Source organism: Hippopotamus amphibius, chromosome 4, assembly GCF_030028045.1.
Source record: "Hippopotamus amphibius kiboko isolate mHipAmp2 chromosome 4, mHipAmp2.hap2, whole genome shotgun sequence".
Lineage (NCBI taxonomy): Eukaryota > Metazoa > Chordata > Mammalia > Artiodactyla > Hippopotamidae > Hippopotamus > Hippopotamus amphibius.
In genome coordinates this window covers 104,892,952-105,036,747 of record NC_080189.1, presented here as the reverse complement: position 1 = coordinate 105,036,747, position 143,796 = coordinate 104,892,952, and the positions used below count along the sequence as shown (strand labels likewise).

General features: G+C 47.3%; 1 protein-coding gene across 2 annotated transcripts; it reads left to right on the top strand.

Annotated features, from left to right (window-relative positions):
- The first annotated feature begins 34,522 nt into the window (after positions 1-34,522).
- On the top strand, positions 34,523-121,892 carry IKZF1 (IKAROS family zinc finger 1). 2 transcript variants are annotated; one of them, XM_057733208.1, is made up of 9 exons: positions 34,523-34,680; positions 48,047-48,100; positions 55,128-55,247; positions 92,918-92,977; positions 100,794-101,054; positions 106,644-106,811; positions 110,784-110,909; positions 113,883-114,017; positions 121,183-121,892. In XM_057733208.1, exons 2-9 carry the CDS (start codon positions 48,061-48,063, stop codon positions 121,890-121,892), a joined length of 1,620 nt encoding a protein of 539 aa, XP_057589191.1. In that variant the 5' UTR covers positions 34,523-34,680; positions 48,047-48,060. The 2 variants fall into 2 exon arrangements, with proteins under 2 accessions (XP_057589191.1, XP_057589190.1); XM_057733207.1 differs by lacking the exons at positions 34,523-34,680; positions 92,918-92,977; positions 100,794-101,054 and adding an exon at positions 47,460-47,561 and having other exon boundaries at positions 113,883-113,987.
- Positions 121,893-143,796: the final 21,904 nt, after the last annotated feature.

Here is a 143,796-nt window from a genome sequence, read left to right as displayed (position 1 = left end):
TAACATTCTCAGGTTACACTCATAAACAATCAAAGGCCTCACATGACTGGGGCAATGATCCTTGTTTGCCTCCTGGGTCCGAGCTGAGCAGGTGTGGATTTGAGCTGGGTGTGGAGAGCAAAACAGCCCTGGGGGCAGGAGACCTATCTCAGATATTGGGGGTCTGTGCCCCACCCCTGTTGGCCCCTCTGCGGCTGTGCCTGTCTTAGGTTGTTCCTCCTCTGAAGAATCTTACCCATCTTTGGCTAACCAGCCATCCTTCAGGACCAAACAGGGTGATATTAGTCTCCACGCCCCACACCCTCAGCTCCTCCACTGCTCAAGCAGGACATTCTGAATCCCATCGCTCGGCCCACATACTTCAACATTTTCAATGTTTCAAAAAGGTTCCCGAATGTCTTCCCACATAGGACGACCTGGACGAGGAGTATTAACAGTTTTAGAAAGCTTGATGAGAATTTTTAATTGTTTTCTAAAAGAGTGTGTCAATATATCCTATCATTAAAAAGCCATAAATATGCCAACACGTCAGCACACTGTTTATCATTATTGATTCTTTTATGTTATAGGATGTCAAATGGTGACCACAGGATATTAATTTGTATCTCTGGGGGTTTTTTTTCAACTTTCAAATTGGCTAATCAGCTTGTATGAATTGTCTATTCATTGAGTTTGCTCAACTTTCTATTGGAGTCCTAATTTTTTCTTACCAGTTTTTATGAGAGTTCATGTTAAATCTCCTCTCATACTTACTGAAAATATTTTCCAGTTTGTTTTCCTTTTCATTTTATTTCTGTTGTGTACTTGCTTCATAGAAATTTCCTACTTTGTGTTCCATATCTGTCATTTGCTCTCATCATGATTTCTTATATTGGATTTCAAAATTTTGGAATTATGCCAACTTTCTGATACGTACTTTACCTCTGTAAGCATTTCTGGGATTTTTCTGTCATTAGTTTTTCCAAAATAACTTAGATTTATTTATTAGTTTTCTTTTGTGTGTTTTCTATTGTATTTTTTCTTCTTTTATCCTGTTTCTCATGAGTCTCTCAGTCGCTTGCGACAGAAACCCAGTTTGAACTGGCATGAACCACCCTAGGTGTCTCATGAAAAAGATGCTTGAAAAATGAATAAATAAGTACAGAAAAGTTGCTTGAGTCAGGGAATTCCCTGGTTGTCCAGTGGTTAGGACTCCATTCTCTCACTGCTGAGGGCCTGGGTTCAATTCCTGGTCAGAGAACTAAGATCCAGCAAGCCACGCAGTGGAGCCAAAAGAAAAAAAAGAAAAAAGAAAAAAAAAAAAGATGCTTGAGTGGTCTACAGCTCTGGAGGAGAAGCTGGAATGTGGAGTGGGATGACTACGGGTGGAGAAGGCTTAGGCAGGGAATGCCCTCTGCCACCATCTGTCTCTTTTTCTCTTAACTCCTAGATCTTAGTACCTGGTTTTTTCCAGTGGCAGACATTTCTCTGTGCTGACAAGGACACAGGACTGTGACCAGACACCTTCCAGCCCATCACCTAGGGTGTGGAAGGACTCTGTGCACAGCAGCAGCCAGGAAAGTCCAGGGAAGGCCCTACTGGCACAGCTTGGTCATCTGCTGGCCTAACGCACAGAATCAAATTACTATTCGTGAGTCTTTTTGTAAGAAGAAATTTCTTGCCTCTCTAAATTTTTTGCCTCTCTCTCTAAAATACTGAGGAGATTTTAAATTCACCACTTTAAATGATCCAGACATCCAGGGCTCCTGGACATCAACCAGGCCACAGACTGACCTAAAGACTGAAAGCAGAGGTTCCACCCCTGAGCAGCACTGCGGGCTTCATAAAGACCCCCAACCACATCCCGCATTCTCCACAAACGACCACAGTTCCCTGCCACAGTTGGAGAGAGGGGAGTCCCCTGACTACTGCTTCTAGAGAATTCCCACACCTTCCATTTGTTCTCAGAAAGAGATCTGGGTCCCTAAATCTGGACTCCTTGGTAAGTGGGCTATGGTGCAGGTTTTATTTGACCAAATCGAAAAGTTTTTGGATCAAGCTTTTCTCTATTATTATGATCAAGAGTAGGGATATCAGGAAAACAGCATTCTTTACAGAACTTTGCCTGAATATCGTTGTCTGTTTAAACTATTTACCACACACATTTCCTAGGCTCCATCCTTCCTGAACAAGTGGGCCCCCGTATCATAGGATGCCACATCGCAACATGTAATAACTTTTAAGCCACATTTTTTGGAGGCGCAGCTTTTCTCGACTTGGTGAAAACTCCTGTTTTTCCAGCGCACGTCGGTTAACTTTGTTTGCATCACGTGGGGCTTTGGTTTCAGTCAGCACCATTAATAATTTACTCTTGGACTTAATGGTGCTGTTGAAGGGATGCCGGAGGTCCAGACGGTGCGAGCGCCCTGTATGGACAGCTAAGGGCATCTGGTGTGAGTTGCCAAGTGCATTACAGGGTAATAAATGTATAACGAGCTGGGCAGCCTTGGGTGTGCTAAAAATGAACTCTGAGTTAAGTAACAGAGGCATTTCCATTGTGCTGCCTCTGCTCTCTGGGAACCTTCCCGGGCTGTGGAGCCGTTCAGACCCCACTTCTCAGAAGGAACGTGGTCCATGCGACGACAGCCAGCCTTGGCACTTGCAAACCCTGTGTTATTCAGAAGCGCTCTTCTCCATTAGCTGTTTTCATCAGGAGTGGTCCTTAGCCACGTGCCGGATCATGTGCCGTGTGCAGGGCTCTGTGTTCCTCCACATTTTCTGATCTCACACATTTCACTGGGCCTGGCCTGAGCTGGTCCAGGGCCGCCGTGAGTGTGAAATGGTTAAGCAGTAAAAGTTCACAGGTCTGCAGCTGTGGGCGATGGGGTGGGGTCTGTCCAACCACCCAATCACATGGGGGAGGATTTGCTCTCCTCACACTCCATCCAGAGGAGTCATATGTGGTCACAGTTTACTCTACGCATGCGCAAGTAATAAAACAGCTGCCAGAATGTTCTAGAATGAGAGGAAAGACTGTCCCTTAGATTTAGCAACAACCAAACCCATTCAGAGTGGGTGACTGTACTTAAAATGTGAGTATCCCTTGCTTACAGACAGAGAATCTGAGCATCCTTTCCAGTCAGGGTAAAAGAGGCTATACCAGAAAGATGCCCTCGTGTGTCGAGTGTGGAGCAGAGGGCACCCTGAGGAGCACCCCCGAAGGAAGTGGGCCTGATGATTCAGGACACCGGCCAAAACCAGGACCCAGATATTCCATTGCTCCCAGCCGAGAACCTCCCCAACCCCCTGACAAAGTGGGAGTGGAGGCCAGTATCAGACACTCTGCAAACTAGCTACAGTGTTTTATACACACGATCAGAAGACCCCTTCAGTGATTGGCACCTGTAGAGATCCCAGTTGGGTAGACCCCCAACCAGGATTCACTCTGCGTGCAACTCCACATTGCAATACTAAATGATAATTTTCAAGGCTCAGAAATAGTAGAGAAAACTTATTTTCACAAGAGTAGGGAGACCAGGAACACAGCATTCTTTACAGAACTTTGCTTGAACAGCACTGTCTGTCAGCGCTATTTCCTGTAGAGTCTAGGGTTTCCAAATTTTAAAAGAAGATGAAGCCAAAGAATGAGTGCTGGGTTGTTTTCTGCTACTTCAATATACTTAGGTCATTTCATTGTATTCAACCCAGCCCTTCTCCCTTAGGGAGGAACCAAGGGGGCATTAAGCCCACCTCTCTCCTGAGCGGCTAGCCCTGTAGGTTAGAGCAGAGACGGGTCATTTTCAAGGGTGTGCTGTGTTGCCTGCTCAGAAGGAAGCAGGAAGCGGATTAATCCATCACTCTCCAGCAGTTTTCTCTGAAGCAAGCACAAGTTCTCCTCCGGCACAAACCCTTTTGGACATTTAAGACGGCAACACTCTGGACGGCTGGGCCCTCCTGTCAGCGCACCTACAGAGGAGCCCACAGGACAGCCAGTCCAGTCTCCAGTACTGGAATTAGCTGCCACTTGGAATGAAGGACCCAACCTTTATTTATTCATCCAATAAACAGTTATTGAGCACCTGCATGTGTGTATTGATAAAAGAGAAAAGCTCCGGGATCCTGTCCTTGAAAACTGATAGAAAGCAGTGATCAAAATTGACTTGATTAAACTGAGGGGGTGTAGAGGGGTCACATCCAAATGGCTCCATCCTGGAAGGACCCACGGTATCACAAAGGAAGCTTTCTGAAATGTACTCTTCCCGTCACGCAGAGCAGAGTTTAAACACTTGTCTCTGAATACAGAGAAAACACAAGAACAGCTGTGCAGAAGTGAACACATTATGTTCTTAAAGGGTAACATGTTTAATTAAGCATCTGCCATGTGCCAGGTACCCTTCTAATCCCTTTACGTGCCTGTTTAATCACCACGACCACACTGACTGAGGCCAGCCTGTGTGTCTGGCATGCTTTTAAGTGCTTTACCAATGCCAATTTGTTTACTCCTTGAAGGAACCCTATGGAGAGGTACCATCACCACCCCTATTTTACAGGTGAGGACACTGAGACCCAGAGAGGCAAAATAATTTGCTCAGGGACACACAGAAAAGAAGAGGAAGAGCCAGGTTTGGAATTCAGGCAGTCTCGCTGTGGACTCCGTGCTCTTAACCACAGTGCCTCATCCCAGAGAGGGAGCAAGTGTCATGCACAGAAACAGAAGGCGGCAGAAGTGGAGTGTCTGTGTCAGTGAGAGCCTGTCCCCGTTACCAGGTATACAAGCAGAGAGACCATGGTAGCATCTTCAGTTAGGCTGTGGGGATGAGAGGAGAGCAGAGAGTGAGAAAAGGAAAAATAAGTGCATACAAAACACATGTGAGTTCAAGTCTAACTTCACCAATTGACCAGCTGCTCTGAGCCTCAGTTTTACTCATCTGCAAAATGAGGGTAATAATGTCTGCCTTCCAGAGGTTTGATGGGAATTCAGTGACGCAGGAAAACTGTTCACAAAGAGGTAGTGAGCAGAAAATGCTAATCATCCCAGCAGGGTGGGAGGGAGTCATGGGAAGGAAGGGATATGGGGATATATGTATAAATACCGCTGATTTACTTTGTTGTACAGCAGAAACTGGCACAACAGTGTGAAGCAAATATATTCCAATAAAGACCAAATAAATAAATAAGAAAATGCTAATCACTTCTCATCACCTGGGTCCCTTCCTCAAGAATGAAGATTTTCTGTGGAGCAGGACAGGGTTGTATACCTCCTTAAACTGATCCCAGAGCATCTGCAGTGCCTGCAGAGATGCTGCTAATAGCTTCTAATAAGGCACAAACATACAGGCCATTCATACAGTGATGTAACCAGGTAACCCCCAAAGTCCCTTCTGGTTTACTCAGTGATCTGGGAGTCGAGATTACCATAATCATGGTCATTGCCAACAACACTGATCAATATTGTGGAAGGAAAATCACATTTGCATTGGGAAATTAAGTGAAGACTATCCTTGAGCAAACTTTCTTTGCCTTACATACAACACGTTAGCAGGAAATGAATATATTGCATGTAATACACACATATTTAAATGCAAGTACAAATCAATTATTCCTCAATTCTAATAAGTTCAGAAATAACATGTTTGGAAACAAGTTATAGTGACATTGGAGGGAAGGGGAATGAATCCTTTTTATTTAATTGAAATCTCCATAAAATTAAGTAGAAGATTTGACACATATTTGGACTTTCCAAATGGAATGGTTTTTTTTTTTAGACAGAAATTTAGAAAATAACTGTCCATACGTGGCTGATGTCCAGATAGCGACAGATAGCATCAAATGGTAAAGCAAGGAGCTCCTTAATACCGTCGATAGATAGATGCATTAGCAGTCAGTATAGAGGGTTATGTAAGTGAGATGTTTGGGAGAGGGGAAAAAAGAAAGGTGAGGCAAAGGTGATACATTTTTCTAATCTGATTTTACAATGGCTCAATTACTCTCTTTTACACCTCATTTCCTCTGTGCCTCTAAATGTATACAGCTCATGAATGCAATCCACACCCCCAGAATATCGCCTATCAACCTCTGTACCTTAAAACCCAGCAGCTCGGGACAGACCTTTTTCATCCTCTTTAATGGCTGGGCTGATTGATCTCATTAATTGGCAAAAGCTATTTATTTCTTTTCTGATAAATACTTCTTAATTCAATTAATCTCCTTCCTGGAGCACAGACTAAATTTAGAGATTGTGCTTTAACGGCAGAGGTACCATGATGCGGGAAGATTGCCATAATAGCAAATTCATTCTTTCCAGAACATTAGCCCAGAATTTTTAATAACCTCACAGGAGCAATCAGGTTTGCACAAGAGCACAATGGCTAAGTCTCTGGCCCAATTTATTCTCTTACTCAGATACCCACTCTAATTCACAAGCTTGAAATGTATCCATTTTAAATTGGGAATTTAGAGGTCTTCTTGATAGAAAGCAGTAAAGTAGTATGCTCCAATTCCAGGCATGGCTAATGGAAATCTGATTTCTAACAGTTATTTAATTACTTGGATATTGTGTTCTTGGTTTCTGTGACCCATTACATACTGTAACATCTTTATTTAAATGACATCTCAGGCCATCTTTTCAACAACCTATTAAAAAATAACTGAGTTATCTATAATAAAGGAACTCATTTATTAACAGTTCTAAATTGAATAAATTCTTCTCTCCCTTTTAGATGGTCAACAAATTAAATAATCCACAAATGTTCCTGAAGCATCATAGGGGCAGGAGGGCCATTGTATGCCTAGGATTGGCTTCCTTGCAAACACTGACTGAAAGAGAACTTTATACCCCCGTGCCTTCTCCTGTTTGTTTCTTTACAGATCCAACTCCTAGTTTCTGCATTTTCTAATTATCCCCAACACTCACACTGAAAATGCCATTCCTGAAGCTTTCAGAGAAAAAGAAAACCTACCAAACTTACAGAGAAGAGAATTCCATGTAAGAGAAACTTACATTTGGGTAGCAAATGGGTTGAAGAAGTTTCAGTAAAATGAAGGGTTCAGCTCATTCCCATGGAATAAAAGGAGGTAGAAATTCTTTGGTGTCTTGATAATAGACCAGGATTACAGAGCATGATTCAGGCTCACAGCTAGGGTCACCTCAGCCCCACAGGTGACTCCCTCCCTTCTCCCCCCACACCCTCTGGAATCTCTCTTTTATTCTTATCCAAGGTCCAAGGTGTCAAGTCTACTTGGTGGAGTTAGAAACTGTGGATGAGTTTGTTTTGTTAAACAAAGACACTTCCTTTTCTGAAACAAAAAATACCAATCTAAAAATTGGGAAATTGGGGGTCGCAATGTATACATTAATATGTATAAAATAGGTAACTAATAAGAAAAATATCAAATTGTATGCTTTAAATAAGCGCAGTTTATTGTACATCAATTATATCTCAAAATTCTTTTTAAAAGGAAAAAATCCCTTTCTAGATTCTTTTTTTTAATTAATTAATTTATTTATTGGCTGGTTGGGTCTTCACTGCTGTGCGTGAGCTTTATCTAGTTGTGGCAAGTGGGAGCTACTCTTCATTGCGGTGCTTCCCTTGCTGTGGAGCACAGGCTCTAGGCATGAGGGCTTCAGTAGTTGTGGCAAGCAGGCTCAGTAGTTGTGGCTCACAGGTTCTAGAGCACAGGATCGGTAGTTGTGGCACAGGGGCTTAGTTGCTCTGCGGCACATGGGATCTTCCCGGCCCAAGAATCGAACCTGTGTCCCCTGCATTGGCAGGCAGTTTCTTAACCTCTGAGCCACCAGGAAAGCCCCCTATTTTAGATTCTGTTATATAAGAAACGTCAAAACTTGGGAAACAAAATCCCTAAATTTACATCAGTAGGGAAATGAATAAGTCAAAAGTGACGTGTCCGTATTACAGACTATTATGCGTTTTAAAGAAGAATGAAGTGCAACTGAATGTTACAAGTTGGAAAATTGTTCATGGCATTTGCAATTTTTCTTAAGTATTGAGTAGATACAAAATTATAAATATACATAAAGCACAATGAATAGCCAACTAATAGCTATGAACTCACTCGGGAAAACCAACTACATCATTACTTTGAGGTTCCCCTTTCTAATCTCAACTCTTTCTGCCCCTATGTTCTTTAGATTTTCTTATTTCTCAATGTCTGTAAACAATACATTTGGTTTTTACGTCTTCAGACTTCACAGAGATTGAAATATACCTTCTATATTCTTTGTGCCTTGCTTTTTCCATTCAAGCATAAGTTCATTGATGTTCATTCATATTGATGTGTAATGAATAATTAGCTCATTTTAACTGCTGTGTCGTACCCCCTTGTAAGCATGTGCCACAGGTTTTAAAAATATTCACTTACCAGTGGACCTTCTGGTTTCCTACAGTTTAGTTTTTACGAAGAGTGCTACTATTCTTTATATTCTTGAATATTTTAATTTTTCCAATCTGGTGATATGATAATATGATTTTAATTTGCATTTACCTGATTACTAGTGAGGTTGAACATCTTTTCATGTGTCCAGTCATTTATGTTCTCTTTTGTAAGGGTCTATTCAAGCCTTTTGTCATTTTGTTATTGCTTTATAATCAACTTTTAAAATCTGATTTGTAAGAGTTTTATATTCAGAAAATGAGTAGTAATATATGTCCTTTATATATTCTGGAAATGACTATGATATGTATTTGTGAGAGTATCCCTCAGTTTGAGCTTGTCTTTTCATTCTCTTTATAGAAGTTTTTCAATATTTTCCTTTTTAAAATATGCTTTTTGTGTCAAAATTTTCCTTACTTTAAGATCAAGAAGAGATTTTTCTGTATTTTCTTTTGAAATAAAAGTTTAGTACTTCACAATTTGGTCTTTAATGGCTTGATTTTAAAGGAATGGAGTGAGGAAAGGGTTAGGTTTCATTTTTTTCCTCCTGTAGATATAAATTATTCTTTAATTATGACTTACTGAAAAATTTTTCCTTCTCCATCATTTGCAGTTTTAGCTCCATTATAAATTGTTTCCATGTAAGTATGAGTCTATTTCTAGGCTCTCTATTCTGTTCCATTGATCCACTTGTCTATTTCTATACTAAGACCAGGCCATATTATCTTATTCATAATAATTTTTGTTAGCTGATCAGGAAAATGGTCCCACATTTTGGATCAGGATTTTCTTAGCTACTCAACTTTTGAATCCCTTCCACATAAATCCTGTAATTACCTTTTTGAATTCTTTAGAAAGGTAGAGACTTGATTGGGATTGAATTGAACTCCACAGTCAATCTGGAAAATTGACATCTTTAAAATATTGAGTTATTCAATCCATGAACATGGTATATCTCCCTCCTTATTTAAAACCATGAAGGTAAATTTACCTATTTATCTATTTTAGTCCTGTATGTGCAATTATGTTTCTATATTATGAGGCTATTTCTCAGTTTACAAGTTTAGAATTATGTATTTTTCTGACAATGATGTAGTAACTCTTATTCTCTCATAGTTCCCTTTACCTTAGAGTCTTTTGTTTGATGGAAATATAGCTGCACTTTTTTTGTTTGTTTGTTTGTTTGTTTATTTGTTTCACTCTCTATTTGGCTAATGTAACTTTTCCAATAGTTCCATTTTCAATCCTTCTGAAATCTCTGTCTCATGTCTATTATTAAAAGCCTATAGTTTGGTTTATTTTTAAAACCCACCCTCAAAATCCAGTTCAATCTCAAGCAGAGAATTTATCCTATCCAAATTTATTTTAAGTAATAACATATTCTGATTCATTTCTATCATTTAACATTTTCTGTGTATTCTGCTTTTTTTTTTTTTTTTTTTTTACTATTTTCTTGTTTCCTTTTGAATTCAGTGTTTTTTCTTTACTGATAGTTTGACAGTTACATACCTTATTTCTGTTTTCTCTTTTTAATGGTCACCATAGAAGTTTTAATATGCACACTTAATGCATAAAGTTAATAAATATTTTTACTTTGATTCAGAAAATATTAGGACCTGAGATACCCCAACTCCAGTCCTCTTCCTTCTGGTTTACACACTATCATTGTAGCTGGAGCCCAACAAAGCCTGCGGCCAATGCCTTAGAATTCACCTGAGTGTTTTTTTCCTGAAGCTGAAGTTCATTTCCAAGATTTTCTGTTCTCCATCCCCGGCTTTGGATGGAATCAGAGAGCTCATCCACAGGCTTTTGTGAAACCAGAGAGAGTGACAGGAAGAAAACACTGCCTTTGGATCCATCTTTACCAGGATGAAAATGACCAGGGAATATTCTCCTCGTACCTTACCTGCCCCTGGCTAAATCCAATCCACCTGGGTTCAGAGGGCAGCAATCAAAGGCTATGTCTATTAGCATCTCCTAGCTTCGGGGGCTCTATGTAGTTGTAAGAATATTCTAAAGTCCTTTTCAGAGAGGGGAACTCTGAGGCTCTGAGAGGAAGTCACTGAGGTCACCCAGGAGTCAGTTGGCAGGACCAGAAATAGAATTCAGGTCTCACTCAGTTCAGACAAGGCAGCATGTTCTGCTTTGATGCTGCCAGAGAGAGAGAGAGAGAGGTCAACAGACACCATACTTGTGAAGTTGATACAAGAGAATTCTTCTGCTAAGAATAGTTCTTTCTTCTCCTCTTCACTCGAGCCCATCTGAAACTCCTCTGCTGACTGGTGTCACTATTAGGAATATTTCAGTTACAAGAAGCCCTGAATGGTAAGCACTGCAGCTGCCACCCCCCACAGCTGCGACCACATCTTGTGATTTCCGCAGAGCTCAGCCTGTGCCTCTTGGTTGCTCCTTTCCCTGCATGCTGAGTGTGGGAAAATTCTGCGTGGGAGACTTCTGCCTTGAAACCTTGGGGCGTGTGCCACCACCGGCCTTTTCCTCCTGAGCACTCCAGCAGGCATCTGTGTCTGCATCAGGGGCAGCTCTGAAACAGCGTCAAGACAACTTTAGGAAACCCCAGTGAGAAGCTCACTTTTGAGTTGCCGCTCACCCAGCTCTGAAATCCCAAAGGCAGGGCCTCAAAGGGCAGATAAACTGTGAAGAAGAGGTTAGTCTTCCTTTGGTTTCCTCCCTGGTGGGGCAGATCAAGGCCCTACATGCCCTCCTCCTGACAGAGACCAAGGTCTATGCTGTGAGGTGAAGCTGTGCCTTCAGATTTTCTCTCCTTCCCAGAAATAAGAGGTTACAGAGAAAACACAAATGGAATCTAAATCTGGTAAGATTTGCAGAACCTCGAGGTTTCGCTGGGTCAGGAATAGAGTAAAAATAGTCTCTCGGGATGAATCCTGGCCAGAAAAATAGAGACGAGTGAAGGGTAAGAAAATGCATAGTAAAATTTCACTCTTTTTCCAACTTCCTATTTGGTTTCACTGTTTTTCTCTGAATCAGTCATTTCTCCCACCAACTTCATGGCATTTCTGATGGGCCAACTAGAATACCAGAATCCAGGGGATTGCAGAGCGGGGAATTTTCGCAGGTCTGCTCATAAAATCTCTAGTAAAGTCAGATCCTGGAAGTGGGCCCTATGCCCACACAGCCAGCCAGACCAGTTCCTATGATGCAGGACCTCAGCCCTCAGCACAAAATGTGGCCACACCACAAGCCTAGAGGGAGACTCAAGAGGCCAAAGAGGAGGAACAACCGAGGATCACTTCATCACCGGATGCTCCCAGCTGTCATCGATGAGCAACTGCTCTCTTGTTTCTGGAAATCTCCAGGATGGAGACATCCCTTCTCTTCCCGACAGCTACTTCCTCTGTCCAACACTTATGTTCATTTCCCTCAGGGCGATCCAGCCTGTTCTCACACAGTTCCTTCTTCTTTCCAGATACTCTTGTTATATTCTAAGGTCATGACTTAAAGATTCCATTTACCTCTCATTCTGGTCATAATAATCTCCTTTTTTAAAAGGAGATTTCTTCAGTACTGTCTGAAGAAATTCAACTGCCCAAGGTCAGCAATAGTGAGAATAAACCACACTCTGAGATTCTCTCTTAGGGCAAGAAGTCAAGTTCTTTAGGTTGCAAGTAACAGAGAGCCATGCAAGCTGCCTTAAGTAAAAAGTGGGTTCTCATTTTCTTTTCTTTGATTCTTTCCTCATAAGGAACAAGGGGTGTCTGTGGTACCCGAGGGCAGAGAGGTCCCCTGGGGCTTGACAGAAGTTAGAACCAGGAGCAGGGAAGCCCCAGTTGAGCCCAGCCAGGAATCTCAGCTGACTCCTCCTCCAAGCCAGGTCTCACCATGTCTTCCCTCTTCCTCCCTTGTGCCTCTTGTTCCTGTGACTCTGCAAAATGCATTTCCCTGTCGATGCATCTATGTGCACAACCAATAGAACTACACTAACCTCTGCCTCATGACCTTTCTTGCATATCAATCAGCCTGTCCGGTAACAATTCTAAATTCCTGGGGATGAAAATTGAACTGGCCTGTTCTGGGTTAGGAGACCAACCCTAGTTCAATAAGTTGTGCCCAGAAAGAGGAGGGACACATGGTTGAAATAAAGATCCGTGCCCACCTTCTGTGGGTGAGACCCCTGTGGGCTCCCAACACCTACCTGCTATGGGGACTAGCAAATGGCTTTCAGAGACTTTAAGTAATTAATAAGCTTTGTTAAGGCCACTGAGTCTAAGAAAATGGCAGCTCTGGAGTCTTGGAGGAAATGCACTTGCATTCTTCCCAGACATTCTTTACTTTGCTAGGACTACACCTTGGTGGGGAGAAAATACTGAGTGGGCCTGAGCCCTCTCTGGGTATGGCCAATGGGAGCCCACATCCATCAACTAGGCAGAAGCAGTGGTAACAGACCATGGGTTAGGTCACCAGTGGGTCATCACTAGTCACATGGTCCCTCGGCACAGGTGTATCCCCAGTATCAAACCCATACGCAATGCATGCTGCTGGCCACAGCAACGTGTGTGCAGGACAGTAGGACAGCCCACCCCACCCATCACTTGGAAGAAAGCTGTGAATCCCCAGTACTCTGGATCATCTTTGTTTGTAAAGGGGAAATTTAAAAGCATGTTATGACTTAAAAGGTGGAAGACCAACAGTATATCAAACCAAAATTATGTCTAAATTTCAACAACTTCTTAAATTGCCCAGTGCATTGTTTCAGTTTTTTGGGACTGCTACAACAAAATGCCAGTGACCGCGTAGCTAGTAAATAACAGAAATTTACTTCTCACGATTCTGAGGGCTGGAAGTTTGAGATCAGGGTGCCAGAACTCTTAGGTGGGGGCCTTCCTCCTGGTTGCAGGCTTCTCGCTGAGTCTTCATATGGTGAAAGGGGCTGGGGTCTCTCTGGAGCTTCTTTTATAAGGGTGCTAATCCCATCTCATGGCTTAAGCGCCTCCCCAAAGCCCTGCTTGCTAATACCATCACACTGGGCATTAGGATTCACATATGAATTTGGGGGGACACAAACGTTCAGAACATTGTGTGCATTTAGAAAGAAGCCCCGCTGTCCTCAGGGCTTTCGGTCTATTCTTCTCCTCTTCACAGTTTTGATCATACAGAATGGCATTTGATTTCATGTTCATCTCCCTCACTAAACACTGGGGTGCTTGTGTGAAGGCACCATATCGTACTATGTCATAGCCTTAGGGCCTGGCCCCAGACCTGGCATAGAGCAGTAAACAGTCCACAGTAGATCGATGGATAAATGGCGGATGGAGAAAAAGATTTAGGAGTAGAAGCCTGAAAGAAGGGAAGGAATGGACTGAAAGGAAAGGGAAGGGAGGGAGGGAGGAGGGAGGGAGGGAGGCAGGGAGGAAGGAAGGAAGGAAGGAGAGAGTAGGAGAGAATGGAGAGGGAGGGAGGGAGGAGGGAGGAAGAAGGAAGGGAAGAAGGGAGGGAGGGAGGAAGGGAGGGAAGAAGGGAGGAAGTGAGGAAGGAGAGAAGGAAGTAAAGGAAGGAAGAAGGGAGGGAGGAAGAAGGAAGGGAGGGAGGAGGGAAGGAAGGAAGGAGACAAGGGAGGGAGGGTGAGAGGGAGTTCCATAGCAAACGTGGTACCACAGTAAGCCTTGGTGGCATGCATCCTGTGGTTCAGCTCTTCAAGCAGGTGTGAACAACTTCCTGGACCAAACAAAACATCAACACAAAGCTGCTACTTGGCTTTATCCAGGAAACTAGCAAGCTTGACCACCAGGGTAAAAGTTCCAAGTGTCATGTTGCTTTGGGGAGTTTCCTGCCCCTCCTGTATTCTTTTTTTCTCTGCATGGGCACAGTGCCTCCAACAGCATCCTCCCCACATCAGACAGGGAGGACACTGCTACCATTGTTTGCTCTTGTGAAGGACTACACTTCAGTGTAAAATGCTCCAGCAGTTTTAGCCCAGTGGTTCTTAACCTTCCTGGGTGGATGCATCACAGGCCTATCAACATCCTGATAAAAGCTATGACTCCCCCCTAGGAAAATGCACCCCCCCTGCCCCTCAAATGCACAAACTCCAACACCATTGCAGGCAGCTTCCAGGGCTCACAGGCTTGAGGTCTGTGTTATTTGGCTCAAGATGGGTTTCAATGTTAAACTTCTGCAGTCTCATTGGAGAAGTACCCAACATAGAGGACTATCAGGCACCAATAACCAGATGGGGAGAAAGATGCTTCATTGATTTGAATCAGACCTCGAGGTGCAGGAAGGAAGCCTTGTTGCCCTTCCTGGTACTTGGGAGAAGATAAGGTAGCAGGGTGATGGAGATGCCCTTCTCCCAACCCCTCAGCTCCCATCTGTTCTGCACACAGATGCACAGATACACACACACACACACACACACACACACACACACACACACACACACACTGGCCATTGGATAAAAGTGCCTGGAGACGCTCACCTCTGGAGAGCAGCCCCCATGGATGAGTGATGTGAGTCAGTGGATTAGCCGCCCAGCTTCCTTCAGGCAGAATATGTGTGGCCCATGCTCTCTTGTCTCCTGGAGGTCCCGTGGGGTGCAGGTGCAGCTGCCCACAGTGCCGCACGCTCACTCATCCACCTGTGTTGGCCTCGTTCCCTCTCCAACTCAAGTTCCAGCTATGCCACTTCCTGGGATCATCTCCAGAGAAACTACCTTCATATCAATCCTTGCTTCAGGGTCCAAACGAACACAACCTGACACAGGTGGTGGCCAGATCTTTGAACAATCAGATAATATACTAAGAGTCTTCATAAGATGGTCAACAGATGTCATGTTCACTATCTGGCCTCCTGGGAGACAGGAGCAGGAAGCAGGTGAGGGTGCAGCTGTGCCTGGGAGGTAGAGGAACAGAGGGGTGGAGAGCTCACCTCCCTGCACCTGGGGGTGTGGCCCCAACAGGAAAGATCTGTCACTCAGGCCACTCTGATGGAATGTCCCAGAGTGGATGGCTTACACAACAGACCCTACTTCTCACAGTTCTGGAGGCTGCGTGTCCAAGATCAAGGTGCTCATAGATTCCATCCTTGGTGAGAACCTTCTTCCTGGCATGTTGACAGCCCTCCTCACTGTGTGCTCACACAGAGAGGAGACAGACTGAGCTCTGGTTGCTCCTCCTTTTCTCCTAAGGGCACTAATCACATCCTGAGGGCCCCACACTTGTGATCTCCTTTAGACCTTACCGCTTCCCCAAAGCTGCATTGCCAAATATCATCGTAGTGAGAGGTTGTCTTCAACGTATAAACTGGGGGCGGGGGGGTGGGGGGTGGGATACGGTTATTCAGTCCGTAACAAGGTGTAAAATTGTCTTAGTTGAAAAGTGTATATTCTTTCAGTTAGCACTTAACCATGTTTCTCAGGTGGTGTTTTCTACCCAGCTTGCTGCTGTTGTTTGAAGTAGCTGTACTGCATCTTCAGATGTCTGATCTGAGGAGCTCTTTTTCCAGGGGGCAGTGGCCTTGCTAGCCATGTGTATCTAGGAGAGACGGGTCCAAGAGTTTAAGGGGAGGGAGGGAGCTCACAACAAAATGGCGGAATGCCTACTTGCTGACACACTAGGAGACTTCCTTAGGGAGTGGTTCTCAAAAGCCATCCACATCAGCAGTAGCTGGGAACTTGTGAGACTTGCAAATGAGGGGGCCTCACCCTAGACCCACTGCAGCAGGAATTCTGAGTGGGCAAAGCAATCTGTTCTGACAAGCCCTCCAGGTGACGATACAGGTCAAACTGGAGGGAGTGGCAGTCATAGAGGGGCTGTCCTTGTAGGTACGATTTTTTAGCTTTGGGGGTTTAGAATCAGGGGAGTTGGATGCCTACCACCACCATTTTTTTTTCAACATCTCACACAAGTCAGGCTTTCCTCTACCCTGATATCAGCCAACAGGTGCTGTCATCAGTGGTCTGGACCCTTGTTGAAGATTTATGAAGTCAAGAAAAGAAGCAGAATGTGTCCCCAGGCCTTGTGGGCAAAAGGCAAAATGAGAAGTCAAAAATCTTTCTGCCAATCTGTCATCTCTCGGCAACTTTTGATCTTCCTCTTCCCTGGCCTCCATCCTCCTCTTCCGCACAAGTCCTGGATGGTCATCAGTCTCCTGAAGGGATTCTCATGCTTACTTTTTAAAATTTTTGTTAATTCCACCTTAAATCCTGTACTTTTATCGGGTTAAATTTGAGGGTAGGGAACCAAAACTGTCCATATGCCATTTGATCAACTACCCTGGGAATTCTAATTCTGTAAGTCTCAAGACCTAATTTTCTAGAATAATCTACCTGTGGCATTCTAAACAGACCTACCACTTACAACCTTCTTTTAAATAGACCTTATTTATTTTTACTGAAGTATGGTTGATTTACAGTGTTAATTTCAGGTGTACAGCAAAATGATTCAATTATATATATATATATTTTTTCAGATTCTTTTGCATTATAGGTTATTACAAAATATTGAATATAGTTCCCTGTGCTATACAGTATGTCCTTGTTGTTTATCTATTTTATACATAAAAGTGTGTATCTGTTAGTCCCAAACTGCTATTTTATCCCTTCCCTCCAGCCCGGACATCCTTATTTTAAAGAAAAGTACAGAGCAGAATGTACAGAGATGCCCTTTATACCTCGTGTCTCCCCACACTCATACCCTCCCCACTATCAACACCCGCACAGATGGTGCATTTGTGCCATCCATGGTTCATCCATGATGAACAAGTCAGTGTCACCCAAAATTCATGTTTATGTGAGGGTTCACTCCTGGTGTTGTATATTGTATGAATTTTGACAAATGTATTATGACATGTATCCACTATTATCGTGTCATACAGAGTAGTTTCACTGCCCTAAAATTCTCTGTTCTCTGCCTATTCATCTCTCCCTGCCCCCTAAACCTTGGCAACCACTGATTTTTTTACTCTTCCCATATTTGTGCCTTTTCTAGAATGTCATATAGTTGGAAGCATACAGTATGTAGCCTTTTCAGATTGTCTTCTTTCACTTCATAGCATACACTTAAGATTCCTCCACGTCTTTACATGGCTTGATAACTCATTTCTTTTTAGTGCTGAGTAATATCCATGTCTGGATGGACCACTCACTTATCAAAGGACATTTTGGTTGCTTCTAAGTTTTGCCAAATAGGAATAAAATTGCTATACATACACACATACACGTTTTTGTGTAGACCTAAGTTTTCAATTCATTTGGGTAAATCCCAAGGAGCACAGCTGCTGGATCATATGGGACGAGAATGTTTAGCTTTGTAAGAACCTTCCAAACTGTCTTCCAAAGTGGCAGCACCATTTTGCATTCCCACCAGCAGTGGATGAGAGTTCCTGTTGATCCACATCCTTGCCAGCACTTGGTGTTGTCACTGTCTAGATTTTAGTCATTTAAATAGGTGTGTAGGGGTATCATATTGTTGTTTCAATTTGCAAGTCCCTAATGACATATGATGTTGAGTATCTTTTCATATGTTTATTTGTCATCTGTATCTCTTCTTTGGTGATGTATCTGTACTTACATGCTTTTTATTCTAATGAGATTTCTGGCAGCAAACTCTGTAAGGATGTTTCTGCATGGAGTTGTTGTAATACTTCCTTGTTAGTTTTTATTCTGGATCAATTTTCTCCAAAACTAAAACTGCATCCCTATATTATAAAACTAAAAACAAAATGAGCTCAAGTATTTTATTTGATTTGTCACCAGTAATATAGCTGGTTACTATTCTTGTAGACTATGAATTGATATTGTTAACTATATTATCATTTTTAGAACCATCCTGAATCCCTTTAAGTTGGAGACTATGTTTATATTTTTTTCCTCAATGAATAAGTAATGGTTCAGTACATAACGACTTCTAATTTCTTAAATATCAAAAAATACAAGACACTGGATGCAATTGCGCTAACTAAAATCACCTTTTATTTTCAAAAGTACATTTTAGCTGCTTTCTTTCCAATTACAGCATACATTTCATCTTTCTAACATAGAAAGCTTTATCTTTTAGGTCACAGTTTTTTTAAAGAAAACAAATAAAACCCATGAAAAGCTCCCAACTTCTTAATTTTACACTAAAGTTTTATTTTCACCAACTAGATGCAGAACATGGACTTTTCAAACAACAACAATAACAAAAAGGGAAACAGACATTTAAAAAGAAAATTGTTTTATGGAAACAAAATACATTCAAGTAAATAATCATGTATTATAAAACACACCAAGGTCCCTCTTACGGATAAATTTGAATATCTCAAAATGCAATTCAAATTGACATTAAGATATAACACCAAAAGCACAATCAATGAAAGAAAAAAACAGATGAGTTGGGCTTCATCAAAATTTTAAAGTTTTGTGCATCAATAAATCAAAAATGCTATCCAGAGAGTGAAAAGACAACCCATGGAATGGGCCAAAATATTTGCAATTCATGTATTCAATATGATTCTGAATACTAGAATACGTAAAGTCTAGTATATATCCAAGATATCTAAAGTATTAAGAACATAAAAAGAACACTTACAACTCAACAACAAAAACATACACAATCCAATTAAAAAATGAGTAAAGGACTTGGATAGACCTTTCTCCAAAGAAGATACACAAATGGCCACCAACCTATGAAAAGATGCTCAATGTCATTAGTCATCAGGGAAATGCAGATTAAAACCACAATGAGATCTCATTTCACAACCAGTAAAATAGACACAATCCCCAAAATGGAAATTCTTGAGTGTCAGTGAGGAGGTGGAGAAATCAGAACACTTACACATTGCTGGTAGGAATTTACAGTGGTGCAGGTGCTAAGGAGAATGGCTCAGCAGATCCTCAATACATTAAACACAGAATTAACATATGACCCAGCAATCCCACTCCTAATTCTATACCCAAATAATTCTAAACAGGTGTTCAAACAAAGTCTTGTACACAAATGTTCATAGCAACTCTACTCATGTTGGCCAAAAGGTATAAGCAACCCAGATGTTCATCAACAGATGAGTGGATAAACAAGGTATCACACAGTGGGATGTTGTTCAGCTATAAAAAGGAGGGAAAAATAAACACGTGCTACAACATGGATGGACATTATTCTCAACAACTTTCTAAGTGAAAGAAACCAGACACGAAAGGTCACATATTGTGTGATTTCATTTTTAGAAAATATCTATAATAGACAAATTAATGGAGATAGAAGCAGATTCGTAGTTGCCAGGGGCAGGGAGAGGGGAAAATGGGAGCAACTGCTTAATGGGTATGGGGTTTCCTTGGGATGATGAGAAAGTTCTAGAGATGACGGTGGTGATGGTTTCACGACATTGTGGTTGTACCTAACGCCCCTGAACTGTACAGTGTAAGTTGGTTATGATGTAAGTATTATGTGATGTGTACTTTACCACAGTAAAAACAAAGTCAAGTGCTCAAATGCATCATCTAAACTTGTTTCATTAGCCAATTTTATTTCAGAAACTAGTGCTTCCACTGTATAAAAATAGAAATTCTCTGTGTTTAAAACTTCTTTTCTATGGGACGATTATAAAGTTTCCCATCTTCATCTCATGTTCTAAAAGACTATTTTCTCTGTTATAGTGGTTTGAAAAGTATGCCTACTATTTTTAGTTACTTCGGCTTCCACAGGTGTGTGTTACATTCTGGGGTTCAAGATGTGTGATAGATTCACCATAAATGCTGTTGAATGCAAATAATAAATGCTGGAGAGGGTGTGGAGAAAAGGGAACCCTCCTATACTGTTGGTGGAATGCAAGTTGGTGCAGCCACTATGGAGAACAGTATGGAGGTTCCTTAAAAAACTAAAAATAGTACTACCATATGATCCTGCAATCCCACTCCTGGGCATATATATGGACAATACTATAATTCAAAAACATACATGCACCCCTACGTTCACAGCAGCACTATTCACAATAGCCAAAACACGGAAACAACTTAAATATCCATTGACAGATGAATGGATGAAGGAAATGTGATATATACATACAATGGAATACTACTCAGCTATAAAAAAGAATGAAATAATGTCATTTGCAGCAACATGGATGAACCTAGAGATGATCATACTAAGTACATCAGAAAGAGAAAGACAAATACCATATGATATCATTTATATGTGGAATCTAAAATATGATGCAAATGAATTTATCTAAGAAACAGAAACAGACTCACAGACATAGAGAACAGCCTTGTGGTTGCTAAATGTGGGGGGCGGGGAGGACGGAGTGGGAGGTTGGGATTAGCAGATGTAAGCTTTTATATATAGGATGGATAAACAACATCCTACTTTACAGCACAGGGAACTATATTCAATATCCTATGATAAACCATAATGAAAAGAATATATTTTAAAAAATATATATATACACATGTATAACTGAATCACTTTGCTGTACAGCAGAAATTAATGCAACACTGTAAAGTAACTATACTTCAATTTAAAAAAAGAAAAGAAAAAAATAAATAAGTGCTGTTGGAGACATTTATGGGTTCTTCTAAATTTCATATATCTGGGTTTTATTTACCTGTGTGTAATAAACTGTCACTTTTCAAATAAAGTTGATAATTCAGCTATCAACAGATCTGCATCTAACACTCTTGGATTCAAGGATATCTTAGAATTAAATTAATTAATTTTTTTTTAATAAGTAACTTTTTTCTTTATTTTTGACTGCATTGGGTCTTCATTGCTGCTCGCAGGCTTTCTCTAGTTATGGCCAGTGGGGGCTACACCTTGTTGCAGTGCGTGGGCTTCTCATTGTGGTGGCTTCTGTTATTGCACAGCACAGTCCCTAGGTGCATGGGCTTCAGCAGTTGCAGCACGTGGGCTCAATAGTTGTGGCACAAGGGCTTAGTTGCTCTGCTGCATGTGGGATCTTCCTGGACCAGGGATTGAACCCGCATTCCCTGCATTGGCAGGTGGATTCTTAACCACTGGGCCACCCGGGAAGTCCCTAAATTAATTTTCAAAATAGTCTTTTTGTATTATATACTTTTTCTTTATGAATGAATCCATTATTGTGATGGTTTCCAACATAATTTTGTCCCAACTTAAATTCTTGTTAACAGTTTTTTAATTCTATGAAGTAAATCAAATGAAGTATCTCAACTACAATTTTCTACATTACATAGCTTTACTGATAATATTAATTATTACTAATAAATAGTACTGTAATACAGTCAAAGAATATAGAAAATTATCAAGAAGAAAGTATAAGTCACTCAAGAACCTCTTATCCACAGATAATGTTAACATTTTAGTGAAAGCCTTGTAGATATATATATGAAGTACCTGTGAAGTGCTTAAAATCATTTTGCAACTTGAATTTTCTCTCAACTACGCATAGTGAATATCTTTTCATCTCAAAATTTATCTACTTTTACAGCCCCAAATACTTATTTATAGGAACATATCAAATTTTATGTTATCTTGTGATGAACATTTAGTTTGTTTTCAATTTCTGTTTCTAAAAACCTCATTCTAAAGAACCAGCTACTATGTATAAAATAGATAACGAATGAGAACCTACTGTATAACACAGGGAACTCTACTCAATGCTCTGTGGTGACCTAGATGGGAAGGAAATCCAAATAAAGAAGGGATATATGTATACGTATAGCTCTTTCACTTTGCTGTACAGCAGAAACTAACACAACACTGTAATGCAAGTATACTCCAATAACAATTAATTAAAAAAAGAAAGACAGAAAAGAAGACTCGGAGTACAATGGAAAGGAAAAAACAAGAAGACTCAGAGTACAATGGAAAGGAAAAAAAGAAAAAAGAACCAACAAATTAGACACACACACACACCCCCCCCTAGTTCTTGGGCATGCCTTCTTTGAAGTTACAAAGTACACTTATATATTTTACATTTTGATTCATATTGACATGCCATGCTCAACTGCCCTCTAATCAACCCTGTGAATGCCACCAAGGAGCCACATTTTATCCACCCCCTTTACAACAATCTTTGAGATATGATAAATAAAAAGATATATCTCGCAATTTATTTTAATTTTAATTTTTTAGCTGCTACAAAAGCTGAATCCTTTTCTTATATTCAGTGGCCTTTTTTTTTCTTTTGTAAGTTGTATAATTAAGTGGTTTGCCCACTGCTTATTGAGTTACTTCTTTTTCTTTTTTTATTAATTTGTAAGAGCTCTTTGTATATGAGCATATATATGTATACATGGACCTTCTTTCCTATACATTGCAAATATTATCTCAAAATATCATTTGTACTCAAATAGTGGTGCTCTTGCCTTCTTTTTCTTTCTTTCTTAAAAAACACTATCACAGAAATTTTCAAATATATACAAGATAATCGTACAATGAATCCCCATATGGTCATCACCCCCATCAACAATTATCAAATATATTACCAACCTGGTTCCATCCCTCAACTGCTTTTTTCATTTATAATTGTTGCTGTTGTTGTTTTGCTGGAGTATTTTTAAAGCACAGCTCATTTTACCCATAAATATATCTGTAGGCACCTCTAATTGATAAGGACATTTTGACATATAACTACAAGCCATTTTCCCAACCTATCTACCTTTAATACTAAGAAAATTTCACCTACCATGTGAAACCTTTTTGGATGATATATATCCATTTCAAAATACCACACCCCCCCACCCCACCCCCACCCCCTGGTCATTTTCCTTAGGCTGTTTTGCCTATTTAACCAGAGACAATTTCATCTATTTACTTTGCATAGTTTCCTGCACACTTTTCTATAATTCTTATCAGAGTCTCTTTTCCTACAAAGGATTTTTGCTCCACTCAGATGTTCTCTACACTTTCATCACATTCTCTTTTCTGAGCATCAGATTATTGTAGGCCTTTGAACCTACAGGCTATTGTAATTCTGATCTTCACAGCCTCTCTTTAGTTTCAGCTCAACATTTCCAGTTGAAGTGACAGTGTGTGCTGAGATCTCAGGCTCTCCCTGCTAATTTTCCATGTTGTAGGCATTTACATAGGCATTTGGGGAATTTACGGGTTTTCCCCAAAGCATTTCCTACTTACCAACGGCCAAACTCAGCAGCAGAGTTCAGAATTTCCCCCAGATCAATACATTTACTTTAGTCTGACATTAACACATCATCCTTAAATCTCCCCTTGCCGATGCAGGAGGCAGGCTTTCCCAAGAGTTCTGATCTTCACCAGGTGTCTCTCTCCTTTTACTCAAGAGGGTTTTCCCAGGAAGATCCTGCTGCAAGCAAGAAACATCACGCTTCTCTGTGAGGTCACTGCACAGATCAAAGGTGGGTGGATCTTTCTCTCCAGCACGCAGATGTTTTATTTACACTGCAGGTAGGAGAACTGTGTACTTCTTCACTCCTGCTCACACAGTCCTGAAATCAAACCATCCAGATTTGGCCAAAGGGGTTTAGTCAGTATAGGTTAGTAGGTGATGGATTTAGTGGTTGTGTTGGCTCATGTTTCAGGGTGTGATAAGTTCTGACTGTTTTTAGCAAGGTTAAAGCTCAGTGCTCAGTGTCCCCTGGGAAGGCACTGAAAGACAGGGGGTGGGTGGATTTACACAGTGGGCCAAGAGCCTGCAGAGCTTTCCTCCAAAGCTGTTCTCAGGTCCATGCAAGCCCACAGAAAAACACTGCCAAAGCCAAAGTCAAGTCATGGAGGATCATTTCAGGGAGGCCACAGAGACCATCTTGTCAACCACTCCAATCTTATGAACGAACGAACTGAAGCTTAGGAAGATGACCTGAAGGACTTGCCCAAGGCTAGAGAGAGATGCATGACCAAAACCAGGTCACCTGACTCTTACGAGGGATACTGTCCACCTACCCAACCTCTCCACCTACCCAACCTCTACCAAAGCTCAGAAGGCCAGTGATGCTTCTCTAAAGTATTTCATCTTGTCCAGAGCCTAAAGTTGCCTCGATGAGGTTGACCACTGTGGTCAAACTAATTCCAAGGGACTTCAGAGATAATGTGCTCCATCTGGGGTCCCATCAACTGCAATTCTAGAATCCCTCATCATGGACATCAGGAAGATGGGATTAGATACAGGCCTGTTGGATGAGATAAGGTCTACTGAAACAAAAGAGGGTGGTGTGCATAGGATAAGATGAAAAATACACTTCAAAGGGAATAGATTACCAACCCTGGTGTCCTCAGAAAACCCCAATCCAACGCTTCAATTCCATTGTACCCTTGACCTGCCTCCGTCCTTAAAGTACTCGGTCTTTTGTCTGTGAAAAGACAACAGGATTGGGTCTTTAGGGGAAGAAATAAATAGTAAGTAGTTCTCCAGGTTTTGTGCAGCTATGTCTCGTATTTGACAATCTCACACTCACCGACTTGACAGATCTGCTTTCACTAATCCATATGCATATAAGGTGTGTATTACCCCCATGTCTACGAGATTCTCACTTAGCCAACGACATCTGTCTGTGAACTGTCACGAAATGCGAGAATGATTCTTTTTCTTTTGTGGTGTCAATTCCTCTATCTGTCATTATGAACCTTGTTAAATACCCTCTTCCCTCCCCTTATGAAAGGCATGAACTGAGTGTTAAGTTTCAAGCATACCCCCTTAGCACATCCAGATGGGGAGAAAAAAGCACATCTAGCTATCTACTTAATCAAACATCTACTTTTACTCCATCAACGGGGAGGAGGCCCTTTTGTACATTTAACAAATTCAAGCAATTTAGCAACTGGGTTAAAGCCTATGTAAAGCACTTCGACAACATGGGAAATAAAGACACTGGTCTTCTGTCTCAGAATTGGTTAATGGAAGACGTGAAGTCTCAAAACGCGCACAACCGCGGGTTCTTACCGAGCTGCCTAATGCACTGCTGGGAAAACCTTGTGAAGTTTTCCATCACGGGGGGAGGTGGGTTGACAGTTTTTGCCTTTGCTGTCAGTTCCACTGTGGGAGGCTCCTAAATTTATTATATCTAGGAAATAATTCTGGTGCAAACCTATCCTGGCGGAAGCAAAGAAACAAGGCATGCAGTACACTCTTCCAAATGTATTGTCTGTTATTACTACAAGGCTGGGGGCTTAGTCTTGGCAACTCCATGGTCAGTGACCTTGAATGCTTCTCTGTCTAAACTTGCTCAAGGGGAGGCAGAGCAAGAATGGGTCCTATTGGCCTTTCTTCATCAACCAGCTTGCCAAACCTTAGCCAAACAGTATATTCAGAGGGTAAAATGGAATTATCCCAGGAGAGCACAGTGTTCTCCACTGGTGTGAAATCTCCACCAAGTACCGTTTCTGCCAAGTCATCAAATGCTCAATACCACCTGTTGGAAGATCAGATTTAAACATTACTTTCAGATCATCAAGAAGGAGCTCTTTTTTTAAAAATCTCCTCACTTTGGGAGGCTGCTCCATCTCCGTTTCTTCATCTACAAAATAAGAATAACAACGTGGTCCAACTTTCTGGGGAGGAGAAGATGGATGAGTGCTTTTCGCTGACTAGCTCAAAAGCCACGCAAATATAAATCAGTGAGTACTGCGCACGCTGCCTCGCTGCTGCCTTAGGCGCCTGGAGCTGGCACTGAAGACAACGGGAGCTCCAGGAACGTACAAGAAATGTGCACTGGGAGAGCCAGGTCCAGCGTCATTTGGTGGTGATGACTGAAGCGCTGTTGTAGTGGAGGGGCAGCTGCTAAGTGTATGGTTATCGACCGCTGCACTTGGACTTGCTCTGAGAACACTGCTCCATCAGGCCATCCAGCTCAGAGGACATCAATCATTTGGTGCAACACTCTTGTGTCTTATGGGCTTAATGGCATTGGAATCCGAAGGGCCAAAAGCTGCCCTTGGCAGTGAACAAAGGGCTGCTCACAGGCTGGAGGAGTAAGAGTAAGATGGACCAGACTTTTGCTTCACAAATAATCTAATAATAAAGGAATTAAACCAACATGTTTTATTGATCTATAATAGTGATTGAATGATCAATAAATGCACATCTACACTCTATAGCTTAGCCAGTGGAGCCAAATCTCTCAGTTGTATCCTCAGGTTAGCCCCTTGGCTTGTCATCTTGTGATGACCGTGGAATACGTCCCCAACTGCAGTCAATCATCCTACAAACATGTACAAATCCCCCCATCTCAACTTGTACTAACAAGTACTAATGGTAAGCTCTGCTATCATCTGTCAATCAATACAACATTATCCCGTCTCCCAAAATGCGGGGTCACTTAATACAACCTACTGGAAACATGCTGCTTGGCAAAGAATGTTTATGAGATATAATCATAGAAAATTAAGGGATATTCTAATGAGAAGTCAAACCTTCAGTTTAATTGCAAAAGACTGTTTAAGCTAAAGGAAATTGTGTATTTGAGCTCTGAAGTGGAAATAAAGTTGCCAGTTTCTGAGATGCATATCATAGAAAATGAGTTATTTTTCCTCATTAGAAAAAACATATCTGCAAGTAATAAGAATATTACCAGTAAATACTAAAAGAATACACAGCCATTGGGCTGTGCATAGCTACGGAATACATTATATCTTTAAATAGTTTCTAAATCACCGACTTAGAGAAATACTGACTCCTGGCCTTGGTAAATTATAATCTGTGCTCTTATCCTATAGAAATAAAAAGGATCATCGCCTCACACAACCAGAACAGGATTAGAAAAAGTTCATTATGAATCTCAAGTGTGGCATTTTAAAATTATTCTTTGCTTCATTTTTAGAAAACAGCTTGAAAGTGAACAGAATAATGTATGGATAAGGATAGTGTGACCAAATTATCAAATTCTCTATAGACCCAAGAAGGAAACAAATGCGGAACTTTCTGTGCTGACGTTGTCGTTGCTGAGCACTGAAAAGGCGAAGGTAAAACCCTACCATGTGTATGAGCCTAGCGCCCCAGACCGACCGAGGAACAAAGAGAAGGTAGGTCCAGCTCTAAGGCCGGGAAAAAGCAGTTGCTGTGCAGATTCAGACACAAAGACGACAACTCCTTATTGTTCGAGTCAAACAAAATTATTTTCCCTGAGTTAGAAAAGTGAGATAAATCCCTCAAAAGTAGTACCGAAAAATGGAAATAGCGATTAAGTGTTCTGGCCACTGTCCCAGGCACCAAGGAAACAGAGGAGAAAATCTCTATCTTCCTAGAGAGTAAACAAAATAAATGTTAACTATACAACACGTAGGCTGCAGGAAAAAACATAAAGAAAGAAGGGGAACAGGAGATGCTTGGGTGGGGGTGGGGAGAAGGTTGTTGTATTTTACAGAGGGTAGAAGTGACAGTCTCTGAGCCAAGATGACATCTGAGCAAAGATTTGAAGCCGGCAGGAGGGCAGGCAGGCAGGTACCTGGAGGACAGTAAGTGCAGTGAGCTGGTCCAGATGCTTGAGGAGAAGCAAGGCCAAGCAAAGTGGCAGGAGACCAGTGGACAAGGGGCACCGGAGCTGGGCGGGAGACATGGGGAGAGATGTGAGGAAAGAGAAAAATCACACACCTCAGGACTTCAGCTTTTCTCGGAGAGAGCTGGCACACTGTCCAGCAAAGAAGCTCACAGTCTGACCTCAATTTTTATCAGCCTCTCCCTGAGTGATGTTGGGGCAAGGACAGAGGCAGAGAGTGACTAGGGGGGCCCAAAATTTGCAGATGGAAGGTGACAGTAGTTTGGACCAATGTGGTTGCCATGGAGATGAGAGGAGGTTGGGTTCTGGATACCTGTGGGAGGCAGAGCCGGCAAGAAGTCCTGGCAGAATGGGAAGGGAAGAGAAGGAGGCAAATAGGCTGCTTTCAAGGTTTTTTGTCCTCAGCAGTTTCCAACTGATTTTAGATAAGATGAAGCAGGTTTGAGGGGAAAGATTAGGGATTCAGTTTGGGGACATGGTAAAAGTGAGATGCCAATTAGACCTTAGTAAGATGCACGGATCCTGATTTCAGAGGGATGTCTGAACCACAGATGTCAGGATACACGTGGCATTAAAAATTATGTCTGGGGCCTTGCCTGGGGAGCTCCAGCATTTCAGGAAGGAGACTGAGAAGCCCACGACACAGGGAAAACCTGGCAAACGTGGCCTCTTGCACATCTACCTCCCTGATATCATCAGGTTCAGAAGAAATGTTTATGGGCATTTTTGGTGAACTCTAAAGCCATAGATCAATGCTCACTTAGTACTCCTGGAGCCAACCACACTTTGCACCAACCACTTTGAATTAATTCTTCCCAGCTCTTCTCAGGTAAAGAAAAAACTGATTTGCAGCTTGATCAAGGTGAGTCTCAAATGCGAATGTCACCTTCCAAGAATCTTCACAGACCCCTCTAATCAGGGGAAAGGAAGGAGAGGGTGTAATATAAATAACTGGGCATCAGGATTGAAGATTTACATCCTGGCTCTCGATCAGTCTTTAAGCCAACTCCATGAAGCAGGATTGACTTCTCCTGTTGCAGATACAGATGAGAATATGATGCTCAGAGGGGTCACATAATTCAACTAAGTTCCTACCATGGCCTTAACTGGGACTGGGAGAGACACCAAGGTCTTCAGGACACTTTCCAATGTAGAGTCCCAAAGCTCAACCCCCTCACCAAAACCACCCCACTTCCTCTACAGACTGGATAGGAAAGCCATGATTTATTAACACCAAGAAGAGAAAGTTGCTATAACAATACAAAAATAACTAGACTTAATGTCTGTGTACTTTACAGATTGGAAAGCTCATTCACAAAACATCATCTTTCCTGAATGTGTTGATCAGATCCCTTTACCAAGACTAGAGCTGCCAAGATTGGCAATTTGGCCTTAGGGGAAATAAAACATTGAAAACATTAAAAGGGAACTGGAAAGAAATACTTCCCACCAATGGGAGGAGGAAGTCCTAAAGGTCCTTAATGAGTCCTTGGAGGGATCTCAGTCCTCTGCTGGGAAACAGGGCATAGGCAGGGAGCATAGCTGAAAGAAGTGACCAAAATTTGTATTCCAGCCCAGCCACTTAAAAACTGAATATTTCAAAAGTATCAAACACTGATTCAGGGCTAAGTATCCATCCAAGAAGGCCTAGTGCACACTAACTCATTCAGGCTGTGGCCGTCACTGATGAAGCTTTGACTGTCAGTGGTGGTGCTATGGTCCCATTTTACGAAAGAGGAAACTGAGGCCTGGGGAAGCCGAGGAGCTTCCCAAGTTGTTAAATGCAAGTAGTTTGGCTCCAGAGTCTGGCCCTTAACCTTCAACCCCGGGTAAGCCACCCTCTCTGAACTTGAGTGTCTTTGTTGCATTGTTAGATGGGAAATAATATCTGGCAACGTCCTCCAAGAGCTGGGCTCAAGAGAACTGTTATTTTAATATGATTGTTGTCTCTCTTGAGAAAGCTCTTCTCAAACCCGCACAGGTAGAGAGGACCAGTACTTCCCACACCAGCTCGAGTACCACTAAGTGGATTTACCCTCTTTGTGTCCACAGGCTTTGTGTCTGAATTACCTTGACACAGTTCAGGTAGAAATGCAGTTGTTTCTACTTTTCTGGATTAGCAGGGGGAGGCCCTTCAGGGATGAGATCACATCTAATGCTTTATTGGGACTACCTGTCTCTCAAATATCGCCCGCAGTAGTAGGTGCTCAATGGATACATGCTCTTTGACTAAATGAATAAATGCATCCCACCAGAAGGTGTGACATGCCTAGAAATGGTGTCCAATCCTGATCATACACTATACAATCAACGTGGGGTCAGGGGTAACACCTAGCTCTCTGGTTTTCTTTATTCTGATCTGTTCAGCTCATATCAATATCTACTTTTACTCACACAAAACACTTTTTTTTTTTTTACAAAGTATTTTTAAAATCTTTTCAACAGAAAGCTTTTGGGTGAATCTATCTTCTCCAAAGCACTATACCTGGCTTCGTTTGTTTTTCAGCTGCTTCTAACCAAATGATATGTATAAAAAGTCACTTTTTTTGAGAGCCTAAGTGTACGCTTCTTACAAATACCAAAGGGAATAAAAGGAAAGAATTATCATAAAGTGGGAAGGGTTTGGTCGTCAGCAGCATCACATCCTTGATTCAAAACCAGAGTCAGAGATGTGAATGATCAGCTGCACTGATGAATTTCCCTGTGTGTCAAAACCAGGAGCCCTGAAGCCTCGGGAGAGCACATGGTGCACCCTGACGGTCTCCTTCTGGGTCCCCAGGCATTTCCTGCCCAGGCATTGCCAGCTGGACTGTCCTGGCTCTGCAGCTGCCCCCCAACCCCACCCTGCCCCGCCCCCGTGTCCTGGTTCTTCACTTCCAGAAGTACGTGGAATCCAACGGTTGGTGCTTAGAAAGAGCCAAACTGAAGGAGTGAGGCCCAAGAAAAAGGGTTGAGGCCTGCCCCAAGGCTGGAAACCTTGGTTTTCAAAAACAGAAGCTGGAGATCATAAAAACTGGGAAAAAGAAACCAAACCAGCAGAGCCCTTGTTGCAAAAGTTTCATCCAAGTCCTCGGTCTTTCTCCTCAAGTTTGTGATCCTTTTCAGGCAAAACCACAAGCGTTTTGTATGAGTTTCACACTACAGAAAGATAATAGAATTTCGTTTTTTACAAAAAACTTTTCCTGTTATTTAACAATATACTTACTGTTTCTCAACTGCTGGGGAAAAAAAAGGGATGCTCATTTCATTGCTGTTTAACAGATTTTCTCAAATTAAAGAAAAAAATACCATCATCATAATTACTTACATACATTACGTCATTTAATTTCACTGAATTCTAGCAACACCACTGGAAAGTAGGTATGTTCTGCAGATGACAAACTGAAACTCAGAGAGGTTAAGTCACTTGCCAAGACTCACATAGCTAGTAAGAAACAAAACTATTAACCACATTTTATCACCTCAACTATCCTTTTCCTTTATAAAACTCACTCTCCTTTAAAATGCCGTCCAAGCTCTCCCAGAACAAAAGTGCCAGTAACTGACTCCATTATTATAGTAAGTTCTGAATAAGTAAACCTTGATTATTTCTCTAGGTGTTGTTATTCTTTTGATAGGATTATCTCGAAAGAAAAAAATTGGTAACTTAGCAATTATTGTCTGAATGAACTGTTATTTTTTACACTAACATTATGGAAACAGCTATCTATCTATCTCTATCTATCTATCTATCTATCTATCTATCTATCTACCTATCTATACAAATATATATGTGTGTGTATCTATATTTCTAGAGAAACAAAATGACTTGAGACCTATAAATTTTTAAAGGATCACATCTGTTTCAATTGCCACTGATACATTTTCTCCTCCAATGTGTTTTTATTAATGTTTGCCATTTTTTATTTTTTTACTGAATGATTCTTTAAACTATATTGTGCTTTATAGTTTAAAAAGTTTCAGACACGTGGTTTCATGTAATCCCATAATAATCCTTTTTTGAAAATCCCCTACTCCTATATAGATCCTCCAGTATGCTTTCATTGTTGTCTTTAGCAGCTTTAACTTCTGATGGAAGGATCCTCTCTGGCCCCATGGAGTCTTATCCACAGACCGAGGTTACAACTGAGTTCCTTCTGCTTCACCTCTTTGGAGTGGTACATAAGCCTGGTCAATAGTAAATAACAATTATTGCTTGTAGAGTCCTCCCCTCTGCTAGGCATATGGCAAGAAGTTTTGTATGTGATCTACTTCATCCACCAACAATTCCGGGAGGTAGTTTATATTATTACCACCAATGTATAGATGAGGAAACTGAGGCTCAGAGAGGTTAATGACTTTGGTCAAGATCACACAGCCAAACTGTCTGGGCTCCTAACCTCATGCTCTTCTGCTTCAGGAGGCTTTGCCTTAGCTGGATGAGCATGTCTGAGTCCTTGATACTCACTCCTGGGGACCATGGCACATGTTTAAAGAGAGGAGCCTGGCCGGGGTGGGGGGGCGGTGCTAAGGGTGCTGCACCCATCCAAGAACTGGAGGTGGGTCATGACCCCTCTACCAGAGAGGTTCAATAACTTGCTCAAGGTCACACGGGTAAGGGAAGGACTAGGAATTAAGTCAATGAATCTTTTACAAGTCCCGCCTCTTCTGGGCTTTAAGCAGGGAGTTCACTGGCTTGGGCTCAGCACAGCAGAATTTCAAGACGAACTAAGTAGTAGTGTCGCTGAAGTGGTCCAGGAAGAACTGGGCAGATGCTGTTTGTAGTTCAAGGAAGGTTAGGAGAGACTTCTCTCAGGGATGGCAGGGGCGAAGGTGGTCAACAGGGCACCGACCCGCCACCAGCTGCCTCCTTAGACGAGCCACAGCCTTCCCTGGCCTCACTCAGCCGCCCTTTCCCTTTGCAGGGAGGCACTTCTCTCCACTTGGAGGGCCTGCCCAGGCTCCCGCTTCGAGGCCACAGCGCCCTTGCTTGCTCTTCCCATGGAAAGACTCGGTCCAGTCTGTCCCGGTCACAGGGATGCGCAGGCGTTTATCTGCGCCTTACTGATGCGCCCCTGCAAGTCTTGAAGGGCCGGGGTCTTGGCTCTGCAACTCAGTTCCTCCCCTGGCGCCTGGGGTAGGGGGTGGAGGGTGGGGGTAGGGGTGGAAGGGGTGCTCAGGATAAATCTGCTGAATTCTTGACTCTTGCTTTTCTCCTCAAATTGAACACTCTCGCCGGGCTCCTGTCGGGTGGGGCCTGCCTAAATCAAAATGATGGATTCCTCGCGGAGGGCAAAGAGGTGCGCGGTCAGAGCCGGCATTCCTATTGGAATTGATACACACTCGCGCTTCCGGGCTCGAGCAGCGAGAGGCTGAGGCGCAGAGGGCCGAGGAGCGGGTTATGGGTTTGCCTTCCGTGTCACCTCCGCCGCTGCCGCCCTTTCACACTCGCGTGTGCACACAGGCCAAGACGGAAGGCGCGAGCCTAACTTCTGCCTCGAGCGGGTGGGAGGGAAGAGAGACAAGAGGTATTCCATTGGTTGTCTGGGAAAATGAACTGCACCTTCCCCTCACTTGCGGAGGATCAACTTTTCCCACCTCCTCGGGTGGGCACTCATAACCTGGGGTCGCAGCCAGAATCCGGGAGCCAAGTGGCCCCGGTTGGAGGGAAGCGAAGCCAGGCGGGCAGTGGGCGGCCCTAGACGTCGGGGAAAGTGCTTAACGGGATCCCGAGCTCCCGGGAGGGCGGGCACGCGAGTGTCCCGACAAGCGTCCGGAGGCGCAGGGTTGCGGGTTCCCGGGAGGGCGCACAGCTCCGGCGGCCTCGCACGCGACGTCCGCGCCGGGCCCCCAAGGGTTAAGCGCGGGTCCCGCGGCGCGGTGGCAGACCCTACGGCCCGCCCGGGACGCGGAGCGCGGGTCACCGTGGGCTGCGCGGGGCAGCCGCGGGATGCGGCGCTGGAATGAGGAAGCGCGGAGGCGCGGGGAGAGCCGGGGCGCGCGGCGCGCGGGGGTGGCGGCGGCGCGCCCAGAGAGCCCGGCACGGGCGGGCGGGCTGCAGCCCGCGGCGGCGCCAGCAGGTACGGCCCCGTACCTTCCGCCGCCCCGGGGACCGGGATGGGGGGACCGGGATCCAGCCCTGCGCGGCGGCAAACTTTCCGCGCGCGGCCCCGGAGTTGCAGTCGGGACGGCGCGGCGCGAGCGGCCGACCGGCTGAAAGGGCGGCGCGCCCCGCCCCGAGTCCCTCTCCAAGCCCCGCTCCGAGTCCCGCGCCGCGCCCGGTTCCGCGCCCCGCGTCCCGTCCCAGCGCCTCTCCAAACCCCGCTCCGCGTCCAGCCCTGCGCCCCGCTCCGCGCTGGGCTCCTGTCCCGCTGGGTGCCCGAGCGTGCGCGCGGGGCGAGGCGGCGGCGGGGCAGGGCGAGCCGGTACCCGCGTGGCGTGCAGCCCCAAAGTTTGTGGAGCGCGGGCGGCGGGCGCGCGCTCAGGGCGGGCGCTCGGGGCCGGCGGCCGCAGGTGGCAGACAGCCGGCCCGCGGGGGCGCGGCGCGGGTCCCAGGTGCGCGGCCCGTGGGCGGCGCTGTGCACGCGGGACGGGCCGAGCGGCCGGGAGCGCGAAAGCCGGGTGGCGGCCGGCTGGGGGTGGGGAGCGAGGCGCAGAAATGGGGAACAATGCGAGTGAGCAACTTCAGGAAGTCATTGTGAAAGAAAGCTGGGAAGAGCTGAGCGGCCGAGCGAGCCGGGCGCTCTAACAAGTGCCTGCGCGGCCCGCGCCCGGGGCGGCCACTGCGGCAACGCTCCTGGGTCCCCGCGGAGCGCAGCCGAGCTGGGGCGGGACGCTTGGCGGCGGCGAGGGGGCCAACCCGGCGAGCCCCGCTCCGAGGTTGATCTTTGCGCCCAAGGATCGGTCTTGGATCCCCAGAGTGCGACGTGCACATCCACGTGAGTGTTTCCAGACTGAATTTCCGTAGGAAAACTTGGATTGAAAGAGAGAAGGAAAGAAAGAAAAGACGAGGCGGTAAGCTTTGTTAAGTCCTGGTTTCGCTCGGGTCGGTGCGCCTCTCTTGGGGACAGTGCGAGCGCTGACTTTTGTCAGAGCCTTGGCCACTTGGTGCTGTGACCGCAGGTGCAGAGCAGGCCGGCCGTGGGACACCTGTGAGCCCCGGTGAGGAGGACGCTGTGGTCCCGGTCCTGTTTAAATCGATCAGCGCTTATATAGTGAGATCACGGAAGTCAGCCTTTATAAAGTCATTCATAACGCTTTCTTTTCTTATTTTTGACGCGAGAGCTTTTTGCTTGTCCTGTAAAGTAATTAGGTCGAGTCTGAACTTGCTTTCCGCAAAATAAGAATTATCCCGATTTGAAAAGTTGGTAGTACTTCTGCCAAGTGCAGTTTTGGCTATCAGGTTACGAAATCCCTCGGTGAGAAGGCGTCGGGTTACTTGAGAATGTACTTGCAATGTGTTTGAAAAAATCCTCAAGGATCCTCGGTGATTCCTAAAGAATCTCCTGAAGGTGTGATTATTTTTGCTTCTAATTTGGAGGCGCGGCACACAGTGTGGCATCGGGAGAAGCTGAAAGGGTCACGATTCAATTCGCAGGGTCTGATCTGGCACTTCCAAATGCAGCTTTCAAATGCAGTTTCCATTCTTTCTGGGCTGCAGCCCCGGAATGAATGTCCAGGCCCTGTGCTTCCCTCAATTTCCACACTCAAAATTCCCCACCCTGCTCCCCACAGGGTATTTCAGCTTTGAGGTACCTGTTTTAAACTTGGAAAGAAAAACTGGTATTGAAGAAATATCACCTTACCCTTCAGATCAATTTCTGTTAAAAGTAAAATATATATATATGGGAGCTGAAAATATTTAATATGCGTGATATTTGAACGTTCATGGGAATTTAAATGATTTTAAGGATTGGTTCCCTTTGGTTATGAGTTGAGGGTGGAGTGGAACCTAGTGAGAATGGCCTGAGCCTCTTGAATTCACTGCTTTGTTTGAAGATGCTTATTTGAGGAGCTTATTTGGACGCATGTTTTATGTGGGGTTCTTAAGGTAACAATTCAAGTATTTTGTATATTATATGTGTCGGAATTCTTTCAGTGACAGATTATTTGATATTGACTGAAAATTTAAGCAGTCACAGATATCTCTGACCAGAAGATTACTTGCTTACATTCCAGATTATACAAAATATGCTAAAAAATAATTTGTATGCATGGTTATAAATAATGATGTTGCATTTAAAAATCCCGTACAACTTGGATTTCATATAGTGTATCCGATTTCAAAACTTCTCATGATCATACATTTCTATACCTTTTTCTCACATGGAGAAAAAATGTGTTTCCTGGCCTCAAAGTCCACCAGAGCTGAAGACCAAAATATGTCACTGAGTTAAGTGGTCAGGTTTTCTTCCCCTCCTGTTTCTTGGTGAGAGTTGAAGGCAGGAATTTCAGAAACTCCTCCGTGCTTCTTTAATTCATCAATATTTTAATTAAAGTGCTACATCTTGGGACACTGAATATCCTTGGAAGTTCAGGAGCATGGTAACAGTGGTAGCCCATCATCATGGCCTCATGGAATGAACCCACAGGTCTGTGAATCAAAATGTGTTACTTCGGGTCTTTTGAGAAGTTTGTCTGAAGTCTCCTGAGAGAAGGTAACCAGTGGTTTCCTTGCAGCCATTTCCCTTGCTGAAAATTAAGATCACTGCCAATTTCCTGGCCAAGAGGCCTGCGGCCAGCAGTGCTAGGACCACTGCGTCTTCCTCACTGGAGACTTGGAGTCTGAGGATTGTGGTTCTTTGGTTTGGGGATCTTTTCCCCTTGGCTTGGATTTGTGTGTTTCACGTTGGGTCAGTGCAGGAGCATATTGTCAATATAGATGCCAAACTTTTGAAGTTTGAGAGAACCCGATGTATATATACAGTCTGCTACATGCCATGCTATGAAACGCCCCCACCCCACCCGTACGTGTGTCGTGTGTATGCTTCACGGTCACGTGTGTGTTGATAGATACAGGAAATAAAGACATTATGTGACCGTATGCCCATACCCACACAGAGAACGCACACAGCGTGGGGAGAGATGCAGGGGCAGAGTGGAAAGGGGTTTTAACAAAGCACACCTGACCTGAGTAAGAAAGCCCCTCCTTTCTGGGTTTGCTGGTTGGTTGGTTTGATTTTTTACCTTTTACTAAAACAAGACGTATTTTCCTACTTGAAATGGTGAGTTTAAGTGTAAGTGACATTAGTCGTTTGGATGTCTGCCTCACGTACTTGCAGTTAACCCAGAATTCATCAAGGGTAGCAGCGTTCAGAAGCATTTTTGTTTCTTTTTCCATCCGCTAATCTTTGTAATTATGAAATAATTTCACTGCGAAGTAGCTGTTGGTTTTGTTGCCTTATTCAGGTGGAGATTTACACCAGTGGATCCAGCTCACAGAGAACAGTCCTAGGGGGTTGACTGGCAGCCCTTGCTATTTCTTTTTATTCTCATTATTATTTTTTAATTTCATTGAAGTGTAGTTGATGTCCAGTGTTGTGTTAATTTCTGCTCCTTCGACACGCGTTTTTGGGCAGTGTGACTCCTGCTTGTGGCCCCAAGATGCTGCCCCTCCTGCCCTAACGGTCACCATTCGTCCCTGCCTGGTGTCGGTCTGTTTGTGTCTGCAGAGCCCTCAGGCGCCTGTGTAGCATTGTCCCACGTCACAGGAGAAAACACGAGACTGAGACGTAAAAGCGCCGTGACCCATCCTTCGAGGCTGACAAGGGGAGAACCCTTGATCCGGTTGATGCCTTGAGACGGATCCTTCTGGTTTTGCTCGGAACAGGCACATGTACACGTGTAATCCAGACTTTGGGCAGGTTGTGCTCCAGAGCGTAGGCATCTCTTTCTCTCTCTCTCTCTCTCTCTCTCTCTCACACACACACACACACACACACACACACACACACACGGGTTTAAAATCCAGACAAGGAGGGAGACAGGAATCAGGGTTGTCAGGCCCCCAAACCAGACTCAAGCAACAGCAACCAAACTGGTTTTATCATAGGATCGACCAGATGCCCACCCTGGTTTCCTTCCAGAGACCTGGCATCTTATTGTTCTTTGCAGTTTAATGAAGGGCTCTGCACTACAGGTTCTCTCTCCAAATCTCCTGTTATATATGTTCACGTCCTTCCATTTTCAGTGTCGTTGCTTTAGTAGCTTGTGTCTGACATCCTTTTGAAATGTTTGATGATATTCTAGCAAATCTTTGTAAGATGTTATGAAACAGTAAAAGTGAAATGCTGCATTATTACAAGTGAAACAGAGCAAACAAAAGAAGCTTTGCAGAGAGCCCTGGGGTGGAGAGGTGGGCTGGGCCCACCTGCTTTGATGTGTGTCTGGGTTGGGGGCAGGGGGTCCACGCCTGAGATGGGCCTGGTGGGAAGGCAGCCCAGGCCTCCTCTGCAAGAAATGGTCTCATCCCTTCAGTCTGTCCTTTTTTCCTTCTCCTGTTTTGCTGTGATGAACAGATGTGTGGGTGCTTTGGGTTTCTCCCATGACCTGCCTGGGGGTGAGCTGTGAAAAATGGTGAAAATCCCAAGTCCCAGGCCTGAGGGCCACCTGCCTTCCCCGCTACAGGCCTGGCCCTGTCCCCCTTCTCCCAGAGCTGTTTGTTTCTGCCTTTGGGGAGCTCAGAATGCCTGCTGACTAAAAGAGATCCTTCTCCTACCCACCACAAGCCCGCCAAGTTAGACGTCCTAATAATCTCTGAACCCGTTTTGGTCAGGACAGGAAGCATAGGCTCCCTTCCTGCCCATGTTTTCCTGAGAGAAAAACCATCTTCCCTCCTTTTTTGCATATTTGGCAAATGGGTCCACCTTCCTCTCCGCCCCAGTGGGGTGCGAGGAGGGCGGTGGTGAAGGAGGCGGCAGGGTCCCTTCCAGGTGGCTGAGTCCAGGGGGCTCCGTGCAGCCCAGGGTCCAAAGGCCCCAGGCCTCCAAGGTAGGATTGGGTCTCCGGGGGGGCACAGGCTCCTGGGTGAGGTCACCCGTTTTTTTGCTGCTTTTGTACAGACGGGATATTCCCAGCATGCACTCTCCTCCTTCCCGGGGCGGCTTGAGCCCTGGCCCCTGCCCGGCACCCCTCCCGCCGACTGTCCTGGGTGATGGAGAATCTCATTACCTGCCATGTGCTCTCTCTGCTTTCGGGGGGGGGTCCCCTGCCCTCCCCCCCCCCCATGACTCACGGCACAGGGCCACGGCTTAACGAATTACTGAAAATGGGCCCTAATTAGTGGGAAAGCGCCTTCTTCATCTTTCCTCACTCAAGTGTGCAATGATTCGTTTTTCTCCAGCAATCAGCTCACTGCTAAAGGAAATCTGACCCTCTTCCTGCCATGTTCGCGCCAAAAGTGAGCTCTGATGGATGTTCAGTTGGTGCAGGACTTCTGGGGTGTGTTGAGGGTGGGTGCAGTGCGTTTGGTGGGGGGGACCCAGCATCGTTCCTTATTCCCTTCCCTTCTCTTCCCTCCCTCCTTCCTCCCTGCCTCTACCTCTGTCTCTCTGCCTTCCTTCTGTCTCTCATGTGCGGGGTTTTTGCAGAGACAACTAAAAACTAGGTAAAGAATTTGTAAATGACCTTACACATACTGAAGTGGACTACCAGGTTCCTTTGTTGGGTTCACATGCTAAAATCGACACTCTAAAGCTTTTTGGGTAGTTTGAAACTGTCTAAAATTGAACAAGATGGTTTGGAATAGAGCCCTCTTCTAAAGCTAGGGGTTCCATGGAGAATATCGATTCATAGGTTTTTGGCAAATTTTTGTTGTTTTATCAGACTTTCACTGGCACACTTAGAGCAAATGAAATAGCACATAAGACGCCTTCTTAGACCGAATTGGGGGAAAAAAATGTTTAATTTAGAATCTTTAGGAGAAATGAAAAAGGGGAATTGATCTTATATGAGCTGACTTCAGAGGCACTCTGAAATGAACTCCAGTGCTTTTAATGGAAACTAGAAAGAGCCAGCGACCCCCTGGTGTGAGCCCCACTTTGAGCCTGAAAAAGTGACCTTTTCTTCCTCCTTTGTGCTGGGTTTTGTGTAGGGCAGAAAATTAAAGTGATATTCAGAGAGATCCACAGTGAAAACATATTGATAAATTGTGTATCCCGCTTCATTAAATTAAACATCATACTGTTAATTATCTCAGGTTGTTAGAGATAAGGCAATTAATTACCATTTAAAAATGGTCTTGAAATTTCTAGTGCATTTCTACCTGTGTTTTCTCACTTCTGTCTGGAGTTGTGTATGTTTAACCTGAATTTCAAGAATTTTCAGGTTAATTTAGAGCAGACAGGCTGTTGTAAAAAAAAAAATGTAATTTGCTGGAAAAAAAAAAGCCCACAAAGTAAAACATTGAAAATAAATAATTTAAGCTTATTTAAGGGCTGCAGAAAAATCTGACAGTAGTATTTAAAATGAGTTTTCCTGTATCTTGCTCCCTGATGGATGTGAGCATTTTCTGCCTGATTGTAAATAAAGATGTGCTGATTTTTATAGGCCTGAAAACAAGGAAGTTGTAAGCCTCTGTGAGGTTCTACTGATGACACCCCCACTCCCCCTGGGTTTGCATGAGGACGTTGTGGGCTGAAGTCTGTGGATGACAGAAATGGGCTGCAAGCAGTCCTGGTTGGGCCTGATATCCACCAGGAGAGCATATCCACGTGGACCTTGTTACGTGTTCTGTTGCATTGGGCATTTTACCCTTGGGATCCTATTAGGTTTGGGTTACAGGACAGCTCGGCTCTCTGTCCATCACCAAATACTGTGGAAACCTAGAACTTGTCTGGCTAATTTGTTCCAACTAAAGAGCTCATTCAGAATATCAAGTGGTATTCTTTACTGCGATTTTTGTATTTACCATCTGTAGCAATCACTGGTACCAAATCATTGATGCATACCCTTCTCAGACACAGCTGAACATGACTTCAGCTGACCCATTTGAATCTGGGGTGACCAAAGTAAACTCCCAAGGCACGGAAGCTGCTAAGAGATTGAGCTACGATTTAAGAAGCCCGATTTTTGAATTTACGTTCTGCGTACTATGAACATGGTTTTGAAAAGTGAATAGAGGTGATTTTTTAAGAAGTTACTTCATTTTAATTCATTACAGCTGATAATTTAATTCATTATAGCTGATAATTTTGGGGTGTTGTAAACAGAACGGAGCTCAGAATGCAAGTCCTTCAGGGAGAATTTCCCGTTAGCCCAGAAACCACGTGGCCTTAACATTGGAGAGTCAGCCATTAGGATGTCTGCAACCATTCCTCTCTGGAGCCAGCATCCCATGACGTTCTAGAACACATTGTCTCTCTCTGTTTGCATCTAGATTTGTAGCTAGGCAGGAGAGACTTTTCTAAATAAAGCCAAAAAAAAAAAAAAAAAAGTTTGTACGATACCTGGATGGTGTCTTCAGTGGGAAAATCAACAACAGCTTTTCAGTTGTTGATAAATTGATATGTATGGATTGTAAACACTGGGTATTCCTGTAGGGCTTGGCATAATTTTACTTCCTTGGGTCTAAATAACATAAATATAGCTTTAAAAAGAAGTCCAGTGGTCTTTTAGAAACCTCAGTATGACAGGTGCAGGTTTTTGCAGTGTTACGTGAATACAAATGGATTTTCCTACCATATACAGTTTTAATTTTGAATATTTCATGTCCCCGTAAAATGATACTGGTGTGTTAAGATAACTTCACTGCTAGGAAGGCAAGAGGAGATACTGTATTCTTTATGACAGCATCTTGCCTTGCTGAGTGAGAAACTGAGTTCATATTGTAACTTTGTATTTTTCTATTTTATAAAGCATGAAAAAAATCTTGGAAAATAAGAAACTATAGGAGAACAATAGGAAGCAAAAACTCTTCCTGGGCTCCTCCGTCTCTTCACTTTATAATGACAAGAGGTGAGAATATCCGTGTAAATCATTATTTTGGGCCAGTTCCTACCTTTTTTTTAAAGATAGAGGTGTCACTTTTGTTGCACAGTTGCTGGCCAAGCATAAAGTCTTCTAAAATTGGGAAGAGGGTAGAATAAAATGATCTGAACTTAGACTTTTTACTTAAGTGATGAAGTGTAAAAGGCCATTTATATTTGAGGAAGCTACTTAGGAAATGGCCCCTGATGATGGCCAGAATCGGAAAAGTCCTCTAAAAGTGTATGTAAATTCTGAGTGTGTCTGCCTCTCCCAGGGTTGCTGCATAAACAGCAGTTACTGTTCACAGTGTGAGAGCCGCCGTACAGGGGTTCTCCAGACACACAATAGTTGTGCAGTGCTGGGACCTTCCTGGGCCACTTGAAACCCAGCTCTGGCCCTGTTGTGAAAGCACAAACTCTTTCCAGCTTCGTTTTCTCTATTATTTTCTGATTTCTAATATCTCATGTCTTTTTTTTTCCTGCCTCACTTCGAGGCAGATGACTCCATGATGGCTTTTACAAATAGTCTCGTGGTTCTTTTCCTTCTGTATTAAATCCCCCCTCACTAAGAATGTTTTCAGACAGCAGGGTTTTCAGCTGTATTTTGAAAAGGCTTCCTGAGTTCCCCTTGACCCTTCCTCTTTTGCATATCAGTTCCTGCCCCTAGAAAAAAAATGTGAGGACAGAATTGCACATGGGAGGTAATTTGCCCTCCAAAAGCAGGTTCACAGTAGAACAAACCGCTGGAGGAAGAGTTCTCTGTGGCTTAGTTAAAAAAAAAAAAAAACGGTGTGTGAGTGTGTGTGTGTGTGTGTGTGTGTGTGTGTGTGTGTGTGTGTGTGTGAATGGCTCAGTTAAATATGGGGGTAGGGTGTGAAACCAAATTGGATTCCCTGCTATCCTGTTTAAATCTTGTTTTTCATTATTTGCGCCAGCCCTAATCTCTGTGGAACAATTGTGAAAATGTGTAGATTGGCAGCTAATTTTTGAAAGATGAAAAGACTCAGAAATGAAATAAGTCGACTCTGAAGTTGTTACGTTCTCCCGACCTGTTTTGTCAAGTTGTTAGGAAAACCTCTATGGTCCCCAGAACCAGACACAAAGACCCTGCATGTCGCCTTTGCTTTTTCTCTTGGAATATTTCCTTCTTTAAGATACAGTGTAATTCACAGCAACAGGCTAGATTTGCAAAAATAAAATCTATCAGTCTCAAGATGAAAAGACTTTCTCTCAGCAGGAAAAGTGGGGTTTATTAAAGAGGTCTGTGACCTAAAACATTTTAAATAGATGATAGGCTTGGCCCGTGTTCCCCCTTCAAAAGAAGCATCATTAAGAATGTAAGGAAATAACCCCAAACGTAACTCTAGTGCAAGCTCATCATGAGGGAGGAAACTAATCAATAGCACCCATTTGACCAAATAACCAGAATGTAACTATACTGTAGAAATTTTGTGATGAAGTTTGCCTTCATTGCAGAGTGTTACATAGAACATGCTTATTTTCTGTGAAGATATAGGTAATACCCATTCCTTGTCCACTTACACATTTGAAATGTGGGACCCACTGCCCAAGTGGTCCTGGGTTCAGATCTCAGCTCTGTTGTCCATTTAGATGTGTGGCCTTGGGCAGGATACTTCTTTCTTAGCCTCGGTTTTCTCATCTATAAAATGGAAAGAATAATAGGGATTGTGTATAATAATGAGAAGAATACAGTTTAATTGTAAGGATTGAAGATGCAGGCTTAGCAAATGGGGACTGAATGCTAGATCTCCATTGGACATTCTGCCAGGTGCTCAGATAAAACAGACAACAAGGTGGGTGATGTCCATACATGTGGGGATTAGGTTAAATGCCAGGCGCTTGGGAGTTGCTTCAAGAAAGCCAACTAACGCCGGTATCCTTTCCTTTACCCTCTTTTTCTGGCATATATAAGGCGCTCAAGAAATGCTATGAAATACTACTGGACAGAAACTTACCCATGTGGTATCAGGGGAGGGGAAAGGCATTTGTTTAAGAAAAGATAGCGTGTGCTGTTTAAACCCCAGAGAATGAACTTTTTAAAAGCTTGTAGAAGAACTGTGTGGTCCCAACCACTGGACTGACTTTGAGTGACCATCTGTGGTTCATCACAGCACATTTGTTGTGCTGTGTACTTAATTCTTTAATCGCCGTTAATTGAGGTGGCTTGGAAAGTCAACAAGTTGTGGTTTGTGACAAGCGTCTGGCTTTTGCTTTTGACTTCATTAATCCAGACTCCCCTTTTTGGATTATGGGAAAGCCCTGGCATCTCAGAGCAAGTGCTGTGAGGGGAGGAGGCTGAGGAGGGTATGGGGGACACCCCCCCCAGCCCTTCCCACCCGACGGCCGCCCTCGAAGGCTTCCCTAGCTCTCGCCGAGCTGTTCTTTGAGCTGCTTGCTGGCCGGCAGGTAGTAATGAGGCCACTGGTCTTGGAGACGTGCCCGGGCTCCTCACTCGGAAGCCACAACTGCCCAGGGCTGTTGGATGCTTGTTCCCGGGAAGCAGCCAGGTTCTAGCCCTCATGGATGTGGGAGGGGAAACGAAGGCCAGGTCATGGAGGGGGCTTCCAGAAGGTCTCGCTGTCCCCAGGGAGGCTCCAGGTCTCCTGGCCTGGCCACCGTGGAAGCAGGATGCTGTGGGCCCGCTTCTACCTTGTGCTTGGTCCTCACTGTCCCCTGTTCTCTAGACTCGCTTGTGTGCCAACTCCTGGGGGGGGGGGGATGGACGGGTACGAGCAGGAGCAGGGTGAGTGGCGATCCTGACCGCAGTCTGTGCCCCCTGGAGGGACGGCCCCTGACAGCCCCTGTCCCACTGGCTGTCCTTTATCTCTGCATCTCTTTCTTGGTGTGCAGGCTTCAGGACTCCTTGCTCCAAAGAGACAATAAAAGCATTCACGTCCATGAGGACTGCCCGGTGCCGGTTATTTTCTGAGATTGTTGTGGTTTCTCCCATTCATGTGTTGGCTCCGGCCTCAAATAGTTTGGGTTCCCGTGCAGAGTAGAAAATGGCAATGTTCCTGTGAAATAAGTGTTCCCTCTGGTGTCTCCCTTTGCAGGCCTGCTGGTCTTGGTTTGGGTTTAGGTGAAGGTTTGTGAAAATAAGTTGTCACTTTTGTGATAAACTCCTCTTCCTGACTGCAAACTCCTTTGTACTGAGATCAGATCAAGCCTGAGTCCCATTTTCTGCCAGACACTGGACACTGCTTCCACGAGTCTAAAAAGAAACACAGAGCCTGGGCCATGCCTGTGTCCCCAGGGTTGGGGCTATTTCACTGTGCCCTTCGGGACCCTTCCAGGCTGCCCTTTGGTAACTTGGTCTTGGAGGGGATGGCATTTCTTCTCTCACACACAGTTTTCCATTGTCGGATTATTCCTTGGTCTTTACCTAAAAGCGAAGTCACTTTTACAAAAAACTCACTACTTTTTTGTCCCAAGAGATGCAAATTTCGACTTTGGGGAAGTTTGAAGGAGCTTGTCAAGCTCCCCACCCCCCACCCCCCCACTGTGTGATGTCAGGCAAGACAGGCCACGGAATCACAGGGCTGGCGTGGACTGTGCCCTAATTCTTACAAATCTCAAAACCATGGTGACAACCAAACACTCGTCCAATCAAGGGGGTGCCCTAAGCACAGCCCCAGGACCGCGCTGGCCACAGGCCCACACAGGTGGGTCCATGTAGGGTTGGTAGGGAGTGTGTTTGAAAGTCTGAGTGAGGCTGATGACCTAACAGTTCCACGTCGGGGATGCAGACATTCAGTGAAAATGGAAACGGGCCTGTGACATGGATCCTGCATCCTCTGCTCGCAGGCGGCAGCTTCCTGACACACACTTCCTAACGCTTCCTAACGGGCCAGCGTGCGCAGGTGGGCACTGTCGCAGGGCTGGATCCAGGAAGGTGTCCTTGCCCTGTCCCCTCAGGACACACAGGCACACGTACCCACCCAGCAGAGCCAAGCCTGGGCCTCAGCCTCAGGCCCGAAGCATCCTTTAGCTGCTCTGTGCCCTGCTTTCACATCTCCGCACCTGAATGGACTGATGCGTGAAGGGTAGCTGGGTGTGGGTCGGTTCTGCCCCGACAGCAAACCCAGAGTGTCCACAACAGCAGGCTGGAAGGCACCTTCTCCGGCCGTGCTGGGGTGGGGGGCCGTCAGCTGGGCCTTACGAAACATTTTTTTCCTTATACTTGGAAATTACTTGAATATACAGTAGGGTATTGGTGAAATCAGTCCCTGCCACTGGGCAGTGCCTAGTCACTAAAATGAGAATGTGGATGCCTATTTGTCAATTAAAAAGATACGGGTAGTATTAAATGAAAAAAAATGTTTTATAACAGTTTATTTGGAATATGTTTAGTGTCCCGCTTTTCTAAAAAGTCTTGAAAAAATGTAGTAGTCCTAAGTAGTGGAAATTATGATCATTAACTTGCTTCTATAAAAAAAAAGTTGTAACATTTGTATCACTTGCAGAGCAAAAAAAGTTCAAAGTCAACATAATACAAATTGGGGCTTAGTGTAGTATTAGTTGCAGCAAAATTTGAGTTCTGTCTCCTGGACATCTCCCCAGTCAATACAGGGACACTTTAGAACTGACTTGTGATATTTCACCCTAAAATACTGTATTTGTCTTCAGAAAACTGAATCTAAAATTCTTGCTGCACATTGAACACAAAGGTTTTTCTCATTTGGGTCTGTCTTGTTTCTTTAGAATTGTTTCGACAGGTTTCAGAAGGCTTCCTAGGGTTTCTTTTTTTACCTTTTTTACTATTAAAAGGATGTGAGGCTTTGGACACAGGTTTTTGGTGACACTGGACTAGTTTCGTGTTTACTTCTGGGGCTCGTTTGTCTGGTTTTGCTTGATGGTGGACTCTCAGTCTTGGGGCTGAAACACAGGTGGGCCATGGGGCTTTTTTCCCTTCTGGGGTCGCGGGCTGTATCCCTAAGGCTGACACTGGCCTTGGAAATTCGAGTCACAACTCAAACTAGTGCAATGGCTTTCAAAAATAGATGCAGACCTTTCCCCATCCAGAACCAGCGCTGGTCATCCACGTCTTCTTCATGACTAGTACCGACAGGACTGAAACTGAAAAGTCTGTATTCCAAATGCACCATGACGGCTGTTATACACACACACACACACACACACACACACGCACACGCACGGCCTCTGTATGCCCAGAGATGTAGCCTCCCGGTAGAGGGTCAGTTCCCCTGAACCTCCCATCACTGTGCAGACATCTGCTGAAAACAGGCCTAAAAGCACAGACCCACACATCCAAACTGGAGATCCCAAGGTGGTCCCCCAGATAGAAGTGACCTGATTTCCAGTCAACAAACGGGCTCCGCTGGCCGGCTGGAGAAGGCGCTCTTCTGAAGTTGTCCAGCAGAACATTAACAAGCAGACCTTGCGGAGGTCACCTTGCACTGGGCCCCCACTTTCCTATCCACGCAGCCGCCAGATGTCACCTACCAGGGGCACCTGAGACCTGTGAGGTGCAGGCCGGGACCCTGCGTGCAGGACGCAGCCCACGCCTCCCTCCTGCTCGGCCGATGTGGCCTCTCCCCCGTGTTTGTGGTGGCCACAAGCAGAACGGTCCCCGTCGCCACCCGGGGGCGGCTCCTCCAGGCTGGCTGTCTCTCTTTCCAGAAGCTGGGCATGTGTCAGCAGAACAGGAAGGTCTGGGCGCTCTCGGGGCAGAGCCTGGCGGAGTCACAGACAGGGGCCCTGAAGAGCCGGGGGGACACAACCAGCGGGGCGCGCGGCCCATCTGCCAGGCTGGAGGTGTATTTATTATTGATGGAGGGAGCGCGGTGGCTGCTCAGATATGCAGCCCTGCCTGGGTAAATGAGACATTCTTCAGCAAATTGCTTCGTTTTTTGATTGCTGATTGTACGCGTGTCACCAAGCTGACTCAAGGTTCATCGATGCATGCTCAGTAAATTAGAAAGAACATAACTACGGATCAGCCAAGAGAATGAATTCTGTGCCTACAATGACCCAGGGCCATTTAATTTTCTGCTTAATTTTGTTGCAGTCAGTTTGCATTTTGGGTTATTATGCAGTAGGAAATTAACAATAAATAACAAATTTGGTCCTCCTGTGCTTGTAATGATATTTTTATAAATCTTTGTAATGCTGTTTTTAAAAGGATCAAGGTCTGTGCCAGTCTGATACCCCAGCGAGTGTGTGAGGAGGAAAAGGCATTATTCTTGGTAGATAGCCTTGTTGTTAAAGAGCACGGGCCTTCTTTATCTCTCGTTCTCTCTCTCTCTCGTATCTTTTGAGTACTTTGCTTTCAACTAAAACCCCTTCCTCTCTTTCTCAGATAACCTGAGGACCATGGACACGGATGAAGGTCAAGACATGTCCCAAGTTTCAGGTGAGAGCTGGTGAGATGCCTGTACGGGGAGTCCAGGAGAACGGCTCCACTGGGTACCCAAAGCCAAGGTGCTGGCCAGGTGGCGGGGGAGGAAGAGGGCTGTCCTGCAAACGGAGAGGCCAAGATGGAATGGGTGTCCATGTTTCACTTCCCCTCTTAGAGGTTATCCCCATATGACAACCTGGATAGAAAAGTCTCCCAGACAAAACTAGTTTTCCTGTTACATCTGAGAGCAACTCGGAAAGGATTCAACCTCTGTTGATATTCTTGGGGAGGAAAAAGGACAGGTTGATCTGCTCTAGACCCCAAAGACAGGCCAATGAAAGTGTTTAAAATGAGAGAGAGAAAGAGGGAGGGAGGTGGGGGATGGGAGAAAAGGAGAAAGTAGATTGGAAAGCAGAGTGTGGGGCACAGTTCAGGCTATTTGTTAAACGTGGAGACAGCATTGCTCCAGTCACCACGTGTTTATTTCAAGCCATGTTGAACGTGGCTCCTCCCATCCCGGGCGGGAGACCAGGGCATAGGGCAGTCCTGGGAGCTGAGGCCCAAGGCTGGATCCCACTGTCCTGCCTTGGGTGATGCCCTGGGGGTGGACCCCCGCCCGTCTAGCCAAGCCTGAGCAGCTCCGTATTCATGGGCCCAGGAAGCCCACGGTCTGGCTGGCCCTGAACCTGGACGTGTCCGCAGCAGTCGGGTTTTCAGTATTTTATGTTTTCCAGCCTCAGTTCATGATCAATCCCAGGTAAACCTCTGTGCTGCAGTGGCCCATGTGGTCCCCTGAGTGTGGCCGACCTGCCCCCCCTGGTTTCCAAGTTATGACTGAATTCTGCCTCTGGGTCTCAGTCAGTCCTCGTGATGGTGACCAGGGCTGGGCACGCATCTGCCGCCACGCCTGCCCGCTGCTCTCAGGAGATGGGCAGGAGGGGCGATTCAAGTTCCCTCAACCTGGAGTCGGCCTGCTGCAGCCACGGCCCCTCCTGCTCTGTGGTGGCCACACCTGTCATTTAGAGAGTCCGGATTGAGCTCTCCAGGCTGTGAGGTACAAGCAGATGCCTGGCGTTTCAGCTGTGGCCTGTAGGCACCTCACAGACAGTTGGTGGGCGTGAACGTTGGTCCGCACGTTTGGCCTTATCTGCAGAAACCGAAGTTGTGTTGGAGGGATTAGCCCTGGAGACGCATTCACACACGGGCACGGGGTGTCTCTGCCGATGCTCACTGCAGCGTTGGTGCTGATCCTGGAAATTGCTGGTCCCTCCACACCCTTGTTCACACAGCTCCGAGCAGTGAGGACCGTACGAACGTAGTTGTGTGGGAAGACATCCAAGATGCATGTGAAGGTGAGAAAAGTGTGTTTCAGGATGTTATGCAAAGTATTACCCCATCCTTTGAGATGAAAACAAATTTCTCTCTCTCTCACACACACACACACACACACTTTCCACATGCCTGTATATACGTTTGGGGAAATTCTGGAGTGATACTTAGTAAATGTGCACATCCTCTTGGAAGACTGAGGATGGATGGAAGGGATGGGTTAGAGAAGAAGGGGACAGAGACTTTGGTGTTTTGTCTTCTACCTGTCAGCATTATTTGAATTTATTTCCCTTAAACACATACTTTGTTTCTTAAATGTGAGTGCCATGCGACAACAATAAAACTATAAAAAAAACAAAAACAAAAACAAACAAACAAAAAAAACTTTGGCTCTTTGGAGCCTCTCCTTTGGCTTGGCCAGGAGCTGGTAGCTGCTGGTAGATGCAGTCTGAGCTGAAGCAGAGGTGGGTCTTATTCTCTGGAATTGCAGCCTGTGGCTAGAGGTGATGAGAAGGTCAGAAACACGGAATGTTAAACATCCCAAAGGTGCAGAGAGACCCCCATCGTTGTTTCTGTTCCTCTGTGTTCCTCTGGCCACCTTCTTCTTGGGTGGCTTCTAGGTCAGCATCTTACATGATGCCTTTAGGTGGAGACCCCTTGGTTCCGTGCAGACTCTGCCGTCCCAAAGACAAAGCTGAGAACCCGAGCCTGGGGTGGCATCTCTAGAAAGTTTTGTAGCCGGTCAATATTCGGATCCCCTATATTGGTAACAAGCATAACGAAAGCCTCGTCATCGTCTTCTATTTTTCTTGCCCTTAATGTTATGCTAAACACTCGGTTTGTTTGGAAGTGGCTAATTAAAGAGAAGGTGGGGGGGGGGGGGCAGGGGTAGTGAAGAAAGAAAGTTGGCCTGAAAAAGCCAGCTCTTCTTTGGTTTAAAAAAGATTCAAGATTTGGTCTGAAATTTAGTTTTGTACACTCCTAGCAAAGGAAATGGTGCTTCTGGTACTTTCCACGAATAGTCCTTTGGCTTGTGTTAAACCTGGAGCATTCTAAGCAGAGATTAGTGCACTTAAAGCATTGTGCCATTTTTGCTGAAGATTTAAAGAGTATTTCTCTACTTCCTGCTGCTTCTTCAGTGCAGTCCTAATCGTGATGACTTTCCCTTCTTTCATCTCTAAACTGGAGGGAAGTGGCAGTTCGTTGTTGAATAACGATGTACATTTAGCCACACAGAAGTCGACATTCTTGATATAGAATCTGAGGAATATGTTCCGAATCATCCCCTCTTCCCATAAAAGTATTCCTTGTTATGTTCAGTTCCCAAAAAAGAAAAATGGATTTTTTTTCTAAGTTGAACCCTATGAAATTGCCCCATCATAGGTTAAAAAAAAAATGTTCCAATATCAGCAGTTTCATAGGAGTCCACCTAATCTATATGAAATACTCACTTGAAAAACAGAGAAATACTTAATACCTGACTTTTTTTTTTCAAACTGCATATTTCTTTCTCCCTTGGGATTTATCCTAAATGTGGACTGAGCCCTGGTTTACAGTGTCTTACAGATTACAGATAATAGACATTCCATAAATATTTACCGACTTGCATCCACTAGAGTTGGGAAATACTGCTGAACAGGCTTGGAGGAGGGTCTGTCTAAAGTCAGCCATGCTTTCCTTTAGGGCACATCTCATTCATTCTTTTGGTAAGTTTTTTTTTTTCCTTTCTCTGTCTCTTTCTTCTTTGGCACTCTTTCCAGATCGTTGGTTATGCATGTGTATCGTGGTTTGTTTTGGGTTCTAAGGGAAGAGTCGGAAATTGTGAGGTCTGTATCAACATCTCATCTCTGCCTCCAGCCCTGGGACCTGAGACCATTCTCCTTGCCTCCTGGACCACTATGTGTCCTCTGCAAAATGCGGGGCTAGAGCCAGCTGAGCTTATAGGATGCTCAGGCTCCTGTGGCCCTATGGGATGTTTTCCTAGTGGTCGTTCCTAATGTTTGTTGGAACAAGGAAACAAGAACTATGCTCCGTAGCCATCCATCACCTGCCTGGGAGATGAGGCTCATCTGTATTGAAGTGTCAGTGCAAATGTGAATCAGAGTAAATCACATTGATTGAATGCTTTAGATTTACCAAACAACGCCCTCAGCATTTTTCTCATTTCAACTTTACAAGACCCCAGTGAAGAAGACACAGGGACCATCTTCAATTCGCAGGGAGCTGAGACTCAGAGAGTTTCAGTAACTGACCAGAAGTGCCAGGGAACCAGATGGGGTGCTGGGTAGGAGCTTCCCCACTGTCCCATAGAGGTGACAGTCTACTTTCTGACTTTTTATTTACCCCTAGGAATTATGTTCTCCTGGATAATTGTACACAGTAAAATTTCATCCACTAGGGAGGAAGGGAATCACAGAACTTTGTTGGCTGAATTATAATCTACTCAAGGAATTATTTGCTTGCTGTTGATAAGCTAATTATACAATTTTCTCATCTAATTTGCCCAAAACACTTCTCATAGGTAAAGCTTTATTTGAAACATGTGCAGTGAGTACGTTAAATAGAAATTGGTAAGAAGTTTCTTTTGGTTTTCTGAATAAGTAAAATGACCTCACACCCCCTAAATTCTTCCATTTCAGTACCTGACTTCTCGCTGTCTACAGTTCTGTGTCAGTGAGACACTGTACTTGCACGTGGAGGACATAGCAGCGCTTGGTGCTGTGCATACCTCTGTTTCTATAGGATGTCACAGTGTTAAAATAATACCATAAGCTTATTAAGCATATTAGCATCCACACACTTTATTATTTTATCCTCACAACAACCTTGTGAGCTAAGCCAAAATCATGTCCTTTCACCTCATTTTACTCTTGAGGAAAGAGTCTTGAAGAGGTGACTTACTGTGGAATCTGTCTTATCATTGGTCAAATCTGAGCTGTATCCTGGGTCAACTAACTGCTAGTCACAGTGTGTAATATATGCTATGTAATAATTTTATTTTCTTGTCTTTTATCATCTTTCTATGGTCTTGTGTGTTAAGTGGTTAACTGGGTGAATTGGTTTAAAATCAACATATAAAAATATGTTTGCTCCTCATGAAGGTTTTGACGAAGTGATGGAGGGTTGTCGTGGAAATCTCCGGCAGGGAAAGGATCCCAGGGTCGCTAAGTACCGAGGCTCAGGTCAGGGATTAATGTCTCAGCAGCTGCTGCTCAAACTTGGGGGCTTTTAGGCAAATCAGATGAGCTCTTAGCATCGCAGAGTGAGGCGAGGTGAAGCTGAATTCCAGCAGGGCTCGTGGTAGGCACGTGGCTGTCTCACCTCGCTCTCTGCCAGTCCTGGCGTTTTACCAGGGGCCCCTGCACACGCCGAGGCTGTTGTTTTATTCTTGCTGCTTCTGCACGGGGAGCTCCTATTGATCGACCTGACCCAGGGTATTTAGAGTCATGGTCCCTACTGTTTCCATTATTCCTTATTCTCCTCCGTGTAGGAAACAGTGAAAGTGCTGAGATGCTACAGGACAGCTGGCATGTAGCTCAGCACAGGAGCCCAGCCAGATGGAAGCATGTCTAGCATCCCATCAAGTTCTAGTTGCTCGTGTCCCCAAGAAACAGATCAGCTAAATTTGAAAAAAGGCTATGGGGTTGCATTTTCACATGAGTGGAGCAGAGAGATGACATCCCTTCACTGGATAAGTCTCGATTCTTTGTGACCTTCTCTCGGTTCCCGTGCACCCGGGTAGCCAAGTCGATCCCAGAGTTCTCCAAAGTTATCTCCCACCCTGTAACCATGAGAGCTGGTTGATCAGAAAGGCACACGTGCACACCCCACACTCTGCACCTTTAATAATCTGGTCAGCTTATCAGGCCAGGGTCCCCACGGTCAGTTCTGTGGGGGCTCCTCGGGGGTCTTCACGGAAACAAGTGGCCTGGGTCTCTGATCTTCCAGCCTCCCCACCCTGCAGTGTCCCCATTTTACACAGAAGATGGATTTCATATATTGAAGTTCTATGTAAGAACTAGAGATTTTCATCCGAAGTGAAGTAAGTCAGAAAAAGAAAAATATATGATATCGCTTATATGCAGAATCTAAAATGCGATACAAATCAACATATCTATGAAAAAGAAATGGACTCACACACATAGAAAACAAACGTATGGTTATCAGCAGGGAAAGCGGGGAGAGATACATCAGGAGTTTGGGATTAACAGATACACACTACTATATATAACATAGACAAACGACAAGGTCCTACTGTATAGCATTGGGAAATATATTCAATATCTTCTAATTACCTATAATGGAAAAGAATCTGTAATATATATATATAGATATATATATATATCTATATATATATATTTGTGTGTGTATAACTGAATCACTTTGCTGTATACCTGAAACTAACACAATATTGTAAATCAATTTTAATAATTTAAAAAAAAATTATACTTACCAAAAAAAAAAAATTGAAAAAGAGTCCCCTGACCACCTCCCTGAAGTCCTCAAGGTTTGAAGACTATTACCCTAAGAAATCAGAAGGAGAAAAGAGTTATCAGTGGTTCACATGCCTCCTGCAGGCTCCCATTCAGCGCTTTTCCTCATTTATGAAGTAGGTGAAAAGCAACACTGAGTCTACCTACAGCTGTTGCTACTTTTGAAGTCTTCTATTTAGGGCAATGAAAATATTACTGATGTAGTGCACATTTAGTGTAACACGAGTACTTCAATCAATTTCTCTCCAGCCTTGGGTTTTTCCTCGGGAAATTCTTATCATCCTGCCGCATCTTTATCCATCTTGCAATGGCTATTCAAATATACCCAGTAATGCTCTTTCTGAAAATATGCCAATGGAGGTAATTACAGCTAAGCTGGAATACTAAACTGCAATGTCTGTTTGCTAGAGAATGCGATACTATTCCCCAAATCATGGCCTTGATGCCTTGCAGCTTCTATTTTAGACTATTCCCAAGAGGGTCGTCGCCTCTGCTGGGACCGCTTACACTGGTCCTGCCCGTCCCCTGAAAGGTGGTGTCGTTCTTGCAGGTGGTTTATTCAAACAAACAAGGACATTTCACACTCTGCCTCACCCTGTCTTCCAGGCAGGCTTTCCTCACCCTCTGGACACTCTCCTGCAGGTCTGGGCTTCTGGGTGGGCATATCCTTTGTCTGGGAAGCCAGGTTGCCAGCCCAGCAGCAACCCGCAATCCCATCCCAGCCCGGCCCTTTCCCAGGAACCTTCCTCCAGGCTCCTCCTCCCCGCCTGTCTTCCACAGGAGTGCTCCCAGACTGTTCTGCGTCCACTGGGGGCCTCACCAGCTCTTTCCTTGCTGGGTTTATTGTCCCCTAACTCAATGTTAGGTTACATCTATGTTAGAAGATACATGGGTTTCCATTTCAAAGGAAAAGGAGCATTTTCCATAATATATAAATATCCATGTATGTGTAACACCCCCCCGCCACAGTTTTAATACTGGTGATCTCTAGGTGATTTATGTTTTTATCACAGCTGTGTCCTCTCAGTGTTTGGTGTGGCAATGATATTCTTCCGTAGAAAGAAAAGCAGTTTCTAATTCCCACAAAGAAATGTGAACTCAGTCCAGTAACTCAAGCCAAGCCACAGCAAGGCCCAGGCGGTCCCTCCTGGCCAGTCGCAGTGACCACCACCCCCAGGGTGGCCACATCCCAGAAACTCAAGCTCCTCTTGTCTCCCCAGGGAAGGAAAGCCCTCCGGTGAGTGACACCCCCGACGACAGTGATGAACCCATGCCCGTCCCCGAAGACCTCTCCACCACGTCCGGAGGCCAGCAGAGCTCTAAGGGTGACAGAGGCCTGGGTGAGTGTCCTGTCCTGTATCCTGTCCGCAGACCGCCACGCGTGCTGGGCCCCCAAACCCTTGTTTCCCCATAGTCATTCACCTGCGGCTTCCCCCCAGCCCCCATGTGAAGGAAACACGACATGTGGGGTGGGGCCCTGCTGTGTAAGGGATGGGAGAGCCCGCTCTGTATGGTCTTGAGCCCCACGTGGCAGAGCTGAGGGGCGTCCCCCGAGGCAGCTACATGGCTGGCCTTCTGTCCTCAGCACGCTGCATCAGCATCCAGTATATGGGTTTTAGGTGGGGAAATAGTCCATTTTACGTGTAAGAGTGATAGGGCTGTTTATCTTCATAGCTTTGGTTTAGAAGAAGCTGAATCTGGCCATCTTAAGTCATCCTTCTCATCTCTGTTTCTTGAATGTCCAATTTAACTGAAAGTAGAAAATCTGACGAATAGATAAGTTTTCACGTTAAGCATAAATCTGGGTAATCTCGGTTGGCAGACATTTACGCGCCTTTTCCAGAAAAGAATGGATACGGAAATATTTGCAGTCTCTCCCCTGGTTAACCTACCCAGGCTACGGTTCATGGTGAGAAATCTTCGTCCAGCCTCTTCAAGAAAACAGAGGCCCAGAGAAGTTCAGTGAATTAGTCAAGGTCACATAGCAGAGTCAGAAGGAGACTCAATTTCTGACTCAAAACTGGTTTTCACTCCATTATACCCTATTCTCATCAGCTAATGAGTCAACAATTCCTTGGAATACCTATTTTCCTTTTCTTTTTATAAAGAAAAAACTGTGATGTTGAGAGCCACTTATTTATACCAAAGAGTGTCATGAAGGGTACACAGGTAGAAATGAAGTAGGGCAGATTTCATGTGATCAGCTCATAAGACACATAGCCAAGGAGGGCATGTGTGTAAAGTCCCCAGGGTTCTGAAAATCACCAGTTATTCTCCTGTAGGCCATCCTGATGTGATAACTAAGAAACATATTTTGTATGTTTTCGTGTGTCTTAGAAACCAAGCGGGCTCTGGGTATTATGGTTCCTTTTTCTTATTTTAGCTGTACAGACAAGAATAGTGGTGGCTAAAGCCCTTTGGCATAGATGAACCAAGAAAACAAGGACATTTCTGAATTCCTTTTCCCCGTTAGAAAACATCTACGATGTGTGGACAAGAAGGTGGGGAGAGAAGAAGGTTGGTGGATCTTGCCCTCTGTTCTACACACATCCTTTCAAGGTTTCCCCAAGCTGAGATACAGAGGAGCATGCTTTATTGTAATTGATGCATTTATGTTTAAGATTGTCTTCTGTTTATTGCAAGAGATACCAGTGTGTCATACACCTCCATACTGCTGCAGAGTTTCCTTTCAAGACACATTTGCATGAATTAAAAGATCAAATTTAAATAAAAACATTAGGACAATGAGGGTGCCTATATATGATAAAGATTTGCAAAGGCTCAGGAACCAAAAGCCAGAAGCAATTATGTGGGTATGTACCCACTAACCATTTAAATGAACCAAGAGCCCAGACATCAGAGTTAGGACTCCAGGGTCATTATGGAGAACCTGGGGAGCCCCACCCCCACCCCGAAATCCCTGCAGCTGCTGTGCAGGCTGACAGCGACAGTCTCCTTGGGCATCCTGTAGAGAACTGAAAGTCGGGCTGGTTCCTGGAGAGTGAAGAAGAGTCCACTTGGTGTAGGTAAACAAGCCTTTGTTAGAAATGCCTTCACAGTCTAAATATACTGCCCATTAAGAACTTCAGGTTGTGGGTGATCTGCCCTGGTAAGAGGTCACCAGGCCCCTGGCTCCCAGACTGCGTTCTGGTGGTGAGATTCAGGCTGGGTCCTGACCAAGCCCTTGAAGGTGTGGCTGGTGGAGCTGGGGTGGGGGGCGGGGGGCAGTCTGTGATGGCCTGTGGGCTCTTCCCAGTGCTTCCTCACCATGTGACACGATGCTCACTCACTTCTCCTTCCAGCATAATGTTTCTAAAAGCTTAATTTCAGAGTTTTAAAACTTCAAACACCTGAGAGTCCTCTTTCCTTGGTTTGCAAATAGCAGCTGCTGTGTGGACAGGCAGGGAAAGCGGTTGGAAGTGGGGGTAGTGATGGGTCACTGCCAGGAAACCAGAAAGGACAGAAGCGCAGACCACAGGAGCAGGAGACAGCTGGCAGGTTTGGGGAGACAGGCGAGCAGGAGAGAATCCCCGGAGACCAAGGAGTAGAGAGAAGCATCAGGGAAATCGACTGCTCTTCATGCTGGGCCACTGAACTTCAGAAACCATCCTTTACAGGTTTTTGAAACAAATCAGCTGGCTTGAGTAGGTGGTGGTAGGTTGTTTATTAAGGTAATGCATCCTAGGTAGCACTGAGCAAATGAAGTATGTCAACAGCATTAGGAGACAACTTTAAAAGATGGGGAGTTAGTGGCTGGAAGGAAAAGGAAATACACTTGAAGGCATATTTCCTCAGCTCCCTGGGAAGAAAGCAAAGGAAGAAGGGTCAGGGGACAGACAACAGGAAGCGAGAGCCCCTCCCTGCACGGGTCCCCTCCCTGCTTGGGGGCCCCTCCCTGCACTGAAGCAGGAGCAGCGCAACACAAAAAGGAAGAGCCAGGGGGAAGGCACCAGGGCTGTAAAGGGTGGGGCGGGCAGTGGGGAGGGCGGAGGCTGGCCCAGGAGACATGCACCTGGGAGGGGAAGGGTGGAGCCGGGGCCCCTCCCAGGCAGACTTACCTCCGAGCCCTGGTGGGCGCCCTGGTTTCAAACTGGCGGCCGCATGGGAGCTCAGCTCACAGAATGGTCTTCAGGGTTAACTGAAAACATGCAAACACGCGTTGCTGGAGACAGAATAACAGAGACATAAAGTAAAAGGCAGAAAAAGATCTTCTAAAGGTTTCTGAGCAGAGTAAAGGAGCCTGTTGTAGCTTCCCCTGAGAAAAGGCAAAGGGAGTGGTTAAGATTTGCAGCACCAGGAAGAGAAGAGAAATTAAGTAAAAAAATGTGACCCAGGGAATAAACAAACTGAAAACATAGCCAAGGAGACCAGGAAGGAATCAGTTAGGTGAGGGCAAGACTAAGTGAGAAACGGAGGTGCTGGCCACCCCCAGACCCAAGGTCCTGTCAAGAGTGCTCACTCCTCCAGGCGAAAAATCAAGCAGAAATGACGAGAGGCCAAAAGACAGTAAAAGGTGGGAAAGTCTTCAGTGATTATAGAGCCCTGGGAGTCTGTTTTAGAAAGAGCCAAGGGGTTTTTGAAAAGCTCTGAGCCCTCGTTACCAGTTTTAGACAAATCGAATCCCAACCAGGAGAACAGACTCAGGTAATACACAAGTTGTTGGGAAAAGATAGAAACCAGCCCCTTAAGATGGGGAGGTCGCATCTCACTGGTGGCAGGCCATTCCCAGAATGAGAAAAGGAATGGTTTTACAGCTCAAGGCTTCCTCCAGTGTTGAGGGACCTCCTGTAGGACTGTGTGGGAAGGTGGTCTCCTGGGTTTGGAAAAAAGTTTGGGGAAAGAGGGTCAGAGGAATAAGGCCAGGCCAAGGCTGTTGCGCGCCCCTGCCTCCGTTTTCTTCTGGGTCTGAATGAGAGGAAGCAAGGGACTGCAGTGCGGTGGGAAGACTTTAAGTTAGACACAGGAGAGAACTTCCTGGCCGTGAGAGCTTTAGTCATCAGGACAGTCTGTTTAATGATATGCTCGCTCGTGCTTCTGAAGTGGTCTCTTTAAAAATGAGGGAAATCTCGCCTCTCTGAAGTGGTTGTGTGTGAAACTGCTAAAACGGAGGATGCACTCAGTGACCTCCTAAGGCAACCCCCAAACTGACTCAATCACCCATGGCACGCGCCCTAGAGACGTGGAAAATGGGTCGAGGGTTCTTCTGACAACTGTGGACCAGGGGCGATTAAAAGTGGCTCACGTAGGTGTGATGTCAGGACGAGCGTCTAAAGGCACCAAAGGTTACTTCCTTCCTTTATTCAATAACCCATACGTTTCTTTCTTCCTTCGAGCGTGGATTTTTGCCCACTGCTGCCTTGCTCTTCCTTTGCTTGTGTGGGTTTCCTCATCCTAACATTGGGCAGGGGTCCTCCAGCTCCGCAGTGCCATCAGAGAGTGCACAGGCCTGGAGAGGAAGGGTGGGGGCTGCAGCCTGGCTGGTTCCAGGCCCAAGAGAGGCTTCAAATGCAGCTGGAGGTCCCCTCCCCCTTTGAGTGTAGACGGGGCCGGAGGGAAGGGATGCTTGCTGGGCTGGAGCAGAGGAGACAGAGGTCAGAGGTAGAAAAGAGAGATTTGAGGCCAGAGAACCAGATGGTACCCTGAGAGAGATGCCTGGCACGTTTAGGATTTAGAGTAGGATCAAAGGGAAGACCCAGGGGCAGAAGCACTGATGCCCTGGGTGTGGTTCAATTAGCCCACCGCCAAGGACGCGAGGCTGGTTTGGGGTTGAAGGAGGCTCTCCAAGTGGCTCAGCTTTGTGGATGGACCGTTGAGATGACCCTGTGTAGCAGTCACTCTAATGCAGAGGGAGATGTGAGGTTCGGTGCCTTTGGATACAGGGCGATGACATATGTTTGTGCGCTCCCTGCCACGTTCTAGAAGGTTCTTTCCTTGCCTCTGCCTACTTACATGACCTGCTCCCAGAATAGGGAGGTGACACCCATTGTTTCCTGGGTGGTGTATTGTAGGACCTGATTCCTGCAGGTCACATCCCCCAGTGTGGTGTCTGGAGCGTTTTTGAAGCTGAATTCTTGCGTCAGCTTGGGTCCTTGGGTTCTTCCCTTGGAAGACTTTGACCAGGGTTTGATATACTCTGGTAAAAATAGAAAGGGAAAAAAAGTAGGAAAAAAAAGTCTGGATTTCTTCCCTCTGGAATCCAGGAAGATGGTTAAGCATGTCAACATATAAATTCTCTTTTTTGGCCCATTCACTCGAAATAAACATTCCTTCACTCCATCAAGAGTTCCTGGCCTAGAGTGTGAATTGTAAGAAGATGCATGGATTTTTCACTGGTGATTCTGGTGCCAGATCTCACTTTCATTTTAAAGTTCTAAGCAGGACACCAAGGCAGTCCGGACAGTGGGTGGAGGGCTGAAACGCCTCTCTGCAGCCTGGAAAGGAGGGGGTATGCTGGAGAGAATTTTTCACGATGGAAAACAGAGGGCTTTGGTCTAATTGGAGCTGGGGCGCTGGTGTTTGAGTACGGATGCGACGCCCGCTTATCTAATCAGCAGTTAGAGGAAGTCGTTTTTATCTGTGCAGTGCATCTCCTCTGAACCGAGAAACCCCTTTTGAGCTCCGGAGAACTATTATCTCGCAGCATCTGAGCATTAGCTGCAGCTGAGCTCAGGCTTGTTCAGATGGGATGTGCGCCGTGAAACAGTCTCACAGAGAAAATCATCTGGGGCTGAACTCCATCCGCAGCCCGAGTGTCTCGGTTTCCAGCTTTCTTCTGAGGAACAGCTCAAAGCATGTCATTTAGATTCGTGGTCACCTCTCTTTTATTTAGTTCCTTACTCCTTTTCGTAGTTGACACATTGTGTAGTGCTTTTGATGGGGCACCTTTTAAAGATTCTGTCCTATTCGTCTTGCAATTCACTGCCTCTGTCTTGGGTGCCTGGTGAAGGCTGCAGAGGTTACTGTGACGTCACCCAACCAAGAAGAAGCCAGTTGGAAACTCTAACTTTCCAATTTCCCAAAACATGAAACACAGCATCAAAAAAAATTATTTTGAGTACCCTCTAAATCTTTCACGTTTTGAAAAGAGGGGCTATGACGTAACAGGTTTATTGCTTCCCATTTAAAAGTAAATGTGAGGTTTTTCCTGACCTCTGTTTTGTAGGTCAGTGGAAAACATTTGGAAATCATGATCTTTGTGGAACATCATGACACATTGGTTTACTACATTAAAATAAGTGATTGTGTCTGCATGGGGTACCATCCTGTGCTGGGTTTTGGTATCGAAGGTGGGACCAGGCAAAAGAGGCTTAGGAATCTTCTTTGGAGAAAACTGAAACTGATGTGTATGTGTGTGTGTGTAGTGTGTGCAGTGCCTGTGGTGTGTGTGTGTAGGGTGTGTCTGTGATATGTGTGTGTCCTGAGTGGTAGTTGACAAGACACCACAGTGGTTCGCTTGGGGAGCATCTCTGTGCCTGGGACCCGGCTGCAGGGATTCCATCCCTGGCTCTGGTGCTCCCTCCCCTGCTGGCCCTGGCAGGTCCCCTCCCCGTGGGGCGAGGGTGTCACCTTGCCATCGCTGTAACTAGGGTGAGCGCCGGGGGGTGGGGGCGGGGTGGGCTGCAAGGTAGGGGGGCATCCGTATCATTATTATTGTTGTCTCCATCGGGCGCACTCCCTGTGAGATGCCCTGTGGGATCTGGGCACTGGATGGCCACGTGCCCGTGTCACCTCCTGGCAGGTGACTTCAGGGAGAAGTCCCATGGAGGTGACCTCATAAAATGTCTAAAATTCCCAAGAAAGAAGGCAGACACAGGGAGCAGCACACGATCGGTGTGGCAAGACCGGAGGGTCTCAGGGACTCCGGGTCCTTCCCAGCGGCTGGAGAGACCCGGAGAGAAGGGAAGGCCTGGCCGGAAGGCGGAGCGGTCATGAAGCCCCGGCCCTCTCCCCACCCCCACCACCCCCACCCCATGGTGAGGGCCGGCCCACCAGAGGACGTGCTCCGGGGATGAGGGGCTCACACGCTGTGCTGTGCTGTCCTGTCGTGTGAGGGCCAGTGTGCCCTTGGTTGCTTGTACCTGGAGGTCAGTGATCACAGGGTTGGAAGTTGTCAGGTTGTGCACGGCCCAAAGCAGGGCCCCTGCTGGAGGCCAGGCTGCTCTGGGCCCCGCCCCCTGTCACCTGCCCCGCTGATTTCACTTTAGGATTTGGGACCACAGCATTTAGGTTGGCTTTGTGCTTTGTTTGCACTTGAGTTTCTCTGGCTTAGGAAATGAGGAAGTTCCATTCAATAGCAGTGCTATCGACTGAGCCCTTCTCCCTGGCAGGCTGGTGCAGTGTAGACCTTAGCAGTTAAAGCTTACAGAGCAGTAGCCCCACAACCATAAGGGCAGTGGAGGGCTCACGGGGACTTACAGATTTCTCTAAAGAAAGTAGACAGAAAGGCTTGTTCCCTGCTGGGCCAGGGAGTAGGGGGATGGCTAGACTCAGGGAGCTGAAGTTTGACCTTAGGAAATCGGTGGGGAGGGAGTGGGCACAGTCACAGCAAGGGCCCCAGTGGCCAGCTCTGGGAGCCCGCCATGGGGTTCACAGGGGACCCCGCAAAATGTTTCCTCCAGACTGAGGGGCTGGGGAGAGCATCTGGTAACAGCAAACAGGGAGAAATGACCCATCCCCAAGCTGGGAGGCGCGGGGAAGGCGTCGATTCCCAGCGGTGGCGGCGTGTGTCCATGCAGCGTGGCACGTGAGCTCAGGGACCACAGCAGTTCTCTCGAACAGAAGGGGAAATGGACAGAGTTGGGGTTGACTTGAAGGCCCTTGAGAGTTTGTAGCCCGGGAACTGTCTGGAAGGCAGGATGTGGGAGGGGTAGACAGAGCTAGTCCAGCTATGCCAGGAGGGGTGCTGAGTACCAGGGCCTTGGGAGTAAATGTCTGTAACTGTCTGGAGGAGAAGGCAAGGGCGGAGGCAGAGAATGAGTTGTCTGATTCGGGTAAAATTTCTGGGTAGAAAAATGGTGTAGAAGGTACTGGGATAGAGATTTTAGGGAAGATGGGAAAGTGAAAGTGTGGGCGGAGGGGCTGGGAAGGGACCTTCGGGAGAGGGGTGGTGGATTCCCAGAGGGCTCCGCAGGGGTGGAGCCCCAGGTCAAAGCGTAGGGATGCAGGGAGGAGCCGGGAGCAGGCTGAGGGGATGCAGCCGGGGAGGATGCTCAGGGTGGCCTGTGTCAGGGGAGGACACTTAAGTGGAGAAGGAGCGAGTGGAAAGAAAGGACTAAAATATCACAGCCCAAGCGGAGCCCCAGGAGAGGAGGACCAGCCATCTGGGAGCTGGGCTGGGGACTCTGCCTTGTCCTGCCCACACCCCGGGGCCCTGTGACTCTCCCCCTCCTGCATTCAGCCTCCATTTGGAAATCCCACGGAAGAGGAGCCCTCCCTGACCTAAAGTGACAGTGCCATCCTCTCGCTCCTCACCTGTCCCCACTTACAGGGAAAGCACGCCCCTGGGGTTCCCTCACCACATCCCCAGCATCCAGTAGGTGCCCAAGACATGTGGACCAAATGCATGGGATGGTGGTCCTGCTTTCTCGGGCAGAGAGCTAGCAGAACAGCAGAGAGAGGGTTTAAGTGGAAGGGGATGAATTTAAGGCTGCACCTGAATTTAAAGTTCATCACGTGGATTTTTTAGGCCTCTTTTCCCAGTGGGTACCATGGATATTTGGCGCAGAAAGGCCTTCCTGGGCCAAGACTGTCCCTCCCCCCGAGGGTATGTAGCCACCTGTGTCCCATCTCATCCCGCCCATCATGATGCCCTGGTGTTTCCACGTTTCCCAGCTGAGAACCATTTCATCCTCACGTGGTTCCTTGCGTCCACTCACGCACACTTCACGCTGCAGACAGGCACTTTGTGGCTGATGGTTTAAGACTTTTTAAGAGTCAGTAGTGTCCCAGAATCAAAAGTAGCAGTTTTAAAACATGGGAATAACCTGTAGAAAAACGGGGCCCTGGAGAGGTTGGAACTCCCCGAGCCCGGCATTTCCAGCCACGCTTCCAGTTTTCACTTCGTGTCTCCAAAGGAGTGTGTGAACTCGGAAAAGGTGGTTATTTTTACAAAGAGAAACCAGTGATCAGCTTATCTCCATCTTCTTCTGACAACCTGAATTCAGGATCACGTTGTCCCTAGTTGGTTTACTGAGGGAAATAAAGGTAGGTTCTTATCCATCAGTGGAGAGAGAGAAACAGTGTTTTCTGCTCTAGGGTTTCGGGTCCCAATTTGATTCTCCGCTTTGTTCCATCTATGTTGAAAGCATAGTTAACTCTGGGGGTAAAACAACCAACCGACATGTCGTTAACTTTCCTTCTAGATGGGGTTTCAGAAAGAAATGGAAAAAAAAAAAAGTTTTTGAGCTGTGGTTGCCAGTTGCCACCTGTCCTATCTGGTTAGGACATTTCTGATTTGGGAAGTGTAAATATAACCCAGAAAAAAAAGCTTCCCCTCCTTTTATGCAAAAGTAGAAAGGCCTAAGCAGAGCTGAGCCCTCACCATTGCCCTGTAAAGTTTCCACAGCACCAGTTCGAAGAGATGAAAACACTTGCTCGGTGAAGCCAGGCCCCAGGAAGCCGCCTTCCTGGCTCCCACTCGTGGGGCGGGGGTTGAGGCCAAGCCGCTGTAGCCGCCAGATAAGCCCAGCGCCCTGCAAGGTCTTAGCAGGAACGACAGTTCACACGTTACTGCAGAGCCGCTCAAAACTGTAACCCCTTTGCCTGTTAGGACTTGGGGGGGAAACAGGAGCTCGCAGGCAACTCAGAGACTGTCTTCAGGTTCACGGGCTGCAGCCAAAGCTTCCAAGCTCTTGTTACTTGTTGGTAGCCAGGGCTACTGTGGTTGGAAGGATTTACACCAGAGAAATGGGCAAATGTGACAAATTAGGACTTTTTCTTTTCTTTTCTTTTCTTTTCTTTTCTTTTCTTTTCTTTTCTTTTCTTTTCTTTTCTTTTTCTTTTCTTTTCTTTTTTTTTTTTTTTTTTTTTTTTTTGAGAGCTGGTTTCCCTGCATACAGCCTCTTAGCTATGGTTGTAATGTCTTTTTTTTTAGGACTTTTATTGAGATATAATTGACATACAATAAACTGCATATATTTAAAGTGTACAATTTGATATTTTTTCTTATTTTTTCCTCAAGAACTTTTATTGAGATACAACTGACATACAATGAAGTGCATATATTTGAAGTGTACCATTTGATATTTTTTCTTATTAGTAATGTATATATGGCAATCCCAATCTCCTAATTCATCCCACCCCAAGCCCCCCCCACCCCACTTTCCCCCCTTGATGTCCCTATGTTTGTTCCCTGCATCTGAGTCTCTATTTCTGCCTTGCAAACCAGTTGATCTGTACCATTTTTCTACATTCTGCCTATATGTGTTACTATACGATATTTGTTTTTCTCTTTCTGACTCACTTCACTCTGTATGTCAGTCTCTAGTCCATCCATGTCTCTACAAGTGTCCCAATTTTGTTCCTTTTTATGGCTGAGTAATATACCATTGTATATATGTACCACGTACATCTTCTTGTGGTTGTCATGTCTTGACAACTCCAATGGAAAGCAGGAATTATCTAGTTGATGACTGTGTGAGGTGGGGGTGGGTGTTTTTTGGAGAGGGTGTTCGGGAAGACTCAGCTTGTTGGGGGGGCCGGGGGCAGTGAGGTGGGTAAATGCAGCTTGTCCTACACGAGTTGATTCCAAGTGACACCCTGCTGTTGATGTCACAACTGGAAATGTCACGGCAACTAGATTCTCTGTATTAATAAGTAGGTTGCTGCTTTAGCAATTTTAGTTTTCTCTAACTTGGGTCCAAGTGTGGTTAGAAAGAATTCTGTGTCTTATTTATGAGATAGTATTATTATTATTGCTGTTATTTTGGTTTGAAGAACTTTAAATGCAAAGCAAGACTCATCCACGTTCCATCACTACGTTGCTAAATTACAGTGATTTTTCCAGGAAAGCATTGGTTTCACTCTGTCCTTCAAAACACATGGGATTGAACTTGGTCTTCTCAAAAATATTTTTATATTGACTCCCTTGGATGAAACACAACCAAGAGTTGTGTGCAGATCTGGGAGGTTACCTCTTCAGTGGTCCCTAAGTAGGTGGTGGCTTACTTAGGGCCCAGCAATGTGTGAGTGGCCCAGGGAGCCATCAGAAAGCTAATCACCGTTGGAGGACCAGAGAGGCTCTTTCCCACATTCCTGCCCCAAGGTACCTGACCCTGACAACAGCTAGATTAACGGAAGTGCCTTCGTGCCCTACTTTCAGGAGTGAGTTTAGCTGCAAGGATCTCTGAGCAGGTCTAGGGCGTGTCTTGCAAGGCTGCCTGCCAGGAGAGCACTTCCCCTGCAGGGGATGTGGCTGCAGGCTGTTGATTTCCACTGAAATCACCCAGGCCTGATTCCGGTGAAGCCCTGAACATCCGGTGTCTTTCCCCACTGGGCGGGGTGTGATGGATGGAAGGCCTGCAACCCCCAGCCTTGCTGCGTTGACAGAGCACATGGCAAAGGCAGCCCCTCTCCTTTGCAGAATGAACTGTCATGCTAGAGGTGAAATCCTGCTGAAATGAGAAAAGGACTTTTATGACAGTGCTGCAGGCAGCTCTGTGATTATTTTTATTATTATTCTTGGAATCTGGCAGAATTTTGCTGCTTTCACAATATCTCTGCTCTCTCCAGTTAAACATGGTAACAATAAAAATATGACTTCGCCAATAACCCAGCCCCCCCAGCACTTCTGATGGCCTCTGTCCCCCTGTAATGTTACATGGTGGTGATGCACTATTACCCAGTATAGAAAGCACTTAGGTCATCTTAGCATTACAGTTCAAGCAGTCTTTGGCGAAATACATGTTCAGTAGACAGTGCTGTGGTTTTAAGTGAAGTGGTTTTAATCCTGAGAAGAGAAGAGAGTTATTTTGCCATGATCAGCACTGCACTTACAATTTTAAAGAAGTACTATGATTATAAATATGTGGACTCCATACTGATTTTTATACTTAAAGCTGGAGCTGTAGGTGTTAACAGTTCTGTTAAGGGTTTGTATTTGTTCATTTGTTTGGTTTTCCCATTTCAATAACTTTATTTTTATTACTACTGCTGGAGTATCTCCTGACAAGGCATCCTTAAAATCAGCCCGCCCTGGGCCTGCACACACATGCACACTCTCTGCGGGGTAGATGTGGGGTCTTTCCAGCCAGATCCTCGCAGGCAGCTGGGCTCCAAGCCTTCTGAGACACAGTGACTGGTTTCATGGATGCGTGACAGCCAACATTTCTAGAAGATATTTGTGAAATCCGGGAATCACTTCTTCCAGGTAGTCCATGAAATATAGTGAGACTCACATAGGTAACTCTCAATTTTCTAGGAGTCACATTAAAAAAGAAAAATGACACAGGTGAAATGAATTTTTATATATTTATTTTATTTAGCTCAGTATGCCCCGAATTGTATTATTTAAACATGCGCTCAGTATAGACAATCATGAATGACTATTTTACCATTTTTTTTTACTGAGTCTTTGAAACCCAGTGTGTACTTGAGGCTTGCAGCACTTCTCAGTTTGGAGTCCCACGTTTCAAGGCTCAGAAGCCTCCTGTGTCCAGGGGCTACCTATTGGATGGAGCAGATCTGGGATTCTATAGAAGTATGTGTCATTAAATCACAGAAAACCTTTTAAAATTAATTCTTGACAAAATTAAGTCCCAAACTATTTATTCATCCACTCCCTGAAGCAGTTCTCAATCAGTTTTATCTTCAAAACATTTTTTCAGTTGTCACTACAAAGGAATCAGAAATTTTGAATTTTAGTTCTTCTGGTTTTGGCCACAATTGATTTAGAGAAAATCTAGGTCCAGCTCAATTTTTTTTACATCGTTTGGATTTATTTAATGTAGCTCTGTTTCAACCATAGGTTTTGTAGGCATTTGATTAAGTACAGAGTAACAAGAATAAAGCAAAATGTAAACATGTGAAACAAAATAGCTTTTCAAAGCATAGGCGCTGAATGCGTCACAGAAATATATTAGTTTTTTAGTTTTAGTTTTCCTCCATTCATTTTATTCTCATGTGCTCTCTATGGTCATATGGGGGGTGGGAAATCCCTTTGAATTCTTTGAAGCGAGGCAGTTGCTTTACAGACATAGAGCGCATTCCACAGGAGTGCCATTAGGACAGGCACCATGTGAACTGATCTCCAGAAATGGGCACCATCACATCAGTGAACTTGTTTGCAAAAAATCGTGGCGAATGGAGCTTTCTTGATGACTTCCTAAAAGATGCTGCTGCAACCTGATGAAGCAATGGGGCAGAGGTGGTAAAGGAGAGACTTTTTTTCTTCCTGTAATGGGGGAAAGGGAAGCAGCGGGTGCCTATACTGCACCCTGAAAAAACAAGCCTGGGGTTTCACCTCGACACCCGGTCCTGATGCCCATGCATGGGTACCCTGGCACCCGGCCCGGCTGAGCTGTGTGCAAGCCAGACCCCAGCCTTCCTGTGCAAGGCTCCTCATGCTTTACTTACTAGCCCACTTCTTGCATCTCAGGAGATAGCGTGTGCTTGTGTGGCTGCTAGGTTTCCTGAGCACAGCAGGATCCAAAGAGCCACAGAGGCAGTGCTGTGGCTTTGATTGTGCTGTTACTCTTTGGGGCTTTTTTCTTTCTTTCTTCCTGTCTATCTTTCCTTCTGTCTTTCTTTCCTACTCTTTCTTTCCTTCTCTCTTTCTTTTTTTCCTTTCCTTTTCTTTCTTTTTCTTTCTTTCTTTTTCTCTTTCTCATCTTTCTCTCTTCACTTTCTTTCTTTCCTTTCCTTCCCTCCCTCCTTTCTTTTTCCTCCCTCCCTCTCCCCACTCTCTTCGTCCTTCCTTCCCCCCTTACTTTTCTCCCTCCCCCCTTCCTTATTTCCTTTCCTGCCTGTGTTACTTCCTTCCTTTCTTTTAATTTTGATCTTGGAAACAGTCTTATCAAGCTTCTCTAACTTGGGTCCAAGGACCAGTGATGGAAACCTTTAGCTCAGGAACAAGCTATCTTAGGAGGCCTCAAGGAGAGGCTGCCCCAGTGTCCTCGGGTACCACACACCTGTGTGATAGGTAACCTAACGTAGCAGTACAGTTGGCAGTGACGGGAAGACTCAGAACCACCCAAGTTCAAGGTCACAAGCTCTTGCTTTTTGCTGCTTGTTAAGTGACTAGACAGGGATGACCTGGTTCGTGATTTGTTGACAAGAACTACTTCTTTATACAGAAGGGTTGTACCAGGAAAAACCATCGTGGGGAAAGGTTGCCATCTGGAGCTGAAGAGCGTGCCCTCCCCAGCAGAGCGCATGGGGAGCGATGCTGTGCAGCTGGGCTGGGTTGCAGAGTGGTGCACCTGTGTGTGTGTGGCCAGGGCTTGTCTTCAGTGGGTCCAGATTTTCCCATCACTCACACTCACTTTGCAGCTTCCGCACTGTCATTCCCTGCTGAGCCCCAAACATCTACTTTTGGATATTTGAGGCAAGGCTTTCTTTTTCTAGGAATAGTTAAAAGTCTATTTGGAACCTTGGACTTTTGCATGAAAGTGGTGACTTAGTCTGGGAAATGCTATTGTTTGGTTCAAAAACAAGGTTTAATTATAAAGTAGTCAGAATTGTTTTCTGGGTTGACTTATAAGTTCACCCTAAAAATATGGGGATGTATGTATAAATACAGCTGATTCACTTTGGTGTACCTCAAAAACTGGTACAAGAGTGTAAAGCAATTATATTCCAATAAAGAGCGTAAAAAAGAAAAAAAAAAGTTCACCCTAAAAAAATCACCCCCGGAAGATAATGAATCCAGCTTGCTGCAGGATTTGAAGCACGCAGAGCTCCCTGCCTGCACTGCCTGCATCTGCAGGTACATTGAATGAATCAGACGTTTTCCCGAAGTGCATTAAGTGCTTTCTGTAAAATATGTTTAAAACATTCTTTAACTTCCTAACTGGCTTGGAAAGGATGACCGTCTTGCCATGTGTTTTCTATGCGCATCTCCTTGTAGGTGGGGGTGGACAGGCCGCATCCTTTGCAACTCCAGGTTCGTCTCTTTTTCCCTCCCAGTGAGTCCTTGAGGAAGCCCTTCAGAACCCCCGTTCTCTTTACAAGTTGGCACCATAAGGACCTATCATCCACATCTCACCTCTGTATCCATTGTGCTCTGGGAAATGTATTTCACAACTTCCAAACCATTTACCTACATTCATGGAGCACACCTGGCCTTCCTCCGCTCCATCAGCGGTAAAAGTGCAAAACCAGCGTAAAGATGCCGTGAGGCATGTGCACAGCGTTGGGGTGTGACCCGTCCCAAGGGCACCGGATGTCCTGTGCCCATGCGTTGTGTCCAGCTAGATGACAGGTCCTTGCAGGCAGCACTTCTCCTGCTGTTTCTCTAGCCCATAACACAGTGAGGGGAAAAGCAAAACGTAACGAACGCCCTGATGCTCAGAAATCCAGTGTATCGTGAAAATCCTGTTTATTGTGTGTGTTCGTGAGCCTGGCTGTAGAAATAGAAAATCATCTCAGTTGCAAGTTTGGAATCAACATTTTAACTATCGAAGGAAAATAACACAAATGGGAAGGAAGCAATGCTTAACACAGTTGAGGTGAATATAAAATGTGTCATCTGAAACTTTAGATCAAATATATACGGGAAGAAAAAGGGAAATGAATATTTTCAGTTTTGCTGTATAATTAGGATTTGCTTTTCAGTCCAGAGTCTGTGAAGGTCCCCCCCTCTGGCCTTCTCCCAACCCTTCAGGGCACGAACACTCCCAATTAACAGCATCCTGAGATCTCAGAAATTATCAGCGTGCCCTACATGCAAGTACCGTAGGCATAGAGACTATGAGTTTGTCTGATGCTCTTCAGTCTTGGAAATTGAAAAGAAATCCGATTGGTCATTGATATGTTATTGAAAACTGTAAAACTGTATTCAAAGTGCTGTCACTGAATGCATTCCAAGCTGCTAGACCAGCTGTCGTGGGGAGTCAAAGCTGTGTGAGAACTAGCATCCGTGGGGTTGAATGGACGGCAGGGACCTACAGGGTCTCTGGTAGGTTTTCAACTAAATGACCAGCACAGGTTCTGAGCAATTGCAGGGGAGCAAGCTGGAGGGGGGATTGAGCTGGCTCTGCCCCAGGCACCCTGCCAGGCACAGGGGTGACTGAGAAAGGTAAGATTCCGGGACTCAAAGAGTTTACCTGCTGGTGGGAGAGAGGAAGGATGCAGCCAAGCAGAGAGAGAAAAATAGTAGAAAGGGAAAATATAGAAATAAAATATAGAACAAACTGTCTTCTAATCAAGCAGACAATTCTGCCTGGTTATAAACGTCTGCTTCATAGTAATAAAAACGTTTAGCGTGATGCGTTGAAGTTCATTACTGCACTGGCTGCGATATGACCATTCCCCTAGGGAAAAGGTGAATCAGAACATCTGTCTGCATGTGCTTGAAACCTGGACGATTTAGGAAAGCTTCTGAGGTTGACTCCTTCCCCCACCCCCAACACCCACAGAACCAGCTGTGCACACAGCTTGTTTGCTCTGTGCTCTGTGACTGCCACAGAGATGGGACTCCCAGTCCCATAAAGCATTCCAGACCAAGGCCCCTGAGCAGTCCTGAGCCCGGTGCTCTGCATCCTTGATAGGGGATGGCCAGCCTGTTTGGACACCTCGTGAGACAGCCTGCTTGAGATTTCAACAGACACTGATTGTTAGAAAAGCCTTGAAGGAATCTGCTTCTGTCCAGAGACACCCCTGCTATAGTGACACTTTCTCTTAAGTGCGGGAGCCCCTCTAATCATTGGAGGCAGTAGACCAGGCCCTCTAAGCAGCCCCTTCTCCTAGCCAACTTGTCCTGGTTCCCTCTGAGTGGATGCAATTAACAGGATCCTATATTTGCTCTGTGTCTCCTTACTGTTCCACGGTCCCCGGGCATTGTATGGTGTGCCCAATCTCCTGAAACCCAGCACCAAAGGACCTCACTGGCTGGGGGATGCGGGTGAGAGAGAAAGCCCAGTCTCTGCCCCAATGATGACTCCTCTTTGTCCAGATCTGCCCCCAGGGTGCAAGGGAAAACCACGTGTCAAAGCCAATTTTGTAACCATGCAGGACTCTCCGCTGTTGGTTTATAAGCACGTGGGTATCAAACACATCTTCTGTGCTTTTGAACTTTAATGTTCTAGTTCTGAAGGGCAGGGAGCCACATAGTAATAGTCTTCCTCGCTCAGGCGTGGACTCCTCCTGGTTGCACGGTTGGGTCAGACGTGTGTAGCCGAGACCCAGGTTCACTGCCAGCTGAGAACTCAGCCTCCGTTTCTCAGAACAGCTCTGGAGACCATCCCTCCTCTTGCATCTGTGCCTTTGGTGTTTGGAGTCTCATGTGCTGTTGGGTGCAGCGTGTTTCCCTCAGCCTGCAAGGGTCCTTCTGGAAGGACTTTGAGCATCTCGTGCAGGTACAGTGCTGAATAAGAGGATGCCTCCCTTGACACACCTGGTTCCGCAGCAACTTTGTGAGATGTCTGCTGCAAGTGTAGCCTTTAAAAAAAAAAATTCAGATAATCTAGTCTTTAAAAAACAAAAGATGAGATTAGCATACCTGCATTGCTAAGGACTCCACTCTGTGTCATCCCTGATTCCCTTAGGATCCCTGGCCCTGCTGTCAGGACAAGCTGGTATGAAAGGAAGCAGTTTGTGATAGTTTGTCAGCAAACCAGGCCTAAGGTCAAAGTCTTGCTTTTAAACCAGATTTTGCAAATTTCTTTAAAAAAGCAAAGCTCACACCATGCATCAAAGCAAAAGCAGAAAAATGTGCCATTTTTCCCACGAGACCACTCCCTCCATCCTCTTTTATTCTGAGTAAAGCTAGTCTTGCAAACATCTGTGTCTATCAGATCTTTCATTGAGTTTAAGTTTTACTTTTGTAAATGGAAAAGGTGTCTTTCAACAAATCAGTCTGTTCCTTCAATCCAGAATTTCCACAGCTGAGTTGAAATGCCTGGTATCATGTCACATAATTTCGTGAACCATTCACATGTGGGTGGTACACCATAGAGACGGAAAGATTTCTCAGAAAGTTTAAGTGAAAGGGAAATCAGGTAGAAAGTGTGCTTTACAATACTAGGGACGTGGAAGGTCCTCTTTGTGATGCTTCGTGCAGTCATCATGATTTTGATGCTGTGACTGGATTCCCGACTCTTCGGGTCAGGAAGGCTTATATTCCAAGACACACAGAGAAACAGGGGGAGCCTGAAGGGAGGGATGCTTTACTATCATCAGAGGATGAAATATGCCCTTTTCTTCATTTAAGGAAGAATAAAGAAGATGCCAAGATTTCCCTATGAGATGCTGGAGGCATTTCTGGGAGAATTCCCCTTTCAGAGAGACACATCTGTAGCTGCCCGTCACTCAGCTGTACCTTCCAAAGAGTCGGACAGGGAAAGGAATTCATTTCCTAAGTTGGTCAGAAATTTTTAATTGTTTAAAGTGTTCTGCTGCAGCCCCTGGGAGTGACAGGCCTGAGTTTTCAGAGTCCATGGAGGGAACATGTGATTCCCGCAGGAAACAGGAAAAGTAGAGGCAGCATGGCTGATGCGTGATTTCAGAAGATGCCCTGCACACTGGCTGTTAGCAAATGTTCTCACCTCCAGAAAAATAAGAGTGGGGTATGTACATTGAGAAGCAGTTATTTTTGGCCCATTCTTTGAGGTCAGACACCTCCGTGAGGTGCAGCTTCCTCATTAACTGTGGCACCAAGGTCAGAGCAAGAGTGCGGTGGTTCTGAAACCATGGACGTCAATCAGAGCAGCTACGGTGGCCCCGCCCACTTGTGGAAGGAGCCCCAGCCGCCATGTTGATTCAGGAATGAAGAGATGGAGCTCAGATGGAAACCATGCCAGGTGTGATCAAAGCAGGCAGCTCTTCTGAAAGTAGACAAGGAAAGAAGTAAAGAAAACACATCCTGAGATAGTACAAAACAATTTCAGTAAGTGAATTGTTATTTTACATGTAATAGTACCCTCTCACTTAATAAAATGCACCAGAATCATGCCCTACAGATGCCAAGACCCTGCTCTTAAATGACGTACAGTTGGTTGGAGGCAGAGTGCCCAGGTCATGGGGACAGGTTGGCAAGTAGGCATCACTCTCTGTTTTACAGATAAGAGTGTTCGCAGCACCTGCCCAGACCCTAACACCTCCCAGAAGGGCAGTTGGTGCTTGAAGTTGCCCAGTCTCCTTGGGTAGGTGGATGGTTATACAATTAATGAGATTAAGTAACTGATCTTCAAATCACACAACCTGTATGAACCCAACTTTTCTGATCTTAAATCTTTCCTTCTTTTGACTCTTAGTTTTACCGTTTTTAATTTAAACCTGTGTGTTTATGACCTTTGTCACCATTCAAAACACAAACAGCTGAATGACATTGAACAGGACTGTCGTGTGTTCTCAGTGGGATGGGGAAGCTCTTGGGAGAATGTGGTCCTGATCGCTGCGGTCCAACTGGCGTCCTCATGCGGTGTTCGCAGAGCACAGAGGGGAGGGTGAAGAGGATGAGGAAGGCAAGACCAGCCTTCCTGAGGCGGCAGAATACACGAAATGCTGCCGGAGCTAGAAAACCCCGAAAAACAGGCCAGGAGCACGGTCAGCTTTGATGAGAAGAGTGTGGGCTTTTTAGAAGACATGACATGTATTCTCTCCCCTCAAGGATGGGTAGTATTGTAAGAGCTGGATGGGAGAGGGGATCAGGTGGGGGACAGATCCGTGGGCCGAGGAAACGTCACTGCGGCTTTGGTGTCTGTGTGGGCTGAGGGGGACCCTGGTCTGACCTCAGAGGAGGCATTCCGGAAACGTATTCCCTGGGCAGTCACAGCCGTGGGTGGTGGAGACGGGGTGGGGAGTCGCGGGCTTAGCTTACCCCCCAAACGATTGCAAGTGTGAACCCTTTATTCCGTTGGCTTTCATCAAGAAATCTCATCGCCTGGGTCACCCTAATGGAAACCCCTGTCACATTTAGGGCATTCATCCTTCTAGGGGAAGTCGTGTTCTAGGAGCTGTGAGAAAGGAGCTTGGGGCAGATGGGGACCCTCCCTGCAAAGTTTGAGTCAAGGCTTTGGAAACCAGACAGCTTGTCTTATTTAATTTACAGATTCATCCAGAAAGCTGTTGGTGTGAAAATACTAAAGATAGGGATGAAAACCCACGTGAGAAACAAATGAAATGATCCCCAAGTCAGACCAAGGTGTCGGAGCAGAACTTACAGTGGATGCAGTGGCAGTGAAGAGGATGGCCCTGGGTGGACCCTGCAGGCGGGCAGGCCTGGGTGTGACTCACCATCACCTTCGTGACCACACAGCTTTGAGGCCGCCCCACCCCCACCCCCAAGCTCCCGGTGCTCCAGAGGCCGTGGTGGGAGATCCTGGGACTCGAAGCCCCTTCAGGGGTCACGGCCTCACTCTGTTTCTCAATAAGGCAGTATGGACCTCCCTTCCACCCCTCTGTCACTACCGCCGTGGATTTTCCTGGTGCAGAGGCCAGTTTGACTCTCAGGCCCATCTGGGAATTGAGTGAACTGAGCAGATGAGGCAGGTAAAGTCTCTTGAACCCATCGTAACCCAGGCTGTGGTCCTTCCCGCAACCTGGAGACAGCGTGCAGGCGATTCTGCAGCTGGAGAGAGACCCCTCCAGGATTTGGAGGCAGGCAGATGGGATGAGAATTCTGAGAGCGTGTTCCCCCAGTGGGTTCTGACAGCAGCCTTACATCACGCACAGATAACCGCCTTGGTCTGAGCCGTTGGAAGTGTGTCACTGAAGTGTAAAAATATTTATGCTGTTAGCCTTCCCATCATTTTCTGTTCTTTCATTTCCTCTCATTTGCATTGGTTACTCATAAATGTAGATCTTCAGTGTGATTTGTACAACTGCTCAGTGTGTCAATCTGTGAAAAGAAATCTTGGGGCCAGCTGAGCTGCCGGGGTCGCTTTGTCCCCACGAGCCAGGTGCCAGTGGTCAGCTCAAAGCTGACCCTCAGCAAAGGGAGGACAGCAGGCTCTGGTTCACTCACTTTCTGTGGAAGAGCTTCTTTTGAACGTCCTAGCTGTGCTTCCAGCAGAAGGGTCTGGGGTTTTCACACAGTGACTCTAGTTATTTAATTCAGTTTGTGGATTACATCTCTGAGAAAAACCAACTGATTATAAACTTTACAAGTTCTGATTTGAGACTGTTGAAATACTTCCCATATCACAATTGTCCGTTAGATACTTTCTCTTTTTTATTGTCTATTAGTAGAAAATAACCAAGCATCTAGCTCCTTGTAGTTTTATGATTTGGGAAGGGGTGGATTTAACCATTGTATTAGTTGTTTGTTTGTTTTTTAATTTTAAGACCTCGTTCACCGCGATGAGAAATTGAATGTCTTAATAACCTTGATAAACTAAGTTTTGCATGATTACACCTTAAGGTTGAAACACATTTCATTTCATCATTTCCCAGAAGGGGCACTGAATTCACCCATTTCCTGTTTTTAATCTCAGAATGTTCTATATTTCCTCCAAATCTGCTTTCCTGGCAGCAGGACCCTGGAAGCCATTGACAGCAAACTCTTTCACCTCAGATGTTTGCACTTTGCACATAGTTGCCTTCAGATCTACAAGATCTTTGCACTGAAATGGAGGCATGAGGCAAATTTGCTGTCCCCACCGTGTGGGAAATTGTTCATCTAGCTGGTCCATGAGCCCCTGTGATGCTGGGCCTGGTACTGGGTCTGACCTCATGGTCACGATTCTAACCCACAAGGCCACCTCATCCAGCGTCTCTGTCATGCATTTGCAGGGAGGGAGCGTTTCTTCACGACTAAATGTTCTAAAAGACTCCATTTTACTTTTATTGTGTTTTAACCCTTCTGGATAAGGAATCTTACTGGAACCTGCTGTATGCACCCCCCTGCCCCCCGACCCAGATCCTTTTAAGAATATCTTGGAAATGCTTTAACCTTTTCTACTTAAGTCCAGCTCACTGTTGTAAACGCCTAGATCCAGCATGGTGGAGAGAGCACTGCATGCACACGCTTGGGGAACTGTGAGCCCTGCCAGGTTTGTATCATCAGGGCGTTCACTTGCTCATTCATTTTCATTCCTTCAGCAGACATGTCTCACGCCTGCAACGTAACGTACAGATGACAAATGTGTAGTCTTCTTGTAGCCAGAAAACTCACTTGCAATTGTCCGACCCTTAGGTCCTGAGCATGGCTTCAGAAGCAGTCATCATGTGTCAGGAGCTTATGACTCAGTGCTACCTACATGACCCTGGCTTGGAATTCTCTTCTCTGTTTGGCTAGTATTTTCAGTCTCTTCCTCGACTTTCTAATTGGCAGCTTTTAATCTGCTGAGTGTTAAGATAAGAAAGAACCATTTACTCGTTTTCGCGGCCGTCCACGTGAAAGACGGACACCCCCGGGGAGTGTGAAAGGAGGGACTCACCCATGAGTAAACAAGTGAATTTTCGTTCAAGGGTTTCTTACTTCTGTTTTATTGGTTGTCTCAGAGGTCAGTTTTACTTTCTTTCTCCTTCCTGACCTGTTGCCGTGGGCCGCGTCGCTTCTGAGTAAGGGTAATGTCACCAGCGTGAGGTCAGCTAGTGATGCTCTTGAGTTCCCCAAGTTCATATTTCTAAGTTTTTCAATCTCTTTGATCTGTATTCAGATCCTTCCAATTTAAATTTTTGCTGTGCTTCATTCTGTCACTTAAACCGGAAGCCTCCAAATCAAAATGAAAGGCTTTATCTAGTGAACAGATAGATCTTCTTGTTTCTTTATTGGAAATGTTATTTTACTTGGCCCTCAACCATGACATATCTTGGAATAATTGGCAACCTAAAGAGGAGAATTTTGTCATTGTGGGGGTAAAACTTTCTGTGAATTCCACTTGGCATATATTTTTGCACCTTATATATTGTTAGATTTTTTAAATGCTTGGTTTTCTGAAAATAGAATAAAATTGCTCCACAGCAAGGCTTTGGCTTCCCACATCTCCCTTCCTTTCTTCGATGGCAGAATCTCATCCTAGAAGTCAAGCTGGAGAGCCGGGGTCTGGAGGGGCTGCAGGAGTGGTTGGCAGTGATTCCGAGTCTGGGGACATGCCTGGGGCCACCCTCTTCCCCACCGTCCTGTGGAAATTGCAGTTCCACTTTTCCCAGACTTTTAGGGCACTTGACAGAGAAAGGAACCTGCCTCTCTGTCCCCTCACGTCTGCCGGCCACAGCTCTGGCCATAATGTGCTGTCCCAGCCTTCAGACCCTTGACCACCACCACCCCTTCCCAAGGGCAGGGGGGGCCTGATGCCGGCCACCCACCCATCTTGCATACAGCTCTTTCCTTTTCCCTTGGCCTGTGAACCTGAGGCTGGAGTCCTGCAGGGTTTGCACTGACGCTTATGAGGGAGAAAAGAAATTTGCCATCTCCACTCCCATCCCCACTCTGACTGCAACACTGGGGACTCTCTGATGTCACCAGATGCAGTGACTGACCATCGAAGCCAGTCCTCTGGTGAGGACCCAGTGTCCCTCTGGCCCCAGAGGCTGTGGAAGCCTGATTGCCAGGGGCACAGGAGCTGCAGCTGTGGCTCCACAAAATTCATTAGTAGGTCTTTAAATCTGCTTCTTCTTTTTTTTTTTTTTTAGTGCTTAAATAAAATGGTTTATTTGCAGCAACATGGTTGGAATGAGAGATTATCATTTTAAGTGAAGTAAGTCAGAAAAGAAAAAAATACTATATGATATCACTTATATCTGGAATCTAAAAATGTACATACAAATGAACTAATTTATGAAACAGAAATAGACTCACAGACTTAGAAAACAAACTTATGGAAACTTTTATGGAAACGTGTCAACAAGCCTTTTACCTGTTTCTCTCTCCTGGGGCCTCTGTTACAAGGAGGGAGACTCATCCGCTCTAGGGACCCAGCCTGTCCCAGAGCCAGCATGCAAGAAGTGTATTAAGTCTCTGAATGACAAAGGGTCCTGGGAAAGCAGAATTCCCTGGGGGGCACCTGCCTCCGATGGCGCTGGTTGGTGGATTCTGCCCACGTTTATCTGTAACTCAGGACTTAAGACCCCAGGGCTGCCTTCTGTGCAGATGAGCTGCTTCTTGACCGAGCTCCTCCCTCACAAGGAAGAGCTCGGTGGTTCTCCCTCCGGGACAGCCAGACGTGAGTGCTGTGAGCAGACCGTTCATTTCATTTAAAAGATGACCCTGGGGAAGGGGGAGCAGGGGAAGGGACTGGACATAAAGGAAAAGAGAAGACCAGAGCGCAGGTGACCGCCGTCTCTCCAGGGCACTCTGAGTGCCAGGCTGGGTGCAGGAGGGGCATGCATGACTGCCCACCCCACCACCGGCTGGGGGCTGCCCCTCGGAGGGTGAGCATCCCTCTTCTGAGATGAGAAACCAACTTACCAAAACCCAAGGGAGAAAAAGGACTCAGACATTTAGGAGTCACGGGCCTTCAGTGATCCTCTTGCATTGCTGCTCTTTGTCCCAGAGTTGGAAGGGACTTTAAAAGTAGACAGTGCCCTTGGCCATGGGCTGTGGCCCCGGGGTGGATGTGGCATCCTCAGTGGTACAGAGAGTTGGTGCCACAGGTGTTCAGTGAGAACTGGCTGAGTCAACTGAAGCTTGCTCAGGAAGGAAAACGCTCAGAGTCTTGGTTTAACGTGGACGCTTGGACCACATCAACGTCCAAAGCATCACGTGAGGGGTAGCAATAATGGGTAATGCACAGTCATCTAGAACATTCACCCGGGAGGCCTGGGGTCTTGGATGGAGATGGAGACCAAGGGCCTCGACCCAGGGCAGCCCCTCCCGACCCCCCTGCACCCTGGGCGGCGTGCGCAGGGGTGAGGTGATGCCCACAGGTTGAAGGTTGGCCACCATCTCCTCGGGACACGGCCTCTCTCAGTGTAGACTCACGCAATTCAATGCATGAGCCCACTAAGAGTAACACGAAAGGACCCGTCCTGCAAAGATGCCCTGAAATGTCGTCTCTAGAGATAACCAGTGGTTTTCTATACGAACAACAGTAGTTCTTGGAAAATAAGGAAGAGGGAAGACAGTGCATGCATTGAAAAACCCACGCCTGGGAGGGAACTTTTCATCTCAATTCAGAGGCCTCAGAGGCCGGCTGGTGGGCCCCCCGCCCCAGGGCCACAGCCGTGGAAATGCTAGATAAGGCGTTTTTCCCAACAGCCTCCAGGCTCCTCCAGTGGGAGCGCCTAACCCAGAGCCGTACTGCCGCTTATCTCCACACACAGAAAATGCCGCAAACGGGTTAATTCACTTTCTTTCTCACTTTCCCCTAGATTTCATGCTTTTCTCTCTTGGCCTGTTCACATTTTTAACAGTGGTACGTGGCGGTCCCAAAGAGGCGCTCCCAGCATGTGCTTACGCTTTCTGTTCCTTTAGTCCACTGTCGTGGTCTCAGCTCTAAGCGTGTCGGGGGGGTGATGCAGGGCAGTGTTGCCGTGCTTTTGACTCTGGCGTTTTCAGTACAAGAGAAAAGAGACAGATCAGCCTCCTAGAATTATTGGGAGTTTCTGGGTCTAGTACCGTTTAGGGCGGGCACACAGGCAACCCTTGGACCACGTGCTCTAGCCCGCTGGACCGCAGGGCAGACGTGTCCCTCTGCCTCCAGGGCTGAGAACTAGGAGATCGTCCTCTCTTAGAAGTTTGACTGAGATGCAAGAAAGGGTGTGTGAGTGTGAGGGTGTGTATGAGGGTGTGTATGTGTGTGTGTGGCTGTGTGTATGTTAGTGTGTGTGTGTATGAGTGTCTGGGTAAGCGGGTGTGTAAGTAGGTGTGTATGTGTGTCCCTGTGCATATGAGAATGTGTATGTTTGAGTATGGGTGTGTCTGTGTGTCTGTGTCTCTGTGTGTATGGGGATGTGTGTGTGTATATATGGGGGTGTGTGTGAGTGTGTCCGTGTATCTGTGTGTGTATGTGTCTGAGTGTGAGTGTGTGTGTCTGTGTGTGTGTATCTGTGTGTATGGGGGTCTGTGTGGGGGGGGTGTGTATATATGTATATGTGTATGTATGTGTGAGTGTGTGTGTATGTCTGTGTGTCTTTGTGTGTGTGTGTGTATGGGGGTCCGTGTGTGTGAATGTGTGTGTATGTGTGTATGGGGGTCCGTGTCTTTGTGTGTGTGTGTGTATGGGGGTCTGTGTGTGTGAATGTGTGTGTATGTGTGTATGGGGGTCCATGTCTTTGTGTGTGTGTGTGTATGGGGGTCCGTGTGTGTGAATGTGTGTGTATGTGTGTATGGGGGTCTGTGTGTGTGTGTGTGTATGGGGCTCTGTGTGTGTGTGTATGGGGGTGTGTATATATGTATATGTGTGTGTATGTGTGAGTGTGTGTGTATGTCTGTGTCTTTGTGTGTATGTATGTGTGTATGGGGGTCCGTGTGTGAGTGTGTGTGTATGTGTGTGTGGGGGTCCGTGTGTGTGTGTGTATGGGGGTCTGTGTGTGTGTGTATGGGGGTCTGTGTGTGTGTGTATGGGAGTCTGTGTGTACACGTGTGTGTGTGAGTGTGTGTGTGTGTATGGGGGTCTGTGTGTGTGTGTGTACGGGGGTCTGTGTGTACACGTGTGTGTGTCTGTGTGTGTGAGAGTGTGTGTGTGTGTGTGTATGGAGGTCTATGTGTGTGTGTGTGTATGGGGGGGGTCTGTGTGTACACGTGTGTGTGTCAGTGTGTGTGTGTGTGTGTAGGGGTCTGTGTGTACACGTGTGTGTGTCCGTGTGTGTGAGTGTGTGCATGTGCGCACACACACTCCACTCAGCCCCCAAGTGCAATTCCTGCTCTGCTTCCCTTTCTGTCACTTCTCCATAACTCTCTGCATTTCGGTTGGGCTGCGTCCCCGGGCTTCCTCTTTGCCTGCATTCCTATATTTCATTATTCGCCCTGGTTCCTCTTCTAGGGCTTGTACAACACAGCCAGGAGGATGTGGAAATGTAGTTACAATATGACACACGAGCTGCAGTGTCACAATCGAGCCCTGGGCCTGCCTCCTGGCGGCTCCGGGATGAGGCGGGAGGAGGAGGAGGCGGATGGTGGAGAGGGGAGAGGACCGAATGCAGAAGTGTGGGCGCCACCGGGATGCTTTTCCTCTAAAGCCTAGAGCTTCCCACTAGCCAAGGCTGCGAAAACCTGCAGCTGCTGTTTCTGCTCCAGGAGCCTGGGGCACCCGGGAACCCCTTCCCGCGTCAGAGCCCGTGACCCTCCTCGCCCGGGCCGCCGCCGCCGGCTTCCAGCTTCCCCGTCTGTCTGTCTGCCTGTCTGTCTGTCTGCGGGCTGTTAGTCTCCTCAGCATTCCCTCAGCCCAGCACCCCTGCTGCAGCCCCTCCATCCCGACCCCTAGCCCAGGTCCCCCCACGTGGACCCCTGAGTAGGGACCTCAATGATCCCTGTGACCTGGAGGCCTCACATCAGCTTCCAGAAGCCTCCAGAACCTGGGCCCTTCCTCCCTCTGCACCCCGCTGTCTGGAGGGCCCCCGCCACACACGCCATGTCACTCTCCCAGCTCCAAGCAGAGGGACTCCCGGGTGCTGGGCCCCCTGAAGTGGGGGTCTCTCTCCTCCTGCCTTCAGAGACCCTAGTCCCCTCCCTTGGGGCTTCTCGCCACACTCTGCAAAGCCTGAGTATAAACCACCCCCGAATGCTAGGTGCCAAGGTGCTTTCAGGGCCCCACTTCCTAAACTCCTTCACTGCCAGCCCTGGGGAGTCTGCAGAGGCTGGTGCAGCCCTGGTGGGACCCAGAGGAAGACAATGCGTTGTTTCCCTGCGTGATTACCCCCCATCTCAGGCACCGGGGTTCAGTCCACTTTCCCATCAGGTGGGCAGGGGCTGAGCCAGAGGTAGGGGTGTTGGGGGGAGAATTGAGTCCCAGTCTCCACCTCGCCTGATCCCATCCCCACTGGTGGCCCTGGGCAGATCGGGTGGCCTGTCTGAGCCCATTTCTCCATCTGTAAAGTGGGGTCGTGGTTTCCTCATGGGGCAGCTTCAGAAAGGAGAGAAACGGGTGCCCAGAAAGTGTTTTGCACAGTTGCTGAAGCTGGTACCACACACAGAGCAGAGAGGACAGGCTCGGGCTGGGCTGCCCTGCCCTGGGTGGTGCACGCTCGGTGTGGCTTGGATTTTAAACGGGAAGAATGCATGACCTAAACTATCCTTTTCACACGTTTCTCAGTAAATGGTATTGAATCATAGAGCTGGGTTTGGAGGGAGAAAGGGAGGAGGAACCTTCCTTATTTCAAAGAAATGTTGCCTAAGGGAAGGACAGGACTTTTTGAGAGACCCTAGTCCTAAGAAACAGCTGAAACCTACTAGGAAAAGTGTGATGTTTCAGGTTCTTCCCGAGAGATGCGAGATGTCAGCGGAAGTGCCGGAAAGTGGGCTGCTGAGTAATGACTGAGTCCCCTGCACGGGGTGTGGGGCATCTGTGCCTCATGACGGCTGGGCCCTCGTGCCTCCGAGGGTCTGGACTTCTGGGCCAGCCTTGCCTGCTGTGTCACATCTGAAGAGACCCGGCCTGAGGCTGGATGAGTCTCTCCAGTCCTGGAGCTTCTCAGAGGCAGAATTAGGCAGGGCAGGACTTCCTCCTGCAAACCTCCAGCACCCTCCCTGGACCAGGGCTGGGGGTCACATCCCAGAGCTTTATTCTGAGGACAGATATACTGACATCGTAGTTGTTAGGTATGGAAGTCAGGAAATAATGAGAGGAGAGAGGAAAAGGGGGAACACTTTAGGGTTCCTTAAGAGAAGAACTATAAAAGGCAGAGTACCCAGGCTTATTTCACCCAGGTTCGTGGTAAGCCCACACCAGATACTGTAGAGCCTGCAGCGGCCGCATCTCTGGCCTCCGTCTCCCCCGTGTGAGTTTACTGTCAAGATGTGGGGTTCACCCAGGAACCTCTCCAGGACGGTTCCCAGCCAAGAAACAGAGGGAGCAGCAACCTCACGTGACTCCTGAGTGTGGTGGAGAACAGTCTGGTCTCGGGGTTGGGGGGGGGCACTCAGAGCCCTGGGGACACTGTCCTTCGAGTTTGTAGGTCACTGTGATGGATGGGCTGTCTGCCTTTGAGGCGGTTTTTCTGAGCCTGCCTTTGTAAATACATGGGCAGGAAGAGCGGGCTTTGCCATTGACACGTGCACACACATGTGAGCCTGGTGCACAGGCCAGGTGCACCCACCTCACCGCATGTCGGTCCCGGCAGCCTCCCAGCCTCGGCTGGGCTCCCTGCAGATGCCCACATGCTTGCAGACCCAAGGTGCATCCTACTTTCTGCCCTTTCCTCTACCATCCTGCTGTCCCCAATGCATCCCCAGCTGTTGCCTGACACTGCTTTTGGGTGGAGAACAGGAAGAGGTGGGAAAGGCAGGGTGAAGGCTTGTCTCCACCCTGGGCCCTAGGGCGGGGGCATCGCCCAAGGGTTTGGGCCAGGAGCCCCGAGCAGCCTCTCCTTACAGATCAGCGCCCTGGAAGACGGACAGTGGGCTGCTGCTCCCGTGGGCTCCAGACCACGGGGCAGCGGGCAGAGCTGTCCTTCCAGACTCGCCTCCTCCCTTACTGAGTCACCTCTTGCTTGGAATTCTGGCAGGGACCCCTCCGAGCTTCTGGAAGGGAGGGACAGCAGGGGACCCGCCCTGCATGTGTCCCGAGGGAGATTACTTTATCTCTGGCCTCCCTGAAGCACGGCCTGGGCTCCTGGGATCTGTGGGGCTTGACACGGTGCCAGCTGCAGGGACGGGAGGGAATGGCCTGGAGTGTCTGCACAGCCCAAGGGGGGCCCTCCCTTTGCCAACGGAGCAGCCTGTCCGGTGCCTCCTCCTGCATCAAAGGCGCACACAGCAACCATGCTTCAGAGGCCGGGCATATCTAATAGTCACAATGTCTCCTTCAGCCTTCAGTGCTTCACTTCACGCTGGCAGCAACCTTCAGTGTGTTGCTTCAGTGAGGATGTGCCTCGGGAAAACCACATCTGAAACACGCTTACAGTCACATCAGCAAAAGCGCATGTGGGTACACCCTGCAAGACGCCCAGACAGCCGCGAGCTGTCCATCCCCACCCCTCCTGTCCATGTGGCCAGGGACCCCGGCACCACTGCCTGGCCTCCTCCCGTCCTCACGGGGCCTCGACACTGAAAGGTGGCCCCGTGCACCTGTGCCGGCGCTGCCGGTCTGCAACACCCATAGCCCTGCGTGCGGCCTGGGCAAGCCTCCCCTCCCTTGCTGTTTTGGCCTGTCTGATCCAGTACAAATTTCCCTTCCTGGAGTAAGATTTGGAATGGGAAAACAAAATAAACTTCAAGGTCTCACCTGCACCCAGGCCCTCACACTATTTCAGCCTCCCCTGGTCCATGCTGAGACCTTGGCATCTCATTGCTTCTCCAGCCGTCTGAATTTCCACCAGCCCTTGTTTATTGCCTGAAAATGTCCCTTTCCTTCTCTCTTTTGAAAGCTTGAGCTGAGCGCTCTCACTCTGTTTTTTTTGTTTGTTTGTTTTTTGTTTTCCTTTTCATGATTGTCTTTAGGTTATAGGCATTGGAGGTTAATTTTAGAAATTTCATCTTGGTATTGGGTTGGCCAAAAAATTCGTTCAGGTTTTTCCATAAGATGTTATAGAAAAATCCAGGGAACTTTTTGGTCAGCCCAATATTTCTGTATGTTTTCTATGTTTGAATAGGCAAGCACTATTTCTTATCAATAAAAAGGTAATTTTTCTTTAAAAAGAAAAAGCAAGGAGGACATAACATTCTGAAAATACCCCTAAATCTATTCTTTAACCTGTTGAAGTTCACCCTAAGTGAACTCTATCTAAGAGGGGGGTTGGGGCCGTTCCAAAGGACACCAAAGCAACGACTTCAAAGACAGGCCCATAGACAGAATCATCATTTTTGAACCTGTTTGTTCAGCTGTGCTCTTCAGAAGAAGAGCTGATCCGTGTCCCCCTTTCTAAATTATAGGTTTATCAATCAGAGCTTTTCCGTGAGATCTAGTTCACTGTGAACACTTAAAATTGTGCTAATGACATATAATGGGAAATAGGGCTGGTCCCCAGCTGTGCCACGTGGAGAGAGGGTCCCCGTCAGCCCATCAGGCTGTTGTTTATCTGTGTGTTGTCTGCTCTGGACGGCGGACCCAACAGCTGTCCTGGGAAGGAACGCACATTTGACTTTGGCCATTTTGTCACTTTCCACTGGAAGCAACCACAATTGTCCCTCGGCCTGGCCATCAGCCGGAAACCCAGTAAGGATGAGTGAAGGCCTTAACCACCCCAGCTCCATTCCCGAGTGGAGGCGAGGACCCGTCGGGGTGTTTGGGGTGGGAGGGAAGCCTGTGTAGACTCGGTTTCCGGGTGCCAAGGGCATGGTCCCTGTCTTTCCTCGGCACCGTCATGGTCTTGCAGAGCACCAGCCCTGATCCTTTTCCTCTTTATAAAATACGTGGTCAGTGCTCGTCGGCTGTATCTAATCCCGTAGGCGTGAAGTTTTTGTTGATGGGGAGATAGTGCTGTCATTGGTCACGAGTATCTGCCCATGGCTTCCCACTGAGGACAGGCTGCGTTGAGGGCCGGCCGGGAAGCTTGCACGTGGACCCGACAGAATAGACATCGTGATTCCCATTCTGTGCGTGAGGAAGCCGGTCAGGGCAGCTGGTGCTTGACCGAGTCCACGTCACTGGTGGGGCAAAGCCAAGTGTCCAGCCCTGCAGCCCCCGCACCCCGCTCTCTGACCGCTGCCCCCTCCTTCCCAGAAGTCGATGCGGCTCAGGTTTGGGGACGTCTGGGATGTGATATGACACAGGAGTAGCCAGGGGACCCGTTCGAACAGAAAGCCCAGGCCCGCATGCTCAGTTCTGTAAACTGAAGTCAAGTCCAGCACTTTCCCTGTGACTTGACCTAAATGCAGAATGTTCCTTGGAAGCCACCCTCAGACCTAAGAAATATGGTGCCTTCTGCCTCATACTCTGCAGCTCCTCTTGGAACATGAATGGGTTTCTGAAACTGTCCAGGTGGGATTGTTGCCTCCAAAAGTAATAGTAAGGAGTTTGTTGATTCAACGACCCTACGTTGAGCCCCTCACATTCTAGGTCTTGTGCAGGAGGAGAGGAAATGGGGAGAAAGGAGCAAAGTGCCTGTGGCCTTTTAGCTGAACGCAGAATTGGGCTCCAGACACAGCAGGTTCCAGAACTGGGCGTGAACCCCAAGGGCTGTGGAGTGGAGATGGTATGAGCTGTTGAAGCCGAGAGACAGGGTGGGTTTTGAGCCAGCATCGCAAGGATGGGAGAGCAGAGGGGCCCTGCAGGGGGCGGGAAGGCATTGCTAGCTGAGCAGGTGGGGGGGGACCCTGACATCTGCACAGGACACAGATCTGCTAGGATGAGGAGGACAGCTCCATACCAGCCGCAAGGCATTTACAAATGAGATGTGGGTGCTAGTTTGGGTTTTTTCCCACTTTTCCTTAAGGTTCATCCATTTGGTATCTGAATAGAGTTACCAGCTGGGAGGGTCACAGTCATTGCTGATCAGTCCTAGAGGGATTTGGCCCAGGACTTGGGGGTTTTGTCTCATCATAACAGTGCAGACCGGTGGAAACTCTGGACATAGGTGCCCTGATAAAGGCAGCCTCACAGATTAGGATCTCAGGGCGACGGGCAGGGTGGATCGGAAGGTGAGCCTGAAATCGGGGTCCCCAGGATGCAGGCACCCCCACCCCTGTGCTTGGCGGTGGGCAAGAAGCCCTGGCAGGATGTGGGGCAGGCGGAGACAGCCCTGCCAGGTGAGGCAGCGGCGTCACACGTGTGCTGGATGTGATGTGATTGGAAAAGAGTCAGAAAGAACTCAGAGAGAAATCGGCTGTGAAAGGCCCAGGTGGGGCTGAGGCCAGGGGGCCAGACGAGAGGACCGTTGATATGTGGAATGGGAGGATGCGAGCCGGCTCTGGAGAAGGAACTTGAGTCTGGATTAGGGACGGAGTCCAGGAGAATCCCACAGTCAGGAGGCGCTGGCTCATCACTGCTTCCTGTGTCCATGCAGGACGCAGGGCTGAATAGACACCGGGGCCCCGAGGCTGGGGGAAGCCTCTGGAGCAGGAAGCGGGGTGTATACAGCAGGGGGCGCCGCCTAGGAGTCACTCAGCTTAGGTGTGAGGCCTCAGCCAACACTCCTGGGTCCGTGTCCTGGGTCAGACTGTAGCTTCCTCTTCTGTCAGTCTGGACGGACACCCCCTTCCCGGTGTGAATGGTCAGGAAATATCAGCATTCTCTTCCTCGAGAAGATGCGGGAGCTCCCTAACATAGAGGATAGTCTAAGGACAGACATCCACCCCAGAAACATCTGGGTGTGGAAGAATCGCAAGAGAATCTGGATCTGGTACCCACACAGGATGTAACTAGCTCTCTAGCAGGAGTGTAACCTTGGGGTTTTGGCTCTAGGAGGTCCCTGGTCCTCTCTTTGCCCACTGGCCCACCCAGGGACCCTGTCGCTAGGGCAGGGACAGGGCAAGGATGCCATTCCCTGAAATGCGAGATCTGCAGGCATCACAAAGGTCAGTGCAAACCATACTTACAGAAGTTAATAAGGGACCGATGATCAGACCGTGACCAACAGGCTAATATGATTTAAAGAATATGTATAAAAGTCACACGACAGCACATTTCTAAATTCTGCTAAATACAAATCTGAATGTGTTTACACTAAAAGCGTCAGACTCTTTTTTTGACTTGGAAGAGGACAGACTTCCTCTCTTCCAGTTTGAAAATCCCAAGTATGTTTTCATCTCTCCTGAAGGTACCAGCAGCGTGAGAAGTGTATAATTATATTTTATAATTTGCACAACTAAAGGCAAACTGAAGAGTGTGGTTTCTGGGCCTTGCACCTTTTTCCCAGAATGTTCGTCAGTTTACAGCCTGAATGGGATTCAGAATCTGAGGCATTCCCAACATTTTATACAAAAAAGTTCGTGACAACTTGGGGAATAAAAGTTCTTAGCACATGAGCTCACTTGGTTACAAGAATGTGTTTCATGAAATTTAGGAAACTTAACAAGGTTCATGAAATCTGAAGCAGTTTTCAGATTTATGAAACAAGAGCCTGAAATTTGGGGTGGAATTTACAAAAGAAATGAAGAAGAGGCTGAGAGCCAGTGAAGGAGGCGTCACTTCTGCTGTCACGGTGAAGCTTCTAGGGCCAGCCAGCACTGTGCTCAGAGACACATCATGTGTGACCTGTAACATAGCCCCCCAAGTGCCTGGGGAGGAAGGTGGTGCGGCCAGTTCTCCGACTCATCAGAAGCATGGACACCACCAGAGCACAGGGCACTCGGGTCAGCGGTCCAGGGAGAGCGAGAGACTCTAGGCCACCAAACTCACCGTGCATGCGCGCTGCCTGCGGGGAGGGGCTGGGTGGCCACACACAGGGCAGCACCGGTGGGGGTCGGGCACCCTTTCCAGGCTGCTTGTAGGTAGTCATTTTGTTGTGTGGGGGATTCTTTTTTTTTTTTTTTTGTGTGTGTAAAGATATTTATTCTTTTTTAAAAAATAAATTTATTTATTCCTTTATTTATTTATTTATTGGCTGTGTTGGGTCCTCATTGCTGCACAGGGGCTCTCTCTAGTTGTGGCGAGCAGGAGCTCCTCTTCGTTGCAGTGCATGGGCTCCTCGTTGCAGTGGCTCCTCTTGTTGCAGAGCACCAGCTCTAGGTGCACGGGCTTCAGTAGTCGTGGTTCGAGGACTCGATAGTTGCGGCTCATGGGCTGGAGAGCACAGGCTCATTAGTTTTGGTGCATGGGCTTAGTTGCTCGAGGCACGTGGGATCTTTCTGGAGCAGGGATGGAACCCATGTCCCCTGCGTTGGCAGGAAGATTCCTAACCTTTGTTCCACCAGGGAAGTCCCAAGATATTTATTCTTTATTTTATTGTTTATTAAGTGGAGTACAGTTGATTTACAATATTGTGTTAGTTTCGGGTGTACAGTGCAGTGATTCAGTATTTTTGCAGATTATACTCTATTAAAAGTTATTACAAAATAATGGCTATAATTCCCTGTGCTATACAATATATCCTTGTTGCTTATCAATTTTTTTATTTTATTTTTATATTGAAGTATGGTTGATTTACAATGTTGTGTTAGTTTCAGGTGTAGAGCAAAGTGATTCAGTTATATATATACATATTATCTATTCTTTTTCAGATTCTTTTCCCATATAGGTTATTACAGAGTATTAAGTAGAGTTCCCTATGCTATACAGTAGGACCTGGTTGATTATCTGTTTTATTTTATTTTATTTTTATATGGGAGTATAGTTGATTTATGATACTGTGTTAGGTTCAGGTGTACAGCAAAGTGATTAAGTTATACACATACATATATCAGTTCTTTTTCAGACTCTTTTCCCATATAGGTTGTTAGAGAGTATTGTGCTATGCAGTGCAGTACAGTACAGTAGAGTTCCCTGTAAGTAGGTCCTTGTTGATTCTCTATTTTATATGTAGTAGTGTGTATATGTTAATTTTGTAGGGAATTCTATCGACAAAGGAGCTGTAACTCCCAAGTGTGGTGAGTGTGTGTACACACACTTGAGCATGTGTGTGTGTGCAGCTATGGTAACTTTCACGCTGTCCGGTGCCTCTCCAGCATCGTAATGGAGAAAGTGCAGCTCCCAAAGGCCCTTCCTACAGAAAGAGTACCTGTGTTTGGAGTACTGACTCTCTCTGTTAATTACATATGGTCTCAGATTCACCTGTTTCCCTGCTAATAGCCCAGAGGACAAACTGCAGAGCTTCCTGGGAACCCCTGGCTCCTCCCTGGTGACCTAATGATAGTTCCTGCCTCATAGGACCTCGTGGGGACTAAAGGCAGGTTGTGGAAAGAGATTGTAAGTCCCTTGTGCTCACAGAGCTCCTGGTGAATGCCTTCCACGAGGCACTGGACTGACGGGAGTAAAATGAGATGAGATGGGACGAGAGGGGACAGGGCAGGATGGGGGAGTTTTCACGGTTCCCCGCTGTGCACCATTTCCCCACGGGGAGTGAGGCGCTCTCCTTTTTCTAAACTCAGAAGTCAGTACCTGCAGGAACGTTTACAGTGCCCCAGACCAAGTGTAAATTCTTATCAGTTCAGCTTTCCTTGGGGAAAGCACAGCAACTTTATAGCTACAGCTGCTTTGTTTTTTAAACTTTTTGTAATGTGAAGAGAATCAGATCTTTAGGACAACAACTTTCAAGTTGCTGGGCTTTCTACTAAGCAAAGAACTGATGCTCTTGAAAAATGATTAACATTCAGTGTCTAATGATGTGTCGTACTATTATCTATATGCAGTGATAATGGGTGAAACAGAAAGCATTCTGACCAAATTCCATACTTTAAGGCTTATGCTCTAATTACCCAGGACCTGTGCAAGTGCACGTCCTCTGCTGCAGAGGCAGCTTTTAGATAAACGCATGGCCTGTGGATGAAGGGGTACCGGGAAGTTGACTTTCAAACCAAGTCACGTTCACGCCACCATCAGCTATCGCAGCCGTATCTCAGGGAATCAGGGCAGTGATGTCATAAATTTAACCAGAGAATTTTATGTTATGCGATGTATTGTAATGTCCCTGATTTTAAAAGGTAATACTGACCTTTCAAAACATCTTGGCTTTTTCTCCTTTATCTGAGATGGTAGTACCTGCATGACACAGAGTGACCGAGGTACCAAAAATCGATACAAAGGGTTAGAACTCAGAATTGCAAAGGTCACTGTGAAATCAGCATCCCCTGGTTGCCTGTCTGCAGATCGTGGAGCACAGGTGCACCCAGGCGGACCAGCTCTGCTGGGTGGGCTGCGGGTGGTGACTGTTAGATTCAGATGATCAAGGAATAAAAGGAATAGAGGGAAAAAAAGAAGGAATAGAGGAAGACTGAGGGTTTGTTAGGAAATGATTAAGGGAGAGACTTCAAGGAATAGCTTTGGAAGTGTCTCCCAAACTGTTTCCCCATTATCCCAATATTTTACTAAATTTTTCATGGAAAAAAAAAAGGGGAGGGTCCGTGGTCAGATAAGTTTGGAAAACACTGGTTTAAGCAAAGTTCAGTAGGTCTGTTTCCTGCAGGAAACTCTGCTAATTCAGTAGTTTCAGCAACATGTTTAAATTAGCAGCTACTCTGTGCACAAAACTCAGTCCCACTGGGGGTATCACTCCAGCAGAGAAAACACTGTGTGTGTGTGTGCGCGCACGTGCGCACACTGTACAGTATCTAGTCTATTAAGTTTCAAGATGTAGGTACACACTGGAAAGCTCTGACCCACAAAACAGAATGAAAACTTGGCGATTTGAGATGGTGATAGTACTTATGAGCACGATGATAAGGAATACCCACAGATACTGGTAACTTGTTTTGAGGTGGGGGAAAACATGAATTTTTCCCCATTCAGTGTGTTGCATGAACACTTTCTAATTTTCTGTGAACACTTTCTAAGAAAAAGCTGAAGGAAGAACATTTGCAGTGCAGTCAGCCCATTAAGAGTGACACTGCTTTTGTGAAAATAAGCACTTTCCCAAGAGAAGCTCGGCTGTGATGCTGGGATCTTAGACCTGTCTGTACTGACTCTGCTGAAGGGTTTCTCATAGTTCTGGAGTGTTCTAGGTTGCAGCCCCTGAGATGTTCAGCACACCAGAGGTTGCACTAGAGTGTGCGATTTGGTGCCATGAGCCTAGACCTCTGGGAAGTGTGGTCCTGTTTCCGAATAAGCACTGTTACCATTTCAGCCCTCTGTCTGAGGGCTAACAGTGCCAGACTAGTAGCTAAATCATGGTTTTGAGTAATATTACTTCCCTACTAAAAAATAATGCTTTCTTTTAAACTCTTACTCTGCCTCTCAGATGGTGTTACAGCCCAGCTTTCTTTTTGCCTTCTTTATTGCAGTTGCTTATGGGGCTGACGGCTTTAGGGATTTTCATGCAATAATTCCCAATTCTTTCTCTCGTAAGTATACACTTTGTTTCTAGAAAACGGTAACATGTATTCATTTCATACTCAGTTCCATAGTGTAAATGTTGTGAGTGCATGCTTTTTCATCACTTTCATTCATACTCGAAAAAATGAGATAAATTAAATATCGGTCATGCTGTTTGTTAAGCATCTACCATCGAGAACATCACTTATGCAGTGAGGTATGTATGCCTGGTTTTAGACTGTTTGCATGTACTCTGGAGCATGTCTTTTCTGGTGGCAATGCAGTAACAGTAAGGGTAGAAACAACGATAGTATTAACGGAATTGTTGCTCTGCTAATGCCATTAAACAGTTTTGGTATGAATGTTACGAGTAACTCCTTTGTGTTGCGTATGATGATAACGGCCAGACTTTCTGTCACCGTTATATAACCCAACACACTCTCAAGATACTCTTCACAGTTTTGTAGGACAGAGAAGGATACATACTGTCCTCTGTTGCTCTGAAGGATTAATTTCAGAACCGAGAGGAGAAAAATCACAGGGCTTCAAGGCCGTTAGTCCGTGGTCCTTGCTTCCTGAGCAGACACGCTGAGTGCTTTCGCTTGCGGGACGCTCCTGGTCTGAGCTGTCAAACCAAACACAGATGTTAATTTCATTTTTCATTTTTAGGTATTGAGAGATGATAAATGATAAATATATTTGGGCAACATCCTTGAAGGAGTATTTTAAGGAGTGGAAAGTGCTTTTTGAAAATGTCCAGAGAGCTGAATATTCAAAGTGATGCAAGCTGGTTGCCCCCTTAGGACTGAAGTCTTCAGAGCCTGTATTCGTAGATTTTCTGATATTATAAAGCAACATCAGAAGACAGGTCATTAACGGTTGTTAATACAGGCTGTAATCTAAAAGGTGTCAGTAGCAGTTAAAGATAGGTTTCTGACATCCTGGCTATCAACAACTCTTTGGTACCTAAAGAGTCTAGCAATACCAGCCTAAGGATACTCCTTTTCTCATAACCTACGTTGAATACTTTTCCACTATACAAAAGTTACAGAGATCTTTCTCTTACTAATGTTACTTTGGATTAACTTTAAAACAACAGCTTGACATTTATTTCTGTGAGATCTATACGCATGTATATATAAATGTGTATATTTGTGTATATATGTATAGATGTGCTGGTATGATCATATAAAATGTTATACTAGGGGATGAACCATCACGTTGTTGAAATATTAAAAAGGCAAGTGCACTTAAGAGTAAGATAAGGCATTCTAAGATGTGTTTTCATTAAATCTGAGGAAGGCTTAGGCTTGAGCATATTGTAATGTTGGAGCAGACCCTTTGGTGAAGACTTTGCTATGTAAAAAATTGCTGCCTATAAAGACATACAATACTTGGAGATACTGTAGGATAGATGACATATGTTCCAATACACTTCCTGTCTATATATTTATACAGTTGGGTTCACAAAGTATTAGTATCTCTTTCCTCCTTCCACAGCCCCTCCCACGTTCCCAAATTATAACTAAATGGCTGTTGACCTTGATGAAGCCCCACCCAAACAGCAACCCAGCTGTTCTGGGCCAACATCACCCCCTAGTGGTCATCATGGAAAACTGTCCTCCTCACTCATCTCTCTTTTTTTTCCTTCTTGAAAATTACGAACATAAACTGCTTGGCCCCCTCTATCTCAGTCTGTGTCCCTTGTTACCTAGGAAAAATGTAAATATGCTTGTAATTCATTCTTTTTTTCATACTTTCCCTCTTTTGTCTCTCCCTGATTTCATCTCTTTAAAACCTAAAGCTTCAAATAAGCAGAAAAGTATTTCTAATCGTGCATCTTTGCAGGGGAAAAAAACCCTGCATTTTAAATGATATGAGTTATAACAAACGGTTTCAGTAACCTGAAAAATGCTTAAAAGTTTTCATAAATCCTTCAGAGGCAACACAAAAACTTCCACACATCTTCTCTGCATCTAAAATTGTCATTTAATTACCCTCATTCAAGATATCTTTTAAATATTTTTATTCCATTTGATTTTTACTAGTCATCAGTTGCAGGAATATTTCTGTCTCCTGTTTTTTCATTTAAAATATTGAGCATTTTGAGATTACCTGGCCTAAACTCATAGTGAGAGCTTGGAGATATCTTTTCAATGAAAAAAGGCCATCTGAGTATCATTTACCTCACCAGTAAATATGAAGACACATTGTAAAGGAAGATGAAAATGAAACAGAACCCATTTGTGAGGCGGGGGCTGCCAGCGTGCATTATTCCTACACATGAAAAGGTTTTAATCATTCATGAGGCCGTACGATGCTTGGCAGGAAACCCAGACCTCTTGGCCCCAGTGACCCTGAGTCCCCTGCATTTTCTCAGTGCTGAACTTGTCTACACACTGAGGTTCAGGGGGCCAAGGTCACTCTTAGGACTGCCCTGTTGCTGATAACATAGACGACCTCTGAAATATAAACGACAAGACTTTCATTTTCCCGAATTTGACAGATGTCTTGAATTTATTTAAAAGGTATCTTGAATGAGGGTAAATGACAATTTTGATGCAGAGAAGATGTGTAGAAGTTTTTGTGCCGCCTCTAAAGAATTTATGAAAACTTTTAAGCATTTTTAAGGTTACTGAAACTGTTTGTTATAACTTACTTAAAATTCAAAGTTTTTTTCCCCTGCAAAGATGCATGATTAGAGATACTTTTATGCTTATTTAATGTTTTAAGTTTTAAATGGGATGAAATCAGGGAGAGACAAAAGAAGGAGAGTGTGAAAAAAGAATGAATTACAAGCATATTTACATTTTCCTCAGGTAACAAGGGACACAGACTGAGATAGAGGGGGTCAAACAGTTTATGTTTTCAATTTAAATTGTACCTGGGAAGGAAAGTGGCTTTCGGCCCAGGCTTTGTAGGCATCCACTCTCCACGCAGCCACGTTTATTAAATAATGACATTGGGACTCCGTCCATTATTTCCCGGGAGTCAGTGGAAAGGCTGCAAGGTTAGGCCTGAGCCAGGATGCTCTGGGGTCAAACAACGCAGAACTCTCCATTTCATGTTCTATATTTAATCAGTTCCGTTCAGCACCGTACTGAGTTCAACATTTTCCTAAGGGTGGGAGGATGGAGTTAGAAGATATTTAGAAGTATAATCCCTGTATTCAAGGAGAGTATAGCATTTCATAGAAGCAGCACTGCAGCTCAGCAGTTTGGGGTCCAAGGAAACAGAGCCGATGGAGTGGTTTAGGAATTCAGAGGAGGGGATGGACGTGGAGACAGCATCTGTGGGCTGGACCACAGTACACTAAACACAAGTTAGGGAGGACCAACTATTTCTTGAAATTGATGATGGGGTGGGTCTGAAGGAAGAAAACGAAAGGGCTGATCACGCGGCACTCTCAAGAGAAGGATGCGGGAACCCTGCTTGTCCTTTTGGGTGGGCCCCGGGGTGTTTGCACATGAACCTGCAGGAGATAGCCAGCTTAAATACATACCCATCATCTGTTCCCAGTCTCCTCCTTCACTGATTGGAGCAAAGGCTAGTGCCGCTGACTGCCGCGGGGTGTGGAGTTCAAACTCACGGGCCCGCAGCACTCAGACCCGAGGGCCTTCCCGGGAAGGTGTGTATGCAGGCCCTGGGCACCAGCACTTGCCCCTCAGGAGACTTGACTAGGATCCTGGCAGCCAGAGCCTCCCCAGTCCCCACCCTGCCATGCCTGCTTTACCTCTCCCCCTGCTTCCCTCCATGGAGGAGCTCAGGGTGGGTGGGGGGACATCTCTGCTCTCAGCCCAGGGCTTGGGTCTCTGAGCCAAGCATGTCCAGGCCCCTCGACGTCCGCTAGGAACGGGCTTCAGTGTCCCCGGTTTCCTTTCTGCTGAGCCACTCTGGGCTGTGCTCCCCTGTTCGAAGGAGGCGTCCAGCCTGGCCGACGCCCGGGCCTCTGGGTGTGAGTCACGCAGGCCCCCAGGTCTGCAGCCTCTGCTGTCCTTTGCTGGGGCCGCATCACTAATCAAGCTCATCGTCCCCTAAAACCCCCGAAGCCATTTTCACATTTACAGAAGTGAAGCCGAGACACCCCTGTCTGAGTTTGTGTTTCTGAAATGTATATTTTAACCTTAAGTGATGGATGTCTATTAGATTTCGGCTTTTGAGACCTGGTCTGTGTTTGCCACATTTTAAGACAGTTCCGTGCCCTGATTTCCACCATCTACGGAAATAACACGCATGTCTCCCGTATTCGCCTCCCCATCAGACAAGAGGCCCCGTTTCCACGGACACGGGGCAGGGGGCATCTCTGCCCTTCTTCCAGGCTGCCAGCAGCCAGCGTGCATTTGTCCACAGAGAGATGGGAACCTTCCCCCCACACTGAGAGAAAATTCACACATACTTGAACCTGTCCAGTGCTTGGCCGACGTGTTGCCCTCTGGTTCTCACCTCCACCCCTGGCCCCGCAGACCCCCTTTCCCCCCCTCACTCGCCTCAGACCTTTCCTGTCACAGTCTGACCTCGAATTCACCCCCAGAGCGCTAGCAAGCTTCCAGCTCTGCGTCCCGGCATCTGGCCTGCGGCTCTTGTGACTCGGTGTGTCTACCATTTGCTTACATGAAGCCCTGTGTCCGGGTCCCGTGATGTGTGCTGCCTTGACCTTGCTGCAGTGATCTGGGACCCCCACATTGGGGCTCTGCCTACTTTTTTTCAGAACATCACAGGATACCGAATTTTCCTCTTCGAGCTTGGCCTCTTCTGGCGCCAAACACTCCTACCTGAACTCATACCAGGGGAGCCACAGTGATCGGAGGGTAATTTACAATAAGCTCCCGGGCCTGTTCAGCCTCTGGTTGGGGGTTTTGTGAATACGGCTCTCAGAGGAAATGCCACCTGACAGGATAATGGCAAAGTCCTGCCTTCGGGAACTGCCGTCAGATGAGTGGCTGGTGTCAAGGCGTCTGGCTTGAGGGCGTCTGTGAGGTTTAAGGTGACATCCATCACTCAGTGTTCACTCCTGCTGTCCTCATCCCATTCACTCCTGAGGCGCTCTGCCAGCAGCCTACTGGAGGGACCAGGACATGTGTCCCGATGGCAGAAACCTTAGGTTGCCTGAAGCTTCCCTGCTCTTTGCTTCTCACCAGGAAGGGCCCGCACGTCATCAGCAACACAGGCCACAGGGCCACCGAAGGGTCACACAAACACCTGTCTTTCTTAATAATGCAGAGCAGGTGCGAGTTTGGGGCAGGTATTGATAAACCTGACACTGAGGTGTGTTTTGGAGAAAGCGGGAGTCCGTTCTGTTGAGCCGGTTGCCTCTAAACTGATGACCTGGAGCTGAATGGAGGGAGACCTGCTAAGGGGATTACACCAACGCTTGTTCATCTGCGTGCTCTCCTTCCTCCAGCCACAGGGTCCTTGGCCTGCGCCCTGGGTCACAGCTCCAGTCGACGGGGACAGACATTTGCCCCTCTGTGCTGTGGACTTCCCCATCTCATTTTCAGAAGCCATGAGACGGATGATTAAAAATAACCGCTGGTGAAGGAGTGCAGAGGGCTCTGAGCAGTCTGGAGCAGTGCCCGGTGGGCAGGGAGGCCCCAGTGAACTCACTAGCTTTGAGAATGTGATTCCAGACAGCTGAGGGGTGAAATCACCCTTGCCTAATAGTACAGCCACCTCCCTGCTTGTCTTGTCTCCGGAGCTCGTCGTGTCAGTGGGACCTGGTACCCTGTCTCTGGTGGCTGGGAGAGGTCAGCAGGAGCCCGCTGGGATGCAGGATGCTCCCGAGTCCCTGCTCTTCGGGATCTTGTAGGGAGGCTCACCGGGACACACCCACTTCCTGGAGTTCTTGGGACAATTCTGTGGTGCAGGGTTGTGATGGAACGAGACAAGCCCTCATTTCTGGGGTCTCGAAGTCCACAGTGAGCCCGTGTCCCAGCTCATTCATCCATTCACTTATTTATCTGCAAATCTTCTCTCCAAAGAGCTGATGGGTAAACCTTAGTGGTGTAGCAGTTAGGAGCATGGGCGCTGGGGCCAGGCTGCCTGTAGTACCTCCCAGCTGTGTGACCTGAGGCAAGTAGCTCAACTTCTCTGTGTCCGAGCATCTTCAACTGTAAAATAGGATAACAGCATCTCATTTATAGGGCTGTTGTGAGCGTTACCTATTACAGTGCAGTTAAAGTGCCTGGCATGCCATCCATGCTGTGAACGTTTCTGCGGAGCCACCTCAAGGGGATGGCTCTATGGGAACATGATTTCACTTGCCAGGCCGGTCGCTGCCCCAAGTTCACTTTACGTCTGCTTTACTCACTAAATGGTATCAAAGCCCTTGTTGGGCCAGTGAGGACAGTTCCCATTTTTACAGTTGAGGAACAGAGAAGGTACATGAATTGCCCAAGATCTCAGAGCTTATAAAGAGTGGAGCTGAGATTCCAAACCAGGAATTTTTATTTCAGAGTCTCGGCTCTGAGCTTCCAAATCATGAGAAATGTGTTGAGTTGAATGAACTTGGAGTGTTACTAGCACAGCATTTCTCAGACTCAAGTGTATGTGGGAATCCCCAGGAGGTTGGTGTGAGCACCCAGGGCAGGGCCCACCCTAGGATCTCTAGTTCAGTGGGTTGGGGCGGACCCCAGAGTCCGCTCTTCCAACAAGTTCTCAGGAGATGCCAGTGCTGCTGGCCCAGGGACAACACTTGGAGAACCACAGATTCACAACATTGAGCAAAGATTTTGTTGCCGTGGTTACTGTCGATCTCATTGATTGTTCTACTTGGCAGAACTTGCCGACTTCCTCTTATTCATCTCTAGAGACTGTGATGAACCTGAGGGCTTTCTGTGTAACTGCAGTTTCTCCAGGTCACTGTGGTGTTGGATTCAGCCATCCATCATCAGACGGTGTTTCAGAAGAAAGAAAACCAAATGTCTGTTTTCTTTACCAAGAAAAATATGTGAATGACAGGAATAATGAGCCAAAGGAAACAACAGTGCAGAGTGGACAGTGGTTACTGTACCGACACCAGGAGCCCTTCACCCCCCACGCACGCACACACACATCCATGCACAAGTCTTTCTTTCTGAGAAGCTGGTTCAGCTCTGTTAGGTTCACAGACCATCCCGGTCAACCGTTCAGCAACCGGAGGAAACCTAAGAAATCGTAGGTCTGCGTTAGGACACAGGTTTTACTCTCATTATGGAATAAAAAGGGTTTAGAGAGATTACATGCCAAAGAAACAAGATTTCTTCAGGAATCTGCAGTCAGAAATGTGAGCGCGTGTTTGCCGAGTTTCGTCCCATTTGTTAACATTCAGTACACGAATGAAGCAAAGGTGGCTCTGCTTATCCTTATGCTCGAGGGGACTTCAGGCTACGTGAGCACTTCTGGGGGGGGGGTGCCAAACAAGGTCCCACCCCCGGGGGGCTGGATTTACGTAATCAGTACTCACCTTCTGGGGTGAGGGGTGTGCTGGTTCACGGGGTGTCGGACTTGGCCTCTGGTCAACCCAGAGGGGCCCAGAGCTATTACAGTGGACCCGGTGACCTCACCCTGCACAGAGGTCCGCCCTCTGGTCTAAAGCGAGAATCTCTAAGTAGCTTTTCCATGCATTTTCACCGTCTGCCACTGGGACCTAGAGAAGACAGGCAAGGGTCCCAAACCCGTGGTGCCACACATCACAGGCCCACTGTGGGCCAGTGGTTCCATAGCCCGGCCACTGTCCCCTGGTGTACGCTGCCCAGAAGCCGCGTTTAGAAGCCATCGCTCCTGCTGGGTTGTCTCTGCTGCTGTGCTGTGCTGTGCTGTTTTTGCGATGACACTGAGCGGCCCCCTGTGTTGTATTGTCTCTTTCAGCCGGTAATGTTAAAGTAGAGACTCAGAGTGATGAAGAGAATGGGCGTGCCTGTGAAGTGAATGGGGAAGAGTGTGCGGAGGACTTGCGGATGCTCGATGCCTCCGGAGAGAAAATGAATGGCTCCCACAGTGTCCAAGGCAGCAAAGCTTTGTCAGGAGCTGGAGGCATTCGACTTCCTAACGGCAAACTAAAGTGTGATGTCTGTGGGATAATTTGCATCGGTCCCAATGTGCTCATGGTCCACAAGAGAAGCCACACTGGTAAGGCCCGGCGTAGTTCCTCTTTTGGCGGCCTGGAGGGTCCGCGGGGTGTCGCAGAGGGCAAGGCTCTTCCCGGCCCAGTATCCCGAGCGAGGCATAGCCTCCCCATTCGGGAACAACATCGAAAAGGACTTGTAAACATGCACACCTATAAATTTTGACCCTATAAATTAAAGCCATAAACAGAAAGGGAAAGGTGACAGGTATGGAAGTTCTAGTTTATGCTCGCTAAACAGTGGCGGTGGGGCTGTAAGGTGCCAGGTGGTTCAACCTTAAGAAAACCAGACAAGATAAAATAAGAGGAGACTGATACACTGAAATGTACTCCTCGAATTTCCCACTGAGAAAGCATGAGTCAAATATGCATGTTGGGGATATCCAAACTAATAAGGCTTGATTTTTAGAAACACTCGTTGAATGATGGAATAGCAGCAAAATTTAGTCTTTCAGAAAGAGTTCTGTTTTCAGATGGCTGATCCTTCAGCAGGTGACACTCCCACCAAGATGGTTTAGTTACCACTAGTTTCTATCTCAAATTGGTAGAGAACTTAACGCCCAAACCCTTGTCCTAGTGGACGGGGTAATTGAGGCTTTGGCAATAGAAGAGAAGACAGTATTCTGTGTCCAGAAATGAAGGGATGCGAACAATCTTGTGTCTGATGGCTGCACCCAAGCTCCTGACATGTTCTCACACTGGGGGCTGGAGAAATAGGGTCTCCGTTCTGCCCCCTCCATGCAGTCATGATGGGTGACCAGTCGTGTGCTTCCCCACCAGAACTGTCACCACGAGTGGCACCAGAGAGTCTTCAAGATTAAATATTCATGGGTCACATCTTACCTTTAACTGCATGCATGAAGTGTCTTTTAAATTGAACACAAACTTTGCTCTTCTGCCCTAAAGGTGGAAGAAATACAGTAAATGTGCCCGCTCCAGGGGTCGCTGAAAGTTTGGACATAAAACATACACTGAGCCGTTGCTGCCTTGGAGGGTGGCATCATAGGTCATCATAAAGCCGGTGTCTGCCCCTGTCCTCCACAAGAGGAGAAAAACAAACCAATAACATAGCAGGCCGAGGAGGCAGAGTGGGCTTTGTAAGCTGGCTCAGAGGAAGAAGGCAAGCATCACAGCCTCCTGTGATTCTTCCCTGGGGCCAAACCACTTATCTGATTATCAAAAATGAAGCAGGAACTTAGAGAATTCGTGGAGCCAAGCAGCTGGGTTGTCAGGAAATGTGGACCTCTGTGGAGTTGTCATTTTTATATTTGAATCAGGCAGTTCCCAGAATGGTTTCTGTTTGTCATACGTCTGGAAAACCGTAAAATATGTTTATTTTCAATCAACATTCATTTTCGATAAAAACTTAACTTCTGCAATTTAGCAAACTTTGCTTTTCCTAATGTGTCCTCCAAGTCTCCGGTGAAATATCCCTGCCGCATCCCGCCCCCAGGGAAGCTCGCGGGAGGGTAGTGAGGCTCCCCGCTTTGGAATAAGGTGGGGATTAAAGTGAAGGGAGGTTGCGTGGTGATGGACCCTTCACAGGATGCACCGCGACCCCCGTTAACTCATTCCTGATGGAGAAATAGACATCACAAATGAGTTACTTTCCTGCTAATTCATGTAAAACCTGACTACACAGTGGAAGTTCCCTTCCATAAATATTTGATAACTGCATGAAGTGCTGGCACACTAAGTGGCAAAAATGTAATGACTGCCTACCCTGAGAAAAAGAATAATTGCATTTAATGAATCAACCTGCCAAGTATAGATATGCAGGTTAGGCGGGCTGTTTGCTGCCCACCTCTGCCCACAAATAGCAGCTAAGTGCCAAGTGGGTGCCAACACGCCGAGTTTTTCGCTTGCAGAACAAGTTCATTCTAGAAAGAGAGACATAGAGACCATCAGTTTTATGTTCCTGCCTTGACTTTTATTTTTAAAAAAAAAACCTGAAACAAGGAACTCCTGGGTTGCCTTCATAATGCTTTTCCACTTTGCATAAATGTAGTCATAGGTCGATATAGAAATAGACTACGTTAACCAAACTAGGTTCAGATAAATAGACATGCTAGAAAGTTTCCACTTTCCTGGGATCGGAGTGGAACGTATCAGAAAGGAATGCTTTGCTAATCACCGACCCTGCCCTGAATTCTCTAAGTCTAACGTGCTTCTAGAGCAGTGCTTCCCAAACATCAAGTCCCCATAAATCACTGGGGGGTGCTGTGAAGATGCAGACTCTGGTCCATGCCCAGAGGATGCTGGGAGCTGGAGCAGGGACCCAGAGGGGTGGGTAGGTGGTGGGATGTGTAGTTAATAGTGGACCGGAAACAGTGCCATTTCAGAGGGCCCTTCCTCGGGGAGCCTGGGCTCCACCTAATGGACTTGCACCTGCCGTCACCGAGTGGGCTGGGCGCACCGGGGTTTCCTCCTGGAGGACCGCAGCTGTCCGGGGCGATCTCCCACATCACCACCTCCGAGTGGGCCCGTGGCTGCCCTGGGGTGAGTGGTCCGTTGGTGCCACCATTTCACTTCCCCAGTTTTGCTGCTGTTTCATTCTTTAAACTCAAGTGTCATAGTAACACTTTTCCGCCAGTCTCTGAGGGCTCACAGGAGAAGCAGAGAGAGGGTGCTAGTTGAGGAGCGTGCAGTGCAGAGGAAACCCCGCCATGCAGATGTGCAGCAATCTGATTCTAAATGATGAGATTTTTAACAGGAAATATCGAGAAAAGGTTCTGAATTATGGTTATTATGCCCGGCCCTGTGCCCACTCTGTTCCCATCTATAGGGTGAAAAGGCATAGTCAGGTGCTTCATAAACACAGCATTGTACTGGGTTGCTGGCCCAAGGCATGGCTGCAACAAGCCCAGGCGAAACCTTGTAGTTCACTGTCTCTTTAAATTCACTTTCGTCTAATATAGGGTCAGAAATTTTATGATGTAGACATCCACGGAGGCTTTCTTTTTTATCCAATTAAGTTGTGGAGTTCAGACATTCTTAGGGGGAGTCCCTAAAATGACAGATTATAGAGTTACTGGGATTAAAGACTAAATTTTGAATTAATGATAGGAAAGCCCTCATCCCAACTAAGAAAAGGAAATACAGCCTCAGAGGAACTCAGTCTAACTTGGCTGCCATCAGCTGTATACGTGCAGGGTGCAAGCAATCGCCCTCCGAAGCGCACAGCTACCGTGGGCTGTGTTCAGTCCTCCAGCTCTGGGGCCCTGATCCCTTTCCTGCTAACACCTCTAAAGGGAAACCACCTTGAGTTGAAGTGTGTGTTTTCACGCACTGGAAGGGAACGCTCTCTTCCAGTCCCCAGGCCCCGTGATACACACTCACGCCAGCACGGCAATCAGAAACAAATAGATTTCCAGGGAAGCTTGCGGCAGGATTAAGACACCAGGTCCAGCAGGATACACGAGAGCCAGTGACTCTACATTAGAAGACAGATTTCACTCTCGAAGACACGGCCCCTGTCTTCCCTGCCTGCCCTGTTCCGCGGAAGGGACGCACGGCTGTAACCATCTGTCCTTTCTCGCTCCACTGACCCTCTGTACTTCACAGGTGCCGGCTGGACGGCAGGGTCCCACCGGGTGTTCCCTGCAGCCCGTCACACCTCAGGAGGAGCCAGGCTCCCAACACCTCGTCAGCACGGAGGGGGCACTTCACAACGTGTGGGGGTCACACTGAGGCACATTGGTCACCAGGAGTAGCCACATCCTTGTCATAAGCATTTTTGAGGCAGGAGACCACCCAGCTTTCCAGAACACCCAGCCTAAGGGTCCTCCCTGCCAGGTCGCCCTGTAGTCAGGTCCACCTGACTCCTCTTCCTTCTTTTGTCTGCTTGGAGTGAAACACTGCAGTCACACACACGTGTCTGTGTATGAAGGCCCGGAAGTAGGTAATTAACGATCTCTACTGGACGATCCTCGGGGCTGCCTGGTTCCCAGCTATTTTAATCTCCTCATCCCCTGTGAGCCTGTAACTCAGAGATTTAGGTAGGTAGTTACTTTTGCCATCACCTTCCTACTTGCTGGACTTCCTCTGCTCAGCCAAGTCCAGTCCAGATACAGACTTGGGGAAATTCCAAATACATCCTTGTTAGTGTCAAGATTCCAAATGGTCTATAATTGAATATTGTTGTAAATGAACTTCAATTTTTCCTTCACGTTAACTTCAATTTGTCCTGCCCACTTAAAAATAAGAATGATGGTAATCATGAAATTCAGATGCCAACATAGACTTTTTTTAACTGTACTCTGGTGTAGATTTCAGTAGTCCCAGGTAGGCTTCTAATCACTTTTGATAAGTGCTGTCTCCTTATCCAAAATCGTGCACATCAATTGGGAAAATCGTTATATACACATTTTAACACATTCTTCTTTCCTAAGAGAAAGTTGTTACTAGGAAGTGCATTTTCATGGTATCTCAACACCAGGTATCATGGTCATACAGAGCTCTTCTAAAAAAAGAAAAAAGCATTTGTTTCTATGAGAGCTGTAATGTTTTACTTGAACATGACAAATATGTCCCTCTTTTAAGTGAGAGTTAAGTGAAATGTTCACTGATTATAGATTCTGAGACCTATGACTACTCAGTAGCATATTTCTTGAGCACAGATGCCTGTTTATCCCTTGGTTGGATCCAGAGTCTGGGGACATGAGCTGACACACAGCAGAGGGTCCGGTGTTTTTTTGTTGTTGTTTTTTATTTTTGTCACCACGCCCGTGGTAGCATCCCTGAAAGAATTCCTAATAGCAACTAAATTGCATCTGTTAGAATATTTGTGCTGAAAATGGAGATGGGTAGACCAATACTAGGCTCAAGGCTGTAGGATTGTGAGGAAAGCAAAAAGCCAGAAACCCCAGTGCAGCACCAGGGGGAGATTCGGGACTTTGCTTTGGACGATGCAGACGTTGCCTCCAGTTTCGCAACTTCTCATTGTATTCAGTCTTCCTCCTCTCTCTCTGTCTCCCACCCTCACACTCTGTCTGTCTCTTTCCTGATTTGCCTGCATAGGGACAGACAGGTAATGGAGAAGAAATTGAAAGGGAAAATACAGGGAAAATGTAAATGAAAAGAAGTTATTATAACTGTTATAATGAAGTGCCTTTCATTTAAATATAAGAATGTAACGCTGAAATGAACTTGTGATCCTGAAATGCATTTTTAATGAGTTTCCTTTTTATTTTGCTGCTTCAGTGGCATATTTTAAAGACCCTTTGAAAAAAGCCACATTAAAACCCCCACCAAATGCCACAACACGCAAAATTGGATATTGGTTTATTCCAAAACTGCTGATCAGGAAGAGTGGCTCTTCATCACAAAATGTTGCAGTCACTTTATTTAAATGAGTTTGAATTTGCATTGTGATGTGCCGTTCTGATTTAGGGAAAAAAAATTAGATTTTCAGATCAAATTGACCCAACCAGTGAAGCGTTAAGGAACTGGCAGGTTTAGTCTGAAAGCCTCATGTTCTATCAAACCTGCAGCCGGTGGAAGTCACCGGGCCCGTGGGAAACAACTTTCTCGCCGCGTCCTCCCCTCGGCCCGCACTGAGTCCCGCGGTCACCGGCTCCCCTCTCGTCCCCCAGGAGAGCGGCCTTTCCAGTGCAACCAGTGCGGGGCCTCCTTCACGCAGAAAGGCAACCTGCTCCGGCACATCAAGCTGCATTCGGGCGAGAAGCCCTTCAAGTGCCACCTCTGCAACTACGCGTGTCGCCGGCGGGACGCCCTCACCGGCCACCTGAGGACGCACTCCGGTAGGTCCTCTGGGTGCAGGTGGGGCTCGGCTAGCCTGGCATCCTCCTGGGGCTGCCCTGGTTCCAGGACAAGCCCCTGGGCATTGGCTGCACCTGATGGGCCCAGCAGTGCCCTCCTGAATGTGTCCTGATTTCCCAAGGAACCAGAGGAAATGGGTGGGGAAACTTACACAAGCACACGCGCGCACATATTTCATCTTGGGCAGAGTAGTTCAATAGTGGCCCCCTCATCCCATTGTGTCCAGTACGTGGGGTCTTTTTTTTTAAAAGGATTTTGCCAGCTGTACGTGTCCTGAGTGTGCTGCTAACATCCCAAACTTTCCAATTACGTCTCTCGATGTCAATTGTTAAGCCACCCTCACTACTGTTTCATGCCGAGCGTTTCGGGAGTCATCGTGGGGCTAGTTTTCTTTGCAAAGGTGGTAAATAAGGGGATTCTGTCCGGATCGGTGTGGCCTGTTCCCTGAGGGCGGCCCCGGCTGGGCCCAAGGGTAAGTGTCACACCAGAGACCTCCATGGGAGAGGCCAGTTTGGGGCTGTCATCCCATGTATTCAGAGTCTCAGCGAGATCAAGGTAAGTGAGCCTGTTCCACGATCCTCGAAGCACTGCCACCTGGGATCACAGATCACCGCTGAGTAGACTAGGTCTGCCCCCAGAGAACCTTCCTTGGTATGTCATGATCCAGTGGCCCGTAACCTTCCAGGTCAGAGGAAGACAGGGTGGGACCTGTGTGCCATGCCAGCATGCCCCCCCCTCCAGGGGTATTTGATATTTTGCCCTTCCCAGCCCCAGAAGCAGGAGATGATGGGCCCTCACCCCTGCCCTCAGGGAGTTCACCATCCAGACCAGCTGTGGGAGAGGAAGAGGCCTTAGACCGGCTCCTCCCCGACACCCCCACGGCAGCACCACAAGGAGGCACCTCCCTCAGAGGAGGGGATGCCGGGTCCTTGGTAAAGGCTGGCCTGGGCTCCGGCCATCTCTCCCCCAGAGGTGATGAGTGTAGTGAAGGCCAAGGTTGAGGCCTCTTCCTCATCATGCACTTGCCAAGTGCCCCAGGGAGGAGACAGCAGAGCCCCAGTGTGTGCCGGGTACCGTGACGCGTGCATCTGAGGGGTCGGCAGGAGCACCAGGAGGGGATAGTCAATCTCGGGCGGGAGGCATCCAATAGAAGGCAGGGCTTGGGTCCACACCACAAGGTGAGTTTCTAGGTTCAGCTTCAGAAAATTTCCCCATGAATGTGTGGTTCTGTAAGCGGTCCTATAAATGAGGGTGGTAGTCATTTACGAGTGTCGTGGAGACGTGGTACCTGCAGGGGGTCATCAGGAGGCCATGAGGACAGTGGGAGGGAGGACCTGGCAGGTCTGGTTCTCAGGTGCTTGGCCCGGCCATCTCCCCTCATTCTCACCTCCTTCCTCACCATCAGCATGGATGAGGCTCTTAGGAAACCGGTGTTGGCGAGCTTCTTAAAATCTTCCCAGAAAGGAGCCACGCGAAGCCAGGGAGGGACTTCTCCTACAGGGGGAGGTTAGCGGGGGTGACTGTGGGGCCGGTGCCCTGCTGAGGACTGGGGAGGGCTTTGCTGCAAGGGACGGGAAGGTAGGCGGCTCCCCCAAAGTGGGACGGTGACCCCGTGACAGCATTCTCAGATGCTTACATGTGTGGATGATAAGGCGCACATGTGTCGTCCCCCTAGAGGTGAAGGTGTGCAGGGTCCCTGTAGGCTTCAGATGTGAATTACACCATCTGTGTACAGAGCCTGCCAGGAGGTCTAGGGCAGAGGAACTTCACAGGTAGCCTTCATGTGGAGTCAAGGTGACATCAGCACAGTTGGCGGTAACACTGGAGTTGGTAGGACGCACGAGTTCCTCGTTGGTATAAAACACAAAGACTCAGCCTTAGCTTGACACCAACCATACCATTGTCATCCCCGGGTCACTGTGATTGGTAACAGAAATCTCTCCTGCGTGCCAGTTCTGTGGTGAAGTTAGTGCAGTATCTTAGGTTATCCTCTCTCCATGCCTGCTTATTTGATTCAAGGCATGATGGCATGCTGTTCCAAGTATGGCTGGTTATATATAACAGAGGTAGACTTTGGACAGTTTATTTCCAGTAAGGATCCGCTGATGGCCGAGCGAGTGGATAAAACCGAAGGAAGAAAACCATCGTTGACCAGGGCTGCTGGTGATTCTGCCATCGGAAATTGTCTCGTTCATTTTGAAGTGGCCACACCCCCATCCCACTAAAAACTGTCCACTTGGTGGCTTTCCCTGGCAGCCGGTGGTGGCCTGAGAGTCCAGCTATAGGATTTGTCCCGTACTGATAACAAGAGGGGCTTGGGTGGTCTGGAAGCGTGGGGAATCGTCCCCCTCCCTTCTTCTCTACTTTCTTTGGAAATTGCAAGCTTGGCTAGAGACCATCTTTCCTGCAGAATAGTGGGCTGTGCTTCAAGATATACTTTCATTCAACTGCTTTAGTGAACTTCTTATGATCCAGAGTTCGAATCAGTCATGCACTCAGACAGAAATGGGTATTCAGACACCAGGCCATAGGTACGGGAATTTGCTAAAGTTATAGCTTTTCCAGGAAAGGACATTGAGTGGGTTATCTATTTTATATTAGTTTCTAAAGGCCATACTCAATAAAACATGCAGTTTTAGGCAGCATTGTATATGTCAGTGTTGTTTCTCTGATGTTAGGGATACAACACTTTCTCCAGATTAAAAAAGATCCCTTTTTCCCTCTAGTAAATATTCCAGAAGTCAAATTTTGGTTTTCATCTTAGTCTTCTTAAACTATATCTTCTGTTCACCTAAGGAAGAGATTTAACCAATACAAGCATTGGTTAAGCCGTTTCACCAAACATTCCTATGTGGTGGCATTGATTTTGACATAATGCTCTCAAATATGTCACATCTAACAATATGAGAAGGAAGTAAAAGAAGATTCTGGCTTTAGGATGGAAATTTGTATTGCATAAGTAATAGAAGATCCTTTATCCATTTTATCTTCTAAACTGCTATTAAAATCTTTAACTGTAGGAATGATATGAACTTGTGCTAGTCTTATTTTCCTAAAATACCACTCAAAATATTCAGGAAGAACTAAACTCTGTATAGAAGTGTATTGCTCAATACAGTAGCCATGAGTCACGCGTGGCATTTAAATTTTAATTAGTGAAACGAAATTCAAACTTCAGTTCTTAGCACACAAGCCATACTTTGAATGCTCAGTGGACATGAGGGGCTGGTGGCTGCCATATTGGACAGAACAGGTGGAGAACATTTCCTTCTTCATAGTAAATTCTGTTGCACAGGGCTGATCTAGAAGCCATGCCATCCCTGAGGGTCTTTGGGGAGAAAACAGAACGTCACCAAGTTAGAACAAGAAAATACATTTTGGAAACAAAATGCTCATTTCATTGAAGTCTGTTTACCCACTGTGGTTTCTTGGGGACCTCAAATTATTCGTTTAGCACTAGTTTAGGAGTTGAACTCACTTTGGTTGCATTAGATCTGGCACCACTGTCCTGCCAGACCTGGCCCACAGTGTAGACGTGGACAAGAGGCCACCTGTGGAGTTGAATCTGTATATTATCCAGCCAAGGCGGGGCCTTCCTCACGTCTCTGCCTTGTGGTCAGGCATTCCTGTCATCACAGTGCAGTGGTTGTCTCCTCCAGATAAAGGACAAACTTTGTGATTTACGTAGGAGAGATTTGGTAGGCAGAACAGTGAACAAGTTAAAATGAAAACAAAGCTGACAGGAGCTCTTGGTACAATCAGGAAACCCCTGGGCATTCACATTTTTAAATCTAGTCATCAAGTCCATAATGCTTTTAGCTCTCGAGAGCAGAGGTTTTTTTTTTTTGTTTTTTTTGTTTTTTGCCTTTTTGGTAAGAAGTGTATTGCATGCCTTCCCATGACGTACGGTCGCTATTTAATCGGGGTCTTGAACTCCATTGTGTCTCCTGCAGTTGGTAAGCCTCACAAATGTGGATATTGTGGCCGAAGCTATAAACAGCGAAGCTCTTTAGAGGAACACAAAGAGCGTTGCCACAACTACTTGCAAAGCATGGGCCTTCCAGGCACGCTGTACCCAGGTAAGCACCAAGGGCACAGGCTGCCTGGCTTTGGCTCCCCCTCCCTCCCCAGCTGGGGGGAAGGAGGGCCCCCTGCCTGCTGGGATGCAGCTGGACCAGAGCACAGGCCTGGGAGTCACCATGGCTGGGATGGAGGGACGTTTTTGGCCACTGAGGTCTCACTAGGAATGCCCTGTACTTCCCGACTTTTCAAGACCTCCTCTCACCAGGGAGCATGTGACCTTGAAACCCCTCCCTCTTGAAATCTGGGGAAGCTTCTAAGATTGTAGGGACCCTTGAAAGTTTGGGGGTTTTTTTCTTTCTGGTTTTTGGTGCTTTTTTTTTTTTTTAACCTGGAGTATTGATTGCTTCTTTGTGCTTAGTCGTCAAAATAAGATGTGAAATCTGGTTTTAAAAACAGTTTTTTTCATGAAGTGGATCGAATAAGAGCTTTCCGGCCATGTTTTCATTCCTCCATGTCGGCACCTGCCTGGAACATGAGGGTGACTGGAATTTCCCAACTGTCTGTAGTCTCGCAGCTGTCACACGTTTCAAGGGACACTCGCTGTTTTCCTCATGTGCTCTGCTGTTTCACTCTGTATTGAATCTTGAGATAACACTTGGCTCTGATCTGAGATAATGCAAAGTGAAAGATGTAAACAGAAAGAATGCGGAAGGGGGCTGAATTTACTCAGGGACGGCAGTGTCATCAAAGACACCTTTCTGACTTTCTCAGACATGAAATTTATGGATAGATCAGCTCCAGCTCACTTCTGAACACACACATTGAGGACCCCCTGGAGCTGGATTCTCTGTCCACGTCAACACGCTTCTACATCAGGAACATGTACCTCACATAGTATCCTTCAGTCAGGATCCATTTGGTCCTAAGATATAAATCGATTCCCTTTGGTGATCAGACGGCTTGGAGTTCCACACGATGGCTTTCTGTCCTGTACTCAAGAGATGAGAAGGCTTCTCGTGTGGAGTTAGTGCTGGTAGAGGAGCCACAGGAGCCCATGGAAGTCCTGCAAGGCTGCCCCTGGGCTTGGGCAGGCAGTGGAAGGGGGTCTGGCTGGGCCGGGCCAGTTGACCTATGCCCTCTGTGCATTTCTCATCACCCATCCCTCCTGCACCCCCAGCACCAGCCCCCATGAGGCCTCAGATGGACCCTCAAACAGGCTCACTGCACTCCATCCCCCTCAGGTTGGGGCCGTTCTTTGCACTTAGGTACAAAGTCTAGTTTATGAGATACAGTAAAGATTTAATTCTTTTGAATATAATTTTATTTAGGAAAAGGCTTTTGGGTCATCTGTCATAATTTCCTACTGTCTTTGTGGAAAACATGAGTTTCTCTTGAGCCTTAGGTGCACAGATTGTGTTACAAACTAAGAGAGAAATGTATCAGAGTGTGGAGTAACTGGTGGTCTGGGAGCTCTGGGCTCGTGGTCCCTTGCTGCGGTGGCTCTGAGGGTCTCAGAGCCTCTGTGGAAGCCCCGTGGCCTGGCAGAGAGGAAACCCTGCTCAGGGTGCTGTAGGTGCCCTGGGCAGGTCACAGGGCCCGGCTTTGCAGAGAAGGATGGACATGTCAGGAAACGTATTAGAGGTCAAAAATACAACCAGTGCAATTGAATTCTGTTGGATTTTATGCGTATCCTTCCTAAAAATCAGGGCGTGGGCTGTGACATTTGTCCATTTAATAAGAAACCCACATTTCCAAGGCTAAAAAATTACATTTACCAGCGGTAATGAATAATTTGAAATATGTTTTTTCAAAGTGGGATTCATCATGAAGCAATGAAGACACAACGTGCTTAGAAATAATCTTAGCAGGTCGTGTGCAAGCCATGATGCAGGAAGCTAGCAAGCCATACCGGGGCCAGGAAACTAGAGGAGTCACAGGGAGAGAGGCCTGGACACTGCACGTGTCTCCTCTGGGATCACACCATGGTTGTAGCATGAAATTGTTTTGTCAGTCTTATTGGAATATTATAAAGTGTAGCTGGAAAAGTAAATGAAGAAATTGGCATTTTTAAAAAAGAAAAGTAATGTCTAATGCTGTATTCAAATGTGGCTGTCATCTGGACCTCTTTGAAGAATAGACAGACCAATCAATAGAGATGGATAAACCTTCCAGAGACCCTGTGATCAATCCGCCCGTCCTATCTGAGGAAGGAAGAAGCGCAGAGCAGTTCGATTTCAATGGACTCTTCGGAATCAGTGTGGGAAGGATCGATTAGCCAGCCATTCGGAAGATAATCAGTTTACATTTTTAGCTTCTTATACCTTAGAAGAAATTGCAGGGCAATGAAAGAGTGATATTTCCAAAAATCCAACCATAAAAACTAGAACGCAGATGGGCTCTGCAGGATACAGAGCTGTATTAATTATGGAAAGAGACAATGTAGAAAAGCACAGAACAGCTAGAAACACTCCCGAGATCAACATTCACCTCCACAATATCTAGATTTCCTACAGTGTACGTTCTTTGATTTTCCGGTTTGCTGTGTGCAGGGTCCAGGAGCCCTGAGTTCTTTCCCCATGTTGCCAGGATTACCTGTAGCATCTCTGCAGCCAGTTTCTCCTGCATCTCTGTTCACTGTGAGAGTCTGACCCTTAGATCATTTCTAGCTGAGAGTTCTTTGATTCTCAAGAGGGCTGCTGTCAGGGTTGACTGAATTAGTGGTTTGGGGAGTATTTGAAAGTTTAGAGGACTTGTCAAAAGGACACAAATACTTAGTCACAGTCCAGCTTCTGGGGACAGTGGTGGTGCTTGTTCCTTGGTCTTGGGAGATAAGGCAGGTGTCATTAGCAGGTGACTCTGGTCAGCCTCCATCTGGCTGGCAAGGTTGCCGGGAAGATTAGAAATAATCTCTGTGAAGATCCTGGCTCTTACAGGCGCTTAACACATCATATTTAACACTGGATGTTGAGACTGAATCCTTTCACCGTGAGTGTTTCTAAACTGGTCTCTCTAACTGTCTTTGACTTTAGTCATTAAAGAAGAAACTAATCACAGTGAAATGGCAGAAGATCTGTGCAAGATGGGATCGGAGCGCTCACTCGTGCTGGACAGACTAGCAAGTAACGTCGCCAAACGTAAGAGCTCTATGCCTCAGAAATTTGTTGGTAAGAGTTAAATGTTTCCTGTCTCTTAAAAGAACAACCACGCGGGTGCTTTAGACAGTGATTAGTTGAGGGTAGAACAAAAGAAAACATAGCTCATTTTTGAAAAAGCAAAAATTGGCACACTTAACATTTCTCAAATATCTCAGAATGTTTTTCCAATAGGCTTCTTAAAAATAACAGATCTCCTCCCAGGAGTTGTTCTTAGAGGTGGTTCTGTAGTGGCTGGGGCACTCAGGGAGATCTGCTGGTGGGTGTTTTGTGTCCATCTGGGGTGGCTGGTTAGTGAGCCAAGGGCAAAGAGCACACACCCCAGACCCCCTGCCCCAGCAGCCTCTCAGAGCCTCAAGTGCTCCTTTTTCTGAAGAAGCTTATAACACTCCCCACATGGGCTACTTTGAAGGCTAAAATGGCAGAATTGCAGGGCAACTGACCCAAGAGGTGCCCAGCAAGGAGGAGACACCTCTGACTCTCTGCCTGTGCCAGGTGCTGTCAGGGTGGGGCAGCCCTTTCCTCTAGGAGCTTGTTGTCCAGTGTAGCCATCATCCAGCCCAGATACCACAAGTGCAGGAAGGATGACACCTGGGCAGGTGGGAGGGTGGAATTGCTCTGGGCTGGGGACCCCGCCTGAGGATGTGAGTTCACAGCCACACTGTCACCCTGGCAAAACTACTCACATTTCCAGCCTTGGTTCAATTCTTGACATATCTCACAGGGTTTTATGAATATAGATTAGGACGAAGGATGTGAGAACATTTAGAAACCTTCAATTTGAAGATGCTATCATGAAGACAATGCTGGAAAGAGGACCATAGAGAGGGAGGGTCATGTCCAGGGAGGAGGATTGGGGGGGGATCATGTCCAGGGAGGAGGACCAGGGGGAGGGTCATATCCAGGGAAGAGGACTAGGGTGGGATCATGTCAAGGGAGGAGGACCATGTGGGGGGGGGTCATGTCCAGGGAAGAGGACGGGGGCGGGTCATGTCCAGGGAGGAGGACTGGGGGGGTCATGTCCAGGGAGGAGGACCGGGGGGAGGGTCATATCCAGGGAAGAGGACTAGGGTGGGATCATGTCAAGGGAGGAGGACCATGTGGGGGGGGGGTCATGTCCAAGGAAGAGGACGGGGGCGGGTCATGTCCAGGGAGGAGGACTGGGGGGGTCATGTCCAGGGAGGAGGACCGGGGGGAGGGTCATATCCAGGGAAGAGGACTAGAGGGGGATCATGTCAAGGGAGGAGGACCATGGGGGAGGGTCATGTCCAGGGAAGAGGATGGGGGGGGAGCGTCATGTCCAGGGAGGAGGACCGGGGGGAGGGTCATATCCAGGGAAGAGGACGAGGGCGGGTCATGTCCAGGGAGGAGGATAAGTAAAAGCTTGTGAAGCTGACAGTGACCTTGAGGGAAGAAGAGGATTTCAACACATTTTTGGCAGTGGAAGAATGGAGGAACATTCTAGGCAGACACATACAAATACAGAGGAATATGATGCTGGTTGGGGGCTGGAGGGGGACGAATGGACACACTGGAGAAGCAGGGCACATCCTGGGCTGACTCACGGACCCGCAGGGAAGCCGTAACAACAAAACCCTAGTCAGCTCAGGCCACAGGTGAATGGCCTTGGAGTGTCAAGGTGAGAAATGTAGCCTTAATGCAGTAGGCAGAAGGAAGCACTGGCATATTTTTTATTGCAGCCTCATCTTGGAAAATAGAGACCTTAAGTGCCAAAAATTGACTGGAAATGGGAGGACAGTGGGGCCATGGTGGCCTGGAAAGAGGAAGGTATGGGGGAGAGACTAGTGAAAGAGGAAGGTGGGGGCTGTGCCGGGACTGGGGGACGGAAGCCGTGAGTCACGGGGACTCGGGGACGAATGTGCCATTGACAGGTTCTGGGAAAAGATAGACTCTGGGTTTGATCTGCTCGTTTTCACGGACTTTCTGAGTGATGCCCTGTGGGAGCCTGGGAAATGTATGTTAGGAGAGAGGATGGGTCCACAATGGGATTAGTGGTCACTGAGGCCTGGGGCAGCTGCTGTCCTGCAGGAGGAGGGGCAGGACCAAGGGGAGGCCAAGTTCTTGGGCTCCAGCCTCTTTCTGACACTTAAAACAGGCTCCATTTTGATCGGATTTTAAGTAGAGGTTTGGGGGGTGGGGGAAGAGGGGAGGAAGGATTCAGTTAAAAACCACTTTTGCAAACCACCGTCTAGAGACACGGTGTGGGGAGTCGCCCACACAAATGTGAGCCTTTAGACTGTGGAGGGGGGAAGGCCTCCCATTTCCTGAGCAGAGGGGGAGTGAGGTGACATGGAGGACTGACTGATGGGGGTGGGATTTCACATAGCACCAGGCAGAGGTGAGAATGGGGCTCCCCAGCTCCTCCCTGGAGGCCGTGTGCAGTGGGGGGGCATGGGGGCGGGTGACTAGGGGAGATGCAGCAGCGTGTCCGAAGATTGTTGATGGTCATGGGCCCTGGGGAGCTGGGTACCACTTCCTCCTTCAGGGCTTTGTAAATGGGTGTTTCATCCCCTGTAGCCACCAGGAGTAAGACCACAATTTAGGTATTGTATTGAGATTTAGATGCTTTCGTGTTAAAAAAACAAGCAAAAAACAGAACCCCTCTCTCTGATCAAGCAAAGCTAAGGAAAAAAGAAGTCCCTGGGGAGAGGTGGACCGCACAGGAGAAATGGGGTTGGGGGGGACAGGAGACGGCAGGACAAGGATAGCAAAGTGGAGACTGGAAAAAAGGGCTCAGAGCTGACTGCGTGTTCTGTTAGGTGCTTCCTCAAGAGTTTGGTGATGGACAATTTATTTCTAAAATAATGCCTCTTCTCTCCCCCAAATGCCTACCTTACCCTCACATCAACTTGATGGGGTTTTCATCAACCACTCCTAACTTGTCCTGGTTTCTCCATCTGTAAAATGAAAAAGGAGATGTACCTGTAACCTCTAGAAGCTGTTTATCTTGTATGTAAATTCAAAAAAAAGTGTGTAAGGAACATAGCTCTTACCATACAAGCTGGCCTGGTAGTGGTGGAGTTGAAAGAGCTCCAAGTTTGCACTGAAGAGGGGCTCAGACCCAGCCCTTTTACTGCTATTTCTATTTGAGTGATCTCTTAATTGATTGGACTTTACATGAAACTCTTTTCAAGAAGCTTCTGTAGACGTTCTGTTTCCATAATTGTTTTGTGTTTGAGGAGGTCTGCCTGCTGCCTTTCTACTTGAAGAGCATCTTGGCGAGTGTGATGTTTGTCACTCTTTTTCTCCCGAGAAATTTTTAGATTTTGCCATCATGACTGAAGGCAAGATTTTCATTTTCTCTCTGAATGCCTGAAGAGTTTTATCTTTAATCTAAAAATTAAATACCCTAACTAGGATGTGTCTTGGTGTCTTGCATTCTGAGTAAAAATTTCCTGACATTTTAATCTGGGGATTCCCTTCTTTTCTCTTTCATTTCTTGGAAATTCTCTTTTTTGTAAATATAACTTTTCTTCCATCTGTTGTGATCTCTATTCAGAAATACCAGTTGTCCTTGTGTTGGAGAGTTCATCTTCCATATCTGTTAGCATTTCTCTAAGTTTATTTTTTTTTTTTTGGCTTTTTCACATTTATTCACTGTTATATTCTTGTGTTCTTCCTCTATGTCAGTAATTCCATTTTCAGTAGTTTATGTTCTATTACTTGCTGTTTCTAATCCATGTATGAATTCTGTAATAATACTGTTTGGACCTCATTTTGTTTCCTGAGATCTAAAATCTCCTTTTTCATCTTATTTTGTTGTTTTAGCCTGCCATGTTTCAGCATGTTTTTTAATTGAACGCATGTCACGAAGCAATTCATGAGACATGTTCTCTTCCTTGAGTTAAGCTTTTTCCTAGGATGGGCTTATTGGTCTGTGTTTTACTTCCTTTCTTCCCTTGTCTTGCTAGTAAATATCTTCACAGTAACTATGACCTTTTCTTTTCATTTTGCTTATTCTACTTGGGCTGATAGAGCTTGATTGACATTTCTACATTCTTCCCATTGTACCTGAGATCTTTTTTTCCTGTGAGAGCTATTGACTTTTCTCAATCCTGAAAGAATGTCAAGGATGGGATTGGGGGAGGCAAAGTGCAGTCTTCGTTAAGAGACTGCCTCTCTGCCCTCTCTCCCTAGTTCTGAGACCTGGTTAAGTGCCCTAAACCAGTTATCACTGTACTCTTACCTGGTTGGGGAGTATTTCCCACAGAGGGATACACTGGCCCTTTGGGCTATTTCCTCTCAGTGTACAGCATTGAGGACTTAGGTCCCGTCTGCCATCCAAGGAACTAACCTCACTGATCACTTGTCCAGTGTCACCTGATCTCAGCAAAGGTTTTAACTGCTTTTTGATCAGACATGGAGAAAGACAACTATTTGAATTGATTCTCTGTGGATATGGGGATATTAGGGAAAAGCTGATTCATACTTCAGGTTTTATAAGTGAAATCAGCAGATAAGTTTTGCCGTGTATCTCTTGCCAGAATTTTCTTTCCTTGGTCCTTGATTTTTTATAAACATGTATTTCATTAGACTGTGTACCTTTCTTTAGTGTATTGCCAAAGTGAATGTTGTGGGCTTTTCTCACTTTGTGGAATATTAGGGAAGAGAAATTCTGTGGGTGGTTTCAATATGGCACGTGAGTCTGAAATATAGGTTGTTTTCTTTTTCCTGCGTCCTTTTGTTGTTGATTCCCAGTTTTAAAAACAACAGATTTCAGTGATTGCTTAGGAAACCACAGAACCATGACTTTGGGAGAAGCAGGATGACTGGGTGGGAAAGCACCGGTTTTGGTGGAGCTGTAAATGGAAGCACTTTTATATGTATCAGAATTGGCTGTGAGGTCTCCTCCCCTCCCCTCCCTGCCTGGGTTTTGTAGAGGGACAGACTGAGATGCCAGCCAGAAGGGACTCCTTTTCCTCAGGGATTAATGTAATCAGACACTTGGTACCTCATCACAAAAACAGGAAAAAAATCACGTTTTCTATAATGCTGTTCAGTTACTTCTAACCTTAAATGGGGAGAAACACCACTTTCTGTGTTCTTTGCCACCCAACTTGCATAGGGATTCCTTTCTGTTCCGGTTCTGCAAAGGGCATGGCAGGCCACTGACAAGTTTCTTTATGTCACCTGAGGGTCACCTTGTACCATTGTCGGGTCATGGGTCACTCCTGATCACCAGCAGATTCGAATATATGGGAACCAGGCTGTTGTATGATACACATCCCAAACAAAGCAAGAAATGGGACTTAATGATGCTTTATAGTATGATGGGGCATATTTCTGGACAGTTATCAATAGTCACAGGTTTTTTAAGGACTATGAATAAGTCTAGGAACTATAGTGCAGTTTATCCTCCTGTTGTTGAGAGCTGCAGAGCGTAATGTCAGGTGTCAGTGTGGAAGGTGTGGAGATCTCACTGTCTCTAGCCTCAGCAGCCACTGGCAGCCATAACCTGGACCCTTGGGCAGCCAGAAGGCATTCCTCACCTTCGCCTCCAGCTGGTGTCAGAGAAGGGTGCTTCCTTCCTTCAGACCCTTCCATCTTCCTTTGGACACAGTCTCTGCGGGGTCTGCCCTGCCTACCTACCCTCCCAGGGCTCTGGCCACCTTCACCCACCTCTCCAAGGCTCCAGGCTCCCTCTCCCCTTGGTTTCCTCTGGCTGATCACCGTGTGGGACACACCTCACGGTCTGTTCTTAGCAATGGAAGGATAAACTGCTCCGTGGTTCCTAGACTTATTAATAATCCTTAAAAAATCTATGACCATTGATAGGTGTCAGGAATATGCCTCATCATACTAGAAAGCATCATTAGGTCCCCGCAGCAAACCTTCCTTTGCCTTCATAGAAACTCTCAGACAGGGATGCACTGTGTGTGATCCCATGTTAATATCTGTCTCTGTGTGGGCTGCTGAGGATGGGGACCATTGTTGGCCATTCTGTCCCTCCTGTCTGGTCCAGGTGGACACTTGGTGGAGATGTGCCAAGAGCAGGAAAGAAACAGTGAGGGGCAAAACATAAACAATTCAGACCTGCCTGTGGATGGCCTCTTGCCCTGTCACTTAGGAACTAACCACCGCTGAGAGTCAAGTGAATCAATAGCCCTGACAGTGAGGGCAGGCAGTTCGTTAATGAATTTGCTAATGAAGCCATGGCTTCCTGCTGAGCTAAGAACCAATATATTGAGACAGTGTATCTTCAAGGATGCTTATTTCATTATGAAAATTTATACTCGAAAGCTAATTACAAGAAGTCAAATCTTTTCACAAATTTCCCCCTTCTGGGGGAAGCGAGCTTGCAGCTTCCGACAAGCGGTGATATTAGATCCGAAGTTTCTTGAGGCCAAGCTCACTGACGAGTCCTTGACAGCAATTCCTCGGGCATCGTTCACACTCAATAATTGTTTGAAGGAATAAGTAAATGTCACCCCTGGAGCCTCCTGTCTGCTCCCAGCTCTCCACCACGTGACTCAGCAGTGCAGGCCCCATGCTGCTAAGACCCTAGAGGGGAGAGTGGAATTGGAGGCCAGGGAGGATGTGGAGGCTGTCACACAGGTCAGAGCCAGCTTTGTGCTATTGACAAGACTGTTGCCATTTCACCATAAAGAATATACAGTGTTTGTATTTTTTATTAAGCTTTATTCTAGAGTATTAATGTTAGGAAATTAAAACATGACATAATATTATTTTAAATATATACATCGCACATTATTATGAGTTATTATATAATTGTTTTAATTAAATAAATTTATGATAAATTAACCAGCCATTGTAAATTACTTATAACACTATATTGAAAATGCATCATTTAAATATTAATCATAAATTAAATATAAAAATGTTTATAATATCCAGAGTAAAAGACACAAGGGTTGGTTTCATCCATTTGAATATATGCTGTGTAAATTGGCACACCACCTTTGGTTCACCTGTTCATTTATTGATTTGTCCAGACAAATTGGTTTAAATGCCTCACCCCGGGCAGGGCCCAGTGCCAGGTGCCTGCAGGCATAGATGTCTCAGCTTTTACCTATTTTGAAAGTGTCCCCACTGAGTGTCTGCCCGAGGTCAGTGCCCCCACGGGTGTAGATGTCAGCCGCCGCTGCCGGGCGCAGAGGTAGCCTGGGCCTCTCTGACTGTGCCCCGCTTCCTACAGGGGACAAGTGCCTGTCGGACCTGCCCTACGACGGCAGCGCCAGCTACGAGAAGGAGAACGAGATGATGCAGACGCACGTGATGGACCAGGCCATCAACAACGCCATCAGCTACCTGGGGGCCGAGTCCCTGCGCCCCCTGGTGCAGACGCCCCCAGGCAGCTCCGACGTGGTCCCGGTGCTCAGCCCCATGTACCAGCTCCACAAGCCTCACGCCGAGGGCCCCACGCGCTCCAACCACTCGGCCCAGGACGGCGCCGTGGAGAACCTGCTGCTTCTCTCCAAGGCCAAGTCCGCGTCCTCCGAGCGGGAGGCGTCCCCAAGCAACAGCTGCCAAGACTCCACGGACACCGAGAGCAACACGGAGGAGCAGCGGGGCGGCCTCATCTACCTGACCAACCACATCACCCCCCATGTGCGCAATGGCCTGTCCATCAAAGAGGAGCACGCGGCCTACGACGTGCTGCGCGCGGCCTCCGAGGGCCCCGCGGACGCGCTGCGCGTGATCGGCACGAGCGGGGAGCCCCTCAAGGTGTACAGGTGCGAACACTGCCGGGTGCTCTTCCTGGACCACGTCATGTACACCATCCACATGGGCTGCCACGGCTTCCGCGATCCTTTCGAGTGTAACATGTGCGGCTACCACAGCCAGGACCGCTACGAGTTCTCCTCCCACATCACGCGGGGGGAGCACCGCTTCCACATGAGCTAAACCACCGCCCCCCGCCTGCGGACCGCCCCCCACCCCGTCCCATCCCAGGAAGAGCATCCAGGACCCGCGCCCGACCCTGCGTGGGCAGCCAGGACTGGATGGACCCATGTGCTTTGACCTCTAGGCCGTGTTTCGTTTTGTTCTGAGTTGGTTTGCTTTTGAAAAGGTTTTCTTGTTAGATGCGGGGTTCCATTCGGAGCCTGCGAAATGCTCTCTTCCTAGACTATTCTGTAGACCGCTGGCAGAAATCCCCTCCCTTGTTGCTTCCTAGAAACTGCTGCCCCCCAGATGATGGGTCATTTTCGTAGAGAATTTTATAAAAACAGGCGGAAGCCCGGGAAGGAATGAGCTGGTTCTGTGCTAAGCACGGGATTCACACCCCCAGATGGGCTTTCCGACGTCCCAGGAGCAGTGCGCGCAGCCCCTGCGCTGTAGCCGTGAGCCTGCCTGGGGTTGAGATGCCCCGACAGCAGGGCCGGAAACTGCGTGCATCCAGGGCCGACAGGCCACAGGTTCTAGGGGAAGATATTCTAAGTTAAAATCTGCACATTGTTGGGGAAAAGTGACTACTGGGCAGAGGGAGGGAGGGATGGGAGAGCCTTTGGGATTCACCCTCGATTTCCAAACTTTGCCGTGAGGTTGCTCAGCCCACAGCTAAGCCTTATGAGGCTTGCTGTCATGTGGAAGGAGCTCCGTATTCCCGTGGGGCACCTGGGACCACTGTCCTCTGCTCTCTCATCCCTGTGCCTTTAAGCACCCCCCAAATCTATCACTACATTTTTAACACCCACCCTGTAATTTGGACTTTAATTCCTTTTGAAACATTCGGATGATAAAATCTCTCAGAAACCAAATTTTTATTCTAGTCCACACTCATTTTTTTGGTTCTGTGTCCTTCCCCGCTAAGTTCTACCTGTGACCAGATGGCTATGTTCCCTGCGAAGGCCTGTCCTAGACCTCATTTAATGTTTTGGTTATAGTCCCAGGTCTGGATTTCTTACTGTCAGCACATTTCTTTCCTGCCCTCTGTGTATACTATTCTCAATTTAAAATCTATAAAAGAAGGATTTAGAATGACCCTTCATTTTCTGGTCAAGGAAGTTTGACAGGTGAAGTCCAGGAGACACTGCTTACACAGAGCACCTATTTGTTTGAAACTAAACTTTCAAACCATCTGAAACTCTCCTGTAAGGACAGAGCTGCACCCTGTGTCCATGCAGGCAGGATGCACCTGTCTGACTGGCCCCGGGGGGAGTGTTCAGGGCCATCTTCTGACCGGAACTCGAGGTCCAACAGGACAGAGGCAGGTGGCCCTAGAGGTGGGGACCCTTCATGCCCTCTGAAGCCCCATGAAGTTGTCCATGGGTTCTCATCTCTACCAGGAACGTAATAGGATAGATTAATGCTATCATTAAGGACATTCTTCACAACCATCTAGCAGGAAGGGCATGCAGTTTCAAATGTTTCCAGTATTTATCATTACCAAAAATGAAGAAATAGGAAAAACTGGGCACAGGCACCTCTGCATTTCATCCAAATCCAGAGTTCTTGGACTGAGCACTCTTGATGTTCAGGGCTGGATTCTCTGTGACAGGGGATTCCCGCCGGGCATCATAGGCTCTTTATCAGCATCCCTGGTCACTACCCGATAGATGCCAGTAGGGTCCCCAGTTGACAACTGGAGATGTCCCCTGTGGAGCAAAAGTTGCCCCGATGGAGAACCACTGCTCTAAACAAATTCTAAGCCAGTCAAGCGTCTGGAAGCCTTCCAGAGATAAAAGCTCTGCAAGAGTGTTCGCCGTCAGCAGTCTGGGGTCTGACTCCTGTTCCTTTGGATTCATTATAAATTCTGTCAATGAATTTCCCCCCTTCAGTTTTCAGAAACATACCTTCTCAGGTGCATTTGAGTTCTGTGGAAAGGATGGCATCCCAGCATCCTTGAGTCATGGAGTTCTTTGCCTACAGAACCGTATGACATTTTGAACCTGGAAATAGACAAAGTTGTAATAACTTGGGCACTGGGTGAAGGGGCAGAGGGGGACCCTGGGCCATGTACAGTGTTAGCTCCATGTGCAGTTACAGAGAAAGGACCACCTCATCCCCAAGAATGTATATATTCAAGGTGAAAGACTGCTTAGATTTCCAGTTTGCAGGCCAATTTCACCTGCCTCGTTCTTTCCCACCCATCCCGCAGGGTCCATTGGCCGAACGGAGTGATTTTTCCCCATGACTTCAAACAGAGCTTGACCCACCACTGTAAATAGTGGCTAGAGGAGTTCTTTTCTCCAGGGCTTTCTCCTCCCTCTCTCCGCCTTTTATGGCCAATATAACCATTTATTTACACACCGTTTCTTGTGAATTTCTATTGTAACACCACTTTTCCCTGAAACTATTGTATTTAAAAGTGAGGTTGCGTATAATATCAGCAAGTAATTAAATTATGTTTGGAAGGCGGCCATGTCCTGCACTCAAAGCTGTTGATGTTTTCCTTCTAGCTGGTAAAAGTAGGATTTTGCATGACCTCACCACCTTTCGTTCTGTGGTTTGTTCTGCTGTTTGACGGTGTGAGTGTGTGTCTCGGGGACCACGGTGGATGCACTAGGTTTCATGCACTCTCATGGTGAAAATAAATGTCAAGCAAAGCAGGAGCACTGGTAGCAGATGGATTCATTGATCACAAGGAGAAATCCCTGTGTGGTGTTCCTGCCCCTCCCTGTCACCCAGCTTCCCTCCCCGCGGCACACCTGGACGGCTGCTCCGTACCCAGGTACTCCTGCATCAGGTACCTTAGAACGTGCGCTTGTCCTAGTAGAAGAGTCACTACGAAGAATTGCGTTATCTTCGCTTTATCCCTCAAGGGCATGTCCCAGCACCCAGCACTTCAGATACCAGCTTGTTTCACTTCCAATTCAGAATCAACCACAGAATGAAATCTCAGAATTTTCACTGAGAAAGACAGCTACCTATTATGAAGTTGTGCGTTCTTTTTCTTTTCTTTTCTATTTTTGTGCTTTTTTTTCTTGTTTTGTTTTGACTGTGACTCTGATAGTGTCATCTTCGTGCCAAAACAAAAGCGAGATGGGACGAACTGCTGTAGACAAGTCGTGAAGCAAATGTATTTCTCTCTCTTGCACTTCTTACATTCCAGCAATAATGAAGGGTCACCGCTACTCAAAACCCAGATGCCTTCAGTTCAGTGTGGTCTTTTTTTTTTTTTTTAGTTTAAGAGGGACCAAAATTAGACTTATTTAAGATATTCAGACATCAGAAAAAAAAAGCACACATGCTTTTGGTGCCAGGGTACTCACTGTGAACACGTGTAACCAGATACGAATATGCAATCCTCGTCTCCAGTACTTTCTAACACAGTTTTTTACAATGTTGTGTGTGGTGGCTGTTCAGGTTCAGTTTGTTTGTATCTAATGCAGCGTGAGGTGTACAGCTGCCATTCCAGATACCTGTACAGGGTTGTAAATGGGGGAACGCATTGTATTACCAATCTGCCTCTATGATGATGTTAAATTATTCCTGTTTCTCTGTGAACAAGGGGTATGCCCCTGGAGGAATAGAATATCCTTTTGTACACATTTTGAAATGCTTCCTCTGTAGTGATAGAACAAATAAATGCAATGAATACTCTTGTCTGCCCTATCGCTTGAAGCCCACACTAGTCTGAGAGAAGGGTCTGCAGAGCTGCCACCTGCTGCAGACTCCTTCCGGGTTGGAGGAGGCGGAGGTGGGCTTGGGGGCAGGTACAAGGCAAGCTGGAATCATATGTGATTGGCTGCACTCAACGCTGCTGCCAGTGCATCCGTTCACTGTGACAGATTGAGCCCCTGGGCCAAGCTGTGCTGGGCTTGAGGTACTTGTGGGATTTGAGGGTAGGGGGAGGCCATGGGCAACAAGACGCACATCCCTGGCTCTTGGTAGCACAGTGCTGACTGCCGCGGGTGGCAGGCCCGTGGCTGGGGAAGCACAGAGGCAGTGACCGACTGTAGGGACCACCTGGGGGCACCCTGCCTGCTGAACTGCATGCCTAGGGCAGAGGGTACGGGGCCGGGGTCACCTCAGCTCTGCCGCAGACCCGCACTACTGCAGACACTCTCAGTGGTGAAAACCCTCTGGCCCTTTTGGACAACTAGCCAGACATCCTGTGGGTTCAGATCTAGTAAATAAGGGGAAGTGACCAAGTGTCCATGGTATGATATTTGATCCAAATGGGGCAAAAGTTTAATGAAATCCTCAGACTGGACTCTTTTGCATCAGGCTCTGGCATCAGAGGCTTTCCATGGGTGTGTCGTTGGCCGAGGCAGCATCCTTCAAGGAAGTTTTTGGCCTCCTTAGGTCCCCGCACTGAAAGAGCGCGTGGCTTAGAGAGGTGTGATGACACGCCCATTGCCAGGTCCGTCCCACCATTTCACAGCTACGTCCTCAATGATCACAGGTCTAAAAAATAATGTCTGCATTGACTTAGAAATGACCTAGGCTCAACCTAAGGGGGGAAAGTGACTCAAAAGGGTGGGGTTTGACCATGAGAGTCAGGACTGCGTGTGTGCATCTTTCGAAACTTAATAAGTGTGTCTGGAAGGGATCTGAGGAGAGCAGCCACCTGCCCTCATCTCTCCAGCCTATCCAGCGCCCATCAATTGAGCACAGCAGGGCATCGGTCCTGGAGCCCAGGACGTGGTGACAAGTGAGGGAGACGTTTTCAAACCCTCACTTCAAGAGCCACTGGTAGGATGAGACTTCATTTCTTGGTTTTCACTACCTTTTATTTTATTTAAGTCGTCCTAAGAATGATTCTTCTCAGCATGTCTTTTTGATGCTGTAAACCACTGTGTCCTTTAACCTTCCTCGGTTCCCCTGTGAACTCTCAGTGAGTCAGTGGTGCATCTGCTCCCTGTGCCCAACCCGATGGGCTCCACTCTGAGGAGTCTGACCTGGAGGGTGTCCCCTTCTTGGGGTGATGGTGAGCAGTCCACGTCCACACCTGCGAGGGAGCAGAGTCAGGATCAGTTTGCCTGGTCAGCCCCAGGAGGACTGCACCTGATTCCAGGTGGATGTAGCAAGGTGAGAAGAGCCAGGCGGCCAGCACGGAGGGCCTGGAAGAAGCCTAGTGGAGGAAGCAAGCGTGGACGCAGCTCTTACACCCTGACACTGTTCACAACACACCTGGATCACTCTCTGACAATCCCACCCCTGCCTCCGAAAACAGGTGCTCATCTGCAGTCCAATTCTATTCCCGATGAGTGCCGTAAATTTATAAGCCATGCTATATTTTAAATATTAGTGTGAAATCTGGGGAGCTAAACATCAGAACTGGGGGCTCAGATGCCAAAGATTTCTGATCCCATTTCTAATTAATTGGCCATATTTTCTACAAAATAAAACATCTTGGAGGGCTTGTGACTCTTTGGTAAAGTTGTGCAATTCTCAATTAACAAGATCCCTTGGCCATTGCCAAAAGCCTTGCTTTTTTTGTATGACCTCTCAACTCCAAACACAGAGCAGTGCTCAAAACAGACATCTAGGAGCTGGGCAATCTGTTGAAGACTTGGAAGAAGTTCTCAGACCACCGACTCAGGAGTTCCGTGTTCCGCCAAAGCCCAGGGCATTGCTCTGAACCCCGCTGGCCTTTCTCTACACCAGAACCCAGAGCAGCAACCCGGCACAACTGGGTGGAGCCCGGGTGCTGCCTGCGCAGCTTTGGTCTTCTCTGCCTTTCCCCAGAGAATCCAGGGACAAGGGGGAGATGGATTCCCTTGGCTCCTAGTGTAACAATTCTGCCTCACAGCCAGGATGCCATCCTCCCTCTGGCCTCTCCCATCATCAACCCAAATTCTCAGTTCCCAGCTCAAGGCTGCCTCTGGACTCCCTCACCCACACCACCTTCCCCGGGCCCCGGGGCTTCCAAAAGCCCCCATGACCCTGGTTCTGAGAGGCAGCTCAGAATCACCTGGCTGGCTCTTAAAAATGCGGTTTCCAGAGACCCACTCCTGACCATTCTGGAGCTGGAGGTCTGCGTGGAATCCAGCCACCAGGTGTGGGACCAGCTCGCCAAGCCTGGATAAGCTGACTCCCAGCTGCCCTCTCCCACTAAAGGCAGGTACAGCCTTAACCCTCTCCTCCAGCCCAACCACCCCCTCTTTTTAGAACAGAGGAAGAAAATTAATAATTATTAATAAAAATTAATAATTATTCAAAATTAATAATGTCTGTCTCTTCCTCTCTTAAGTTTGAAACAACTCAGATATAGACAAGAGAGTCACAGAGTAGGAAACCAAAATCCTAGCTATGCTACCCATAAAGCCTAGATTAAAAGACACGGCTTAAGTGCATGGACCACAGCAGGCTTGCAAACCACAGGTAGACTTGCTTTGCTGGACGCAAGCAGGATTTAAACTCGGGCACCCCCGAAGAGGCTCAGCCCTTGCCCTGCAAGTAAGGGGAGGGGGACCAAAACCCACATCCTGCAGGCAGCAGACTCCAGGAAAGCAAGAGAAAGCAAGCTCAGTTCCTGCAGCCAGATGAGTGTGAGAAGGTAGAGAAGGAGGTGCAGGGCAGCCAGTGGAGGCAGAGAAGAGAGTGATGTGGTGAGAACTGGGGAGAGCGATGGGAGGACCAGGCAGTCGTCCTGGTAGGAGAGACGAGGCTGGAACTGGAGAGGAAGCAGAGGGGAGAACTTGAATCTGCCAGGGGAATGCAATTTCCAGGAGCAGGGACTTTTTTTTTTTTTTTTTTAATTTACTGTCATATCCTCAGTGTAAAGAAGAGTACCTGGCACATAGTAGGTGCTTGCTATGGTCTGAATGTTTGTGTCTCCCCAGAATTCATAAGTGGAAATCCTACTCTCTCCCCTAAAGGTGATGGTATTTGGAGGTGGACCTTTGGTGGATGATGAGGTCATGAGGGTGGAGCCCTCATGATGGAATTAGTGCCCTTATAAAGAGGCTTCAAGGAGCTCCCTCACCCTTTCGCATGTGAGGACCCAGTGAGAAGTCTGCCACCCAGGAGGGGTGTCTCACCAGACCCTGGTCTCAGGCGTCCAGCTTCCAGAAGTGGGGGAGAGGAGTTTCTGTTGTTTATAAGCACTCTGTCTTTGGCTTTTTATAGCAGCACACAGACTAAGACAGAAGTCAATAAATATGTGTGTGAAATCATCTACTGAAGAGGATTAAAATGATTGCATGTAAAGGAAACATGAGACACTAACCCCAAGTCTCAGGTCCTATACGAGCAGTTAGCAGGAAGAAGAGGGAGCTGGGCAGAGGCATTGGGAAGGAAAGCTCGGCTCTGTTTAATCGAAGCCATTAGATGACAAGAGCAGGTCAGGTGTAAAGACAGGCCACAGTTTGAGAGTCACGTGGACAACAGTGAGGAAAGCTGGACGGACACAGGAAGGTGCCTGAGGGGAGAGGGAGGCGGAAGGGTGGGAGACGCTTTGGAACGGCAGAGGGAAGAGGGCAATTGTTCCAGACAGAAGCAAAGCCCACTGAGTCCAGCACCCTGTCTCCTGTACAAAGAATAGGCCAAAACACAGGTCCAATAAAGCAGCTGAGATGAGGAGGGGGCTGAGAAGAAGCCACCGGCTGAGTATCCAGGACACTTGCAGTGACATTTGGGGGGGCAGGTGGGTGCACGAGGCAGCACTGGGCGGAGGAAGGCTGGGACCCAATAGACACTGGCAGAGAAGAAATGGGGAACCTCAGGCCTCAGCTGGGACCTGATGCTTCAAAAATGCCAAGTTCTGGGCTGAATTTTCCTAAGGAGGAAGGTGAAAACCTCAGTGTGAAGTCCCTTCGCTTTTTCCGCTTTTTGGCAAAGCCAAGGACAGGAACAAGGCACCATCCCTGCGCAATGTCTCCTGTGGCCACCCTCTTCCAGGCCCCTGCACGCCCTGGGGGAGCTGGCCCCACCCCACCCCCAGCTCAAGCAGCCCGTACCCCCTCCCTGGCAGCGGGGTGCCGCCCCAGCAGAGCAAGATGGGCTGTGGCTACCCGGGGAATCGCAGGACGGGAAGCAGATGCGGCCACCGTGGTCCCCGTGCACAACTGGGACCCAGCTGCGTGGGGAGGAAATTTGCATAATAAGGATAATTTGGTACCAAAGCTGTCCCCTGAAGTGAACTGCCTGGATCTCGGTACAGTTAACAAATTTCACTTCTTCTTTCCCATGTTTTGTCAAACCAACTAGATGTGACGTTGAGTGTGTGAATTGTTTTCTTTTTCCCTCCATAAGTCAGGCCTCCTCCCTCTGCTCTGCCTCTCCCCTGCTCACTCTCCCAGCGTCCCCTCCCCGGCTGGTCCCCGACCCCCTTGGGCAGCCAGCAGTGCACCCCTCACGCCCACCCAGAACCTCACTCCCTCTGGCAGGGGCCCGTGGCGGGATCCCAGGCTCCCCAGAGGCAGGCTGCCTCGAGGTTGCTGGGCAGCAACTCCTCCTGGGCATCTCGCCCCTGCGCCCCACACCTGTGGCTGCTTCCTCGTCAGCGGCATCCCTCCCGCTTCCTGTGGGCAAGGGCGGGCGAGGCCCCACAGTGAGGAGGGTGTGTGGTTTCAGGCCCTCAGTTCGATTCCCCTTTCAGGGCCCTCCTCCCTTCTGGGCACTGCCCTTCACCAAACCCGCTGTGACTCTCCCTACCCACGCCCAGACCCCACCCCTTAAGCCATCACAATTCCTTTTCTAAGTTGCCTTTATACCATCCTACAAGAAAGCAATCACACATGTATATCCACTGCTACAAAAATAAAATAGGTGCAGGTATGAACTCAGGGATCTGTCGCCATCTCTGTGAGCCTGGGGGGTCAGGGAGCCAGGTCTGGGATTCAAGTCCACTCCCTGCAGAATGGCATCCGGCCTGATCAAGACCCGACCCCCGGCACCTCTCCAGGCTCCTTCCAACCTTCAAGGCAGCCTGGTACCCAGGCTCCCTCACACCACAGGCCCACGGGCTCTGGGATGCTCCCCAAGCTTTGCCCCCTGCTGAACTAGGCATGTGACAAGGCTAAACCCTCGTCCTGGCTAATCTTTGGAGCGTTCTCAAGGCCAGGTCTCTGGGCTCCTGGAGCTGCTTGTTTAAGTCTGTGTCAGGGCTCTCATGGTGCTGTGTCAAGTGCCAGCCTCCTCCATCGGGCAGCGAGGCAGGGGTCTTACCTCATCACCCCCAAACTTCCAATCCAAGCCCAGGGTCAGGCCCCCGCGGCCCCAGGAACGGCAAGTGGTGTGTTGGATAGACTCTCCTCCCCTGTTCCTTGGGGTCTGTGAAAGAGCCATCCAAGACGATGGCCTGGATCCCCAGCCCATGGCTTTTCCCTCTGAAGCCCTCTCCCATCTTTCCACTGGCTTCAGGGCTGTGGTCATCTCCCTGCAGGAGGCAAAGGGACACAGGCTCCAGGAGGGTTCCTTCCCATGGGTCCTGGCATTCAGGCCCTGGCAGTGGGTCTCATCCAGAAGACAGTCCTGGGGGAGGGCTGGAAGCAGGGCAGCATCTCAGCCGAGTCACGAGAGACAGAGGCAGAAAGAGAAGAAATAGAAGTGCTGTTTACAAAACACTGTAAAACCAGAGAAGGCAGAACAGGTGGGAGACAATTTTTAAAAAGGGGGGGAGGGGGCAACAAATAGAGCACAGGAACAGGTGTGGTGGGTACGCCTCCTCAGTGTAGACCTCATTGGTCTAAATGCACCAATTAAAACACAGAGACCGTCAGGGTGAATCCGCAGATAAGACCCAACTGCACATCCATGAGGAAGTCACTTTAGATATAAGGCACATAGACTGAGGTGAAGGGATGAAGAAGGACAGGCCCTGCGAACATCAGTCGGAGGAAAGCGGGAGCCGCTTTACTGACTGCAGACACAGCAGACTTCAGAGCCGGGGAAGTTACAGGGGGTAAAGGGGGGCCTCGCGTGATGATAAAGGGGCCGGTTCTCTGGGAGGACCTGACAATGCTGAACGTGTATGCACCTAGCAACAGAGCATCCCTAAGCCACAAGACCTCGCAGGGAAACAGGCAGTCCACTCACATTTGGAGACTCAACACCCTCCATCGGAGACGGACAGATCCAGCAGACAGCACACCAGGAGGGGACTTCCCTGGTGGTGCAGTGATTAAGAATCCACCTGCCAGTGCAGGGGACACGGGTTCGATCCCTGCTCCAGGAAGATCCCACATGCCTCGGAGCAACTAAGCCTGTGCGCCGCAACTACTGAGCCCATGCGCTGCAACGACTGAAGCCCCCGTGCCGAGAGCCTGTGCTCCGCAGCAAGAGAAGCCACTGAATGAGAAGCCCTCGCATCACAACGAAGGCCCCACACAGCCAATAAATAAATAAGTAAACAAATAAATAAATAGAAAGAAAAAAAGAAAATTAGGAAGGACAGAGCTGAACGGAAAGAAAGGAGGTGTTTGGGTGAAGAAAGGTGTCAAGGAAATTGGGGGCAGAGGGACAGGTGAGCACAGGCCCAGAGGCCGGGACTTGGACACGTGTCTGGGGACAGCCATGCCATTGAGTTCGGCCAGAGGGTCCCGGGAGGACTTTCGGGGTCTGCAGCCTCTGTGGTGCTGAGGGTGCCAGCAGGAAGAGGGGCGTCCACGTTGAGCCGGAGGAGGGCCTCCTCCACGCTAAGCAGGAGCTCGGGGAGAGAAGCAGGAAACGAGGCCCGGTCCTGGTCCTGGAGCCGCCTGGCTGTCAAGGGACAGCTGGGCCTTTGGAGGAAGGGAGGGGATGCCAGTGAGCAGCGTCAGGTAGGGAAACTAAGGCCAGGGAAGCAGAGCGACTTCTTCAAGGTCACAGAGAGTCACCCTTGAGCCACACTTCCTAACGCCCCTTATGCACAAGATACACAGTCACTGAATGAATATTTCTCTGGGTCAGACATGTAGGAAAAGAAGATACTGCAGAGCAACGCAGACAGCAAGCCTGGAACAAAGGGGTCACTATCCCCACGCCCTAGAGGTGATGCGGACAAGGCTTAGAGGGTCCCCACCTGGCCTGGGGTCTCCCAGCTGGGGGCAGCTGTCACCACACTGCGGGGCCACTGGGCAGCTCGAACTCCTGGCGACCTGGGCTGAAACTCACCAACAGGATCGTGTTCAACCACCAGGAAGGAAAACAGGTAACAGTGTCTTACCCTGAGGAATTACCTAATCACTGCCACACACTCTGGGCGCACGCCCAGCCCTGCGCAGGCCGTACTGAGGGATTAAACACAGAGCAGCTGAAAAGGCACCCCTCACAGAAGCAAAGAGAAATTCTGCTTCAAGAAACAGGTCATCCTCTTCCACACCTGCAGCACGGACATGCCAGAACAGAGCATTTATTTCCTTCCCCAAACAGAGGTTCCATGCAGGACGATGCCGGTCCACCCAGTAGCCTCCAGCCACACGTGGCGATTTAAACTTACAATCAGCAAAACCAAATCAATTAGAAAAGTCAGCCTGTCCGTTGCAGTAGCCTCATTCTAAGTGCTCCAGAAGCCACGTGGGGCTGCCGTGCTAGACGGAGCAGATAGGAAAGCTTTCCATCGCAGGGCCAGCTCTGTCCCGGGGTGCTGGGTCTAGCTCAGTCCCAGGGTCTAGCGCCTGCAGCTGGGTGGTTCCCCACACACATGAACCCCCTCCCTCCCCCTCAAAAAATCATGGGTTCCCAGCTTGTTCCTGAGGAAGCCCGCCCTAGGGTACCGAATCCTGAAGGCTGCCTTCAATATTCAAATTATGCAGCAACTTTCACTTCCTCTTGGGGACCCAGGCCTTCCACTCTGCCAGCAGGGAGATCACATTTGCCCGAGGCATGTGCCTTTCGAAAAGCAGGCTCCCGGGCCCTTCAAGGTGTCTCCGAGGTGGGACTGCTCTTCCCTGATGCCCCACGGCACCTCCCAGACTTTCACCCCACTCCCCCAGGGTCTGCGCCCCAGTCGCCACCTCCTGTGACCTCTAGTCCCCTCCTGGTAGCAGCGACCTGCAGAAACTGTGCGGAGCGGCTGGGAGGGTGGGATTTCCAGCAAATAGGGAAGGACTCTGACGCCCTGCTGGTAGATTCTTGCAGGATCCTCTCAGGAGAAAAAGAGGAAAAAAAGGCAAATCACTTTCTTCTTGCTTCTGCTTCTCCTCAATAAACTGCTTGCCTCATTTCCTTTGCAGTTAGAGAAATGTTCCTTGTGAAAGCGATTTCCACACATCCACATGCTGTGCCGCCCGGGCCTCCAGGAGGGATCCGCATGGCAGTTTCCTCCCCGTCCCTGGACCTTGGCTAAAGTCCTTGCATCTCTGTTGGAAGACAGACACCAGTTCGAATCATGCGGCTCTTCCTTTGACGGCATGTGCTCATCTCCACTGGACCCCAGGGCAGGATGGGATGCAGCAGAGAAGGCTCTGGAAGTTTCCACCTGAGAACTGGGGCCCTCCCAGCATGGCCCGTGAGCACGTCAGCCAGCAGCAGCCTCCTGAAGGCCCAGGCCTCTCTGTGGCCCTGCTGCAAATGGACAAAGTCAAGGCCTCTGTGTGTGCCTCGGGGCTGGGGGCAGCCCCTTGGTTAGCAACTCACTCTGACCTGCCGCCTCTGTGACAACGAGATTGGACATGCTAGCCCGAGAGCAGAGGGAGAGACTCAGGAAGATGCTAGATGCTGGGAGAGTACGTGTGCACTGCCTCCCGGGGGTCGTTCCCTGCGTGTTCAGGGTCTGGGCTGAGGACCTGAGAACACTCTTGCAGGCGGCAGAGGTGGGAAAGCACAGAGGCTGGAAGGATGGGGGGAACTGGCTGCCTCCCTGCATCTCCACCAGTTCATGTGTCTGTTCCACCCAGGAAAGAACGGATCTCTTAGAAGGGACTTGAGGCCCTTTCTGTGTACACAGAAGCAAGCATCAGTAAAGCAATTCAGCTGAAAACCTCCCAGTAACACTATAGGTCAGAGCCTTTTTAAAAGCCAACTCATTAAGCATAATTTTTTTTATTTAATTATAAAAGTGAAGAAACTCAAAATTTGAGCTTTGTGGCAAATTAGCCAAAAATTCTCTAACATCTGAGTTGGAATTCCTTAAAATGGTATCAAAATTCAAAGGGCTGAGAAAGACAAATATCATATGATATCACTTATATGTGGAATCTAATTTGAAAAATGATACAAATAAACTTATTTACAAAACAGAAATGGGCTCACAGATCTCAAAATCAAACTTACAGTTACCAAAGGGGAAACATGGGGGAAGTGATAAATTAGGAGACTGGGACTGACACATACACACTACTATATATAAAATAGTTGACTAATAAGGACCTACTGTATAGCACAGGGAACTCTGCTCAATACTCTGTAACAACCCATATGGGAAAAGAGTCTGAAAAAGAATGATTGTGCATGTATAACTGAATCATTTTGCTGTACACCTGAAACTAACACACACTGTAAATCAACTATACTCCAATAAAAAATTAAAATAAAATGAAATTTAATAAAATAAAATAAAATAAAATAATAAAGAGCTCACCAAATGAAATTAAAAAAAAAAATTCATAGGGCCGGACAGAGCCGCCTCCTCCCTCCCGGAGCCCAGGGGAAAGCGGGAGGCGCGCGCCCCCTAGCGGTGAAGGTAGAGAGTGCAGCCGCCCACCCCCTGCTTTCATGGCCGAGTCTCACAGCGCCTGCCCAGGAGAGCGTTTTTGCACCCCGAGTCCAGCTCCCCGCTAAGACAGGGACAATCGGAGCTCTGGGGCAGTGAAAACTAACCTGGTCACTCAGTATGTTGAGGCTGGAAACAGGCTTGCAACCAAGTAAATGTGTTCTCTCAGTATCATTAGCTTATAGTTTGATGTTCAATGCCTCTAAAATCTGTTATTCAGCTCTTAGGCCTCCCAAAATCAATTCTGGCATAAACTCTGTTAACGCCAAGCGTGAGGACTTCCCTCACCCAGAGAGGGGGTCCTCACTCTGGCCCAGAACTCTTCTAACCTTGATGGGCACTCCTATTTGACTCCTACCTGGGGTCCCACCCCCACCTCTGCGGAGCTTCGTCCTGGTCTGAGCAAGGGGTCTGGGGAGCTCACCTGCTCAGAACCTGGTCCTTCTTTCCACTGGCCCTTCACCCTGGGCCTCCAGGTGCCTGGAGCCGCGATGTCTGATATCTGTGGGGGAGGAAAAATTGGCCTCTACCACTTAAGCTCAGTGGCTGAGTCTGCAAAATAAGCTCAGACTCAGTCTGAGGTCAACAGGAGAAAAGGTACACAATTTTATTTGGTGTGAAAAGTTTTACGTGGCACGGGGACTTCATAGAAAGAGACACCCCCCCCCCCGCCCCCGCAAGAAACAATGAGTCTTGGAGGCTCTCTGAACAGAGAAAGATCAGTTTGAACAGAAAGGCCAAGACAGAGGAAAGGGACTCAGCTTCAGGGCTGGCAGTCCATGGGAAGTTGGTTCTGGGGGATAATAACAGCACGTAAGGGCTAGCTAGTAAGGCTGGCCTCGTAGTGCGACGTTATGATTTATAAGAAACCTATATATGCATCTGGTTGTTCACCTGGATGACCACGCACGTTTCTCATATATGACTGGTCTGCACGCACCACCCCTGGCTCACAGCTTCTGAAACCCTTGGGCTGTCCTGAGCGATGAAAGAAATGGGATCAGCTCCCGAAAACTCTTCAGGGAAGGTGACTTTTGGGCTCCCACCTAAGGATGGGGCTGGTTGCCAGGAGAACCACCTGTGCAATGAAGCCTCCATAGAATCCCAAGAAGACAGGGTTCTCACACGCTTTCCCCAACCTTGCCCTGCGCGTCGCCTCCATCTGGATGTCTGTGTGTGTCCCTTATATCCATTTATTTATTTATTTATTGGCTGAGTTGGGTCTTTGTTGCTGTGCACGGGCTTTCCCTAGTTGCGGCGAGCAGGGGCTACTCTTCGTTGCAGCCTGTGCACGGGCTTCTCACTGCAGTGGCTTCTCTTGTTGCAGAGCATGGGCTCTAGGCACATGAGTTTCAGTAGTTGTGGCACGTGGGCTCAGTAGTTGTGGCACATGGGCTTAGTTGCTCTGCAGCATGTGGGATCTTCCTGGACCAGGGATAGAACCCGTGTCCCCTACATTGGCAGGCAGATTCTTAACCACTGTGCCACCAAGGAAGCCCTCCCTTATATCCTTTTAAAATAAGTCAGTAACTCAGTAAGTAAAAAGCCTCTGTGAGTTTTGTGAGCTGTTCTAGCCAATGAATTGAATGCAAAGAGGGGTTGTGGGAACCTCTGACTTAGAAGCACAGGTGATAATCTGGGTTTGAGACTGGTCTCTGAAGTGGAGGGTGGTCTCGTGGGACTGAGCCGTTCACCTATGGCATGTGATTCTGTCTCCAGGTGGACAGTGTCAGAACTGAGTTAAACTGTAGGACCCCCAGCTGGTGTCCAGAAGTGCTTGGTGCTGTAGGAATTCCCCCACTCCACACACACTGGAGTTGGGTCCAGGGCCTTTAAGGAGGCACTCACTTGCTTAATAAAGGGTCATCCCACCACGTGATGAGGGGTCGGAGAAAGCGCTCAGGACGCCCCAGCCCTGGAGCTCCAGCCCTTATGCACGAGGTCTGCTGGCCTCACAAACTGTGGGCTCCTTTAGGTCAGGCCTCACATCCCGTTCATCCTTGTAAGTCCACTGACACCAGCAATTGTCCCTATGTATTTATTGACTCAATGTCTGTGAAGAAGGGCTGAGGCTAGAGAGGAGGCTGCAACAGTGCCTGGAAACCCAAGGGTGGGAGAACACTGGCCAGCAGAGGGAGACGGATTGCTGAGGGGCGTGCCGACTGCCTGGGAACTGACTGCATTCTGGTCCTCGGAGATGATCAGGGGTCCCCAGAGCCCTAGTAACCAGAGGCTCCCTGACGTTCCCAGATTCTTGGTCTGTGCTAGGATGCTCTGTTTGGGGAAGTGTGAACATCAGAGCACACTGGTGACCTCTGATGCCTGGTGGGCAGCCGTGTCCTAGAGCAGATCAGACCCTTGACATTCACAAGCAACTTTGCCTTGGGAGACTCTCAGGTCCCCAGCTTCACAAGTGTCCTCCCAACACACATGAGGGATGAGGAGGAGAGATTGACAAGTTTGGTATCCTTCATGCCAGGCTTGCCTTGGGAGCACACACCACATACAACACGCCCCTTAGGATGCAGCACAGATAACATCACCACCCGTCCTGGCATCTCCGACCCTCAGAAATTATCAAGATCACAAGTGTTTAACCCCATATGCAGGATTTGCTGGAAACAGAGTCACGTTCCCTGTATTTAATAGTCATTCTAAAGGTCAAAGGGAGATAATAGCTCCTGAATTCATTCTACCTCTCTCTGTTAATGGTGCAGGTAAAAGAAATAATGAACCGCTATTGTGAGAAGTCAGAAAACTGAAGAATTGAAGGAAGATATTTAGCCAAGATATTGGCTCTAAATTCAGACTCACCTTGAAATGGGCTTGGATTCACTGGCCAAGTCACTGATGTGATCTGGCAGTGAGGTGACCGCATCTCGCTCAGTGTGCTTCCTCGTATGTAAGACGGTGACAATGACTGTTCAGGAAAATGATCCAAAACGTGGGGAAAGCGAAGGATGGTTGTGTCCTTTGAGGATCACACTGGGGCCCAGGTGCACAGACCCACCAAGGACCATGTGACTCTCTAGGAGAGTCTATTCGTGGTTGACATTATTTATGCTGTTGCTGTGGATTCAGCCCAGATTCTGGGAAGTCATTTGTCCCCTTGTGCATCTTGTCCTGTCGAGACACAAACAATTTCTGCCCAATTGTAAAGATAACTCTGGCTTCCTTGCTAACTAGGCAAACTGACCACAACACCCCCTTCCTGGCTGCGGGTGGAATGCTCAGTCCTCCAGATGCTCTTTCCATCAGCTCCGCATCCTGTGGGCCCCCTCTTCAGTTAGTCCTCACTGTGGACATGCAATTGTGCCCCCAGGGTTCATGTCCATCTGGACCCTTGGAATGTGATCTTACCTGGAAATAGGGTCTTAGCAGATGTACTGGGGCTCTCGAGATGAAGTGATCCTGGACTTAGGTGGGCCCTAAATCTGAAGACGGGTGTCCTTATAAGACGAGGTGGGGACACGGAGACACGCACAGAGGAGGAGGCCATGTGGAGATGGAGGCAGAATTGGAGGGATGCAGCCATGGCCAGGAGGGGCTCTGAGAGGCCGGGATGCATCCTCTCCTGGAGGGAGGGTGGGGGCAGCCCTGAAGACACCTTAATTTCAAACTTCCAGCCTCCAGACTTCGAGAGAAGAAATTCCTGGTGTTTGAAACTGCCCAGTCTGGGAAACTAATAGTCATGTTTCAACTTTCTGAAAATCCTATCTTCACCTAATAGTACCTATTCCTAGGGCTGCTGTGCTGATGAAATCACATTATCCCTATAAAGGGCTAAGCACGTGTCTGCAACATTGTAAGCAGTCAGCAGTTGTTGTTATTATTACTTATGTAATAGGGGACCAGGGGGGTTTCTAAGTTGATGATGGTAAAGCAGGCAAACGCCACAGAGTCTGCGTTCTGGGTGGACGTGGAAATTTCCCCCTTGGTCAGACCCTCCTTTTGCTCTGGGAGCCAAGGTGTGGGGACTTCTGCATCCCCCTCCCACCCACGTTCGGGGTGCAGGTTTCTCCTGAGAGTCCCGCTCTTGCTGGAACCACCACTGATGGGAGAGGAAGGGCTGTCACAGGGGAGGGAAGTGTGCCCTGGAGGCTGGAAGCCTGATCTGGGCCAGGGTCGCAGGGTCCTGTGCTGTAGGGTAAGCAGGGTCTGCACCCTGGGGAGACAGGCAGCGATGGGGCAGGAGGGGGTGACGGGGGAGCCCCCGGGAGCCTGTGGCCGGCAGCTCCTGGAGCAGGGGTGCTTCGTCTGTGCTGCTGTGCTTTCCATTCTGTGCACCACAACCTCCATCAGCCCCAAACCTTCCCCGGAGCCTCCTTAAACCCCACAGCTTGGCTTCGCTGTGCTGGGGATGGTGGATCTCCCGGGAGGCTCCCAAGCCCACATGTTAGGGGGGATTGAGACACCACTGCCTCCTTGCATCACCACTATGTGTTCTCTGGGGAGACAGGCTGGAAGGGGGAGAGCCTGTCACTCTGAGAGGGGCCAGGCGCAGCACTGAACCCCCTTCAGCCATCTTCCCCACAAAGTGGGGCCTGCATCACCATTCTCTGTGTTTCACAGAAATTACTCCAAAGATTGACGGGCACCAGGACTTCTGTGCACGCCTTACACCAGGGTGAATCCCACAAAATTGTCCACATTGGACCACTTTTTACCTCAACCATGGAACTTCACAGGGTACAAGGTGATAGGAAGATCCTTGCCTTGTCTAGACCACCTGTCCCAAAGAACTTTCTGTGATGCTGGAAATATTCTATATCTACAGTGTCCCAGACAAAATTCCCTGACCACATGTGCTACTGAGCACTTGAATGTAGCCAGCGTAACTAAGGACCTGAATATTTCATTTCATTTCATTTTAATTAATTTAAAGTTAAAACCACTGTGGATGCTGTCTACTGTTTGAGGTAGCACAGCTCTACTCGCCGCTGGAAAAACTGTTTATTATCCTATGTCTCCGAAGCAGATCATTTCCTAAATGGTCTCTATTTAACGGCTTTGCCACACGGACGTTCTGAGTTTTTGCTGGGGTCTGCACTGTGAGGTTGATTCCACACTTACTCTTAAATGAAACACCTGCAGGGTTTTAAGCTTGGGAATTGTCGACAAGAGCCCTTGCCTATCCTGAGAGGTGTGAATCAAGAGCAAGTCTGTCATTTAGCTGAAAGGACATAGTGATGTCATATACTTGGGATGCCCACAGTCATGACTGAAGTCGTGCTTGCTCTTGCCAGTATCCAAATAACAGTGCTCGCTTCCTCCAGACTCTCTGTTTTGTATATCATCGTGGTGCTGCTGCTGTTATTTTGGTGGCGTGCCTCTCCCCCGAAGCCCCCTGTTCTGTGGGGCCCCTCCCAGGAGCTCTCCTGGGAACCCAGCGCCTTCTGTGGGGCAGGCTCTCAGGGCTACGGTGGGCAGGCCAGGTTGAGGCTGTTCTATCTTTGCTAACAAGCACAGACCCCCACGGAGATGCTAGGAGGTTTGGGCTCTGCTCTGGGTACAAAGTCACCTAAAGCAACTAGGGGCTGCCGAGTGACAGACACACTGAGTCTGGATTTACCGCTGGGAAGCCAAGGCTGGCAGAGGACTGAAAGTCAGTACAATTGTGAAGAGCGCGGGGACTCTGTTCTAGAGCCTCAGCATAAACGCTGACCTAGAGCAGCAAAGTCACTCTTTCCCTTCAGCCTGGAAGGACCCAGAGCCAGGAAGCGCTCCTTTCACTGGGCGCATAAACCAGAGACCGCAAGATGGGGAACCTGCTGGAAACACCACCCACGCCCACTTTCCTCCAAGAAGCATCCTGGTGGTGAGGGTCACGGGGTGGGGGAGGCCTGGGAGTGGGTTGGAGGCTGAGGACAGGCCATGTCTAACGCCACTCACCACAGTGATGATCTGAGGCCTGGGAATTAGCAGAATCTCTTCCTGTCAGCTTGTACCCTGTGAAGTTCAATGGTTTAGGTAAAAAGGGGTCCAACGTGGTCAGTTTTGTGGGATTTAGCCTATTGTAAGGCATGCACAGAGCTATTCATTCCACCAATCTTTGGAAGGGAGGGTCTGTGAGGCTCCAAGGTGTCTTCCGTGAGAGTGAGTATTCTGAATTTTTCATCCTTCTGAGGTCACACCCTCTGTTTTTCCTAACACATCTTTCTGACAATCAATCTCTTAATTTTAGCATCTTTACCATCAGGAGAGGCTGAGGATTTTCAGAATCATCAAGCCCTGATTATGTTTTGTCTGATGGCTCTTCTCTCGATACCCGACACCCATCTCTCCTCCTGTGATTTGCTATAAGCAGGAACCAGGCAGCACCTTCCACAGTTTGCGTGGAAACCTCTTGTCTGGCCACTTGGATGAGTTAGTCACTTACAAGTCCTGCTTTCCCTGCAACAACAGGAGACAATTCTTCTAAGTTTTCTGCCCATACACACAAGGATGCCCTTTCCTTTAGTTCACAATAACCCACTCCTCACTTCTGTTAGGTCCTCGACAGCAGGGTCCTAGTCCATGTCTCTAATAACTGCTGCTCAAGGTAGTTTAAGCTTTCTCTCTTTAGTCCCTCAAGTTGTCTCAGCCTCCCCATGACCTGCTCCCAAAGCCATCATGACATCTGTCACACTCTCTATTGTTGCATAACAAGCTACCACAAACTTGCCTCGAAATGACACAGTGTCTGTGAGTGCAGAGTCTAGACATGGAGCAGCTGGGTCCTCTGACCCGGAACATAAGTGTAGCTATAATATCTCCGCAGAGTCTCTCATCTCTGTCTGGAAAGAGGCTTTCTGAGCTGAAAGCTAGAGTAGAAATCACAGAATACAGATTTGACTCATTAAAAATCCATTTCAAACTGTAAATGAAAAGTAAAAATTGTGTAGAAAATTTTAAAAACTAAGAAAAAACTAAAATTTATTAGAATTAAACAAAAATCCATTTCCAGGTCAGTTACCTTCTATCTCAGTCCAGCTTTTCTTTGAGATATTCCAGACCTCAACTCCCATTTCTCAAGTCTGGCCTGATATTCTGGGGGACAGCATCACCACTGGGAATGATTTCAAGAATCCTATCTAAAGGCTGCTGTTTATATCACTTGAAAATAGCGCTCAGCATCATCCAGTTATATAATGTCCTCTGTTGCCTACAGCCAAGCTTCTTAAACTATGAATGTGAATCACATGGGGGCCTTGTTGAATGTCAGGCACTCCGTTCAGTGGGTCTGGGGTGGGGCCCAGGTGATGCCCAGCTGTAATCCATGGAGACACTTCCCATCCTCCACGAATCAGGGGCTGGAGAAATGGAATGTGGGGGTCTCCTGTTGTTACTGAGTCATGGGATCACCGACAGACCCATACAGAAGCCAGACGACGGCACCAGGTTCTGAGGAGAGAAAGCTTTACTTTGAGGTCAACTGGCAAGAAGACAAAGCGCAGGTGTGTCTCCTGATCGGGGGTTCCATCAAACCTGTATGAGTTAGGGGAGGAGGGCTGGTGTGCAGACACACTGGGTGGGAGGGGCAGGTTGCAGTGGGAGGGCTTTGGACGCGGCATTTACGGTAAGGTGCGGCAAAGGGGCTTCAGCACCAGATCTCCTGGACAGCGAGTGGACCTTCACTTCCAAGAGGACTCTGATGTTCAGGTCCTGGTCATGTCCTGGTTCTTTGGTCCGTGGGGGTAGAAACTTTGGTTCTGGGTGTTATTCAAGGTCAAAATTTTCTGTCTGTGCATGACTTGTGGTTTTGTTCTATTGTCTCTGAAAAACAACTTGGTATCTTGTTAGAAACAGGATAGGACCAGTTTGGGGCTGGTTCTGCAGTTACACTGTCAAGGTTGTTCCCTCTTATTTCTCCAGAGCCCATATAATTCTCTGCTGTTTTTATAAAATTTTTCTCGACATTTAACAATCTTGCCTTTGACAACAGGCCAACATCAGGGGCTGGGTTGAGTAAAGCTTGGTACATCCATTCAATGGAATACTCTCCAACCCTGAAGAGTTTGTAGGGACGGAGAGGTCCACTTATAGTGTACTGTTAAGGTTAAATGCTAATTGTGTCTGCAGTATAATCCTAGCCACATAAAAATTTATTATACTGTGTGTCATGGAGAGGATGTCCAGGAACATTGTGGGTTGTGGAATTGCGTATGTTCTGTTTCCCTTCACATTCTGCACTTTTCAAATTTTCTTCAGTGAGCACATATTACAATAGTCAAATTTGTTATAGGCATTAAAATATTTCTAAAAATTAAGATTGCCCTCATGGTCAGAAGTGGGAGGACCTGTGGC

Coding starts and splice junctions, on each gene's coding strand:
- IKZF1 (XM_057733208.1), top strand. CDS start 48,061: ATGGACACGGATGAAGGTCAAGACATGTCCCAAGTTTCAG. Junction 106,812..110,783: donor CCACCTGAGGACGCACTCCG/GTAGGTCCTCTG, acceptor TGTCTCCTGCAG/TTGGTAAGCCTCACAAATGT. Junction 114,018..121,182: donor TATGCCTCAGAAATTTGTTG/GTAAGAGTTAAA, acceptor CGCTTCCTACAG/GGGACAAGTGCCTGTCGGAC.